Source organism: Gavia stellata, chromosome 8 (genome assembly GCF_030936135.1).
Source record: "Gavia stellata isolate bGavSte3 chromosome 8, bGavSte3.hap2, whole genome shotgun sequence".
Lineage (NCBI taxonomy): Eukaryota > Metazoa > Chordata > Aves > Gaviiformes > Gaviidae > Gavia > Gavia stellata.
The window spans coordinates 21,438,018-21,582,196 of NC_082601.1; the positions used below are offsets into that span (position 1 = coordinate 21,438,018).

Here is a 144,179-nt window from a genome sequence, read left to right on the forward strand (position 1 = left end):
ACTAAAATTTGTTAAGAGTGGCAATCATGTTGTGTGTGTCTATCCCTCACCTTCTCAGAGGAATACATGGGTGGTATGGGATGTTTGGGATGTATCCTGAACGAAATAGTTATAGGAGAAACCTTGATAGAGTAGCTATGCTTAGGGCATGGGTCATTTTTTTCTAAATTAGATACGCTTTCTGTGTTACTGTTTTTCTTTTTGAGCACTCATTCCAAAAAAAGAAACTAATTCAGAATTGTCGAGTTCCCTCTACACACCTGTTAGTTTCGTTTTTTTTTTTTTTAAATTTTTTTTGGTAAACTGGTAAAAAAGAAAATTGGAATGATGTAGTTATAGAAACAAACAGCATAGGTAAACTAGGCAATTACTATTTATGTTGTAAAAGCCTCTGAATAGTACAACTAAGAAAGATGTCTTTGTGACATCTGAAAGGCAATTTAGAGATGCATTAAAAACAAATTTGGAAAGTAAAGTTTGCTGCCAGTGGCCTGCTGGTCTTCATGTGGTTTGGGCTGGGAAACCTCTGTCTCCCCCCGCCACCGTCACCACACATCCATGTAGGATTACTACGGAATCATGAGAACGAAAAAACACCGCATTGATCCCAGCAACTGAACCTACTCATTGAAAGACATGCAGTTCTGCTGGAGAAGTACTGTATAGCAGTAGGGCAACCTAGTATCTGGGTAGTAACTTCATCCAAATACCTGTTTGTAAAAGATTTTTCACTAGTGCTGTCACCTGTCTGTGTCATAGATGTCACAAAATAACTTACATATACATGAGAGAGAAATTGAGCTTCACACCCATACCCAGGCATGAATACGCTGGATGCATTGAACCGTGCGATAGTATCAGTTTTTTCAAGTGCAGCTAGAAGTTCTGAAAGGACTAATTCCTCCCCCGCCATGGCTTTCTAGGAGATGGATTGAACATGGTAGATGCACGTAGTTTAGACCTGCGTCACCCTTCTCATGAAGAACAACTTTCAAGTTTGTTCAGTGCTCATGTTGGAAAAAAAGCTTGTAGCCTGCAGTAGTGTGTCATTCAGAATGCTGTATGTGATTCTGGAGCATCCTTATGTTTGGGAATTCAAGAAAATTGAGGTATGAAAACTGGAATTTTGAACTTGGGTCTGCAAAGATTTACGGTAACTGATAGCATCTGGCAGTGTACTGCGTACCACTTCCTCCCCTGCCTCCCAACACAACCTCAACCCATTTGTAAGAGCTTGAAGGCTTATTTTGTTATTTGTTTTTCTGGCTTTGCTTGTAATACTAGGCAGTGCAGTTTTTCACTGAATAATTTGTCCAGTGCTCCCTTAGAATTCAAGCGAAAAGATAATTGCTAGCTTGGGCTTTATGCTTGAGAAATGTGCAAAGTTTAGGAGAAGGGAGCCCTTAAATGCAGTTAAAGAATAAGAAGAGTTGTGAGTTGCGATGTCAGATATTTTCCATTGTCTATGGAAAGGCTGTGGGGCTGGTGATTCTGCATGAAGGTGGGTGAATAGGTCAAACAACTAGCTTCTGCATCTCTGCTGAGACGCATTCGGAGGAGTGACAATGCGATGACATAATCACTGACCCTAGGTTGTTCTCTGCTATAAATCCTCTGTTTGCAGTCTCCACTGTTCCTCAGCATGTGCTGTTCACGTTCAAGGGCTTTTCAGATCATCTCCATCACCATCTGCTACATAATGGAAATCAAACAATTGTGCTGTGTGTGGAGCCAGCTGACTCCACACACAGTGGAGTGACTGAGTGGAGACGGAGATTTGCAAAATACATCTCGTCTCTTAAGAACGTCTTTGTCTGGTTGGTTTCATTGACATACTGTGCACTAGTCACTAGGCTGTCATTATGGATGAAAAATAAAACGAGCTAGTGACTCATTTATAGGGACATACATGTTTTTCAAGCAGGTCATATACTGCATACTCTGTGTGTGTTCTCATACTTGTGTACAAGAAATACCTCACATCCTAATGTCTCTCTAATAAGAAGAAGGGAAACGTAGTCCATATGTGAAAGATGTTGTCAGCATGAATATATTGGTTAACGTTTGTCCTGCATGGGCAATGAGAAGATAAGCAACACCATTTCTTAACTGCAAGTATTCACTAGGTGTCAGTGCATGATCACACCAAACTGATATTCTCGCTGAGTTCTTTGGTGATTGTAGTACCTCCCTTATGAATAGGGATTTTAAAGAAAATTCCCGTTTTTGTCTCCAGAATGTAGCGTGGATTAAATTTAAGAATAAGTAATGATTAAAAGTAATTAAGTCAGTCCTGTTTTTAGGAGCAGTCTGATCAAAATGCTGATTTTTTTTTTTTAAAAAAAGCACGTTTTGTGCTAAATAAAGATAATTTAAAGACTTAGAATAGCCCCTGTGTTGATCATTATCTGGCGTTCTTGTGAATATTTGGTATATTACTGATCAAACACTATGTGATAGTGCTGCTGATCCTGGGTGTGACTAAAATTCCTATTAAGATGAGGAAAAATTACAGTTTTCATAGTGATACATTATTTGTAACACAAACACATTCACTTAATTATTTGCAAAACTGCCCTTTTCCTTAAGGGATATAAAAGAACAAGTCTGTAAATGTCAGTCGAAGTGGAGGAAAACCCAATGAATATAGCTAAGAAAATCTAATCTTGTTCTCTTGCCATACCATGTCACTAGAATGAAATAGCGTGTTTATTAGAATATCTTGTATTACTTGCATCTCAATATTAGATTTTTTTTAATTATTTTTGGGCAGGTTTAAATTCTTTATATTTAGCCTAGTTTTAGTGATGGTTGATTAGGGAATGTATCTTTTCAGTCTGTATAGAGTGATCAGCATTTATCTAGAATTTTAACTTACTGCAAAATGTTTTTTGTCTTGTATGTGAAAATATTCTGTGAGAACTATGCATTAGCATGTTAAAATAGCAAAAATAGTCATTCCCTTGATAAACGCAAATATTTGAAATGGCTCTCCTATATCTTCCAGTTTGTACTGAACTTTTCCTATTATATTTTAATCCATAGCACTTAGTGAATGGTAAAAACATTTACGTGTTACCCTTTTATATCTAATCTATTTACAAGGCCTTTTTCAGCACTATTTGCTGGTACCCTAAAGGAAGTGTTAATACTCTTACTAATAGATAAGAGAAGTTAGTTTGGTTACAAATACACATTTTTTCACTCATGCTTAACACTATATTGCTACATATTCAATATACAGCAGAAATAACTGATGAGATTGTTCGATGGCTGACCTTCAGTATTTTCCCTATTGTTGTAGCTGTATAAGAGGACCATCTTTGCTGCCATCTTTGTTTATTCATACCACTTAACTGTCTGATAGAAACTATCTGATCATAAGACAAAGGCATATTTCTTCCACCCCAGTGTCCCTCCAGTTACATCACGCAATGACATTTAAGCACTGCATCTCTCATCATGGGACACAGCTACCTGCCTGGCCAGATTTTAAGACAAATTCTCATCGAGCTTGTATAAAAAGGTCCATAAGAGATATGGTAGGAAGACTGTAGAGATTAAAATAGACCATTGTTTAACAGACACCTCTCCCTTACACAGACATACGAAATATAAACACATATAACAAGTTCTAAATCTAGGAGAGCTTGAGTGACTTCTCGTTGCGTATAACTCTGACTTCGTGTCTCTGAACATTGAATGGAAGTCCATTGTCCAGCTTCAATTGCTCATTAACTTCACCAGACTTATTATCTATTCATAATGATGCAAAAGAGAGCAGATTCTGTCACTGTCTTAAAAATTGTTCCTAACTAAAGCTTAACAGTTTATACAATTTATGTATAAGAAATGCTGATTTCTGTTTCTAATGGCAACTTTGGGATTCTTCTAGGACCTCTCTTCAGAAGTTGGTCTGTCTGAAAAGAGATCTCTCTGCTCAGTGACAAAATTTTTATCTTCCCTTGTTTGCCGTGTCTTGAGAAATTTATTTAGAATAATTCCTGATTCTTGCTTTCTACTGTCCTGCTTTTCATTGCCAACCGTGACATTCTGTTGGTATGGTTCCTTTTAAATTCATGATTCTGCTGAGCGTTTTCTTGCAGGCCTGTGCTGCACTGAAGGTGATTAAAAAGGCATCTGCAACTCAGGAAATCAATTTGATGGTTCTCTGCAGCTGCAACTTTTGAAGTAATACATGCTGTGTTTTTAGCATAGAAAATAGAGTTTGTGTCTGTGCAAAATATGCAAAGAGAAATTAAGTCATCCTGCATTTCATGGGCATTTCCACCTTGCTGAAATGGACATACTAGCCCAGTAAGATGTCTGAATTTCTGAGCTGCTTTAGAGTATAGGCAGCTGCATGCACTGAGAATCCAAAGCACTGATCCTTCTTCTGTGGGTGAACTCTTAATGTAATGGAACCTTCTCTTTTGCCAACGATAGATATGTACTTGTTTATTGTAGTTGAGAGCACTTTCTAAGAAAATGAGAGACTTGGTTACTGTTCTTTCCTCACTCTGAAAGTTTTCAAATCCACATCTGCCTCTTCCAGAAATGTACCATAATTGACAAGCTATAAAATAATTTGGGGAAGATAGTGCTAAGCAGGTGTCTATCTTTTCTTTTGGGCGATATTGGACAAAAAGGGGCATAACACTCTAACCTAATATTAGGTCATTCATTTGTATGGAGGGATAGCTGAGCTTTCTTGTTCACAGGATTGTTTTGGAAATAGGGACTAGACTCCTGTTCCCTCCCAAGAGAGTGTTCTCTTCTAGAAATATTTTGCAAATCTATACGTGAAGACACAGGTGGATTGTTTACAGAACACTGTTTTCTTTGGTGCGGCTGAAGTTCATGTCACTTGGGGAATGAGTACATTTTAATTTATCAGCAAAACTATGCATTGACATTTTGAACTCCACCATAGCTATGGCAGAGCAAAAAGGTAAATTTTGACCTTTCTTGTTGCAAGGAGCATGACAAATCAGGCACCCGCTGAATTTCTGAAAAGGCAACTGATCTTTCATATAATTTCTTCAGGGTTTTTTCCCTCCTTTTTTTTTTTTAACAGCTCTGCTGCTTACAAACTTTATATTTGTTTACTTTTCAGTTAATAGCTTAATTTAATGCTGTACTGGTCATCTGTTAAGGTTAAAGATCTTTAAAGTTTGTTGCATGTACAATGGTGGATTTCACCTTAAAGAGCCAATTATGTTTTTTAAAAAAACACATACTAGAAAAAACATAAATGGAACAAGTAAAAGAATGGCTTCCAGAAAGCAGTAGTATTGAAAGGCCGGTAAGTACTGATTAGTTACATGTCCTTATGGCCTGGATGCGATTTCCTCAGCTGCTCTCTTTCCCTGTCTTGGTTAGCTGTGCATCAGCAGCACTGGAGACAAACAGCGAGGACCATCAACAGCAACAGTGCACAGCCTTTCTTAAAAGTATGCATGGGGTAAAGGAGGAGCTCCTTCAGACTTCTGGAATTAAATTTTGCACAAGTGTATTTAAAAATATAGTATTTGTATTGTACATGTAAAGCATGTTTTGTTTTTTTTAACCAGAAATTAGTTTACGAAAAAATATGTTTTACGCATGTATAGTGTACTTGAGGACCAGATTCACCATTTGGTCCCTTCTCTTTGATCACTGGTTGGCATATGGATGTACAGAAAATCCAAAATCTGAGACAGAAGAAGGGTCACTTTCAGATATTAGTGTTGCCTCGTGAGCTCTCTAGTAATGTATGTGGACTGATTGTGGGCAATCTCCCAATATTAACTGTGCCTGAGTATAAGGCTGCTACCAGTATGTGAGGCTGGGGACAGGGTAGTTGTAGAGTTATGCATGAAGCTGGACTGGTTGGAGAGAGCAGAAAGTTGTAGGGAAAAAACAAATTAAGAGGGCTAGGACACTGTGTGTATGGTTGAAATCAGGGTATTAGCACACAGGGCAAAACTTGTCAAATATAAATGAAGCTGATTCTTAACTTTATTCTTTGAAAAATGAGAGATGCCCAAAATGCTAACTTGGGGTCAGCATCACATGTTTGGAGAAAATGTATTTTGGTATTATCCCTGTTCTTAATGTTTTTCCACCTTTCCTGTCTGAATTAGATGTTTGTAACTAACTGCAGTGTAGCTGCTTAGGCTTAGAATATGCAGCTTCACACGGTTATGTTCTTGGACTTTTATTATGTTGTAGTACTCTCTGCAGTGAAGATTTCTGAAAGAGCTACTAAACACTGTCAAAAAAATATTTATGATATATCTGTTTGTTATTTAGTAAACTTCCAAGAACATTTGAGTACACACACATGCACATATGATGTCTCAAATCAAATTTCAAGCATTTTCTCTAAATGCAGGTTCAATAACAACGTCTGTGGGAATCAATTACCATGAGCATTCCATATAAACCGTGCTTGCTTTTGAATAGGAACTTTTATCCCATGACAGAAATATAGGCATTAAAGACTGATGTTGTATTTCCTTCATCAATAAAATTCCTTATTCATGGTCCTACAAGGTGGGGGGGGAAATGTACTTTCCATGTATGGTCTTTGGTATTTATTAAAGTAATTATTAATAAAATAATTAAAATCTCCAGGCAACCTGGGACATGTGGATGCATTTTTTTTTTTTTTTTCCCAGGCATCTTTATGCATAATTGCCAGCTAGGTCAGAACTGGCTTGACTCAAAATCAACTTAAAGGTTTCATCAAGTCAGTGCATTAGTCGAGGAAGAAGGAATACAAATAAAAGAAGAAATTTGTCTAACCTGAAAAATAAGCAGAAAGAAAAAGAACCCTTAATAATCTTACAGTTACTCAGCTGTGGTGACTAAATAAGATCTCATAAGGTGCCTGTCATAGCAATGAAAAGTGGTATTCCTCCCTGACCTAGCTGTCAGTCTGTGTCTGTGTTCCTTCCAAAAGTGGTAGTACCTCAGCATTATGCTCCTCACTGGAGCAGATTTGGCTGAAAACAAAGAGGTGTTTTTTTTTTTTTTTACAGCTAAAAAACCTGGGTTAGTAAACTTGTTCAGGTGTGCTTAATTTTGCCTTTCAGTCTTGAAGTCTGTATTATGGTTCAAAAGAAATGTGTTTTTTAAGTCTGATGTTTTAGGCTTGTGTACTGTTACTTATTTATGAGAAGTTGATTTCCTGATTTTGGGAAGAACTTATCTGACTTAGCTGTTGGTATGTAAATAATTAGAATTGGAAATAATTTTCATGCTAGAAAGCTGCTTTATAAGATAGTCACAGATGAATTAATGGAAATCCAAGTATACTCTTGTGCAGAAGTTCTTTACTTACCTTTTTTCTCTTTTCTGTCATATATTATACCATTTTTGATTTCACTGAAGGCAGATGACTGTACTCTTGAGTTGATTAAAGGAGTATAAATGGCTGTTGGTAAGTGGGTGGGAGTCTGAGGAAGTTGAAATTTATGTAACTTGCATTTCTAAGAGGTGAAAATTAGTCTTACATTTCTCAATTTTGCCCTGAGATTTGTTCCCACATGGTACTATTTTCATGGAGGTTTCTGGTGTTTTTTACACAAGCTATTTTTATTTTTAAGAGGAAAGGAGAATTTGTTTTGATTTTGCTTGGTTTTGTTTATCACGGAGTAAAGAAAAACTTACCTATTAACAGAGGTGCTGCAGTACTGTTTCTCTTAAAACCAAGGAAGAACCTAATGCGCTCTGCTTTTGGCCTTCAGCTGCACAACATGCAGTGTAGTCTTTTGTGGGTCCCCCCCCCCCCCCCCCCCCACCATCTTAGAATAGTTTTTACAGCTCCTTGATAGGTAATTCCTCCTAAAGTAACATGTATTCAAGTGTCAGATCCATTGACAAGTGTGGTCACTTTCCAGCATCCTTGGGTGCCATATAAAAAGGGCTTGGTTTGTTACTGTTTTAAACTGGAACAAACATGCCATAGCTGCTTCAGAGACAGCAGAGTCTTCTAGGTTCTATTAAAGAGTAAAAATGTATGAATGCTGTGGTAAAGTAATCCTATTCTTCTTTCCTGAAGCAGTTTTGATTTTCAAACTATAGGGTGATGTATTTTTCACTGTGCGTTGCCCGTAATTATCCAGCTTCTCCAACTTGAACAGTCATCCCTTCAGGCTTCATTAAATGCAGTCAGTAGGGCATTGAAGCCAATATAGCTTGTTGTATGGCTTCTGCATTTTAATACGTTGCTATTTCTGACTGCAGAGTTCTGGTTTGTTCAGAGACTCATGGAAACTGTACCACACATCCTATTTGATAGCTTCTCACTATTTAAACCTTGGACTACTGGAATCCTACATGCCTTGAGGGATTTCTAAGGCTAGTAGATGATGGCGTCTGTCCACCACTTGTGAGAAAGAAACCTCAATTCTCCATTTGTTTTCCGTCATAAATCGTAAGTAATTTCCTTGCAATGACAGCAGCTTCACATTAAGGAAATCTTGGCCTGGATTTCATAATCAAACATCAGTGGGTTCTAGTTCTTTCGACCATGGAGGATTTTTCCAGGCAGCAGCCCTGAGTGCACACCAGTAAGTCACACATAGTTCATGTGTCACTTTCTTCTTTTTTCTCTATCAGTGTTTAGTCTGCTTCGGGACAATGCTGGCACTCTTCTTAATGACATTGGATGCTGAGTTGCCACATGGCATTGGTAGTGGCTGTGCAATTCAGATAGTATTGTTGCTGCCTTACCAGCTTGGTCCATCCCTCTGCAAGGATCTTTCCACAGACATGTAGGATGCTGAGAAACAAGGTGTTACAATGTCTCTCTCCATTCAAGAGATCTAGTAGATCTAATGTGTGGAATGTGACATATCTTCCTTGGATCTTGCCAGCAGAATGGTGAATAAGATCCTTATTTCTAGTCTATGTGTGAGAAATTTGTTCTGATGTCCTAGTAACAATCTTTCAGGAGAGCGATTACGCTGTAGGACATCTGACCTCTTCCAGCACTAATAGGTGAGTGATGGCTCTTTTGCTCCTGAGCCAGACAGTAGCCACTGTTTTACTTAGGCAAATGCCTGATGCTATAGTCAGTAGCCTGGTGAACAAACTGTTAACAGCCTCAAATGTCTACCTGTAACTTTCTCTAAACATCAGGCTCCAACTATGTCTTTGTTAAGCAGCATGTTAGAGCTGATCTCATGCTTGACAGAAGAGATCTACAGTAATTGGTTTCTAATGAAGGATTATGTGATCAACTGTCACAAAGTTACATAACCTGAGGATAGCTGTTGGGAGTCACACACTGTATGAATGCCTGTGTGGATTATCAAGTGGAGATCAAGAAAGGTGTTGCTTACCAGTAACCAGAGTTCTTTGAGATACATAAATCTACAAATACCTGTTGTCCCTGGCCATCATTTCCCTTTCCTTCACTCCTATTTTCAAAGATTTGCATTTTGGAAGAAACTAAAATGGTGCAGAAGGTGCTACCCAGTATCCTAAACATGAGAGTGGGTGGGAAATCAGCACATCCTATACTAGATTGCAGAAAGAAAAAGTGGTCTAGTCTTGAAGTGAATGTACATGTGAACCATAGGAAAATACTAGTACTGATGAGCTCTCATCCCCATCTCACGATATACCTTTTTTTTTTTTTTCCAAAATGTGAAATAAAGGCCACTAACAGAAAACTGGATGCAGAACTTAACAAATCAAGGATCCTCCTTGATATTGAAAACTGTTGCAAACAGTTTTTAGTATTGATGTAACTTCAAAGAATTTTAACTGCTCTGTCTTTAAGAAAGTAAATACTTCATGGTTCCAGGAAGGAAACTGGTATGTGCACTGAAGAAGCAAGTATGGACCAGATATAGGATAGAATAAAGGAGAGACAGAGGAGAATAATCTGATAAAGTAGAACAGCTGCAAATATATTTTTATTATTTAAAAAAAAAGTAAAAAAGTATAAGGCCAACAGAGAAGGATAACTGGACTACTGACAGAGCCTACCAAGGGAGGGGAGTGGAGCAATTAGCTCTGCTAAAGGAAGAGGCTGAAAGCAGATATCCTGGGAAGGATCATGTTTAGTTTTAGCAGTGTATGTTATGAAATACCAGAGATTTGTTTGAGGTTCTAATTATTTACTAAGCTGTGTCAGTTCATCTTTATAATCAGGATTGTCTAAAGCATTAAGATAAACACAGGTTTTATTTGTTTTTTCCAGCATCCCTGAGTGTGGAAGTGTGTACGGTTTAATCATCTTCATAAATAACTTGTACTATAAGGGTCATTTTGCTTGTCTTCCATGAGTCTGTGAAGCACCTTTCAACTTTGTGTCCACCATAGCTTATCATTAACTCTGGAGTGGGAAGTAATAATCTTGACTGATAAACCTGGATGTTGCAAAGCACTGTGAGTTGCAAGTGAAGTCTGAACCGAGATCCATGAATAGTTTGTAATGAACCAAACCAAGTCAGAAACTGCCTTCAGCCCTGGTGGCATAGCTATGTAGATTCAGTCAAAGGACAGTGGCAGCCTTGCAGTTTCTGATTTCAACTTGGCATTCTTTTAATTTACTCACTCAGTACCACTATATGGTAAGGCAGAGTGGATTACTGAGGTGTAATTTATATATACTTTCTAAATTTTTTTCTCTGAAGCTTTTTTTCAGGAAGGAGGTGATCCCGTAGCATATTATCCTTCCATAAAGGGATTGCCAAAAGAAGCTTCCTTATTTGTAGAGTCAGAGAAAATGGAAGCAGATAGTAGCAACAGACACAATCAGAGAAGGGAGAAGTGGAGAAAGTAATTGCAGGAATCTGCTTGCTGATGAAGCCTTCCTTTTGTCCAATGTAATAGCTCTGGAGAAAAAAATGAAAATGAACGTTTTCAGGAGTATTAAGTATAGAGAAGTTAAAAAAAAAAAAAAAGATGAAATAGCCAAATGAATATAAGCACACCCACTAATCACTTGAGTCGCAGCAGGGACTAGGTACAAACCTGGATCCAAAAAGGACCCAATTTCCCTTTCTCCATCTCTGTGTATGTGTGATTAATTAGTCCAATAATAGCACTTTGGAGCCGGAAAGCATTGTTAAGGCTTTGCAGGTGCTGGCTCTGGGAAGGAACGGTTGGGTTCAGGCACCGTGCCAGGGAGCAGCCAGGGCAGCAGGTGCCTTGGAAAGGGCAGGTGAGCCCGAAGCTGCGGGCGGCCCAACAGTACCGAGCGGGTCCGGCCTGGGCACGGCTGCCAGGCTGGGACAGGGGCCCGCTGCTCCGCTCTGTGGCGGAGAAGCAGGTCTGAGGTCCCCCTGAGGCAGGCGGCCAGCCTCTGGGTCTGAGTCAAGGGGGTGCCTGGCCAGGTCTGGGCACAGCTGCAGCACAGCGGTAGCGTAGCTCGGGCAGGGGTCAAGGGCAAGAGACTGAATTTAAAAGCAGTGTCCTGGCGAAGGGTGCGCAGGCCCGCGGCGGGGCGGCTGCTCCCGGCCTCCTTCAGGGCCACCAGCTGCGCTGTCGGTACGTTGGCCTTGTGCCCAGGCAGCCAACCCCCCCCCCCGCACAGGGCAGTGTCCTCAGCGCCCTGACGTACTAGCAGAAGTGGATTTCATATACTTAAAATGCATTTATCAACTAAATGACTTCATTTTTGATGTGCAGAGCGGGGCAAATTTCACAAGGGCTGTCTGAATGTTACGCAGAATTCTGAAGAAACTGGCAAGCGTAGGTTACAGAGATTGCACAGACACCACTCTGCTGAGGAGGCTTGTGAAGTGTGGGGGTAAAACATCAGCCTACTTAAGCAGGATAATTTTTTGTCGCAAGGCTATTTGTGTTTTATTTTAGAAACACTGACTGTATTAGAGTTGGTTCATTCTGGGACTATTTTAGGTGTTGGGTTTTTTTTCTTGTTAATAACCTCCTTTTTTCACAGTAGATTTTGCAAGGCATTCTGATTTACTTGTTTATACTGCCCATTTCTCTGTGATTAGTTGTTCTAATAGCCCCTTCAGGGCTGGAACAGTGCTGCACCTTGCATCTGTATTTGAACAGATTTTTGTTAAATCCAGTTATGAGACTAAAATTCTGTTTGTCTGTGGCATCTCCCTCAGCAATCAGGCTGGTTGAGAGATGAAGCCTCGGTGCTCAACTCCAAATTTCTTTCTGCAGATAAAAAAGAAAATAAAGCTGAAGATGTCTTCCAGCCAGTTGCTTATAAGGCAAAATGTCCATTTAGATTTTCCTCAGTGTTCCCCACCGTTCCTTCCCACTAAAGAAAACTGTATTGATTGTCTGGATTTGAAACCTAATAGTTCTTCTAGTTTTTTAATGGTTGCAGGAATGGATTTCCATTTTTCTAGGCATCTAGGAAGAGGTTTTATGTTAAAGTGAGGTGATTTGGTTAAAAAGACACCTACTTTACTTGTTAAGACAGAATCTGAATGTTATGCACAGGATCCACTGGCAGTTCGTTATGATAAGACTGACAGCTAATTTTTTTAGAAGCTAAATCAGCTATTACTTTATAGTGAAAGTCTGCTAATTGGTAGTCTTGCTGTGGTTAAAGATCAATAATTCAGTGAAGAGGATAGATGGTCTTATTTGAAGGAATTCACAGTTAATTTTATCTTGAAGTAATAGCTGAAGATTGAAATTTGTAAACACAAAGGTATTTGTCAGCTTCTGCTGTGTAACATTTTCCTTTCAAGGGGAAATCCTGGAGTACAGATGCTTTGATGTGGCAGTAAATGTTATCTTAGCTAAGACTGAAGACTCATTCTTGATTTTGATTTTAGTTGTAATTAAACTGTCATAAAATAAATCTGATGCTGTTGTCTTTAGCTGAGCTGATACGTGATTTATGTGGATACTTAGAAAAGAAAAATTCCCTGATCTTGGAAAATATTTTTTCGACTAGATTTAAAAGGCTACAAATAGACTTAATAGTATATTTGAGGCACACGAATTGAAAATTGTTCTCGCAGTCATTTTTTGCATTTGAATTCTTATTTAGGTGGAAAATTTTGTGTGGACAAAGTTCATGCAGCATGTTGGATTTTGGCTACTGTATTATAAATACAGTAAAATAAATGCACATGCACTGATTATACAGGTAGAGCTTCATATAGGTAGAACTTCAAGAAAAAGTATCTAGTAATTATTCTTTTTCAGGTATTTTATAAAATACTGCCTCAAACAGAAAGAAAACTTAATTAGTAGGAAATTACTGGCATCCATCTCTGAATTGTTCTAATTTGCATTAAGATTTCAGATTCTTGCTTTCTATGAAAGCACCACTGTTATTTTGATAATCACAAAATTTCTTCTTCTCTGAAGATCTGGATAGCTGAGTCAGTCTCAAAGAATGTATACAGGCAATAACTATGTTCCTACAGCTGTTTGCTTGTTTTTGCCTTACAAAAAGGAGCTAAGAGGGAGAATTGCTATTCACTAGTGGAGCTGAAGGTTATTAATAGAGAGACTTATTTTTTTTCTTGTCTTTAAATTTTGTCATTACCTTCCAGTACAGAGCGTCCTCACTGATTACTAAGTAGCTCATTAAAGCTGGCTTTTAGATGTGCTTTTTTTTGTTTTGTTTTCTTCTCGCTGTTTTCCCATTTTGATAGCATGCAGATGGGGGTGGGGAATGGGAAATAAGGGAGAGAGCATGTTCCAGAGGATGCCAGGATGACTTCAGTTATTGGATGACTGCTGCCTGATGGATGGAAAAAGGAGGAGTAAACCTTTCAGTCTGCACTGACGGAGCTGAAACACAGAAAGACGATTTACAGGTAAGGGTGAAAAAAAATTCCTGTTCTGAATAGCTATTCTTGATCCGTGCCACATTTCTTGGGTGTAAAAAATGCATGTGCAAGCATCTTATTGTTTGTTCCTCATTAATGACTTTGAAGCAGCTTTTCAGGTTATTATTTCTTCTGCCTAGGAGGTTTCAATCAATGTGAGATCCATAGACAGTGAAATCATAGGCATGCCTGATGCTATCTGACAACTTTCTGATGTGACAGTATAGGCGTTGCATCTCGTTGATGCTAAAGTTGTTCAGTAAGCTGTAGGAAGAGAGGTCTTTTGTGTGATGGAAATACTTGCTGTTGAAAATACAGTGTATGCTACCAGAAGGAAAATAGTGCTGGAAGATCTAAAAATGTTTTCTTTGAGTTTGGATAGGAAAAGGACTTATAAATGAACTGCTTCTAAAACTGTGTTTTACTTAGTGTTGCACAAACAGTAAGAATGGTTCCTCAGAGCAACTCTTAAAGGGTTTTTGTGGATTTTTGCATTATTTTTAGGTTTGGAATGAATGTGTTTTATAATTCAGTCATAAAATTGTCTTTGTCATAAAGAAAAAACATGATGCCTATAATTAAATTGTGTACAAGACAGATAAATCTTGTATTATCTATAGCAGTTACATACCAGTTTTAATAAACTGTTGAAATAGCTTCTGTGGAACCTGTTCTGCTGAGTTTACATGTTATCAGCAGCTGTTAGTTCACAGATGCTGAGGATGGCAAGTAGCAAATAACTTGCGTGGTACAGAAAATAGATTTGTTTATCAAGCCACATTATTTGAGGACATAGGACTACAGTCCGGCCCCACTGAAGGAATTGGAGATTTTGATACTGGCCTCACTGGGGCAAGGATTTCAACGTGTCAGTTCTTGATTGATTTATTTCTATGTTTTATGGGTAGCAAATTATTGTTATACTACAGGACCCTGTTTTGCTGGTTTGAAGAAGAAAACTTCATTGAAATAAATGAATTGTGATTTTAAATTGTTGCCAATGTATAGGTGAGTGGTTTTTTGTTTTTTAAAGCAATCAGACATTTGCATTACTTCACATTAGTGATGGAAATAGCACTGTGGTGGGAAGTAATTTGTTTTAGATAACTATATATTTGGTGTATTTAATTTCTTGAGTATCTGCAGTTGCTCCTTTAAGATGATTAAGTAGCCACTATATATTTCTAATGTGACCTTCTTCTGGAATTTCTTGAAGCTAATTATAATGTATTATTAAGAAATATCTGATCTATAAGCGATTATCGGTATATACATTTTATGGAAGAGATTCCTTTTTAAAATAATACAAAGGAGTTGTTCATTCTTGTGACACTTGTCCATGTCTTTTGACTGCTGTATTCTAAATTAATCCATTGATAGAAAAACTGGGAATGTTATTTTGTGAACAAATAGTTTTTAATTCATTAATTGTTCCTCTTTATATTGAACTGAAAATATAATAATGGGATTATTTAGTTGCCACAGTCCATTTATATGGCATTGAAAAGAAGAAAAAGATTAGAAGCTTTCTGCTTTGTTTGAGAGTATATGGTCATAAAATATATTTATAAAGCTAAAATACTGGAATTTAGTTTTAATAGATTTCAGAAATTAAAATCAGTAAACGTGTGTACCCATTTTTGTTGTATTCACTGTGAGTGAATGCTCTTAGAGCAGAAATTATTAAATAGTGATGGTATTAAAGAAAAACTGGATAAGATCAATAAAACTCTTACTGAGTACTAAAGAGGACTGGAAGAAGCTTTGCCCTGTGTCCACTTACTTATACACCTTACCAGCTGCAAGCATTTGGAGTGGTGTCCTTTTCTCCTGGCTGTTTCTTCAGAGAGTGGAGCCTGATATGTTTGCTAAACAAACAATCAATCAAAAATTAATAACTTACAGCAAATGTCAGTGATTCACAAAATTATTCTAAAAGACTGATGAACTGTATCTTTTTTTGTACTGGAATGTGAACACTGGTAAATAATACTGGCTGAAAAATAGAAGAGTTGCATCCTAACATTTGTTATTTGTAGGGAATGGATATCTATCTGAAAGCACAACTGTTAAATTACAATCTCAAATCTATGTATTCCTATCACTTTTCTTTTTCCCCCTCAAATGAGAAATCTGACTCAAAGCAGCTCCAGTAACAGAGAGGCGTTGATGAAAACAGAGATCTAGTTCCACATGTATTTAAATTATTCTGTCTCCTTGGAAACGCTGCTGCCGCAGATGGTTTTTTGGATGGATTTGGTTTTTGATGGCTAAAAATATGTACCGCTTAATAATGACAGCATGAAAGATACCGAATAAAACTACTGTGTTGTTACTAGTTTTAAAGTTTACTAATGATTCAGGTATTCTATGTGAACTACAGATTTGCATTTGCTGTCCAATATTCCCTATCAGCTGCTGCCAGCACTCACCAGCTCGGTGGAAATGAGATAAGCTCATTAGCCTTGGTTGCAGACCCTGCTGAGAAGGTAGCGTGTGAGTGGGAGGTAAGATAGCCAAATAGTTTGAAAGCAGGTAGAAAGTTGGAAAAAAAAGTCCATGGTGGTGGTGCGCGTATGTGTTGTGTAATATTTGAGGATATAGGCTTATTCCCAGTGAAATCAATGGTAGGAAGAGTATGCTTAAGCCCTGCCTTTGCAAGTTAACAATTTGTAAATAAAACAAGATCTTTTTCTTTTATTTATTGCAGAATCTTTAGTGAATGCTTACTTAGCAGTTGTATGTGTAGGTGATTTAAGTATCACACAAACCATTCTAAAGCAAATATTAAACTACCTTAAACAAAAGCCAAAACCTAAATTACTGAAGAACTCGTTGTAAGCAAGAAATAGCATTGCATTACATTACTTAACATTACTAAGAAATTTCATCCTTTAAAGAGTTCATTCTTTCCAATTAAGAAAGTGTAGCTGCTGCTTGTTTTGTTGGTGGTTTTTTTTTAATCCAGTTCTTGTTTATTTATACCCTCCACGTATCACAACTTCTTTTGTTGTTAGCTGGTATTCAGCATGTGTGAAAAATACCACTTCTATTTTTTTGATCTCTCCATTTCTATTGGATGGCTTCCTGCTTGTGCCCAGAGAACAGAACAAATGACAAACATTTCCTCAGTGCTGCATGATGGGCTAAATATACCTCTCTTATTCTCTCATTTTGTTGGTATATATGTGATTTGTTGTAGCATAGACAAAAATTGCTGATTAATTTTCCATTATTCAATGAGGCATTTTTCCTGTTCTGCAGTGTCTCAAAGGCAACATTAAAATATTACATGGTCTTGTTACACATGTAAATAATTAATCCGCTGCAAATTAATACTAAAATCCATTTTTAGCTGACAACACAAATACCAAAGGTCACTTAACATAGAAGTTGAATGCTTGATTTCAATTAATTGAAATGTGTAAGAGGAAAGGAACTGGTCTCTTTCATTCTATAAGAGACTATTAACATATTAATAAGGCAGATTATTAAACGGATTATAGGAACTTTTCTGTGAGGACAATAAAATTTAATCATCGCAGGCCTTCTTATTGAGAATAATTTGTTTTGTATTAAGATGAACAAAACTGGGTTGCTTTAATTTTAAAGACCCCTTTCCTATAGTATGTAATTTAAAATTCCATGGAGAAAATAAGTAAATCAAAACATTATTTGAGGAAGTAAAGGTGTGATAAGTTGCTGGAAGTAGCATCTGTGTATTTTACAGTGGTAGTCAAATTTTGCCAATTTGACATGAATCCCTTGATTTCTGGATATAGAAGCAGAAGTTCTCATCTGCTGAAAATAGTAATGAGAATTTGTTGCACATTGCCTGTCATTATGTCTAGGTTGTGGAAGATAGTGATGATAACACGGAGAAAGTACTGCTTTTTTGTTTTGGTTTGGTTTTTTATAATAAGTAGCAGGCAGATGAGCTGAGGTTTCTGCCAGGCTAGGTTTTCCCAGCAATTTTCAGCATTATTTGTTCATGCCAGAAGAAAGAGAGTTCTCTGCTATACAGCTAATATCAGACCACATAGGTGAAGACAGACTATCTTACCACGTTTGTCAGTCTCCAAAAAAACCCCCAAACTATCTCTTCGTCTTGTTTCTAAACTCTAATCTCCTAAAATTAGACATTTTCAATCTTGTCACATATAAGTAGTACCATTATTTATAATAATTCCAGTGTTTATACTAATATTTATATATTTATATAAATATTATATATATTTATAATAATTATGGCAAGAGCAAGGTATGAAGGATTTGGTCCTTTGTTGTCTAAAATTTGCATGTACACTCCCCAGTTCCCCTGCAGACACACTCATACACCCCTCCATACATAAACAGTTAAGCTGGAAGAGTTTGCTCCTGTCTTTTGAGATAAAAGAGGAAAACCTAGTTCAGAGTTATTTTTGCAGGTATGTTCCAGTACATTTTTGTGTCACAGGTTCATACTGCATGTCTTGGAGTTCAGATATTCTGGGTTTGGGGGTGTAGGGTTTTTTTTTTTGTGGTATTTTGGGGTTTTGTGGGTTTTTTGTTTGTTTTTGTGTTTGGTTTTTGAAACTCTGTTAAACAGTACAGATTTCAGAGGAGAGAATGGCTAACCCTGTGTCAAGATGCAGAGATCATGGGGCAGAAGAGGAGAGCTGTTGAATTCATGTGCTCTCTGCTGGCTTTGATGGCAATGGTGAATGAGCAGCCAGGCTGTATGTTAAATAGCATGCAACAGGGAGCCAGGTAGCGTGTATCAGTGCTGTAAAAGTGTGAAGGCCCCTTTGGCATATGCCAATCTTGACCATGCTGTACTTTGGCAGGAGCATACTGAGATACGCAAGATACCCTACCATGTTGTGCAGTTCCTCTGCAGGCAGTGTGCAAGATTGATGTTCATGAAAGAACAGTGTGAAAGATCAGTACTGAAATAGTACCAAGACAGGTCACAGTGCGCCAATTAATAATACTACCTGGGCTAATCTGGGCAAAATTTACATAAAAGACCACTTATTTCCAGTAGTGTGTAGGTTGATGGCATTTCCAATCTCCACTACAGAGCTGGACCCTACTGCCATTCTTGTAGCTGGGAGCAGCATAATGCAAAGCTGCTGTGCCAAAAACATGCTGGAAACACTATTGCCAGTGTCAGAACCTCACTCCAGTTTCTGGGGAGGGGCTAAGCAAGCCAAATATTCTCTGTCCTTTTGCAAAGAGGTGCAGTAAGGATGTGTTGTTAGTATGCTCTCTCTCCCATACAGCAGGTGGACCAGTTCTTCCCATCACCTGCATGCTCACTCTTCTCTAAAAGGCTGTGTATCTGTAAAAGTCAGTAGGACTGGTGGCAGTGTTTTTCTGTTGTCACATTTCAATTTTATGAAGAATCGTGACATCTCCTGGCCAGAGCTCTGCTGCAAGCAATCCTGCAATACAGTCTAAAAAGTAGTAAGTCTTTTCTGGGAGCCCACATACAAACTTAAAAATTTCTTCTGGGATGCAGATACTTCTGTAGTGGCAGCCAAATACATTGTACTGTATTTTTTTCTTTGAACAGAAGCAAGAGAAAATCTTCCACAGGGATTTTGGGTGAAGGGATTTTAATTGATGACATTTCATCATCAGAGCTTAAAACCTAGAAGAGAAGTGGCCAATACCAGGTCTTCAGCAGTGTTACCTGAAGACTTTGGAAAGGACTTCATGACAGGCCCAGCTAAAAGTGTTTTAGAAGACTTAGATGAAGAGTAGGCATTATGAACCTCAATTTGTGACCCAGCTTCAGCATGACTTTCTCCTGAATCTCCTGTTTGCCTCTACAACTCAGTGTCACTTACGCATCTTTCATTCTTGTAGAAGCAGTTCTTGCTGTAGCAAGCTTAGAAGATTGTTATAAATGAAACACAAGCTCAAACTAAACAGCTTGTGTGGGCAAATCTCATCTTGACAGGAAAGCCCTCTTGCTGAATGCCTCTGAATCCCCTTCTACCAGGTTGCCCCTTTGTCATTGGAGATCTGAATGCTAAGCTCCTGCATTCCTGGTTGAATTATCATTGCCTCTTACTCATCTCATTTTGCTCTCTGAGGAGCATGCTGAGAGAAGACTTAGAACTAGCCTAGAATTTTCTTCTGCTGGCCAAATTATACAAGTGTTTCATTTAACTGTTGACATCAGTTGATGTAGCTAGGAACTGAGCTTGGGCATCAGAAGGCCGTTTCACTGCTGCTGTATCCGGGAGTTTTATATTTGGATGATGGAGAGGGGGGATATTTACATGCTTGGTGCATATAGGGCCTTATGAGATGCTTCTGGTGGACTAAGGGAGCCAGATCTACCACCATTGCATCTCTATTGCATGTAGAGACGAGGTGAGCATATGCCAACATCCTTTCTGCATTCTAAATTCATTGCCAGTGGAGCTAGTTGGCACGTGTTAAGAGTGCCCAACAATGTGTAGGCAGTCTAGAAGATTAGTGGATTAGTACTCAAGTGTGAAATCAGGAGTGCTGTAAGGTGATGGTATAGAAACCCTGCAAAGAGCAGACTTGGCAGGATTTGGCTTGCAATGCCAGAACAGATTCCCCGGGTTGAATTGCGCAGCCTTATCTTGCAGGATTTACTTAGTGCTATGGATTTAGCTAGACTGAAGCAAACAAGCAGAGAAAGACTTCTCCTAGTTTATGTCTGTGTAAGACCGCTGCTGTAAGCACAAATTTATGAGTAAGATTATACTAATGGTATTCCCTGTGCCTATACAGAGCAGTCTAACTGGAATTAGCTTGCTATGTGTTTTTAATTTTTAGATTTTAGTTGTGAAACTATCAGAGCCTACCTCTGGCAACTGGCGCTTGTGATTAGAGCTGCCAAATACAGCAAAACATGTATTGCAAACATTAATTTGAATTCTGAACAGCTGTTTGATTCATGTTCATGTACCTCTGTTGTTCAGTGTTTGCAAGCATTCATGCAAATGGATTTTTGTCTGCATTAATGCAGTCCTCTACATGAATAGTCATTTTCACAAGCAAATGATATTCTTTGTGTGAGTGATGTTGTCACTGTAGATGCTTTTGGTTTTGACTCTTCCCACCCCTTCTCCCCCACCTAAAACTGTCAGTTACACAAAGAGCAAAATAATTAAGTACAATGTGTGGAACCAAGCAAACACCTTGATTAGTTCATGACCATCTCTGCTGCTGACATTCATTCAGCAGGTAAGAAAAATGTCTTTAAAAAATATCAAGCTTTGTTTGCAAGCTAAGAAAAAGACCTAAATTCAGAAAGAATATTAATCACAACAAATAATCCAAACATCTCTGCTTGTGAGCATCAATATTCATGATTTAACTGTGAAATTATTTGCCAAGTCTCCCTAGCGTGTTACAGTACACGCTGACTGGCCAGTAGGTGGGAGTTGTTTGTGATGAGTACTTTGCAGTAATGTTTTATATGTAACATCTGTTTTCTGCATCCTCTTGTTCAGTTTGCAGTCATTTGCATAGAAGTGTTTTTTATTCAGAAGCAAATCTGTATTGTTACTACAGACTTTGTCTAAATTTTTCCATACTTTCAGCTGATACATTTGAGACAAGGCAAAATGCAGTGTGACTCGTAGGTCAAGTCTTTGTTTGATGCCTGCCTTTTTATTTTTGTTTTTGTTTTTATTTTCAGGTAAGAATTTTTATCCAGGTAGATTTTTATCATGGTATGTGATCAGCTCGCAAGAAGGAATTAGTACAAAATTAGGTTTCATAAATGAATGCAGGAAGCAATTAATTGAGTTTTTTCCCCTAAATGTTAGTGTGTTTTTGGACTTTTTCTCTGGTTTTTCCTGAGCTTTAGTCAATAACTGATTCCTGTAGTGAGGCTTTGCTCTAGATAATGAGGATATATAAAATAGGAGCCTGCCTCAGATTATTATTTCATATCTGTTTTGTTATGCTTTTTGCATATGGTACATACTTGATGTTTATGTCTTCACAGGTATGTTCCATACCTGTGCAATTTCCCATGTGATGTATGAGCTGTGTACTATAGTGCTGAATTTTGCAAAACAGTCATTTATTTGAAGATTTTGATCAGGATGAAAATGTCTTTGGATTTGTCTTTGTAACTGCACAAAGATTTTTGTCAATTCCCTATTTCCGTATTGCTGCTTGTTGTCTGTTTTATTAGTATCTTCTAGCACATTTCACAGCAATAGCTGAAGTGCAAGTTAGGAGAAATGCTTTTACCTCTCTCTCTCTGTGGGGCCTATCCAGCGTGGTCCTGACGCTTTTGTTTTGTGGATTATTTTTTTGTTTTACTATTTGGTCTCCATGGGTGTCAGGATATGTCAGGAAACACTGAGGATATGGCAACTTAAAGTTAGTTTTTGTAGAGCAGGTCTGGCAGCGTATGTTACGGAGAAGAGGCTTCTCCTGGGAGCATAGGTATGCACTGTCACCCTTCCCCTCCACTTGCTCAGTAATTCTAACACCGCTCTTTTGGGACTTTTCACTGGGATTTAGAGATGCCTGCTTTCTAAAGAACTGCTGCAATGAGATTGTTATCATGGTTTTCTAAAATTTCCAGCCTTTTAGGTACAAGAGAAAATCAATCCAGCCAGACTTTCACATTATTTTACTTTCTAGGTTCCAGGTAGTATTGTGGCTGTTTTAAATACATCTCCCACACTTACATGGGATTTTTGTCTTCTAGTAATACCATGTTGCCTCTGAAGTTTTTAAATGTATGGTGCCTGCCAGTTATCTGGCATCACAGCAAGGCAAAGCCGGTTGCCATGGAGCTTTGAGGACTTGCTTCGCCAGTCAGCGTACCTGCAGCTAGAGAATGGGTTAAATGATCTCTCTGTGGCAGTAGTTTCTTCAGGGTGGAGGAAAACTAGAAAAGAAAGGAGGAAAAATGGATGGGGGAGGTGTTTGGGAAAGATATATCTTTCTCCCAGCCCACATCCATCATACGCTACTGCTGTGGCAAGTTGCCATTTCCTTGAAGAATCCTTAACTGTGTCAGGCAATTGGCGTTTGACCTAGAGCTCACGACCATGTGTGTAGCTGATTTTCCTTGCTTTAATACTGTTCCTTCTGTTTCAACTTTGTTTTGCCTTGCTGTGAATTAATGCCACGTTAGCATGGTGAGTAGCATGGCAGAGGATGATGTATCACATCACTGTGCGGGGATTTTTTGTTGTGAAGGATACATCAACAAACAGGAAAGCTTCCAGCGCCTGCTTGTTACTCAGTTGTGTGAATCAGCGGGATGCTGCTCCAAATCAATCTTAGCTACTAGACAGCTATTTAATAATTATCCAGAAAGGTCTGTTTCTAATTGAACTTTTCAAGCCAACTTTCTCCCTTTTTCACCTAAACCGACAGTTTGATGTAGCAGTTCTCTAATTGTAGCTGGTAGTTGTTTTTCAGTTTGCCTCTGAAGGCTGGACCTCACTGTGTACTACTCCAAGTCCAAGAATATTGACTTACCACTCTATGCATTTGTTTTTCTTAGTCATGTGATGTTGTTTGGTTCCTATAGTCAGTCATGGACTTTTGTGTAGTGGATTCTATGCAGAAGTATGCACATTTGCTAATTTTTCTTCAGAATATACATATTGCTACAATACTTCTGTGTGTTTGAGATTATTCCCATCCTAAATGATGTGCTGTGTTGCATGCCAGAAGTGACTTTTGTGTTAGCGAAACTGTACCACTGTGTATATTACCCTTATGATTCCTGTTCTCAGATACGAGGTTTATTTACAGCTTTATTTTCCATTCATGTATTGAAAATTTGACTTGTGTAAGTCTTTGGTGCCTTGTCCCCTAAACCTGTAGGGTCTTCAGTTCAGATGAGGTTGGATTCAGATTTCTTTGTGACTGCAGTTGCTTCAGTTTGATTCCCCCAAATCTGAAATTATTGATTCAGTCGTAGCTGTGGTGCAGGCAAAAGAATGACAATTCAGTTTGAGTTCCCTGTCCTGGTGCCCTGATTCTGGCCTTAGGGAACCTTTAGAGATACTACAAACTTCATGGCCTCATTGCTGTTAGAAGTTTGACTGTTGCTTGATCTTGTTGGTTTCTCTCTTCCACTGGGATATATCACATCATCAACAGAGAGTGCAAGTCATAAACAGTATTGAGTTATGTGTCACCATACTTATCTCCTGGTTCCTGGAGATGTGGATCTCACTCAGGTACTACAGAATGCCTATGTAAACAAGGCGTGGGTTAAATGTATCAGATAGAACATGCCTCATGCGCCGCTGTGCAGATGTGCCTCTTTCTGAAGAATATTGGCTTATGGAGCAGCAGCTGTTTATACAGATGTTATTCTAAAGGGATCTCCTGCTGGTACATAGTGTGTACAAACAGTTTTAGATACTCTTTAATCTATCTCTGTGATAGCCAAGCTCTTGAGTAATGGAAGTGTCTCCTTCCCCCAGTATAGCATTTTCCTGGGGAGACTTGATAGCAGAGAGACTAGAATCAACAAATCGCAAGTGGCAATGCCTAAATTTTATCACGGCTACTTTGTCAAACAATCTCCTTGATAATCTTCCTGGAAGAGATTCAGAACACAAATTGGCCGACAGCAATACTAAATATATATATATAATGGATAGCTATACCTTCTTCATGTGTTGTGGTTCTGCAGTATTCCCATACCTCCTGGCTTATCTTGATCGGCTAGCTGGGTGTAGACCTAACCTGTATGTCACTTCAAGGATCCTGGGAATCATTTGTTATGGTTCATAACATAAATCTTCTTAATGAAATGGGTTTGCTGCTACCAGGTTGTGACACTTGGTGCAAATGTAGGCTATGCTAAATGCAAGCAAATTTAAAACCCTTTGGTGTGAAAAATAATTTGTTTCTGCTATTAGCTGTAAACAGTTCTGGCTATTGAGACTCTCACTATCTGCAATGACTTTACTGATGTGAAAGATGCGTGTTAGTCATCTAGTCGCTGCGTGGTATACTTGCAGAAGACAATGCCTGACAAAAGGGCTTTTGTTTGGAAATCATCTCAGGCCATGAAAGCAGTTCTTGCTCTTTGACGGTCTGCACACTAGCGATGGTTGCAGGTATTAGGTTTGCCTTGCAGTGCAGTTATGACTGAGGTTCTTTGGACCTGGAACTTCATGACTCCTGTAGCCATAATTTCAATGGGCTCAGACGTGGATTTGACCTAGGTCTCACTTGTACAATAAACTCTTTGTCAGCCCATTTCTCACTCTCTTCACCGAGATGTTTGAGTGTAAGCATTTTCTTTCTCACACTCCAGCTGCTTCTTTACCCTCTTCTGCAGTCAAGCTATAATCCTGTGGTTTTGATATTGCAGTCTGTTGCCATGGAAATAATGGTGATTTCACAATTTCAATGCTGTAAGCACTGCAGGAGGCAATGGAAAAGGTGGTTGGCAAGAGATACAGCGAGGACGTGGGGGACAGTTCAGAGAAATTGTTTCTAAACCTGGGGTTTTTTTGGGGTGGGGTGGGTGGTGTCTGCCCCCTCTCTATTATTGTGGGTTTTGTGTGTGTGTGTGTTTTGTTCTTCTCTCTCTTTTTCTGTCTGTCTCTCTCTCTTTTTGTAAATGTGATTTTTATTAAAGGTTGGTGCTTAACAATTTCATGTGTTCTTACATATTTTGCAAAGGCTATTACAAAGTGATGCTAAATGCTCCTTTCCTTGTCCTTAGAATAAAAACATAATGCTATCTTTGCAGTTTATAGTAATCAATTTTTGGACAAAAGGGCAAAAGTTGAGATCTAAGCACGTTCTGTTTAAGTCATGTGTTTAGCCCAAAGAAATCCCTTTCAGGAAAACAGTTTTTTCATAAATAGTAAAACAAGCTGAGAACATCATGACAGGCATATGCATTTAAAGCTGTCTGTGTGACTGACAGTATTAAAACCTAATATATTCGTTATCTAATTTTTAGTGTGCTCTGCATACAAACAAGTTCGGTGCTGAAGATCATCTTATGCAGCATCTGTTTTTAGCATTATGTTATGATTCCACATCTATACTGAAATCTTTTCTCTAAATTAGATATATCCATAAAGGTAGAATGAAACTTACTGGAGGAAATCAGCGTTGTTATAAGATGAATTGAATTGGCAGCTTAACAAGCTGAAAGCAAGTGGCATTCAGAAGAATGAGAATTTTGATACTATACGCTTGAAAGCATCAAACAGCAGCCTTTTTTCCCCAGATATTTACAGCAACATTCCACTGATTAGTGTAGTCAGAGAGTAGATATTATCTGTAACTTTTAAATTAAGATCTTAGAATTAATTTTTAGTCTTCAGTAGGATGTAATCAGTAACGATGGTGACAGTAAACTTTTAAGATTTTTTTTTTTTAATTAAAGATAGGCTGAAACAATTTTTTCTCTATCAGATGCATTAAAATGATTTAGGAATTGCTTTAAAAATATTTTGATCTTTTTCTGCTTGGTATTCCATAAATGGAGATAAGAAGATCAGCTGGTATGTATGAAAGGGAAACAATAAGGAATGTTTAACATGACTCTGGCTTTCTTGGGCAGTGTTATTAGGAAGCAAAGTTCATAAGGATAGATTCAGTCCCTTGATACTTTACTTGCATGAATGGAAATAGTCTACATGTGTGCCAGTACTCACATCTGAATTTCACAAAAGCTCTGCAAGAAAATTCTGCATAAATTAAAATGACAAAATGAGCCAGAACTGTGTTTGAGGGCCTGGCCTGAAAAGATGCTAAGTATCTCATGCTTTCAAACCTAATTGAGAATGTGGGTGTTTGATAGTACTGAGTATTGCATAAATCAGACCTTTAAAATAAATCGAAAGAGAGAACATTTTCTTTCTGAACAGTATTTATTAGCGAACGCTGATTTTTGTCATGTAATGTTTCTTGTTGTCAAGTAAGTTTAAGTGTTGTATAAAGGCGCATTTCTACTGAATTATATTGGATTATATATACTTTATGCTTGGCCCAAATTTGCAGAATAAATGAAATATTTATAGTTTTTTATGCATGTGATTGGTTATAGAATTTTGTCTGTGCTGATGGCATACAGGTAGCATTTACCTTCCATCTTAAGAAGAAAAGACTGCCCGCAAGAAAGTCAGTGAGATTATGAGTATACTGATGATAAGTAGTTCTGAATCCTTCCTGGAAAAGTTGTTTAAAACTCTCGGTAAGGAGCCGTTTAGCTACAGGTAGTAGTACCTGAGTGATATATGACTGCCTCCATGATAAATGAATTTGAAGACCTGGACAGCAGGCAGGTGTTTCAGTGCCTCATTGCCTCTGTTCGTGTTACAGGTGCATGTGACAGCATTGCAGTGATGAGTGGAATTTTAAAGAGGAAGTTTGAAGAAGTTGATGGCTCCTCACCTTGCTCCTGTGTGTGGGAATCAGATGATGACCTTTCTAGCAGTGAAAGCGCTGACAGTGGAAGTAATGTCCATCCATCCACTTCTAACCACTTTACTCGTAAGTACTAAAGTACTATGTAAGGCATGATATTCCTTTTTATACAAGCGAAGGAAGGTTCATTTTACTTGGAAGAAATACGGTGTAGGCTATCTGCTTTTATTTTGAAGCATTTTTATGTTTTATTACATTTAAATGTTGACACTGTGGGGAAGTACTTTTTTTGTAAAAATATTTACGTCAGTGAGTTTCAGAGGAAACTCCACTTCTATACTATATTGTTTACATCTAGATAGTGTGAAATATTTTAAGTATATAGGAGAACATCTTCCGTTTTGGGTGATGATTTTGGGGAAGAGGGAAAATAGGGAGTAACAAAGCTTGAAGGCGGGTGCTTCTGCTTGACCCTGTCTGTTCAGGGTTGAGAGTAGCCCGCATAATCTGCAGCAGAATAGCTGCTCCCTCTGACCATTCATCCTGCCACCTAAGCCAGTGCAACCACACAGCCCTCAATGCTTTTCTTCCATGCATTACAGTAGTAAACAGAAGAAGAAATGTGCAGTTCTCCCTGAGAAGATGTTAGATTCATATTTGATGTTTCCATGAGGCACTTGAACAGAAATGCTTTTCTTATTCCAACCAGCTGAACATGAATAGTTAATTTACAGCATATTTTTCTTTTGACTTCTCAGGTTGAGGTTACCAGTTACTAAACTCACATAATTTGTGGAATCTACATAAAGCCTCGTATCTGCAGTAAACCGTGCATGTAAATGAGTAGCAGTGATTTGGACTTTATCTGACAATTCATGTGTAGCAGCTAGAAGGGTGTCTCCGTTTTTTTTTTTAATTGTCTGTCTAATAAGCTAGTCTAGAGCTATTCGTGAATTACAGCTGGCAGTAGGGTTAGTATTGTTCCTTATCTGAAAAGGAAAAAAGCTCCTCTGGGTAAAGGACGCTTCTGTACTGACTTCTCTTTGAGTGGACTTTTCAAAAGCACACTGAGGACTTGGATGTTCAGCTGAGGGTGGTGGTGAAGGGGTTGTACTGTACCTGGAGGGGGCATCACAGGAGACTGTCCTGAAACCTGTCCTGCTTAACATCTTTATTGAGCACCTGAAGGAGGTGACAGTGTGACTTGTATCAAGTTTGCAGAGAACCACATTGAGGGGAATAGTTGACGCCGTTAAGGGAAAAGCTGCCATTCAGAGGGACCTAGGCAGGCTGGAGGAATGGGCTGACAGGAGACCCAGAAAATTCGGCAAAGACAAATGCAGAGTTGTGTACCTGGGAAGGAAGAGCCCCTTGCAATCCTACAGGCTGGATGCTGGCTAGCTGGGGAGCAGCTCTGCAGAAAAGGCACTGGGCGTCTTGGCAGACAGGCAGCAAGGTGAAGGTGAGCCAGCAGTGCGCCCTGGCAGCCAAAAAGGCCAACAGCCTCCTGGGCTGCATGAACAGAAGCACAGCAAGCAGAGCGAGGGAAGTGACTATCCCCCTCACCTCAGCACTCATTAGACTGTACCTGGAATACTGTGTCCAGGTTTGGCCCCGTGAATGCAAGAACGACATTGCTAAAGCGGAGCAAGTTCATCAGAGGGTCACCAAGATGATGAGGGAGCTGGAGCATTTGCCCTGTGAGGAGGGGCTGAGGGACCTGACCTTGTTCAGCTTGGAGAAGGGAAGGCGGTGGGGGGACCCAGTAGAAACCGTGCAGTACCTGTGAGGAGCTTATGCAAAATGTAGGCAGGCTTTTGTCAGTGGTCTGTGATGGGAGGGTGAGAGACAATGGATGTAGATTGAAACGACTGAACGTAAGGAGAAACTTTTCACCATGAGGACAGCCAGGCACTGGAACAGGTTGCCCAGAGAGGCTGTGTAGTCTCTGTCCTTGCAGTTTCTCAAGACCTGGCTGGCTAAAGCTGTGAGCAGCCTGGTCTGATATCTTAGCTGACCTTGCTTTGAGCAGCAGGTTGGACTAGAGACCTGCTGAAGGAAGTCCTGTCCAACCTGAATTATTTTGTGGTTTTATGGCTTGTGTGCATCAGAGATGCAGAGAGAGCTGAAGTAGCACTGCTTGTTCTTGTTCCAGAACCAAGTTCACTAGTAAGCAGAGAGGAGTAGTAGCAAGCATGTGTCCAGAAGCAGTTTGTACACTGCTGTGAAACCTCGACTAGACTGAATCACAGGATCACTAAGGTTGGAAAAGACCTGTAAGATCATCAAGTCCAACCATCAACCAACACCACCATGCCCATTAAACCATGTCCCACAATGCCACGTCCACGCGTTCCTTGAACACCTCCAGGGATGGTGACTCCACCATTTCCCTGGGCAGCCTGTTCCAGTGTTTCACCACTCTCTCAGTAAAGACATTTTTCCTAATGTCCAGCCTAAACCCCCCCTTGGCGCAACTTGAGGCCATTTCCTCTTGTCCTGTCGCTAGTCACTTGGGAGAAGAGACCAACACCCACCTCTCTGCAACCCCCTTTCAGGTAGTTGTAGAGAGCCATAAGGTCTCCCCTCAGCCTCCTTTTCTGCAGACTGAACAACCCCAGTTCCCTCAGCCGCTCCTCATAAGACTTGTGCTCCAGACCCCTCACCAGCTTCATCACCCTTCTCTGGACACACTCCAGCACCTCAATGTCCTTCTTGTAGTGAGGGGCCCAAAACTGAACACAGGATTTGAGGTGCAGCCTCACTGGCACCGAGTACAGGGGCACGATCACCTCCCTACTCCTGCTGGCCACACTATTTCTGATACAGGCCAGGATGCTGTTGGCCTTCTTGGCCACCTGGGCACACTGCTGGCTCATATTCAGCCGGCTGTCAATCAACACCCCCAGGTCCTTTTCCATTGGGCAGCTTTCCAGCCACTCTTCCCCCAGCCTGTAACGTTACATGGGGTTGTTGTGACCCAAGTGCAGGACCCGGCACCTGCCCTTGATGAACCTCATACAATTGGCCTCGGCCCATCCATCCAGCCTGTCCAGATCCCTCTGCAGAACCTTCCTACCCTTGAGCAGATCAACACTCCCGCCCAACTTGGTGTCGTCTGCAAACTTGCTGAGGGAGCACTCAATCCCCTCATCCAGATCATCGATAAATATATTAAACCGGCCCGAAAACTGAGCCCTGGGGGACTCCGCTTGTGACCGGCCGCCAACTGGATTTAACTCCATTCACCACAATCCTTTGGGCTCAGCCATCCAGCCAGTTTTTTACCCAGCGAAGAGTACACCTGTCTGAGCCACAAGCCTCCGGCTTCTCCAGGAGATTACTGTGGCATACAGTGTCGAAACTGCTTTTGGGCCTGTTCCGATAAGTCTGTAGGGAACTGTGTTTTGCTTCATCAATTTACTAGCTCAAGTCTTTGCTAGCTCTGGGATCTGTTTGCCACTTACCACTGCCAAATTGGCGTGTACATCCCATGTTCTGATTTGATACTTTTGGTTTTGCTGCCTCACCTCTGTGAGTGCAGATGGCAGTCAGTACTGAGTGGTTTTGAAAAGCCCAGGTTTTCTGTAGGCTTCTTGCTGAATTTAGAGTGCTAGTAGGAAGAACAAAGACTGGGATGATTTGAGACACAGGTAGATGTGAGATGACCCCTCCCCAACTCGTTACCCTGCTTTGATTGTATTTGAGGCTCTTGCTGTTGGCTTTCGAACTTGAACTCTCCGAATTTAGCGATGGGATTTTCAGCCTGGAATTTCTTCCACTTGGCAGTCTGCCAGTACTTTTGTCTACTGAATAGGCTTCAGGGCATGATGCAGAGACATTTATTTTGCTTAGCTTTCATTTGTCTTCCATTTTGATGTGGTTTTTGGTTTTGGGGTTTTTTGGGGTTTCTTTTAACTTTCATTGTTTCATTCTTGACAAAGCCACAACCTATTTGCTTGTGTTTCTGTAGGCAGTGACAGTACTTTTTTTAATGCAGCTCCGTCTAGGTAAGTACTTTGTAAGATTTTTGTGGGAAAAAAACTCCAAAACATCCCTGACTGCTGTGACAGCAGACTTTATAAATCACAAAGTAAGTAAACCAGTTCAAGTGTTTTTGTAAAGCAGAAATAAACAACAAAGACTGAATTTAAGGAGCTTGGCTCTCCATAGTTAAATCTTGTACAATTTAGCGGCGTCAATATAGAAGCCATATCTACTTCTTTTTACGGTGGTGTTTATATAGGGTGGTGAAGACTCAGACCTATAGCCCAAGAAAAGGTAATATTTCATGTAAATTAGCTGAGGAACTTCTGGCTATTTTCCTGTTTGTTACCTCAAAGAAAATTTGGCAATTCCCATATAACAGTTTTATTTTCCCAATTTTACTAGCATCCGTTGTTTTTTGGAAGTATACTTCTATATTTTTCTGGGTAGAATGGGTTTATTGGAGTCATTACTGCAACAGATTACTACTTACTAAAGGTTTTTCAGAGGATCTGGAATTGTGTATTTTGTATCAGAACTCATTTCTTTTCAATCAGATACTGGTAGTAGCGGTTTTCAGATTGCTGTCCTCTGTTGTTGTTTTCTTCTAGTCATCAGCTTCTGCAAAACCCAAATGACAAATTATTAACAGTCCAAAATCTCTAGATGTAAAATGGAAATCAATAAGAATATTTGCATATAAAGATTATTTGTGTGAGAAAGTTGCGGGATGGGGTTGCATCATGTTTGAATACAGGGCAAAACAAGAAAACATGCCTTGCTGTTGCAGACAACTCTATCCTCACTAGCATATGTTATATGCATAACAGCAGGCTTTTAGAATATGTAAGACATGTTTGCTCTAGCCTCATCTGAGATCAATGTCAAATTCTTTCCTCCTCAACCCACTTTATGCAGTAATATGTTTATTCTTTACACATGTTCCTTGAAGCCTGAGCTCCTACTGGGTGCCCAAAGCCACTCTGCTGTTCAGAAAAATCTAAAAAGATTCATATAAATTCTTCTCACTCTTCTTTATCAATACATGTGCAGATTCATTGCTTTTCCAAGGGCCTGCTGAGATACACAACAGCAACCTAAAAAATCCTCTACTATGCCATGAGTTCCGGTAATTTCTGCCAGTACACAGTAATTCTTTGTCATAGTGGAATGTAATATTATAACAGTATTTTATAATCTGCATGTAGATTAAGACTGTTGTTAATAATTAATACTCAATGTTTTACATTAATCTTTATATTTCTTTTCCCGTGGTAGCATGTTTTATGCAAAAATAAATGTTGGGCATATCCAAATCAGTTAAATGATTACAGTAGCATTATATTGCTTTTCATTTCCTGAATGGCATCCATGGAAATGAATGTGCCTTCTTCAGTAAATAAAGATACAGGTCTGTGTGCGTGTGTACATGTGTGCATACATTTATAACTTGAAAAAAGCATAACTATATTTGTGTATATTTATGTAATTTGAAAAAGCATGTGTATATGTGTTTGTGTACATATATGTACAAGTGCAGTAAATGTGGTAATGGCATACAGAAATGTTGAGTGATATTTTAAATGTAAAGCTTGTGACAGAATACCACAGAACCGAAGGCTGAGAAGCTACAGAGTTTCATACATATTATTGACTAGGGTCCCAATCATGGTAACTGAAGAAATACATCTGTCTCTTTCCCCCTAAGGTTTAGGGATTTGTGTGAATCGGGCACTTTTCTAGTAAGAAGCCTGCACGATATATGCAGGAAACAAATTAATTCATGCCATTCTTGTTAAGGAGAGATGATTTGTGGTTGTTTCTTTGTTCCTTGAAGAAAGTTTACTATTTCAGTCATGCATTGTTCGCTAGTCATTTTACTGGAATCAGGATTTCACTTTGTTTTAAATCAGAACTTTTTTCTAAACTCATGGTTAGGGAAGTTGACAGGTGAATTTCTGCTGGCCCAAACTTTATCTCAGGTGCAACTGGTAAGTTTCTCTAACTTATGTCAGTTGACCTTCTGTGGATTGCTGAAGCATGTTACAGACTAACTATGCTCACCCCTGCCATTAAATACAATTCTTAAGCAAGGTGGGGGGCCAGGGGTGTCGGTGAAGTTGTTTAACAGGTCTGGAAACTGCTAGATGCAGTCCTGATAAAATGGAGTTTTATATTTAAGATAATTCTAGGAAAGCATAGGGAACACCAGTACCTGTTTGCTCTCTATTCAAATTATATGTACCTAGTTATTTGAAAGAATAAATTAAAGCTACCGAGTGAATATATGTCTTAAGGAAACTAGCTGAAAACAAAGAAAAAGTCCCTTAAATTTCTCCATAAAACTCAATTCAAGGTTTCTGAGATTATTTTTTTAAAAGGTCTGAATACTTCCACATTGCTTTTCATATTATTCATGGTTAAGCTACTCAGTTTGCTCACCTGCAATGAGGCCAGCCCAACAATGTTCCTGTGTATTATGATTACTTTCTTTTCAGCAGGATGGTCTCTGCTTAAAGGGCAAATGGTTGCAGTAAGCCAGTCCTGTCAATAATTATGAAGTGTCAGGTGGTTCTAGTAAAAGGCAGGAAGAGCTCTGGTGTGTGGAGTTGGTCTGTGGTTTGGCTCTGGGAGATGGAGAGTGAAAGGCTCTTGCAGCCTTGGTTAGCCAAGAGTAGAATTTTATTTTACTGAGTTTCATGTCAGGGGAAGAACCTGAAATAATGTTTGGCACGAAGCTGGACCACCTTGGGTTGGGGAAGAGGCCTGCAGATTATAATTCTTTTTCTGAACAGCATATGTAAGAGACAGAAACTGACAGCAATATAGATTTTTATAGTGATTTGCCTCAGTTTAAAATGCCAAAAATAGGATCTTGGGAATGCTAACACTGACCAAAAGTCCCTCCAGATATCTCAGACATGTAATCAAAGAAATTCAGTCCCCTTAAGTGGAGTACTGAATGTTCTGGGAAGAGTCCGTCTGTTGTTAATGTAGCTAACATGTAGAGCAGGAGTAAGAAATACTATTACTTTCCAGACTCTGACCAGATTATTAAAAACAATAATCATACCTGTTAACAAGATTCTGTGTTAGATTTGGGGAACCGTTTGACTCCTTAGTTAAATTCACTGAAGCATTTCCAGCATGAAAACCTGAGCCAGCAGACATTTTCCATTATCCTGTTATGTCATGACTGACTTCAGTTTTTACAGTTTCTATGACAACTGTGATTTTTGATTGGTGAACAATAAAGTGCTAAAAGACTTTTTTGGACTGTACAGCATTTTTCCATCAAAGGAGTAGAGTGAAAACATGAAGATGCTTTTCACTAATCAGTATTGTAATTGAATTGCTGACTAAATGTGGATACCTGTTTGTAGCAGACTCCACATACACTAAGTTTTCAGATAGAACAGGTGAGAAAATAGCTCTATTACAGTTGCCAAATAACTCTGTGGAAAATTAATGATAATTTATACTTACAAGCCAAGACATTCTTATTTTTCAAATCATGTGGATATTTACATTCCCATGTTAACCCTTGAAGAAATGTATTTACCAAGACATGGCTCAAAGCAACACATCAGGTTGTTTTCTAAGATTCTTTGGCAATTTTTGCAAGTCATCAGCAAAATGGTACTTGGGAACTAAGGATGGAATTTGATCAGGTGGCAGTCAAGAAAAAGAAAAAGGAGAGAGAGGAACAATATGACTTGCTGGATTATAAGAGAACAGAATGCACAGGTGAACAATTAGTGGTTACTGGGGAGTTACAGAGAGGAGCTAATAAAGAGCTGGTCAGGGTGGGGGGATAGCTTGTTGACTATGTCATGTATGAAGGAAAAGAGAGAAGGAGGTTCCCTGAGACAAGAGAAGCTTGACAAGCAACAGGGTGTTTTTCAGTGAGAGCGAGGAAGCAGTGGTAACAGATTTTACTTGGTAAATATGTCAGTTTGCAGAAGGGGCTACAGATTGGCTAGCTCATAACTGGGAAAAGAGGGAGGGCTAATAAACAGAATGAGAATGAGCCAGCTTATCAAGATCAAAGAAATTTAATGCTCCAGCAGTTTGCAAATTCTTAGTGAAAGTGACTCATCCTCTTTCACTACATTGATGTCTGTGGAACGTATTTCAAAAACACATTAGAAAATTACTGGGAAATGTTGATTGGGATTCTGTAGCACTTCCGGATCTGTTCTGCGTTTATTAGTTAGAGAAAAGCACCTTGCACTAAGAACGTATGTATAAATCCTGGTCCATATTCAGGAGTATGTACTGTCAGCGGGTCTGGAATCATCTTTTGCAGGCAAATCTGGGAGCCCTAGTTCAGAATGACACTAACACGACGTATGAAATTATATTTGCTGATAGCTTTTGTCTGAAATTTGCTAAAAATTAAACATGATGGTTGGATTTTGTCCTAGATTTGTGATGCAGAATAAAAATTAGATTCACAGTTGGAATAGTATACCAGATCGACTCTTGGCTGCTACCTTTAGACTTTTTATAGCAGTTGATGTCTTTAGATGCTATTACAATATGGAAAATAGTTTTAATAACTTTACAGTCCAATTTATAGACATAGAATGTAAAGTTTCTTTTTTTTCTCACCTGTGACATGTGCATGCAATTTTAGAAACAGAAAATTATGATGACCTTTCTTGATAAAGAGCAATGTACCTAAGCCCACAGTCTTAAAATCCTTTCAGAAGTTCTTCTTTTCAACCAACTTCTAGCATGGATTTGAACTAGTCTTACCCAACATCTTTTTCTGGAGAAACCACGAGGTTGGGATGTAGATGGGCTTTATTTTAGTGAAGACTTCCTCCACGGTCTTTGGCAAATAATATCAGAATTCTAAAATGTGTTTCTAAGGGTAAAAACCTTAGATGTCCTGGGTACTAAAAGTAGCTGTCCTGCTCCTGAGACATGAAGAAGCATTATGACAACATTTGGATACCAGTGAAAGCTGTGGGTGGTCTGGTACCATTACATTAGCTTCTGTAGGGAAATCATTGATGAAACAAATCATAAAGGAGGGAAAAAATGAATTTTTCTGTTACCAGTTTGTAACCACTAATAGCTTCCTTTTTGTCTGAAAAATTTTCTTCATGCTTGCTTTCTCAAGACTGCTCTATCCTAACACTAGTGTTTACTCCTAGTGAGAGTCCCAGGGGCCCTTCAGCAGCTTTCTTTGCATTCGCTTTCTGTGCTCTTACAAAGCAAATGAAGCTTCAGAAAGACTCTTGCCATATCCTCTCTTCTTATCTAGTGCCATGTTTTGTTTCATACATTTAGTACGTATTCTGCATTTTATACTGGTTTACAGCTTTTACTACCAGTCGTTAAAGATGTTTGGAAATTTAAGGCCAAGTTAGAACTAGTGCTTTTAACAAATTATATTGTCTTATTGTCTGTTACTGTAAACTTTATAACTAATTTCAGTATGTACCACCCTCAATAAATGAGCCATTGGGCAGTGTTTTCTCCTTGCTGAACACTGCTCTGCTGTTCCTTGCCCACACAAGCAATTGATTTAGCAGCAGGCACGACTGAGGGGAGTTAACACCAGAAGGACAGCGACATAAAGGCACAGTTTCTACTGCTAGTGGGTCCATCCAGGGGCTTGTTCCTGCTCAAAGGTTTTTTTCCTCTATCAGTTGATAGAGCTTCCAAATCTGTTATTTGTGTGACCGTGCTGTAAGAGATCTTAAGTTTCTAGCAGCGAGCTGGGAAGAGCTTTCTGCATGGTATGGCTTTGGTTTGGTTTGGTTTGTTGCTTGGTTTTTGTTTTTTTTTTAGTAGACTAGCAGTTGTGCTTGCAAAGCAGAATTAACAAGCAGATTAATTTAGGTTTATTTTTTTCTTGGTGCTTCATGATGAAACTCTGTTCCAATGCTTAGAGGAAAGATGCAACTGTATCTTCTTACATGTGTTTTCAGTATTATCAGCCTTCAGTGATCAAGAGTTTTATATTCTGATATTTATTATGGCATTTGTATTGTACTAGGGCTTTTTGGCCCTATTGAGGCTAGACTTGGACCTGCTTAAGATGAAAGTCTGTATCTGCCTACAGAAAATAGACGGACTTCCTCAGATAATTTACAGTCGTAGAAGACAGCAAGCATATAGAGTAAATGTAGAACTGTAGGGAGGGATGGATCCATGGAAATTACTGACCTGTGAGCAAAAAAATTAAAGAACTTTGATTGAAACATTAGGGAAAAAGAAAACTATTTAGCCTTCTGGAGGCTGTATTGGCTTCTTGCTTTCTTCTTCCTCTGTAGACCAGCTTCACCTCCCATGTGTATTACAGTCTTGCTGTCCTCTGAGATGTCCTGGTGCTCATGGCACTCCACTGGTGTGCGCTACACATGAAGTGTATTGAAGATCCTGAACCTTACAGGAATATAAAGAAACCAAGTATCAGTTCCCCCCAAAATACCGTAGTGACATTTTCAGCAGCTCCAGTTAGGAGAATATATGCAAACTATTATTTCTTTGGAATTTGCCATTCAGTGAAGTAAAAACAGTTACACAGATTGTCTGATTTTTGGTAAAGCTCTGATGGAAACCAGACAGCTTTCTCAAACTTTCTCTGTTCCACAACAGCTTGTCTGTTTGGCTTCCCAGCAATTTTGCTTTGGTGTCTTGTGTTCATCTACCAGTGATTTTGAGCTTGCGAGAGTTTAAGGCAAGTGAGGGGACATGAATCTTCACTGATGCTGTTTAACACTATTGATTATCATTCTTCAGTTCACTAAATATGTAGCATTTTTGATGTTTTGATTGTGTGTGTGAATACTGATGCTACCCTACCGCAATGTATTTATAGCACTAATAGCATTAAGGTGTGTGGGTAGCATCCAGACCTCGAAGCTTGTATTTCGGAGTTTTCATAATACCTGTAGAAAAAATAGATAAGTAACTGGTTTATTCTGAACTCCCATAATAGTGAAGTGACTCTTCTAAAGGAGAAAACCAGTCAGCAGTTGTCAAGGACATTGACTTCACAGAATCACAGAATCGTTAAGGTTGGAAAAGACCTGTAAGATCAAGTCCAACCGTTAACCCAACACCACCATGCCCACTAAACCATGTCCCGCAGTGCCACGTCTACATGTTTTCTGACAATCTCCAGTGATGGTGACTCCACCACCTCCCTGGGCAGCCTGTTCCAATGCTTGACCACTCTCTTAGTAAAGAAATTTTTCCTAATATCCAGTCTAAACTGCCCCTGGTGCAACTTGAGGCCATTGCCTCTTGTCTTATCACTAGTCACTTCGGAGAAGAGACCAACACCCACCTCACCACAACCCCCTTTCAGGTTATTGTAAAGAGCTACTTGTTCTGTTGTTTCCCAGTTCACTATCAAAGCCAATTAAAGTATTTTTGTAACATGGAGTCTTTTGTATTTTAATGAATTCATCATCAGCTATGTATGCCCCAGAGTAATAGTGGTGAGAAAGGGGTTTTCACCATCAGACTGCCTGAAGGCTATACCACTTCCTCCCAAGTGAGGCTTTAACTATTATTATCTGTGGCTCTAGCCTTGTTACGTTACTGGGTTTCACTGTGTGCTTGTGTGCAAAATAATAATACGCCAACGCATTAACTCCCACTTGCAATGAATGTACTGAATATACCATCGCAGAACTTGCTGTGTGCTTATCAAAGACAGCTTAACCTAATGTGAGTGCTTTCTGAACTTCTGTATTACTGACGTTTAGTGGGTTGCTCTGTATAAATATTTTTCTTATTTGCAACTTCATGTAAAGTTGATTGTCTCCATTTTGGAGACTCCAGGCTTGAGATGCAGACAAAGAGTAGATTTTTAGTACTGAAAATTAGATTTTGTGTGTTTCCAACTGGTTAGCCAAGTAGTTTATCTACGCAAGGATATTAGGGGGTACTTTTGAAAATGTTAAAGCAGGCGTTATGTTTGGAAGTAAACTAATGGCAATTCTAAGCACTTCTTTAGCTCTTTCTTATTTTAACTGAGGCATGGCTGTATTTGTACATCACCTGCTAGCAAAGAAAGCAGCCATAGGCAGTGGTCATCTGTAGAGCTATAGTTCAGCAGTGGTTACTATGGAAACCGTAGGTGACCTACATTTTACCAAAAAGTGATGAAGTTTCTGTGATCTTTTTTTTTTTTTAAATGAAGCACACCTATTGATTTCTACTACTGTTTTTCATCTTTTACACATTGTTTTACTCAGTAGTATTCTTAGTTTTGAGTGATTAGTGTGGAATGGACGCAAAATCTTTGAGCAGAGATACCATTTCAGTTACACTACTATTTAAAATCAGTAGAAATTGTTAGCTTTGCTGTCATGTCCAATTGTATGTTCTTAGGAAGAAGGTAACAATTTAATTACAGTGTGCGTTATAATAATGTTATATATATATAACGTTATAATAATGTGCGTTATAATAATGTTATAGCTACGAGTGTATGGTCTATAATGGCTTGCAGTGGAAAGGCTCATTCTTGTGAATTTATCTATTTGACTAACAATACAAGTCAGTAGGCTACTGTATGAATAAACTATTAGACTTGAAGTAAGCATCTGGCTTTAGTAAATTCAGCTTGTCATTGCCTTTAAGGAAGTGAGAATGTTCTCAAAAAATTAGAATATACTGCAGACGTTGGAGAAGAGAGCAGCCAGAAGAGAGGACAATGTGTGACATTTGAAATAAAGCTTGAGTATACATTTCATACAATGAGATTAACACAGAAGAGTAAGTGCTGGGCTAGAGCACATGTCTAATGAAGTCATTAACTGTTGTGATTTGTCCAGAGCTTTAGCTTGCAGATGAGCCAGGCCTGGATTTTCCAAAAATTTTGTTAAAACAGGTTCTCAGAGAAAGGATTTACATTTTATGTTTTTTATTTGGGTGGCTTTGTTGGTATTTAGGTAAAAACCCTGTTCTACTTTGAATTTTTTATTGTACTTTGTAGTGTGAAGGAATCTTCAGTTTCACAGAAATTAAGGACAGAGAAAAGCTAAAATATAGACTTCTTTGGGACCAAACATATTTTCCCTCATTACTTTATGGGCCACCTGCTAATTACTGAAACCCTTGCTTTTAGCCATCAGAGTCTATCATGACATTTGGTGGGACTACTAGAGGCTGAGGTGGGACTGTACAGATCCATAACTGCTCATATCTGCAGTCCTTCCTCACTGTTCACATGTACAAGATCATCCTGCAGCTGATAATGGAACCACATCCTGATTTCTCCTGTATTTCCCACTTTCTCTTCTCTGCCCTTGCATCTTTTATAGCCCTGTTTATTGCTGTGAAGTTCATACAGCCTGCTCGGTTTGATCTATAGTGCGTGGCATGCTACACTCCATCACTTCGGTCGTGTGTTGTCAGATTAGCTACCAACTCATTTGTTTGCATACCTCAAAAAATAAAACATTTTTTGTTTGTTACCTTCTTTCCTGCTCCAAAAAGCTCGAGCTGTATGCGCTCTGTCCATCTGCCTACACTGTGATACGTTCAAACAGCAGCAGTAGTATTGGCAAGAAATATTAATTACTTGTGTGAAACAGCCAGTACTAAATGCTTCTGGGAGTTGATCTAGTTTGCCTTTATGATGCAGACTTTAATTATCACCTAAACTTCCTGTATCATGATCAAAAACTTTGTTTTCCCAAATTATTTTGATCCTAAAAAATCTTAAGCGTGCCTTAAACAGAGAATGGCACAATAGCAAGTGTTGCACCACTGATGTTCGAGATCATAGCAAAGACAGTCTGTAGGAGTTGTACGCCCAGAGAGTCATGGCCTGTGCTAAAGGAGAGTATGAAAATCGCCAGAGGTCTAACTGGAGTCTGTACCAAAGCTTCCTCATAATCATGTTGTTAGGAACTATCTGTGAGCACAAAATACCTTCCAGGCACATTTGAAGTGTCTCTCTGCTGCTTCTGGCCATAACACTGTCTCCAGCTGTGCTCAATTTTGAGTGCCACAGAAGAAGGTGAAAAATGATCAGTCAAACCGTAGAAACCAGATTCTACATTCAGAAATGTTGAAATGAATATTCCTTTCTGATCCTCTGCAAGTTGAGTTGAAATACTGAACCAAGATAAGATTTTGATGGTATTTTAAAGCAGGATCACAAGTGTTAGGGGCTGGAAAGTGACATGAACAGGAACTTGCGATGGCAAAGCCAGAACTGTCGCTGGCTTGTGCCACCAGTCCCTTCTCCCTTTACGATAGCCACATCCACAAGTGTGCAGTATGGATCAAAACCTAGATCCAAAAATGTCTTTTAGAAAGATACCAAACCTTGCTTTAAGGACTTCAACAGATGGCAAGTCTGTCACCCGCCTTGGTAAGCAGGATTAATGTTTAATTGTCCTTGCTGTTACTGAATTTTGTTCTGTTCAGTGAAATACAGGGAGGTTTTCAGACTCCCTGTTGTGTCAGAGCAGAAGTTGCTCGTGTGTACCAGAAACCAAATGTGCGTACTGGCTGTTTGCTCAAAGGTTGTATGATCATTTATACTAAAAAGTCAGGTCTGCTCTTCCAAAATATAAAATATTTTATAAGTTAGTCAATAATTGTTTGCAGTAATTAAATATTTTTGTAAAATAACTTCTGTGGCTTACTCATACATATGACTCACATGCTGTTCTGACTTTTTTCCCCTAATATGGTAATTGGTTTAATTGCAAACAAACTGAATTTTCTGTTTATTCTGTGAGTGTGCATAAGGCATCGCTAATACTTTGATAGAAATTCTAAAAACTTGTTGGTATCATTTTAACAGTAATGAGACATGAATTTCATTTTTTTAAGGACAGATTAAGGAAATGTCTACAGACTGAAAACGTGATTTCAGAGGTCTAAAAATCTCCTGAGAGAAACTGGCGTTCTTTGAGATCACAAGGTCAGTAGTACAGTAGCAGTTATTCACATACATATAGCTATACAATTATGCAGGCCCAATTTCAATTTTGTACCATTTGATGGTGCAAAACATTAAGTTATATTTTACATCTCTGCAGAGATTATTAGCAATTTTAGAGCAACATTAGTAAAAAATTCCAATTTCCAGCTGCAACTTTATGTTTAAAAATGCTTAAAATTCATGCTAAAAGCTATTGGATTAGTATACATCAGCAGCTTCCAATGTAATTAGATTTATACAGGAAAAATGCTCCTAGCTTGTTGACTGTGTTTGTAAATGAATTAATTATTGCATATTTGCATCTTTCTTCACTTGCTTGCAAAAGTACAAGCTGTTTAATATTTTGGAAAAGGAAACACGAAGTTAGCTGAAGAGGTACTTTCAAAGCTTGTATTTTAATTTGTCACATCATGATGCGATTTATTTTTTCCAAAGACTAGAAGTAATGGATATGATTTATTCAGCCACAAAGAGCTAGCCAACACGTCTCAAGTAGTAAATGTGTTCAGAGAACTGTGTGTAATCAGTATAATACTTTAATAACATCACAAAGTAATTTAAAATGCTTGATAAATAGCAAGAAGATGATGATAGTATCTTCTCTTGGATAATGTGTTCATAATTTGTTGTTAAGTTTTGCTTGGATACTAGAAAACATGTATAATTGTTATCTTTTAGGTGTTTGTTATTAGAATGATATTTTTAAATGCTACATGTACTGATGAAGAAAAAATCAGAAAGCACAAGTATAGTTAGCTCTTACCCTGAAGGGTCTGTTTGGATTATGGGTTAACCACGATATGAATGCAAACATTAAACGTGGCTTTTCATGAATGACTGTGAGTCTAAACGTAGTAGTATGCTGCTTATGTACAGCATTATGTGGACATGCACATGTAGGGCAATATTCCATGACCACAGAGTTACTGATCTCCTTTTTCTGTTTACCCTGTTGAATGTTAATTATAGCCTGACTCAAATGAATTTTTTATATGATTTCTTTTTACCTTATCTGGATGGTCCTTATCACACATTACTGAAGGCAGTTGGCAGTTGATTCTCTTTCAGTAGCTTAAGCCTTATATTATGTTGTGTCAGATTTTGGTTATCTGATGAGTTTCTACAGTGAAAAGGAGGATGCACGCTGCTTAATGAAGGCTCACTTGGCCTAACTTTCCTCATCTTTAGTGTCTAAGTGAAGATGAATTCATTAGAATTTTTGCATAGTACTAATTTAAGAAAGAATAACACTTTTGATATTGTAATATTTTTCTTTTGCTATACTCAAGTGATGTGAAGTGTGTTTCTCTTACTTGTGTGCTTAGCATGCAGTAAGGTGGAACTATAATAAAAAAAAAAAATGGAAAACAGTATTGCTGACTTAAGAGGTGCTCCATTAAGTTAGACTGGTAAACGCTGCAAGAAAACTTTCCAAATGATCCTTGGTGTTACTGTTGTTCCACTGCTGGGTGCAATTAAAAATGTGATTTAGAAGGTAATACACCAATATTCCTTTAGTGGCTGCATCAGAGAGGGGGGTTGTGGGGAATTTTCTAGTACGAAGTAATTTACATTAAGGCAAGCTGAATAGCTCGCTGTTAAGTTGTGCCCTTCTCTAGACAGGTGGGGTGTCTATGCAAAACTTTGAGAAAACGTTCAGAAGCGTGTTATGTTTGTGTTGCAGTATAATAACTTCAATTGTTTTTGAACTATGGAATATAAATAAATGTTGCAAAATAAGGCTTAATCATGCAGTCAATATTGAAGAAAAACTTTTGAAAATGAGGCTTAGTATCTACACGATAATGCTGTATGTGTAATTTTCTTTTCAGGGTTCTGGTGATTTTTTTTTTTTTCTTTTGTTCCTCCCTCTTTGACTTCATTAACTCTTAATGGGTTTTAGAGAGCAGAGGAGGCTTGGCCAGGACTCACTAGCAGTAACAAATCTGTAAAGAGGTTTGGCAATTAATAGATGTACATGCATATAGAATCCTTTGGATTGTTCCTCCAGAGCATAATGCTGAACATCACCAAAACCAATGCACTAAGTGCTATGACGTTCTGTTCTGTCAACAAACTGTAACATAATTCTATATTAAAATTAATTTTCATTCAAATCTTTAATATTTATAGCAAAGGAAAAATGTATTAGGATTTCTTAGAAGTACGTGATTTAGGAATCTAAGCCTCATTACTTTTTAACAGAATGAAGGCTTGTCATTCAGTTGTGTAATTCTATCAAATTTCTGTAAAATAATGTTGTGTCACATTATTCAATCTCTTCTTGGTAAGAGTAGTATTTTAGAGCTCATAGGTACTGTAAAGGAACCAGTGTCTAACATAACCTCAGTTTACTAGATAATACTTGCCCTGATCTTGCTTGTCATATTTTAGCATTTATTGTTTTGTTGAAAATGGAAATAAGAAAAAAAAAAATCCTGCAAAGCAACCTACACCAAATGCAAACAGTGGAATCGTTTGTGAAATGCAGTTGCACATGACAGGTAGGCCCCATGCTACCATTTTACGTGGAAAATCTATGTCGCAGACTCAGTGGGTTGAATTTTTGGAGGCACTTGCAAAACAAAGAAGAAAGATTGTTAGCTGCTTTTGTACAGGTAATATCCAGGAGAGCCTTTCACTCACTGCCAAATCTGTGGACAAAGAAAAGGACCTTAAGCAGCCCCCATAGAGGAGCCCCCCATTCCTGTACCAGTCTGGACTCCTAGTCCTCCTGCCTGCTAGTAGCGCACAGCCACTGGGTGTAGGAGTTTGTGTTCTCATTCATTGCTATGAATAAATGTTTAGATAAGACGACAGCTTTCTCCCTCCTGTTTTTCTAATTCTCACAATAACGCATAAAAGAGGAGGGCATGTGATTCTTGACTTACCATGTGATTTGATAAGAATCTTAGACTTGTTTAAAAATTACCTTTTTAATAAACAAAATGCTTCATTTATTTCAGTAAGCATGAAAACATGCATCAGACTTCTGGAATTAATTTCTTAGCTCCCTAAATGTTACCTAATTTGGAAAACTTGTTGATACATCTGTACCTAAAATTCTGGGTCATCATCAGATGCTGGAAGACACTCACTGTCTACTACCAATTCCTGGTTGTATCTGCTGTCGTAATCCTGCAGTATGAAGCCAAGCTTTTGTCATATTGTTCTGATTTGAGATGTGGAGGAAGGATAAGAGTTCCCACCCCCTCCCTGCTTCTCCCTCTGGTATTCCCTCTAGGAATTAGGTTTCTGGACTATGTAAGAGATCAGTGGAAACGGGTTTCCTTTTCCAGGCTTTATTTAGTAAATAGTATAAGTAACCTATCTAACACATGAGATAATAGCATAAATAAATAACATGATAACAGAAGTTATCTATTTTTTTGGATTTTTTTTCTCCTTGCCCTTCCTTTTGTGAAGGGGAATTTTGTTTTATGTGCTTTTTAAACAGCAGGTTAACTACTGTAGCTAATTCACAGGAATAAGCAAATTCCAAAACAAGGACAAGCTGCAAAAATTAATAATTTAACCTCAGATAGGTGGGGTCTGCACAGAATTGCAATGAGAAGTTTTTGCAAAGGCTTTTGTGTTAACTGGTTAAATTTAAAGTAGTGTTAGAAGTGCTTAGTCTGCAGTTGTTTCATGACAGACTACAGTCTGCCAGTTCAAGCATCTTGTCACTTCTGTACCTTCTTCCTCAGGCAGTAACCTACCTTCTCCATGCTTTGCAGACACCCTTCTATACCTCCCTTCCCATACAGTGTTACAACAGCCCCTACTTAATTTCTCCCTGTGGACCAGCCCTCCTCAGAATTGTCAACAGTCATCGCAGCCTCAAAAGAACAGTATATTAAGGTATACTCTTTGGTGCATCAGGCAAAGTCATTTTTCTATTTGTGGAGTGGTTTCCCCTCTCTGTATGTTACAAGATTTGAATTTATCTTTCAGTTACAGGACAGACAAATGATAGAAATTTTTGCGTACCTGTAACATGACAAATACAATTTTGATGAAACAAGTTTTGTCTCTACCATATATGAGGGAGGAATTGCTAGCTGATAACAATACCGCTTTTGAATTTATTTTTTTTTTCTCATGCCCAAACACAAAGTTCCTGTCCATCATTTATCTCCACACCCCAATCTCTAGCTAACAACAAAGGGAAAACAAAAAAAACGAAACAACTGAACAAACCCCAAAACAAAAGCCAAACCAAAATCCATCTACAACTCTTGAAATGACTCTGCATTTAAAAGATCTGAATGGTGATGGGGATGAAAAATGTACATACTCAAATTTCAATCCACTGTCTCAAATGGGGGGAGCAGAGAGACATCATGAATCACTAATCTAATTGTCCTGCAACAGCTGCCCAGATATAGCAACTGTGAAATCTGTAGTAGAAACCTGATTAAGTTGTTTTGTTTCCACCACTGTGTCATCTAACTTAGCTCTATGTGCTTTATCACAGTATCTGGATCCACTGTCTGCTTTAAGACATCTTAGCTGGTGGGGATAAACCCCAGTGAGAGTTACTGCACAAATGCAGTATATACATCCTCTTCAGTGATGCTGTCTTGGTGCTAGCATATGTACTCACTTGGCACAGGAGACACGTGAGACATGCAGAGATTTACCAAAGGCTATAAATTTCTGAAGGGGATGATCCCCGCTATCACAAATGCAACAGTTTTCCCATGCCAGGATCTATAAAACGGCAGAACAACTGAACAGAGGATATTTGAGGAACAAATGGCATAGTCTTATTTTTAAAAAGGACATAATTTTATTTTACGTGACAGTGCCTGCATTTGAATGCGTAGCATAATAAAGTCTGAACCCTTTGGGTGAGGTCAGCGTATCTACTGGTGTCTCCTTTTAGGAGTAGTTAAGCATATAAAGAAAAATTCTTCTTTTCCCTTAAACATTTTCCAGTCGTTCAGTAGAAGAGTTTTTAATCAGCAATCACAATATATGGGAATTTGGAAGATTTATGTGACTATAAATTCCGTCATAGCACTTTTCTCCCTAGAAGTTAGAAATACAGAATTAAAAAGATAAAGGCATGTGTCCCGTGTTCCAACTTGTAGAACAACTGCTGCAAAATTTCTCTTGTAGTACTAGGGGCTTGTATTGTTAAGTTGTGGGTCTGTGGTTTCCATCCTGAGAGTTCTGCTCACATACCAGTATTAGCTAAAAAATAAAAAATTATTTTCTGGGGATGGCAAAACTCATTATCTAGGGAGCCAAATTAATTTATAAGTTTTGTACTTCTTATTGCGTAAACTATAAAAATGCATGAGTTGCCCATTTCAGGATTGGGAACCAGTTTAAAAATCCTAAGTAATTCTACTGGAGAAGGTGTGTATTACGTAAAGAATAAGCACTTTTATAGTATCTCTACCCTTTTGTCTGGGAAGATACAGATTTTGTTGATAATACGATGCCGTGTTTGAAATGAGATACAGGGACTTCTAGGCTCTAGAGTTTCCTTCCTTTGGGAATTTGAAGAATTCATTAAATAAGTCTGGCCAGGAGAGATTAAAGCCCTCTTCTTAGCAAGGTGCTTCAGTAATATTCATGCTTAATGAGAATAACTGTGCTGGGACCATTGTTTTTTAATATCTATTCTCACTCAAATGGGGCCTTAAAAATCCAACCATCTAAAATTACAGTAGAATTAAATGGTTAAGAATAGTGATGAACAATTTCAAAAAAGCATATTATTCACACTTAAATATTTTAATAATCTTTTTCTCCCTACCTCTGTTTCTTCATCATCATCCCTATTATTTTGATTGTTTGAAAAGCATTATAATTCAGTGGTCTGGTTTAGTACTTAAATAAGTCCTAGACACATTCTTGTTAGTTCTAATCCATCAAGAGTACCCAACAGCTCCTTTATTTCCTTTATAGCTGTCTAATGAGGTCAGAAAGGTTAGAAGAAACTAGGAAAAAAGGTCAGAATGGATTATGCATGGGTCCTTTTCTGTAGGCTGATATTCAGCATGCTGGGAATGGGTCAGGCTCTACTGTTTGGATTGTGCAGTGAAATAATGACATAACCGATTTGACAAGTAGTCTTCATTATCCTTTCCCACAGAATGTGTTTCCACGACTAGAGCAATTAGTAGGGATTATCTTTGAGAAGAGAAATAAATGGCTTTTAACTGCTTTGTGTGTACTAAAGTAATGCTAGATGGTTTAAATTTTTCCTATCTGAAGAAATTTTTTTTCTAAATTCAAGTGACAGGATATCACCCTGTATCAGAAGAAATAGTACTTTCCCATCCACTTACTGCTATTACTTAGAAATAGAATTGTAAAGTTCGTATCAGGCTTAAATTTTCAGACTTGCCGCTATAATTTCCTTTTCTTTTTTTTTTTACTTTGTTATTGACAACAGTGCAACCTCCTGATTGATTTTCTTCCTCTAATTATTCTCACTTGTTCAATGAGACAGATTCTGTCTAACTGGTGGTCTTGAAGCATACCTTTTACTAAGAGTGCCATTGTGGGATAAGTAACAATAAGAAGTTGTTTGAATTTTTTTTTTAATATGGAGAGGCTAGGTATGGAATAGTTAAACTGCTTGAGGTCTCACAAAATTACTCATTAAAAATGGCTTTCAGGGTTTTAACTGTTTATGGAAACTGATATCAGGTCTCTGCTGCCGGTCCAATGCTAGCAGTTAGATAGGTTCTCCATTTTACAATCCAGAGAAAAGTTTTGAAATATAACCATTAGTTAAAGCATTAATAACACCTGTATAGTGAAAATAACAGTTGTGTAGCAATTAGTAAGTGCTTGGCAGTTTCTTTGTAGTATTTCTCTAATAAGAATGGGTAGTATTTGTTGCTAGTTCTTATTCCTACTGGTGAATTGTACACAATCAGGCTATGGCTTGAGAGTCCTCATTGGTTACCCACTGTCTAGTAAAAATTTCCCTACATTGTCTTTGACATTTAATGTATACATGGGCCTCTGATTTTTTTACTTTGTTTTCTGAAGATTTGGCTTTGGCTGATGATTGGGTGTTGGCTAGAGGGTTCCAGTGCTCTTACCACTGGCAGAGTCACCTTGTTTGTATGCTTAGATTGAACAAAACACTGGATGTGTGGACAGGCAGGAATTTTCACTGCAGTTCTGGTTCAGGCTAGATTTGACTCAGCTGTCAGCCTGTCTAGTATTTGGGATTTTGGCTTTCCCCACCTCCATCCATACTAGTCTGAAGTCATTGGTATATTTTCACCAAATGCTCTGATTTTTGTGTAGCAAACTGATACCTTTCATATGTTCTACTTTTTGCTCAGCGCACATTACACTTTGTGAATTTTGCCTCTGAGTTTTCTGGAGGGTTTGGATGCAAGGGAATTGCTTTTTATTACTTTTTCTTTTTTAATGGATAGAATTATGTTCCTCGCAAATGTTGGCAGTCAGTGTCACAGTATGGTATTTCTGGTATTGTTATTTATTTACTTTACTCTGTCATTCAGTTACTTTAGGACCCATGTGCCTTATTTTCTGCATCTATACATTAGATACAAATGTATTTCCTAGATCTCAAAATAAACATTTCAGCCTCATCTTCCACAACCCATCTTCAAGAGTTTACCATATTTAATCTTCTGAAATGTTGGCTTGCCTGTGCTTTTTTCCACTCTTCGTTCTTCTATTCCTCTAATTGCTACTCAGTTTATTTTTGAAAAGGCACTTTGTTTTTTCCTTCCCCATCCTACAACTTTCTATACAGTTATATTTTTAGTGGCGTTTTCATTTCCATCTGTACTTTTTCTGGCTAATGAAAAAAAAAGTTCATTTACTATGTCTGTGCTAAGAATAGATGTATCCCTCTCAGAGTTTTACTCTAAGATCGTTTTCCAGTGAGCACTTTGTCTTTGCTCCAAGATAGTTAACTGAATTCAGCTGTGAAGCAAAAAAATCTTATGCAAACTTTTTAGCATTTTCCATCTCAAGTATCACTAAATCCTGGCCTTTAAAAATGCTTTCTTACTGTGTTCTCATGTATATCTAACGCTGCTTCAAAGGTGATGTTACTTTGACCTGCTGATGCATCTGTTTGTATCCCCTCTAGCATCACACTTTTTACTGTCAGAAATGTATATTCTTTGCCTCTTCCTCTTGAAATAGAGGCGAGTTCTTCCTGGTCTTTTCCTCTCCACTTACCTGTCCGTGTTCATTAATATTGGTAACTGCTAAAATTTTCAACTCCCATGCTGTTTGTAATGTTTTGGAGCAGTTCCTGCAAACGTATTTCCGTGTTTTTTAAATGTTCTTTAAAGGTAAAAATCACCTTTGTCATTATGTGTACAAAATTTTCAGTTGGCATGTAAAAATAACTGTTATGAGATGACAAGTGATATCTTTGTTTTCTCTGCAATACTAGCTCTTTGAATCCACCTTTGTTTCCTGCTTGACATTTAAGATATTTAGCTTCTAAGGCTATATATCAGAGAGCCTTTTAAGGCTATATATCAGGCTATATATATAATGCTGTCATTATTGTGGTATGATAATCTAAGGATAACCACCAGGCAAGGTTTGTGGGGAAATTAGTATTTTTTAATTAGATTAACTTCTACAGTGTCATGGTTTAACCCCAGCTGGCAACTAAGTACTACACAGCTGGTTGCTCACTGCCCCCCTGCCCCAGCGAGAGCGGGGAGAGAATCAGAAAAGTCAAAGTGAAAAAGCTCACTTTAGGTTGAGATAAGAACAGTTTAATAGATGAAATGAAATGAAATAAAATAATAATAATAAAAATTGAAATGAAAAGGAAAATAACAACAACAACAAAAATAAAACCCAAGAAAGACAAGTGATGCAAATGAAAACAATTGCTCACCACCCTCTGACCGATGCCCAGCCTGGCCCCAAGCAGTGATGTCCCAGCCAGCTTTCCCCCTAGCTTATATACTGAGCAGGACATCATATGGTATGGAATATCCCTTTGGTCAGCTGGGGTCAGCTGTCCCGGCTGTGTCCCCTCCCAAATTCTTGTGCACCCCCAGCCTACTCGCTGGTTGGATGGGGTGAAACGCAGAAAAGGCCTTGACTCTGTGTAGGCACTGCTCAGCAATAACTAAAACATCCCTGCTTTATCAACACTGTTTTCAGCACAAATCCAAAACACAGCCCCATACTAGCTACTGTGAAGAAAATTAACTCTATCCCAGCCAAAACCAGCACATACAGTTAGAGAAATAGACAGGCTTTTGTGTGTATGACCTCTTTCTCATGTCCTCAGAGCATTCAGTTTTCCTAGTCATCTCCGCTTGTCTACTTAAAGATACTGCTTTTCTCTACAAACTCTGCCTATGTCACTGCTTGACACACTGAATGTCACAACAAGGCTAGCAATTGTTGATCTGGGTCTGTTCCAGTATGGTTATGAATGTAACTTTTTTTTAAGAGTTGTTTGCAACTGCAGGAAAAGAGTAAGAAGATCAGCACAGACTATGTACCAGTTTGCTGGTTTAAGTATGTTACAAGCTAAATATGACAACTTTTCAGGAATTCTCACAGTACTGGAGATAATAAGAAAACTGCAAGATATACAATGCGCAGTTATGAACTCATTGCCATTCATTGTAAATGATACCAAATGTGTTTTCTGCACGTAAATGGAGCCACTCCTGTCTCTTAATCCAAGACATCCAGGGCAGTGAGAATGTCTTTTGCTCTAGAAAAGTAGAACAGTTGGCCCTGGCAAATGTTTATACTTCTTGAAATCTTAAATGGCTGAAGTCTGCATTTACAATTCTGTATGCTAGAGACTTACATAACTGCTCCCGACAGCGCACTTAGGGCAGAAGGAGAGCAGTTCCAGGCAGGCAGCTAGAGCACTGGTAGGGTCACTGAAATCTGCCCACCCCAGGAGATGGAACGAGACAGCCGAGGACCTTGACTTCTTGCTCGTCAGTCACAAAACTGGTGAGTTCCTCTGTGAGCTTGGAGCTGTTGATCTGGTAAGTCTGTTAACAGCAAATGACAGCTGGTGTTGTCAGCTTGCACCTTTGCTGTAACCTGGAAGGTCAAAACAGGCATGCTGACTACACTCCTTCTAAATATCTGACAAGACTAGTATTATCTCCACTTACTATAACAGAAATAAACAGGGTCCTTACGTTCCTAAAAGTAAAAATACTGTGATGGAGACAATATTATCCTCCGTGCTTAAAGATGCCGGGCCAAAGGGATAAATCTGGTTGAGAAACCACATTCATTGCAGGGATGCCAAAAATCACACTGAGGTAGTGATTGCTTCTTTTCTGCAACATAGGAAACTGTCAGATGATGCAGCATCCTATCAGGTGATACCAGTGGTCCCTACAGTCCAAATTTTGCCAGTGCCATAAATTGGTAAGCCTTATTCAAAGTATTTGAAGATAATCCTGGCTGGAAGTCTTATTTATTTTTTTAATCTATTCACTGGAAAAGATGTCAAGTAATGATTTAAAAAAAAAAAACCCCAAACTTTCCCCCACTGAAAGTGCACCAACACAACGTAAAAGGCTGAAAAAACCACAGTCTTTAGGGACTATAGCCTGACATACTCAACCCATAGCTATTGTACTTCAGTCAGGGTGGTAAGTGTATCTACTTAATACTGTGATCAGAAATCTAATTGCAACGTTAGGTCCTGCAGCTGGTAGGTATCAGACAGTTTAACTAAAAAAAAAATTCATTAAGGTTTCTGAAATGCTGAAATCTTGAAAGATATTTGGGCTATAAAAGTGCTCTAATAAAAGTTTTTACTTAGTCCTGATGTGTTTTAGGTAGAACTCTTACACAAAACAGTCACTTGACTACCGCTTCTACAAAAGAACTTTGAAACTTGAGCGTGTTGCAGAAATGTTGATCCTTGCACAGTTTCAGGGCATTTGCCTGCTGCAGTTATCCTTTGTACTCTCGGAAAGTTAGACCGAAAACAGTGTGTGTCTTTGAACACCAGTTGAAAACTGTGTAATCAAACTGTAAATCAGCAGTCCATTTTGATCATTGAAGTCATGGATTTATACCAGTGCATCCTAGAACTGTCCACTGATTTGCTAATACGAATGTGGTTATTTAAATCCTACTAATTGATCTTCTTCCTATATAAAAGGAATGGCAGTCAGTGTTTCTTAGAAAGCATATTTCTGAATTGGAGGGGCTTAGTTTCTGAAGCTTTAGAACATTAGAATGACATAGCAAAAAGTTTGCTGTAAAAGTATAGTGGTTTCAGGTTTTAACTTGATGAAAATCTTCCATATATGCTATGAAATTATTTTGGATGATAAAATATATGATAGGATTTTTCATTTAATTTCTTTAACACTGATTTCAGGGGAAGTGAAATCATTACTGTTTTTTTAGGGTATGAGGAAGGAAATCTCCTGCAAAATACTTTTATTTTCTTAATGTAGTCTGTCCTCATGCAGCATATGGGGGAAAAAATGTGTTGTGTTCTGCTGGTAGACAAGACTCAACATAAGCAATAAAATTCCCAGTGCTGTGCTGATGTTATCAGTGATGCTGGTACACAAACAAAGAAGTAAATAAAAATTATTTTCAAGCTCTGCTGGATACACATAAGGGAAAGAAATCAATGCTGGCCAAATGGAAATGGACAGAATTATTAACAGAGAATCAGTTTCTAGGCTTTTAAGGTTATCTGAAACAGTGAAAAGTTAGCATACAACTTAGAATTCAGTGTCCTTTTAAGCTTTAAATGACAGATCTAAGGTGGTATGTGGGATGTGCAAAGGTAGGAAGAAGTGTTGCAGCAGATGCACTTCCTGTGGAATGAGATCCTAAACTGATATTTAGCAATTCAAGGCAGACACCTTATTGTAGAATTTAGATACCTTCTTGTCTGTAAGATTAACAGTCCACTATGTATTTTATTCTAAGTAGTGTATTGAAAATGTCTTGTGCTGTAAGTTGGGACGCTTCATAAACTACTAACTGCTATAAAATGTAAACAATTGTTTACATTGCTGCTTAGATCTGTCTGTGCATCTATTATATTTGTATGTCTGTCCCTCCTCAAATTAAAATACTTGTGTTTATGGTAGACAGGAACAAATTCAAAGATTGTAACAATGAAAGATTCATCTTCCAGCAAAAGATAAAAACTAAAGAGCTTGTCTGCTCCACTATGGAAATCGTGAAAGCGAGGAATACGGCAATGTTGCTGGTTACAGTGGTGCTTTAGAAAGTTCTGTTGAGAACAAGTCCAGTAAAGAAAGATGGTCTGCTTCCTCCTGACTGGATTTTACTCCTGTTTCAACTGCATTGACTCTTTTTGGTTTACTGTCATACAAGGGGGACAGTAGTTGGAGAAAAAGAGAAAATACTAGCTATCATGCTTTCTTCAAATATCTCTCTTTTTATTTTTAAACTTTTGCTGGTCAACAGCCAAGTGAAATTTCTAAATTGGAAAATGATACTATGAGAAAAGGTGTGCTTAGTAACCAGCAAGAGAAAAGGGATGGAGTAGGGAGTATGTCAGTTAATTCAAAACGAAAGAGCACCTTTGTTTCTTCTATTTGTGTTTTGCGATTTCTAACTGCACTAAGCATAGGTCTATGTAGTTCTGAATTACTCCCTGGCATGGATCATGTTGCTATGTCTGAGCTGTCATGGAAACTGGCTGGAGCAAAGCTGGCTTATGAAGCACACACAAGACAGCACATTCAATCTCTCTTCTTAAGGTATCTGCCTTCTTCTAAGTCCTTTTTTTTGTTGTTGTTCTTTTTTTAACAAGATGACAAGCAGTTTGCTCTGTAAAATAAAACTTACTTTGTTTTATTTGAGAAACTCCATGCTCTGCTGGCATTTTGGACCTTGCATAAGGCCAATGATGCCTGTATCAAGCATTACAGCAACACAAAATTAATTACTTTGATTATTCACATCATCTAAAGCAACAGCAGTCAAGAGAGTCTTTTGCCGCTTGGCTATATACCTCTTAGTACATTAATTTGTGTGCCAAAGTTAACATGTTCTTTGATTTTTGGTAGTTAACCAGCAGTTTTGAGTGAGGTTGAGAAAGGAACCCTGTGTGTTTGCTACAGGAGAGTATTTCTGTTTGCATACAGTAGCTTTTCTAATGCATAGTACCATTTAGTGGTATTTTCTGAAAGGAAGTGCACTTTCCTCTGAGATATCACCCTGAGAGAAGGTTTGTTTTGTGTTAGAAAAATGCAGGTATTGTAAGATGTAGCAAGAATGTACCATTAAAAACCAGGTTGTTTTCAAGAACTGTTGTGCTAAAAATCATTAGGAAGTGATATGCTGTTGTATAGCTCATAATATGTGTAAAGACAATTCACTGTTACTCTGTGGCTACTTTTCACCACATGGTGTAGTAAGTTGCTCCTGGTCAAGGAGATACTTTTTAAGAGTCAGAAGGAAAGGAAACTATACGTGGTCTCCTTCAAATTGACATGACGGCAAATGTGCCAGAAGTAGGAGTGAAGGGTGGCACTGGCAGCCTTACATTGATGTGCTAGGTCACTGTATGAAGTTTGGAGATAAGATTGCTAAGGTGCCAGAAATCAGAACAGCTTCTCACAGGCCTGTCCTTCGGTTATAGGCTGCTTTCTCTGTCTACCAGTTGAGCTGAGGATGTCATCTTACCTTTCAAGTAGATTTTTGTCTGTTTTCCTGTGTTTCACTGACTAGACTCTTATTCCAAAATATGGGTGTACTTCTTTGTCATTTAGGAATAAGTAAGTTTTTCACATTTGTGTGGTTCAGGAAGCCAAAGTATGTTATTCTTTCTGGCAGGCTATTGAAATCCATCAAGCCCCAGTATTTGGCATGAGTAGTTAATGTGGCACTACCTGAAGATAGTTTAGCTGTGGCTGTGATGTATCCAGAGAAAGCAAGACATTTGGGGTCAGGGTGAGGAAATTTATTTGACTAGATTATATTTGGTCTGGAAAAAAATACGTGGAATTTACACTTAAGGTTATTGTACCCTAGTGTTACTGACAGTAACTTCAGATGGAGAGCTTTAATTAATATTACACTGTTTTCTCTCATAGATGTCCATTTTTACTTCTGTAGAACTTCTCTGTAATGGTAGACATCTTTGGGAAGTTTGCAGCTATGCCTTATCCTGAGCTCAAATTAGAGGAGTTTGCATGGGCAAGGTTTATAGATCTTACAAAAGGAGTCATCACAAACCATCTACTTCCAAACCTGAAAGCCAATGCAGAGGCATTTGGAGTTGCTGCTGCTGTAGCTCATAAAACGCAGACCATGGCATGTGAACCGTGCTGTTTCCAAGAGCTGGAGTAGAGCGTGTATGGTCCACTGAATACGTTTCATAAATCCTGGACTTCAGATCTTTTTGGCACTGGACTGCAAAAGAGAGTTTCAGCAGTTTCTTTTTCTCAGCTGGTGTGGAAGTTTTTGCATTTCTGGTGTACTTGGAGAAACAGGAGCTCTTGCATTTTATGGCAAGGTACAGGATTCAGCCCTTTAGAATAACAAGGCATTGAGTGCAAGTTGCTCCTTTTTGGTGCTGTCCCAATAATTGTTTTGATACATATCTGATTCATCCAACTGTGATACAGGATATTGAACAGCAGATTAAGCTCAATACCTAACAAAATAATTTAGTAGTATAAGGTGGGAATGATTTGAAGTTCAAATCATAGGCTTAGTCTGTTTTGTGATATATGGCTGGTTTTGGGTTGTGGTGGTTGTTGTGGGTTTTCTGGGGTTTGTTTTTGGTTGTGGTTTTTTTTTTTTTTTAATTCTGTGCAAGATCTGTATTTCGGTGCATATAACCTGTGTAAAAGTACTCAAGTTTAAATGCACATAGGGTAGAATAAACTAGGCTTTACGTAATTATTCCTTATTAATGATGGAAATGATTCAGAGTGCGAATTTCCTTAGCAGTGCCCTTCTGCTTTAGCTTCTGTGGAATGGGAAAGGATAAGAATGTTCCTGTGACTTGCTTTTCCTACAAAGCAGATGTGGGATCTGACAGTTTACCCTTATTTACAATTTGTGAGCAGGTTCTTGATTCTGTTTTCATTTGGATTCCCAGGGAACTTTCTGTTAGAGAAGAGAGAGCCCTTGCTTACCTCAACTCCCATGGGAGACCTTGTGTGGAAGAGGCTGCTAAGCATTTGCATATCATTCTCCCACTATTGTTTCAATGGGAGGTGAATTTGGATTCTCCTGAAGAAGTCCTGTCTGTTACAGGAGGGGTGGGTACTAGGAAGTATTGTCTCATTTGGAGCTCTTCCTACTATGCAGTGACAAGGGAGGTCTGCGTTCTGGCTACTGTGAAACACTTGCGTGATCTTTAACTCCTTTCATGGTGGCAAAAAGGCACTTCCTCAATAGTATATTTGGGCAAAAATTCAACAAAATGGCTCTGACAAAGAGTTGTTCTATTTAGTAAACCTATAAGAAGAGAGTATGGGATGGAATATAATTTAGCTACCTAAAAATGTCAAGTTAGAATTAGAAAATCCCAAATTCCACTATGGAGGATTGAAGCTTCCCCTCCCCCCCCCCCTCCCCTCCCAACCTTGAAGAACTGATTAACTGAGGCTGCCTTTCGTACAGCATGAAGACTGCTTGCTGCTATTGTCTCCTGCGGAAACAGCACTTTCCTGCTAACTGGTTTAACTGTATCATTTCCTTGAACATGTTTTCCTCTAATGTCCTTTTAGGATTTGAGAAGTGCTCTGTAGTGTATGTAACACCACCCAGAAAATGTGACAATGCTACTCTTGTCCTGATCAGTTTTTGGTTTTTTCCATCTGTCAAACATTTGGTTTTTCTTTTTTTCCCCTAGTGCTACTGCAGCAAAAATGCCTGCCTTTTGTTTATGTCTTCTACACTAGCATCGTGACATCATCAATGATATCGCCAGGGGAAAAAAATATGCATAGCTGTAGCTAAACCAGCTGTTCGTTAGCAACCCATCTAGTCTGCTTTCGTGTCTTCCCATTAATGTATACACAGTAGTGTTTCCTGCTTAAGAGATGTAGAAGGTTCTCAGCCACAAACCATCTGCTCAGTCCGTGTCTTTGGATAGATAAAAATGGTGGCACTTTAAAATACAGTCATTCTTGATAATGGAATTTTTTATTAAACAAAATGAATGTGAGAGTCTAGAAGATATTCATCACTGGATTTAGTTGTGGGTAACTCTGAATCCTTTACTACCCATCTTTTATAATTCAGTGTAATCATAGAGACTGCATATCAACTGTTAGAAAACCTTAATAATAAACGATGAGCAAGATGCCGAGAACGATAAACAAACAGGGAGTTTTGTCATTGATTTGCATGACGACAGAGTAAAGCACATGAATCTGTGTTCGTCACGCTTGTCCCTTCTTCCATGTAAATCAGTGGCAAAACTTCCACTGACTTCCATAACACCAGAATAATGCCAACAATGAGCAACAAGCTGTCATTTACTCTAACGAGGGAGATCTTAAATAGAATAAGTAGGTATTTAATTTGTGGAATGTTAATGAAAAAACAGTTTCTTTTTGCCATCTTATATTTTCAAAATGCTATGAATTATTCTGGAGATAACTGACTTTCATAGAATAGCTGCATCTTTGCAATGTTAATGTTATGTTCAGTACCAGTTTGCAGGGTGGAGATGTTAATTTATCATCACTAGCTGTATGTTAAATTTTAAATTAGAATATTCTGAGAGTTCACTCTACAGTAGGAGTTAAGCTATCTCCAAATATTCCAAAATGGATCCCTGATACTGATAATGTGTCAGTGAAAAAAATCATTAAATATTTATCTTTTTATGTAAGTGCTTTTGTAATTTTAAATGTAGATATTCACTTATTCCAGTATAAAATGCTTAGGTAAATATTAAGTTTTTGACCAATATAAATGGGTTTTGAATTTAGAATTTTGTGTTTAAAAAAAAAACCCCAACAAAACCCAAACCAAGCAAACAACCCTCCCCCCCTAAAAAAAAAAACAACAGCAAAACCAAACCCTGAGTATCACAAGCTATTATCAAGAAGAGATTACACTTCATTGTACTATATAATTTGTCATTTGGATTTCAGACTAATCCTTGCTCAAATGGCCAGTTCTTATTCACCTGAGTCGTCTCACTGAAACCAGCAAAACTAATTTTATGACCAAAGATTACAGGATAATGCCCTTGACTGATGAGACAAATTTAAATCAAGGGGCTGCTGTTTAGGAGCAATTTTTCATTCAGAAGCTCGTCCTCTACATAAAGGATAAACAGTGGCAGATTAAGTGTTGGCAAATATTCCCTCTTCAGAATGTTAATTTCAGTGTGTGTTGTGTGTGGAGAGATGCAGACAATGCACAGTTTTTGCCACTCCCCGCAAGAAAAAATTACTTGTAACAACTCTCTTGAATTTCTACTTGAACCTGTGTTACGATGGGAGTAATAATTAAAAAAAAGTTGAGGGGATTTCTGTAAAGACTGCTGTCTTAATGAGGTAAAGAAGCTTTAGAATTTGTTATTCCTTCCTCATAGTAGACCTCAGCTGATAAAAATATCCATAGCCGGTGAAATCAGTGGCATGCCTGGCTTTCTCAGACAAAACTCCCATGTGATCACACAGGCAGCCTCAGTGAGCCTGAAGCTGCTCAGCAAGCAGTAGGTAATGAGTCTTTGTGCAGAGCGAAGCTCTTGTGGCTGAACAATAAAGCATATGGTACCAGCAATAAAACACAGTGCTGGGAAATTTAAGAAGATTCCGCTGGAACTAGGAAGACAGTGAATATGTCAAACGTTATAAAATGATGATCAATCTGGTTTGGTTCCTAATTAATAAAAACAGTGCATGGATTGGAAAAACAACAATTTGAACAGGTCAGTTGTTTTATAGATTCTTCACACACTTCAGTATTTTAAATATAAGCGGGGTTTTTGCTATTTCCTTATTAGTAGTAAAGCCAGGGGTTTTTGCATTTTGTAAGGTGGGATTGGAAGGATGCACATCAATGTGATACTAAGCTAAATAAATTGTGTAAGTTCTGTGATCAGGTTCATTGTAAAGATGTTTTTACTATTATTCCTATGCAATTCAAACTTCAATTGTGCATGAAAAACTGGATAGCAAGTAAAATTAAATTTCTGCTAGATGGCTCATTTACCAATATCATAAAATATTTAGTAACAACAATCTATTATTCTGCTATGTATTCGAGACTAATTCTTTCTCAGTAGGAAATTTGTAGTGTCTGATTTTGCTTAAAAATAATATAACATTGGAGCATATCTAACAGTGCATTTACATTTGGTTTTTTTCTCCACATTTTTCTTGGATAATTTTGAAAGTGGGGTGTTGTGCTATTTTTAATGCGATTCTATATACACAGGAATGATACATTATAACCCTCTGCATTTATTTCACTCTAATATTAATGCAAAATATGTTACTATTTTTCAAGCAAGTATTTATTTCTCATACTCGCTCTTAGTTAATTATACATAATATTTTATTTTTTGGAAACTGCCCCCAAAGATTTTAGTGGCCTCTGTTTGTCTTGCAGAGGATAGACATTTAATTTCTCCGTCATATGACATCCCGTAGAAATTAACCGTGTGAAAGTTTTTATCCATGAATCTCTTTATCGTAGTGGGTTTTTTTTTTTCTTCTCCAGCACTCAGAAATCATGAACTAGACATGCTGGTTATGCCTCAAAGAAATAGATCTATGGATTTTTGGAGAATATTTCAGCAGTAGGAAGGTTGAGCCTTTGAAAAGCAATGGGGGAAAGAAACAAAAAATAAAACGTAGAGAACAGGGTCTTATTTTCACATGAACGTACAATTTCAGCTGAGAAATGTTCTTTGTACCCCTTTGAACAGTTTAAGAACATTGATTTTGTTCCTGGGTAAATACGGGTAATAAATCCCAGCCCAGCCACTGGGCAGAGGGGCGGGTGAATTGCCTGCAACTATTGTGAATGCGAACGAGCGGGCGCTGCACACCAGTTGTGTAGATGCGCTCGCATTCTGTTGGTACAGTTTTACTATTGTGTCTGTGCGTGATGCTCATTCACGTGGGAGAGTGGAAACAAGCTGTGCATAAATTAGACCCAGCGCCTTTCCCCCCGCACTCCCTGCCCTCGTCAGTTAAAGTAAGGGGAGAAAGGGAAAAGGAAGCCCGAGCTCTGACTGCAGAGCCGAGGGGGGGGGGGGGGGGATGTGGGTCTCCTTGGAAACCGCCGCGACGGCCTTTTGGGCGGGGGGCGGCCGTAGAAGGGGGCGCTGCCGCCGGGCACGGGTGGGGACCCACAGCCCCGGCCGCACTCGCCACTCGCCGGGGGGGGGGGGGGGGGGGGGGGGGGGCGGGGGGCGCACGACTACCCCTGCGGGCCGGCGGGCCATGCCCGGCATGCCCTGCGGCGGGGGTGGGACCATGTAAATGAAGGGGCGGAGCGGGCGCGGCGGCGGGGCCTTACGCGGTGGGCGCTGTTCCGCCGCCCGCGCTGCCCCCAGGTAGGGCGCCGAGGCGGCGGGGGGCTGCGGCGCGGGGCGGCCGGGGCGCGCGCGGCACATGGCGGTGGCCCGGGAGAAGTCCAGCTGCCTTGTGGGTCCTCGGCCGAAACGGTGTACGATTGCGGAGCGCCGGGGCTCGGACCTTGCTGGCTCTTCTCGGGCTCTCCGGGGGAGCGGTGCGGACCCGCGCCTTGCTGGATGCTGTGCAAAGCAAGAGCTACCCTTGCAAATATCTGTGTGCGGCTCTTGTTTGGTAGGGGGCTGTTCAGCCCCTGCTCTTCTAGAATGAGAAATTTGGTGTGTCTCTAAGTGCAGAATTTTCCAGTTATAAATACTACTAAAACCCAAGTGAAGGTGCTTTGCAATCACTGTATTAAAACGTCTCTCCTGTAAAAAGTATTTCTGTATAAAAAATCCAGATATAGCTTGGCATCTCTCTGCAAACAAGAAATTGTGTTTTAGACAGTAGATTTGAAAGGATGTGTTTAAGTGTTTCTTTCATCATACTTCTCATACGCAACTAGCAATTTGTTTACCAGAGAACCCTGGTAAAATTGTAGAAACACCTGCAGTATTTACCATCAGATTGGGTGAGATACACTGAACGTGTCACTCTATGCTAGTTTAAGTGGAGAAAATAAAGCAGCATATAGTCATGCAGTTATCATATGACTACCATATTTGTCTGCAATGAGTACAGCGGATTTTAAGTTTAGATTTATGAGGCAGTTAGGTACTTACAGTAAGTATGTACATAGATAAAATTAACAGCGTGCACTAAAACAACAATAGGAACATCCCTGTGGAACAGCATTCCCGCTGTTGTAATGGAATCACAACTTTGAAATATACCTGCGTTTTCCATATATGCACACAGGAACCAAAAAAACCAAACATTTTTCCTTTGGATCAGGCACTTCATGTTCTAAAGTGCTCCCAGTATAAAGTTAATTAAAGAACTTCAAAGAAAAAAATCCAAAGAATTCCTGAAGCAAACAGGTGTTCTGTGTTGCTGCCAAGTTATGGTAATTCTGAAATACACTCTTTTCCCCATCTAAACTCCATTGAAACTATGGTTTATATAAACATTTTGTGCTGCGATTTGAATGCTGGATGTTGAGCTCCTTTAGGCATCATAAATAGAACCAAATCTTTCTGCATGCATCAGACGTTTTGGAGACAGAGACATGATTCTGATCTCCTGTATTTCTGAAGTTCAGTGTTAATTCTACTAGGCTTAATTTATTTCTAGATCTGAGAAGCCCGAATCTGGCGTGTTGTGTTTTGGTTTGAGCATGTACAATGTTTATTGTGTAGCTTAGGTATTTGGTCTCCTTTGTTTATTGTAAAGAGGAATTTACTTTTGTTGAAAAACACATTGATTGGAACAGATGCAATAATTGAATAATAAAGTTTAGTATTAATTGAAGACACGTAAGTCATGGTTTAGGGTACATAATGGCAAATGTTTGGAAATTCATTCCGAAGCTTAAGTATTTTCCCCAAAATAACAACAGATGATTCTGCCATCTAAAACTCTTACTTGCTCTTAAAAGGTACTTCTGGTAACTGAACCTTGAAGTTTAGGGGTTTTTTTCCCGCTGAACAAGCAGATGGAAGGTCATGCTGAAGTGAGGCAGGTATAATCTATTGCAAGATTGGAAAAGCTGTCTGAAAGAGAAGTTTACATGTAGTTTGTCAGTATATGTCTTTGTCCTTGCTCTGAACCTGTTACGATGCTGAGAAAAACTGGGTTATAAGCATGCCATTCCCTCAGTAAAACATCACCAAACACCATCGCATCTTTAAAACGTTGATGCCATTTGAAGTCCTACTGGTGAGGTTTGATCACTGTTGCTTCGTTGCTCTTTTGTAGGGTTTTTTGACCCTGAAAAAGGGATTGAATGTAGATAAGACAGATATGACTCATCTACAAATGTAGAGAAGCCAAAAATATTTACTAGGTTAAAACAGCTCTGGGATAAATAGCATGGCTTTAATTTCTCCATCTCTCCACAAATACAGATACAGTATTCTAATGAAACCTGTGATAAATAGGAGTTGTGAATAATTGCTAACCAAAAAAAAATCTAGAAAATTGTGGGCTTTTTCCTCTTTCAGATTTACATATAATTCTCTCCAATAACTCCCCTTCCTCTAGTCTTATCCCCCACCCTCCAAAAAAGTTTGCTTTTTTAGGACCTCTACTTCAGTTCTCCATCACTTCGTATCTTTTTTTTCCCCACAATGAAATAGGGAAAATGAACATAAATGTGTATCACCGTAAAATTTGGTGGAAAATCCGCTTAGTATGTAAGTTGTCTAAAGGTTAAATTAGGGATAAAAGGAAGAGGAGCTGCTTGAGTTTTTCAGGGTTTTGTGTGTTTAAATGCAAAAATAAAAGGAAGGATACTTCTTAAAACTTAACATGGAAATGCATTGGACCACTTGCATTTAGGCTTTCTGATGAAAAGATAGATGGCTTCTGGTTACTACTTCATGAATTGTTTAATGAAATATTTAACTTGATGTCCTGATTCAGTTTGGGGCTGGTTAGTGTCCTGCTCTTTCATAAGCAATAGGGATTTGCATATTTATTCTACTGTCTAGTGTGAAGTAGGAAATATGGGCGACATGGTATGGAGCCTGACCCTCATCAGTCTTTCTGAGGGATGTGGGCAAGGAACTAGAACATCATTTACTGATTGTAGCTTCACCATCCTGTGTAGTCCTTGGATTTTGATGTGGAAATGCGGTCAAGGGGGACTGTTACGTAGGGTAAGGCTGCAGACCTAATAAGCCTCTGTGGTAATTGTAGCTTTCGTTAGCATGCTGCCCCTTCGAGGGTAGCGAGAGGAATTTGGGGTGGTATTACATTTATTTATTTCATACTGGTAAATCATTTCTCTGCATTCCTATAAATAAGTCATGTTTTTCATCTGTGCTGCCGATCAGGATAAATTGGTCTGTGTTGAGCTCTCTGCTGCTGCAGCTCTTCTGGTGTCAGTGGCTCCGCTAGCGGGTCCAAAGCGGGCCTGCGGGTGGGTAGCACCCTGCGATAAAAGCGCTGTCTGCTGAAAGCAGCAGGACCCGCTGCGGTGCCTCTGCCACCGCTGCTGCGCACCACGGAGCTGTGGAAGGACAGGCTGGCAGGCCAGCACCGGGGCTTATGTTTCCCTCCTGGGGGTGGCAGCTGGAGGAAGAGAGCTGCTTTTTCAAACCCATCTCCCTGGTTTTCAAACCCATCTCCCTGGGCTGCCTGTGAGTGGGGCTGGGGCTCCTCCGGTGACCTGGGCATCTCCCACCCGAGGAGCCGCTGGCTGGTACTTCTGGGAGGGTGAAATTGGCTGACGTTGCGCTGACTTCAGGAGGACGTTGGGTTTTTTTGAATAGGGATCTGAATTTGACAATGAACTTCTCAGTGATTTAAAATCCATTCTGTATTATAATTGAACAAAGGCTCCTTTTAATGTAGCATGAATATGTTAAAAAAGTAAGCAAATGTTTTCAGTTGTACTTCCTAAGCGATAGCAATCTGTCGTAAATGCCATTTGTGTGGGGGTGAAAGGGTAAACAAAAAAAAAAATGTTGAAAGCCACAAAATTTATTTATTCATTGTGTTTAGTGTGCATAACAAATGATAGCACTGCTTACTTCCAACATGAACTGTGACAGCTGAGCAAGCTATTCATTCTCAAGCAAACATTTTTGTCTTCAAGTATTTTATTATGGGGGGGAGGGAAACCCCATGATTCCGGGGGGACTTGGGGTGCTTGCAGCACTGCCATTGTTTTGCTCTCTTGTAGTACCAGGGTCTTTATTGAACCATTCACTTTCAGAGTAGCTCAAGGTTTAACTTCTTTCAATTAAGTTGCTCAGTTGTTTACCATTATGCCTTCCTCTCCCACTCTTATTTCGAAACAAACATCTTTTAACAATGAAATGGAAAAGTGAAAATTGCAGAATATTAACCTTCTCATCTCAGCTCCCCTGGAAAAGACAGAATAATCAGAGGTTTGATAAAGCAAAATACCCTAAAGTGTATCAAAAAAACCCCAACCTTGGGTTGAAAGTGGAAGCCACATACCTTTACAGCAGTGCTTTTCAGGAGAGCATAGGGCAGGTAATTAATTTTGTCCCAGCAGAGTCCTCTGGCTGAGATGTCGTTGAATGGTCATAAGGTGCTTACAAGTCAGGCAGTGCTATGGGAATGGGCTAGCTGCTTAGTTTCTATTCATCACTGTCTCGGTGACAAGAGTGCCTTGGGAATTGGATGGGTACATACTTGTTATTAGACCTGCAGCTCTTCTGTCAGCCTTCTGGAAGAGTTTTCAACTTTGAATTATAAAGTGAACTGAAAGGGATTTTTAGACATGTTTATTATGATGCTAAGTCACTACAGCCATAAACTCCAGATTTTCTTTAGTATTACAAAAAAGAGAAGAGAGTCAGCGTTTGATTTCTACACAGTCGGGATCTAATTTTAGGTCAGTCTTACTGTGGTCTGTCGCTTTACACATTCATGTTGTGATAACACCGTGTACCCTTCCTTTACATGCCTTTGTGTCGAGTATACAAAGGTACACATGCACAGGTGAGCAAGGACCTATGTGTAAATTTTGCTGGCCAAAAGTATGAAGTTATTATTGGAAAGATTGGCTGTAATTGAGTATGCGCTTTAAAAATCCTACCTTTTTGAGGTTGTTTGTCTTCTCAGTAATTTCAATAACTGCTGACTTACAGAGAAATGTTTCAGTTTATTGATTACACATGTTTTGTCTCTCCATAAAAATCAACTATCTCATTCTGTGATGCTGTGGTCACTAAATTTGCGAATTTGAAATCTTAGCATAGCTAATCTTTTTGACTGATTTCTTAAGGAAATTAGGCTTATGCAGTTATGCTTTCTCTAGGCCTATTCTATTGTCCAATATGTCTATCATATTTTCCGTAGTTAGTTTTTTTAACCTGTTACCTCATTTCAGCTGAGCTTGAAAGAGAAGTAGTAGATCTTCTTCAAGTATTGTGCAAATGGGTGGTGAGATGGAAAAGAGAGAGGCTGTTAGTTCACACCAGTAGAAAAAAAATTGCACTATGACTAAATCCCTGATAATCAAAGTAACCACACAGAGGAATGCATTAAACACCGCTACCCTGGGGAAGACCATCAGTGAACCAAACCCCCTACTGTGCCTCAGGTAATCCCATCCAGAAGACGCAAATCTATGAAGAATCAAGTTCCGTTCATTTATCAGAATTTTTTTTTTTTTTTGTAAACTTGAAATTAAATTCTGCTTGTATTTTCTAGCTGATAAAAGAGTAGCTTATTTTTACCTTGTGCTGTTCTTAGAAGAGAAGGTGAATTGTCAACATAGGTGTCAGTGGCAGGAGGAATCTTAGCAGTTGTTGTATTGTATAAATTCATTATTTCCTGCATTCAGTAATTTGTTGTACATGTTATGGGGTTTTTTGTGAATTTCCCCCATCAGTGTTTATTCTTGAAATAATATTATTGCTAAAAATCTTCAGGGTTTTTTAAATAAAAATACTGGTTTTCCTGGTTGAATAGATACACCATGTATGGTGAAAAGTCAAAAAGCAAATAATAGAAACAAATATTAATTTTACGTCTTTTATTTTTAAGTGTCATTTTTTGTGGGCCTGAATGCCTACTTAGGACTGTCTTGGGTGTGCATTAAACCTGCAGATTGTAACATTATATGTTGGTTGTGCGTTGTCCTTGATTTAGGTAGAAAGCTTGAATTATTATAGCCATAAAGCTATTTTTGAAGATAGTAGTTTCAAAACATCACAGCCTTCCAGTAGATATTAATAATTTATATTTTCCAGTACGAATAGTTTTATTGACTCTGTTCTCCAAGGAGAAAGAGGCACTTAAACATCTTTTTACTAATTTTGGCTTCACTTGAGGCCAAGCCTTGAATGAAGTAATGATTTTGCTCTCATGCCATGGAGCTATATTCATTTCATTGGTTGCAATTGAATGTTGGCTCCTGCTGACCAAAATTGTTTTTGTTTATAGGGGTCTGTTTCATACATTCTTCCTCAAATATTTTTACTAAAGAAGCTAATGGTTTTTCTGGTATTTTTGAGCTGCTGTTTAGTTTCTACCATTTTCTTTCAGCTTTCCAGCAGAAAAAAGCCACAGAGTAACCTCTTTAAGATGGGTTTTGGGCTACCAGAGATGCCAGTCTTTCACCAAGTTGCTATTAGCAGCTGTGCCAAATACTTATTTGGTGTCTTAAAAATACGCACAGCCCTGTGAGGGTATTAGAGAACTGGGTTAATGATGTTCTAATTTTACCATTTATTGCAAAGATAAAAACAAGATGTTATGGGAGATTTTTATGGTTTTGGTGTTTAAAAAAAAGAGAAAAGAAAAAGGAAAAAATAAAAAGCCCATCAACCCAAAATCTTTTGATTAGTTGCTTGTGAGTTGTCAGGTGCAAAGAACCAAGCTCATACCGTAAGTTTTAAATGACTTGTTATTGAAGTTGGAGGAACATGATCTGACCACTGTCGTATCAGGGACTCCACACCAGGTTCTGTGTACTCCCTCCCTGAAAACCTGGAGGCTCCTGGAGCTCTCAGATCTGTGTCAGTGCTTGCATAGGCATAGGAGAAGGTATTCCTGCAGCTGTACCTTTTCTTGGGTGGATGTGACAAGACAAAGGCATCGAGCTGGGCAAAATCATCTGGCAAGCTGGAATTTGAATGCTGAATTAAGGAGAGGAAAGTTGAAACAGTCTCCATTAGGGAACGTGCTGAGCATGCCTATTGTATAACGCTGCAGCAATACTGAAACGCAAATGGCTGCTGGCTGCGCACAGGCAGTTCTTTACTATCTCGGGATTTGGTGCGTAATAAGCTAAGACCATTTTTTCGTGCTACCTGTGCGATGAATTCTTATTAACAATGTTTGTTAAGGCATATTAGGCATCTACGTTAAACATGTATACATAATTAAATTTTACCAGTGTGTGACAAAAGAAAACCTATGTTAGTAGAGCAACAGAATTTGCAGAGCTAAGCAATGAATAATTGGTAAATAGCATAATTTTTGCAATCGTATGACCCTTTACTGTGGATTGATTTTGATATTTGATATCCAAAGCAATGTATATTTACACTTCAGAGATGCCTACATTTCGCAAGGGTGCTGCTGCAGATGGCCTAACTGTATTAGGGCAGCATTCTGCTTCACAAATTAGGTCTGCTGAGAAGCTGGGTGTATTAGTACAACTGATCTGCTTCTGCTGATTATGCTGGCTTGTTCAAAGTGAGCGGAGCTAATGCAAATCGTTAGCTATATGTTCAGATATATAGCATAGATGGATACCTGCTGCATGGTAACAAGTCAGCTTAGAGGACACCCATATTTTTTATATCTGCTTTGTTTACCTTCTCCTTTATAACTGGCCTCCAGTGATCATGATAGCGCAGGGCTTTGCTATTACATTTATGTTTCTCTTAAACAGTGAAGGAAACTTGAAACTCACTGGTGTTGGGTCAGAGTCCGGCTTCTGTAGGTTTTTTATAACCTTTTTTATAACCTTTTCCTTAAGCCTTCAATCCTTTCTCATCTTTTTTTCTCTCTCCAGTTTTACCTCTTCCATTGTGCTGTTATTCAGTCCTTATTGTCATTCTCAAAAACTGACAAATTTAGGCAAATTTTCATGTGTTTAGGCACACCTTTGATATTTGAGACATGTCTCCACTAAAAATTTCAAGTCTTTTCCTTAAAGATCTTGGGAGTGAGAGTGCTTTTCAACCACTGTAGTCACAAGATTTTTTTTTTTAATTGTTATAATTTTTTAACACAGATAAAACAGTTTGTCTCTTCACTTTTAAAATATTTTTGCCAAGTTTAAACATACATTAAAGTAGGTTTGAAACTTGCAAAGGAGATGAGAGAAAATGGGCAAAAAGTGAGAGAATAAGAGCAACCTCTTCATGTTCCCCTTTCCAGAAGAACATATTTAGAGGTCAGAATAGCCAGTGTAATAGATTCTTGCCAGAGGCAGTATGAATTTATATCTTTACCCTTGACTTGACTTTAGCCTGTATTTATTTAGCCATTTAAATTGTTGTAGCTATTTCTTTTGACCATCCCCCTGGCAGTCTCATTGTTGACGCTTACACGTCACTTCTTCCGCATTTGAAGTCATAATGGCTGGAAATATTTTTGAAGGAAAGCAGGTAGGCTACAACTAAATACTGTGTCACTCTAATTCCAAGTGTTAATGCTTTCTCAGTTAAAGCAAGCATTGTGTAGTATAAGGTATATTTCCTCATAGGGAAGTTCTGACTAAATATTTAAATTGTAATCTTGACATTACGTTAGCTGTGATATGCAAACTTAATGTTTTAAAGATGTAATTATGGGTGTTAAGAGAGCCGAGTTGATTTTAAGGTGGCCAGAAGATAAATTAAAGGAATCCAATTGCTTTTTACTAAAGGGAGAGAGATCAATGTTCAGAAGAATAATGTTGAACATGAACAGGCCAAGCTATCATTCCCCCAGAGATCTTATTATTTAATACATCTGCTTTCTTTTTCAAACATTTCTTTTTAACATGTTTTAGAATTGATCAGAATCTCATTGTGTTTGAAGACAAGGCAAAATTACAGTGCCAGCAGAGCTCGTTTACTGATGCAGAGGTCCAGTACCATACTGTAGGGAGCAGCGTGTGTTCCCTAGCAGTGTCAAGATGGCTGTAAAATACCCTGTCCTTCCAATGATGGTCTTTGAGCAGAAAGAGATTTTTTTAATCTAGTAAGGATAGGCTCTGGTCATTGAGGACCACACATCTTTTACTTCGAGTAAGGTTTCAGGATTAGGCCCTAAGTCACGTCACCTTAATGAAATAGGAAGCAAGGCAATTAGAGGTTCGATGCTTGAGAGTTAAATGTTTTAATCCCCAGTGTCAGGGTGGTTACTCTTCAGCACTGAACCACAGCTCAGCTGTTTGCTGTTGAAGCTCCCTGTGCTCCACAGTCACAGTCCAGTGCCAGCTCCTGAAGGCAGGCACATAAACCTTCCCTTTCAAGAACAAAGCATAGGTCACTCTTTGTCTTAAAACATCTTTCTTGTCAGGTTCTGCTGCTGAATGGGTTTCTTGTAATTTACACAGTAGTTTAACAGCTAAGGAACTCACCAGGACGCTGGAGAGCTGAATCTGTTGTTCACTAATCGCTGCCTCTAAGCTATAGCTTAGTGGAGAGCACCCTAGTCCTTTGCTTAGGTGGAGAGCGTTTCACTGTGTAGAAAATAATGCCAAGATTCATAGTCCAAAGAGGGTGTGCACCAGTAGCATGCCAAGTGCTGTACTGTATTAACCAGCCTTTGGGTACATAAACAGTCACTCATGGGTTTGGGCCTGGCCCAACCTTTCCGTCCCTTTTCTCAACATGCTCTGCCCTCATACTCCATTTTCCTTTTGTGCTTAGACACCTTGCTTGGAAGAACACCAAGTTTCAGGCTCCCAGGGAAACCTGGACATGAAGTTCATCTCAAATCTCTGTAACTTCTGGGTATGTGCAGAAGTAGTCTTTATGCTAGGGGAGCTTCGAAGTGAGAAGGTGAGACCCTGAAAAAGCTCAGGTGCCTCTGAAGAAGACAGTTTGGTGACAGATGGGCAGAGCCTTCTAGGAAAGGTGTTTTGATTTGAGGGCTGGTCAAAGACAAGGGCACTAGAGTAATTTAAAAGTTACTGGTTTCTCAGTTGAAAGCAGCTGTGTCTCAGTCAACGAACAGTAATCAACCATTTGTATGTCCCTGTGCCCTTGCAGGGGGTAGACTGAGCAGGTGTAACTGACTGGTGGTGGCCATACTGTGTTGCATGGCGGCACGTACCTGTTGAGACTGCACATCATGCACCCTGCTTTTGTTTTCTGGCCCAGGGGCATCTGGCACCAGTTCCCAGAGCCAATTCAAGATGGCTGTATCAGGGACCAGTGCTCCCTGTATGTTACTCTCAAGAGCTGCATTCCTTCTGATGGGAATCCATGTCTTGTTCTGGGAATCATTAACTCAGAATTGGGACGAATCTGTTTGAATAGTTACTGAGTGCACAAGTGTTTTCAGACCTGCACAGTTTTTTGCTCACTTTCTCTTCCTTGTTCTGACTAATGAACACTTCAGTTACCACATTAGAAGTGGAATGGTGTTAGCAAGAGGCTGTGCTGTTTTGGGGACTTGCCCAGAGGCAGACTTTAAGGGCTGCACAGCTGTGAGATTGAGAGCGTAGGCAGTAACATGCCGGATGCTTTCTGGCAACTGCAGCAGTCAGACAGACTCCTCAGCTTTGGGATGAGTAACTCAGTGCTGCAGTTCCATTTGCGTCTCCATCGCTATTCCCTCCCTGCACACCTCCCCCCAAGTATAAAGGCATTTCCTAATTCCATACAGGATCAGCAGATGCACTGCACCTTCCTTGTAATATAATCGCTACTGGCGATTGAAATGGAAATATCACTATAAAACAGCAAGAAGACCTCAGTGACTTCTCTTCGGCTATTTCCACTTTGTGGGGAGTACCTCTGCGTGTGGAGTTCTATCTAGCACAGCATGCTGTGAGACACTGGCGTGCTTCTGCTGCTGTTTACTGTCCAAAATATCTTAAAGACTGAAACTGCTGTGATTTTGAAGGGTCTGTGGCTATAGTTTCGGAAGGTGTGTTTTGTTCTGGGTTTTTTCCCCCAGTAAACAAACATGAAACTTGTTGCCTCAGGAGAGCAAGTCAAATGAACTCGTAAGAGGCTGTGCACGGTCGTATAGCAACATTTCAGCCTTATGCTTAGGGGAAATTGACTGCAAGGATGAGGAAGCAGAGCCATGTATCTGCGGTGGTTGTGGCTGGATTTCTTATCCCATTGCTTTCCACTGAAGCGTTAAATACTGACTACTGCTGGAGACAGGATATTAAACTTGGTGCAATCATGTATGTGCTTCTCAGAGGTTTTGCTTCCTAAGAGGTGAATTAACTCCTCCCTTCTTATAAAACTTATGTTCTAGTCTTTGTAATTAAATAATATCATAAAAATGTTGTATAATGTATCCATAATTTCTAGTTTTGACTTACAAAGGCAAGCTTAAACCTGCCCGTAGCTCCCTCCTGCTGTGCTTAGGAGCTGGCAGACAATGTAAAATGCTTTGTCAGCAAAGCAAAAGAAGTAATTAGAACTAACTTTCTGTGGCACTGGGATGAAACCATGATATTCTTGCCACCTCAGTCCCAGGATTTCCTGTAGACATACTTCACGGTTTGCTGAATTATGATTTTGAATTAGTCTTACAGACTCTGTAACCTGATGAGCCCATCAAATTTTTTTTTTTTTTTTTTTTTTATTGTAGCTCTCAGCTTCATATAGCCACCCTTATCCTGTTCTAGCTTCCTATCAGGCCTAAAGTTGGTTGCAAACTGCTTCACACTGTCGCTTTGTTTTTTCCAGGAAGGAAACTGATGTTGGGGCTTGAAAGGAGCTATAGGATGCATAGGAGACATTGAAACTACTTGGTACTAGACCAAGTGTAAGCAAAGATACCAGAGGATCTACTGAAGTGCTCTGCGTACAGGGTCAGAACATAGCAGCTACATCACTGAGACTACCTCTATATTAATTAAAAAGATAAAAAAGATGCAGGCTAAGGAAAGCGTTCCCTGGCTTCTGCTGCCAAGTGGCAGGGTACGTTTCTTGTTCACAGTGGCTAAACTGTCAGCCCTCTGCCAAAAGGCGGGTGCCTTCATCCAGCCTGCCTGCTAGGAATGGTTCTGGCACCTGCTTCATCCTGCATTATCCAGGAGAGTGCAAGGTGGCCTGGGCCAAAACTCTGAAATGTGCTAATTGTTAAATGCTATGGCCAGTACTGGAGTCTCTGCCTTAACCTTGTCTTACTTACTAGTAGTCATTTAGCCCAGGATATGTTAGCTTCCTGACAGATTTACTTTTTTAAAACATATAACCATAGAAATGTTGGTTGAAAGGGGGCTCTGGGGGTTATCTAGTCCAACTTCCTGGATGGTGCAGAATGCAGCTGGCTCAGAATTAATGAGTCCTAAAAGTGGCTGCAGGGATTTAAAAAGTTCTGGTTCAGTGTGGAATGCAATTTTTTTTTCTTGGTTTCAGTGGGATTTGGCAGAACCCTGTGGTAAGTCCATAGCGCTAGGTTGTGTATCCTACTCGGCGAGTCTAGCACGTCATCAATCCTAGACAAACTTTTTGCCTGGATAAGTATCAGCACTGCTTGCTTCTGCAGTGCTGCTGGCGGCACGATGGCAGCTGGGCAGCTGTGTGTCCTCTGAGCAAGCTCTAGCTGTCCTTGATCTCTCCGCACTTAGTTAAGGGTAGGCTTTCTCCTTAATTACATGCAATTCATGTTACATTTCTACCTCTGCTGCTAAATTTCTGCTTGACTACTTTGCTTTGTAATCTTCTACTCAACTGCAGGAGTATATTAGGCATCTCATTTCTTAATGCAGGGAGGAGAGAGTTTGGGAGGCAGTTGGTGTCTCTGACTGGAGTGGGGAATTTCTGAATTCCAGGGGTTTATTGAGCACTAAATTGCTATATGGTCTTTGTGACTTCATGGTTTTTTATCTGTCCATAATATTGGAATTACCAGATGGATTTCTTATAGGAGTGATGTGAACACTGATTAGATCACATGTATTTGGCAGTGGGAACTGTAGTGTTCAGAATGATTTCTTCTTAATTTCATCCCTAACTGTGAACATTTTTTCCTCCCGTGGCAGCCGAGGAAGGGACCAAGTGAGGGTGTTTGAAAAGAAACTCCCATTTTTTCCTGGTTTGAAATTTCATAGCATAACCTAGAGATGAGGGATGCTATTGGCATCAAAATGGGAAAAATACTCCCTGAAAGCAATCTGCTACGCATTATTCTAGCAAAATAACCATCTCCATACATGTCAACTTAGTGTATGACTTTTGATGTTTTTTTCTTTCCTATGGCTTCACTGTCTCCTAATTAATCGTATTTAATTTCATAATAAATGGTTGTTCAAGACCAGAAGTGGCAACTTATTGGGACTTGTAAGTAAAAGTGACTTTGGAGATTATGACTGCATATTCTGCAGTTGGATGTTTCAGTGCCTCTTTGCTTCTGTTCCTGTTACAGGTGCATGTGACAGCATTGCAGCAATGAGTGGAATTTTAAAGAGGAAGTTTGAAGAAGTTGATGGCTCCTCACCTTGTTCCTCTGTGCGGGAATCAGATGACGACATTTCTAGCAGTGAAAGTGCTGACAGTGGTGATAGTGTCAATCCATCCACTTCTAATCATTTTACCCGTAAGTACTAAAATTGTGTATCTAAAGAATTCTTCCTGTTCCTCAGAATAAAATAAATTTTATGGTTCGATAAACATGATGATTTTAAATTGAACAGATGATAAAATGGGTTCTCTGTGGTGTTCAGTTTGCATCTTGCTCAAAATGACTTAGCAAACTTGCACCCTTTTGCCTTCTGGTTAACTATAGAAAACTATTTGTCATTGTAAAAATTTGGAGTCGCTTGGAAGCCCCTACTTATTTGCTATTTGAATTATGTAGCTGTTTGTAGTTAATGTTGGGAGTTGTGCTTAAGGTATTTCAAACAGGTACTGTAGGGAAGGTGCTTTAAGTAAGTTTGTTTATTTTCCTTGGATAAGGGTAGTGCAGCTATCTGTAGCATTGTATTGGTGAGAGTTCTTCTCCAAAGAAAATAATAAGCTTTCTTTTATTTGGAATTGAGGAACATTGTGTATGGGACACATTATTGCAATAGTTCCTATTCTTCGTGTAGGGGAGGGTGTCTCTGTACTAGGCAATGGTTCTGTGTACAGATAATTTGGTTTTAAGTTAGCAAAGCTATGTGTACAGCATATATATCTAGGAAGAATGAATTTACGGTTTACATTTGTAGTTTATGATATTTGTTTTAGGTGGTTATACTGTTTTAATAGTGAACTGCATGTTTTAAAAAGCAGGGGTTTGCCTCCTTCAACTCTGTTGCATATAGATCTCCCCACTGGAGTTAGTGGCTGTAAAGGTGTTTTCTTAAGACTGTGGGCCAAGGAGTAGGTGAGGCTCCTCATCACTGCCCATATACAATGTGATCCTTACAACTATGTGATTTAGATTGTGCCTAGAAATCATGTTTGTAGCATGTGATATGGATGTTCTCATAACTAATCTACCAAATGCTGCTGTGCAGTTTGAGCTAGGGTTTGGATGTGAGAGTCTGAATCCTCTTTGCTCTGGTATGCAACACTCCTGTGCAAAGGATTATATAGGCACAACTTTTCAAATGTGTTTACATGGAACAATCTTGATGTGGTGTGTTATATTTAAGATGCACTACTACCAGGGGACCTATTTTATTGAAATGCCACAAAGGAGTAAGTGACCCAGTGAATCTCTTTGGAAGTTTTAAGAAATAGCTTGGTGACAATATTATCTGCATGTTGATCTTTTAAGTTTTGCATCTGTTTAAGGACTTAGATGATTATTCATCGTAGACTGAAAGCAGTCCTTTTACATCAGTCATTGCCACCCACATAGAATGCAGCAGTTTCGTTGTGAATGCACAGATAATACAAAGAAGGGTCGTAATTCAGGAGAGAAACTTGGAAGTTGTAATACATGCATGTAACAATAAGCTTTGATTGTAGTTGATACAATAAATAATTTAGTTTTTGAATAAAATCTGTAAGGGAAGCTACAGCATTTCAGTGTTATGATTAATGATCTGTAAAACTGAAATATTTGTGGCCAGAGTAATAAATGTTTATCTGTGCGCACACTCACACACAGACATGTAAAAATTGTACATACTACATTTTTTAAAATACATATGTATATATCAGTTGGCGATATGGAAATAGAAAGAGTAAATTGTTTGCATGCGCATTGATACTTCTTTTTAAAAATTATTTCCTTTAATATAGATGCAGCAGCCTCAATTCCAATAAATCAATTACAGAATAATCCCAGAATTACATAAGGCTGGTTTGGGAAGAAAAGAATTGAACAGGTGGCCTTGGTGTTGCATTTGAATAGGTAAATCACAAGGTCCTCAAGGAAAAGACTTTTGGAGACTAGCTCCTGTGCCACTGGAATGTGGCATCTTTCAGTGTCTTAACATTCTGCTTTGCTCTTCCTGTAATACAGTGTACTTGCAGGAGCTTGATAAAGGTGATAATTTTTTATTGGTAAGAAAATAGAGGATGTTGATGCTCAGATGAAGTATAGAATGGAAAGGTGGTTTTATCCCTACCTAATTACTTGCATCTTGCATCCAGACTGTCTTCCAGTGTGCATCATTTTTTTGTACCTTTACCAAGGACACTCCATTTTGCTTGTGATGGGGCAGTCAGGTTTTGTTAATTTATTGTTAAAATGCTGCAAGTGAGATTTGCACCTTCCTCTTCTTTCTTAATATTAAAGCATATCAGTTACTTAATATGTTTACACAGTCAACATCCACTAGTTGAGCAGTGTTAGAAAAATCACTTAGCTAGCCTTAGGCACATCTGCTATATATAAGAGCAACTCTGCACTAAAAAGGTGAGTCTTAGTGATGATGTATGATAGTAGAAGTTAATATGTGTTTGCAATAAAAATTAATCATGTTTATATTTAAAATAAATGCAAAGGAGCAAAGATACTTGATGAATGTTGAAAGATGTTTTTAACTTGATAACTGACTACCCCTGGAAAAAACAGGGGTTTTTGTTGAATTTGGATTTTTATTTTGTTTTATTCTTCTCACATTTTCTTGAGTCTTCCTGTGCTTTGATTGTGGAAAGAATGTTTTAATTGTACAATTGGTGAAATTTTTATACACACAGGATTTGTTTTCATTTTGGTTTGTATCAGTTGATTGACATCAGTTGTGTGTGTGATGTTGGATGCTCTTCAGGGGAGGAGCACTTCTCTTTGTGTGTACTTAGATATTTTTTTTCACATCTAGATTTTCTAAATTATATTATTTGAAAAAAGCATATTTTGAGTTCTATGAAGTGATAAAAATGAACTGATCCTACTGAGGTATTTGGCCCTGTCTTTCAAAGCAGAGTATGTGGAAATTGTTAGTGTACATACCTCATGAGTGTAGGTATCTTACAGAGCTACTAAGTGACGCTCACTTGAAAACTACATGCAGATGTGTTGTACAATAACAAAACTGTTAACAGTGTACATTGAAAGGTGTGTTGTTCATTCTTTAAACACATTCATCTCCCAAAATAAAAGAGAAGAGCTTTCCTGTGTTGAATATTTGAATCAGTACATTTAAGGGCATATGGAAAGGAAGAGTTCTGTGAGACTTTTTCAGTAAACAGACTGAAAAGAGCCAGTGCAGAAGAAAGGCTGCTCAGATTCCTTGCCTCTGTTACATGTCTGAGTATCTCCTTGATGGAGGTTATCTTTCTAAGCCATTTCCTGACACTTGGTACCATTTTCTTTTGTCTTTTTATGGGATGCTGTCAGATCCTGTGTACTGTCTTCTTTCTGGTCTGTTTTCATATAAGTAAATCCGAAGGTCAGTATAAACTCTTTTACTGACTGGAAGTCTGCGGGTTGTGGGTGACCTGTAGTCAACACTGAGATCTGTAGGTTAATTCTTCAACTGAGGTTTTTTAAAAAAGCTAAATGTAGCCCTCTAAGTCTTATTTTTCCTTTCTAATTGACCTGACAAAGAGATAATTTTTTAATCACTTGTAGCTACAACTCTTCCAGTGCTTCAGCAAGCAGGCAGTTTGTGTGTAAATCTATCTAGAATAGCTGATGCATCTCAGTATTTACACAACCCTTAAAACAGTATGTGTTGGGTCAGATAAACAAGAACCTTTCAGCTATCCTGCTCCATTAGCCTTAAGGTCAGTTTAACCTGCCAGCTAAATGAGGCACACAGCTGCTGTGGATCATTCAGGTGTGGCAGAACCACCAGAAGATGGCTTTGATCTCAACAATTAACCCGGTAGTGTGATGGCAGAAAATACATGACTGAGATGTCCCTAAGTGCTATCCGTTGTGACTACTACACAGGAATAAGTACAGAGTTTCTTTAACAATAGATCCATTTAAATAAATCAAGACAGCAACAAAAAAAATCCCTCCGCTAAGTTACAGGCGTCTTTTTCTGAATCAGGAAATGAAATTACAGTCCATAAAGCATAGACAACTGTTACCAGGTTCATAACCAAAAAACAAATAATGCAGTATTTTCTTGGTTAGGTATGTTTGTATATACATCTGCACATTTTTAAATCTCTTACCAAATGGTGATGGAGTGCCTTCATTACCACTGGCAGATACAATCCCTACCATCTTTTTTGCTTACTTTTCTCAGTCTATTGAGGTAATTTCAGTTTGATTCAGCAGGCCATTAGTCACACCACAGATTTACCTTAATGGATGCCAAAGCATATTACTAACCAGTCCACGTACCTGTCCCATTTCATGGCCCCTCCTCCATATCAGAAAGAGGGGTGTTCATCTTCAAGTAGCAGTCCAAGCATGCATATACAGTATTAGTCAGGACTAAGAATATTTTTTCCCTTTTTCCTTAGAGGTACATGGAATACAGGGCGGGAGCACACCCAGTGCCATTTCAGCTCCTTTAAATTGCCCTGTTGAGCTAGGGCATCCTGCTGCTGTGTTTCATTAGCTCCACAGCAAGTTGTCTTTGGAATTGCCATTCAGGATGTCAGTACAACACCCTGACAGTTCCTATGATTGTGTGTGCTGGGTTCCATGCTCCAGCTCAGGTGTGGGGGATTCTCCCTGCCTTGTGGAGGTACCTGACTAAATGCTTGATCTATTTTTCTCATAAAGACAAATATCCAAATTTAAGTTGCAGAATTGCATGCAATTGAAAGACCTAGGAAGACCTCATCAAGTCCTGTCTTTTGCACTTTGGTGCTAGTAAAAAATCCCCATACCACGTTAATCACAGATGCATCTCTTAAGAAACGTACTTTGAGGAGCTGCTGCTTTCCTCTGCCATTTCAACTTCAGTGTAGTGTAGCTGAAACTTTCAGAGTAATGCCTTTATTGCAGAGGCTTCTCTTCCTCACCTGCAGAGGCAGGTGAAATCTCCACCACCAGCTCATCTGACAAGGTGATCAACAGGAGGTAGAACCATCGCACAGTCTAGTTTATATCCTCTATTGATTATCTGTATCTTGCCATTAACATTATCACTGTCATTAGCAAGGTTATGCTGCAGCCAGCTGTAATCATAGATCCTGTCATTCTGCTAACTAGGGTACTGTCTTTAAGAGTATTGGATGCCTTAGGTTCATTGTGAATGTGGCTGGTCAGTAAGGGTTCTAGGAAAACCCTTCAGTCCCTAAATGCTCTCACCATCTTTTGATTTTTCCGTTAAAGACAATGAAGAATTTGAAAATACGAATACATCCCCATTGCACTTCTTTCCATATGCCCTTAAAAGTACTGTTTTGAATATTCTAGGATCGCTAACGTATTGAGACTGCCTCATCTGTGTGGCCATGCAGAACTTGGAGAGAGCTATCAAATCTTTTGAAATCCTTAGGAAGGTCTAGCTTCTCTTAAATTATGTGAAGGATAAAGTTTTATTCGGTGTGAAGTCAATAGCACAAGGCATTACCTGAGCTTTGAGCTTAAGCTCTGTGTTTAAGTGCTGGTTAACAATAGAAATCTAAATGAGTTAAAGTGGTGATGCTGGCTTATTATGGGAAAACACTTAGAGGGTGTAGCTAAATGCAGGCATTCTTTTTTCATGGCATCTTGCAATTATTTGTATTGCCTGCAGCCAGGCTTGGAATTTCCTTGTTAATGAGGAATACATTTCTGTCTTTATTTGTTGACTCATGTTATGAAATGCAAACAGGTTGAGAGATTCTCGTTTCTGATGTTAAAATAAGTCAGCTCACCTGGGCAGCAAAAAACAAGAAATGCAAAGAAATTCAGTGAAATGTATTGCAACGTGTTTGCTCAAATACTTACACAGAATGACAGGGCAGGGTATGCCATGACAGGATCTTGCCTGCTGTCTTTCATCTGGAATAACTACTATTGTAGAGGGAGTTTCTAAAAATGTAAAGAGGGGTTAGGAGGCAGGCCACCACTGGTTTTTAGAAGGATTTGTACAACTAATTCTGTTCCTGTATTTTTGAAAATTTTTCTCCTGTAAATTAGTGCATTTCATATACTATGCAAACAGAGGGACAGTTTTTGCCTTACATGATGTTTTTGTTGGCTTAGGTAACATATAAACAAAACTGTTTTGTTGAGGATGTTCATGACAGATACACAAAATATGTTTGCAAATGCAAAGTCACGGACAGCTAAAAGGGTAGTTGTATTTGTATCAAGTGGCTATTCACAGAAGTCACCCATTAGATGGGACAAAGGTTTGCCTGTAGTGTCTTAGGAGAGTTCAGCAAACACAATTGTGATGCGTGGGTGTTCCTGCAAGGATCCCTGGTACTGGCTTTCTTCCTCACACTGTTCAAAGCTGGGGCCAAGGTCAGAAATAATCATCTACAAAGCAGCAGCTGGCATTTAGAGTAAATGGTGAAGCAGAGAGCAGTTAACCGTCTCCACTTCTCCCCGCAGGCTGATTATATTTGCAGAATGGAGAAACTGGACGAGTACGATGAATGTCACAGAAAAACGTTCTGGAGATAGAGGGTGCTGAGGAAGTAAACTTAAAGCTTTCATTGAAATTTTAGCAATAGAATTCCAGCTTTTAGCATGCATCCCAAGAATTTAACATTGCTGTGAGATTTTAGACAAAACTCTTGATAGTGAGGTAAATGTTTAACTAAAGTACAAATGGAAAAACCTCTCCTATTCATGTCAAACTTGTCTGTGAGCTAGTATTTTTCAAAAAACTTTTCAAATGCAACATAAATAAATCTGGCATTGGTCAAGCATTCCCGTCGAGCCTCTCCTGTGAGGTGAATTTAGCGGTGGCTTTACCTGAGAGGAAGGTACCAGAAGGATGGAGCAGTGAAATGCTACTAGGGCAGGTGTTGCTGTTCCACAGCATTGTCCCTGTCCTGTCTAATTTCCAGTACTCAATTTACGCCTTTCTGAGTATGCAGTTCTCAAGACTTCCTGGTTCGAATTTATATCAGAAAATACCTCCCTTCCCTCAAGCCCGGATGTTTCCTTGGGAGGGTATATTGAATGTCACAGCATTTCCTCTTAATGTGGATTTTCAGGATGTAGGAAAAGTGTTTCATCGTTAACGGTTTAAAATTTGTAAATTTACTGTATGGAGACTCTTAGAAAAATATCTTTTGGGAGGCAGTGGGGTAGAGGAGAGGTAGGAGACAGAGGTAGAAGCAATTTCTGGAATATGACCTCTGCCGAGTTTTTGTTTCCTGTGAAGACTGCGAAGCAAACTGGCTTTTATAAGTGATGCTCTGATCTGGATTACCATGATGGATTAGGCTTTGCTGTTCTGTGGTGTTAGACTTGAAACACTGCGTGGGAAAGTCATGGAGCAGGTGGAGACTGGTGTTAATGGCAGTTATTGCCATAGTCGTTTGTATGGCACTAAAAGTATGTAAAAAGCAGACAAATGGATAGTAGAGTATAAGAAAAGCAGCATTTCCTCCAGTCTAAGATAGAGCTTTAATCCAAAAGGCTGCTTATATATATTTTTCCCAGCCTTTTGAAACTTTCATGTGCCTAAGATATTTCTGTGCTGGTGACAATGGATTGCCTTGCCCTCATAGCAAGAGTGCTAGTAATCTGCTGGGTAGCCATATGGCTCGCATTTATTTTAATGCGTCTTTGACGTTAGGAGAGTAGCTGAGACAGCAGAAGAAAGTGCTTATGTCTTGGAGTTCAGCCAGAACTGAGATTATTTATGTTTCATAATCAATGAACTACCAGTTTTCTCAGTAAAAAACGATTGAAAAATGTGGTGGTCTTAAAATGTCATTCCTATCAGGATTTTGTAAAATTAGGAAGCAGACTTTGCATTTCATAGATGAATACAGCCGCAGTAGGATCTCCTCCCAGGTGTGTGTGGGGTCTGGATTCTGTTTTGGCTGCTAAACGCACAGAAGGAAATGCTCTGTCTTTCACAGGTTTCACATGGCTGTAGCTCCACTGCCCAGAGAGCAAAAAGAGGATGTTCAAAGGCAGACGGAAAGTGCAGATGTATAGTACATGAGAGCAATTCAGGAAAACTTTATTTCAGTCTGCCACCACATTATTACTGTTGCTTACCTATTTAATCAGTTATAATTTATTCATACACAAATGAGACTTGGATGATTTTTATAAGGATACACTGGACTGCTAGTGTAAATACTGATTTTCCCCTTTGGAAAATTACTTTTCTTGGGATTTGGGAGTTGGATGGGCCCATGATGACGTCTGTTACCAAGACATAAGAAACATATTGTGAATAAATATGATAAAACCTGAATTTTTCAAATGTGGAAAAAGTTGGGGCATTTGTGTCTTTCATTTTTCACAAATTCACAAATAGATAAATAATGATTATTTTCAGGGGAGAGAGCAGAAAATACGGCTTGAGGTGGAGAAGGAAGGCACACCAGAAGCAGAACTTCATACCAGCTGTGGGAGCAGGCAGTGGCTGGGGATGTTGGGTGCAGGTGGCACCCACCAGTGTCTTCCCCCTACACCTCTCTGGGCTGGGGACTTCCTAGCTCAGCTGGTTCCCGTGGGTGGGAAGGTCTAGCAGATGAACAGCTCACCCCCACGTGCAGAAGTCAGTAGGAATCTCCTCTGCTTCTAGCGTTCCACTCCATGCTTTGAAAATACCTTGGTATGGGGTAGGGAGAGGAAAGAAGGGTGCACAATTTCAGAAGTTAGAGAGCTGCTCATACATAGCTTTGAATAACCTGTGGAAAATGAGGTATAATAAAATTTTTCAGTCTCCCAATAATACGTAAAATGAAAAAGAAATTTTATTTGCAATACAGAAGTGCAAAAAATCTTATAATTATGAGCCTGTTGGTAGGAATAAGGTGATGGCAACCGTTATTTGAAACTAACTTAGCAGCAGGACTTGGTGGTTTCTTCCATATAACTACAACACTACAGAGACACTCTCTAACCATAGTGTTTTAGTTACAGTAAAATATATTATGAAAATATTGACACTGATTTGTTACAAATCTGTGTATTGCTACATCTTTCTTCACCCTTGTCTATTCACACATTCCTCTAGACATATGTTTAAACTTTTCTGCCATATAAATTGCTTCATTCTCTTTTATTAAGTGTTGGTGAACAAAGGTCCTTATTTATTCTTTAACCTCACATGACTTGAATGGCTCGCGGTTTTCTTACCTTTGTTGTTGAGGAGTCTTTTTCCAAACCCAGAAAGTATTTCCTCACTTGCTGTGTTTGTTTGGTGACAGAATTCCAGCGCAGATCAATGCTTTGTACAACATACTTTAGCCAGGATGAATCTGACAGTGAAGTTTTATTGTCAAACCACTCTTCATAATATTTGCCCTTATCCCATTAATCGTCATTGTGACGGAGATCTGTATGACGCAGCAGCCTAAGCAAGAAAGAACAGCAGCCATGGAAGCTATTTTACAGAACAGTTTTATTTTTTAAGGCTATTGTTTTAAGGCTTTTTTTTTTTTTTTAACATGGATACTGCCTTCAGTTTTGACTTTAAAGTCTTATTTTTAGAGTATCTTTGAAAAATTAATTAATGCGGCCTCCTGTTCCATGCAGACATACGGGGACACTGTGTCTGGAAAAATCCATTTAATGCACTTGATCAAGTACATACAAGCTTAAAAAAAATAATCTAAGGAACACGTAATATTACTGGAAAAGGATCCACAAACCCTCTTGCATGCCATTACTGTTAGCCACTGGGTGATAAAAATTGTACTTTTTGTTTTGGTAGATAAAATGTTACCATTTTAAATTGCAACCATTTTACTAAAATGTTGGTAATAAGAGTTATGACTTAGTGTACCAACGCAGGAGATGGTCCTCAATTATGCGTATAATTTACCACCTATGGGAACAACCATAATGATGTTTGTGTGTTTATTCTATTTTTAATCTTTTGACAGGTCATTTGCCTGTGTCTAGTGAACCACATGTTGGGTGAGACAGGTTTACCAAGTCAAGCCTTAATTTGTGTAATTTGGAGGGGTGGGGGTGTTAATGTGTAGGAAAAGGTTGCCTGGCATTAGACAAACCTTGTTTCATGTCGCTGTGCAGCCTTATGAATAAATCACTGAAATCTCAATTTCTTGAATGACTGCTGGACAATTATCTCTATTCTGTACTACAGTCAATGACTGAAAAAGGGCCTTACTGAAATACTGAAAACTGAAGGGCTATAATAAAAAAACTTGTTATCTAGCATTTAGGCGTTGTGCCATTCTGCAGGTCTCGGGCTCGCGATACAGGTAGTCTTAAATTTTGGAAAACTTAGAGATTCCTTGTATGTTCAATAGCCAGAGAAGTGCATAAGCCAGGAATTGTGCATAAAGAGAAATGGCAGAAATACCATATGTAGTCATGAAAATAATTGCAATTGCTGTGGATAAAGAGGATTATTATGAGAGGGAGAGGTTAATAACTGAGAAAAAGATGAATAAACACATCCTACTGTGTATATGTGCAGGCACATCATGAACAGAGATAGCAAAGAGCAGGTTGTGTTTCCAGGATGTGTTAACCATGCTTGGGTTAAACAATTGTTTGCTATTAGAAGTTTTCCTTTCATTCTTTTGGCCTCACCTTTAGGAATTTTGTTTACAGACAATTGCCGGTTTTGCCATAGATGTTCTGTGGTGCAGATGACCTGTGCTGTGGCTGTTAGCTTGGGTCAAGTGCTGCACGGATGGGGCTGTGCTGTGTCCAGATACAGCCCTGAATCTGCAGCAGCTTCTTTTGCATGGCACGCAGCTGACTTGACTCCGTGAGGGGGCAAGAAGGTTATTATTAACTTGGGCTCTGCTCTGCTAAACCCAGGAACAGAGCCACTCAAATGTCAAATGCCAAAAATCAAGATTTCAGCAGTTGATATTATTTCAGATGAGGAATTCTGACAGTCCTGTTTGAAGATATCTATGTCTGAAGACCTCACTGAGATATAGTGACCTTTTCTGAGAGATAGTTCTGTAGCAGTAATTATGTTCTTAACAGTATCATCCTTCCCTCTGATAATTGATGTATTTTATGCATTACAGTACGTATGTATCTGTCAAAAATACTTAATTCCATATAATCTTGAAACATGGAACTAAAAATTATATGAATTGTTTAAATACATGAGAACGGAGTATTTTTTTCCTGCCATATCAGTCCTGTAGTATATAAATATGTTAAAGATCATAGGACAGTTTTAGGTGACGATGGATATTCCTATTCTCAGGGCATCCTTGCTCACCATGAACTGCTAGACGCAAGACGGTGGCATTCATTTTCAAAAAACACCTTCTAATTCCTGTTGACAGTGTGTATCCAGCAGCTGCTAAAAAACCACATCTCTGCATAGAGACTCTGCCTGGAGTCAATATCACCCTTTTTGCACAGAACAGATGATAGTGGTATCCACTGGTATCACTTGTTACACAGGCAGATGGCATGTAAATACTTTTTTGAGACTGGCCAAGCAAGGAAGCCGTTACTAGATCTCTTCTGGAAAGGTATGGTGTTTACACTCTCTTCAGATGAATTTTTAGGTTCCAAGCTTTTGTTTCCCTGCAAAACCTTTGAAACTGACTCCAAACAGGCATGCATGCCTTGCACAATCTGTGTCGCTCTGCTGAAAGGAGCTTGCTAATTGATTAATGTCAGTAAATTTTGTCAGGGCATATGTTCATGCTTTCTGATATATCAGAAAATATGTATTTTGTATGTCCTGCTCCATCTTGAGTTAAAGCAGTGTCCTCAGCAGTAATTACAACTGATCCAAATGTACTATTTAAGGTACGGTGCCTGCAAAATAACATATGCCCCGGACTCTTGATAAGATGATCTGAGAATCTGAGTTCTGGTTGGCTTGAAGCAAAAGGACTGAATGAGTTATAGAGCATTTTGTCTCTGATGTGGGAAAATGTTCAACGTTTCCATTCAATATCTAATAATAATTTTTCTTGAGGTCACATTAAGGCAGCCCTCTGCTCAGAGATTTAGGAAGTATGGTAGAGCGAGAACATAGTGCCTTTGCAGTGCCGGCTGTGCTTCCTTTTGTGTCCTTGGTTACTGAGGTGGTCCCTCTGCAGTCCCCTCACTGACATCTTTATGCTTTTGGGTAATCAAATAAAATTCTGTAATCTTTTGTAGTTCCTGCCTTGTTCTTGTAAACAACATTCTCATAAATATGAATATATTCAAACTACTTCCTAGAAGTAACATAGAAGAGATGACTATAGAGTTATTCACAGAGCCTTAGGTCTTCCCTTTAATGAGCTCTTGGGTGAGACAGAATCAAACCCAAAAGATAGTATGTGTTTCAGAAAAAAATGATCATGTTTAATCTGAGGGCTCTGAATGTTTACATGCTTCTTTACTTATACAGTTTATCATATAATTTGTCTGACTCAGAATTGCAACATTAATAAATAAAACCATGAACTTTAATGACATTTACAACAAACGCATGTCAGCTCTCATGCTGTCTTCAATATGGTTGTACAGGGCTAGATTTATAGTGCTGGTGGTGTTGCAGTTACAGTATGCTACCATTTTCTTGAAGTGCAGCTTAATTCTATTTTAACACAGTTTTTGTCAGTGATATATTAAAAAAACCCAAACAAACAACTTTGATGGTGTGGCATTGATAATTTAATTACTAAAAGTGATAAGAAGTACAAAAAGTTGAAGAAATGCATGAATGGGTTCTTTAAGACAGCTCATGACAACTACAGTCTTACTGAGAGAGACTGCTGACCAAACTTTTAGGCATAAACATACAGCAATGTATGAAATTCATGTTCTAAATTTTGACAGCACACATATGGGCACCCCTACCCCTCCCCAAAATCCACATAGTGGAAAAGGTAGTTCATGTAATTTAGTTTTTATCATAGATGACATTCTTTTTTCAGCTGGAAGTAATTAGATCACGGAGTCTTCTGCCTAGCTTCATTTAACTATTAATATTAGTGTGTCGCATGTGAATAAAACTTGAGGTTGATTTCTTTATGTATAGAAAGTAGTATGAAAGCAGTATCTCTTCCATAAAGAGACTGACAGATTTAAAAGAGTGGAAGCACTTCTACTGCAGCATTTGGTATTCCTGCCAGTAAGCAGCCATGTCAGGAGTTCCATAGCTAAGGTCTAAAACAGATTACTATAAATGTAGCCCTTATGTGGTAGATACTGAAGTTTACAGATGAAGATTCAAAGGCATTCGCTAGCTTGTGTGATTTACAGGCACAATTACCTTCTATTTCCTCATGAAGCATATATGTATATTTTTAAGATCAACATTCTATCTTTTCTCTCCTTTAGTATTTTACTATAGTTTTATCTCTCAGTCCATTTGTGGCTGGTTCTTTTACTTGGTAAAAAAGCTGCTTGCCCTTCAGTAGCTGTCAATATTTCTTCCAAAATAGAGGCAAGATCCAGTTGAGGTCCAAATAACATCAATACTGTTTTATCAGAAATTGGATACATCCCAGAATGGTTTAGATACCTCCTTCAGCAGAAGCAGGATTTTTTAATTTGCGCTTTCTCGCGTGTAAGATCAGATCATATAGGCAGTGCAGGTTCTGACTCAGAGTATTTGCTTTCATGCTAAATTGAAAGAGAATGTCACAATATCAAAATTACCCTGACTTCCAAACCCTAAAAATTTGGGTTATTGAAGATAGTTCTGTTTTGAAACTGTGGCATATATGAAAAAGAACAGTACATTAAAACAATATTTAATATCATGCAAAATTGACACACCCCTATCAGCTAGTCTCTTCTAACAAAATAACCCTCTTCCCCCACTAAAAGCTTCCTATAAATATTTTTGACAGGCTCTGTTGATACTGAGATTTGCTTAAACTTGGATGTAAGTTTGAACATGCCTAAAGCAACAGAATTTGTCTTTCGATTCCTCTATTTACATCCTACATCTTTCTTTGGGACACTCATCACTTGAGAGCATGTAAGGGGAATATAGGACCTGAGCTTACTTATCTGTTTTATATTTATAATCTAACATACCTGCAGCATATCTGAAGAAGTGCATGCTATTTATATAATAAACCATACTTTTAGCTGCTTATCAGTATTTAGGAAAAATAATACTGTTACAATGTTTTACTGAGCCCCAAATAGTTTTATGGTTATGTCAGTAGAGCATACTGTCTATAATTTGGTTACAGGACTGTGTTTTCTAATATACTTGTTTTTCATATAGTTAGGTAGATTATGCTATTTTTGGACTGAATTACTTCATGTACAAGTTTGGGGTTTTTACATTTGTGGTGATTAACATTTGACTACATAATAACATTAGAGAATGAACTGTGTTTTAACTGTGACAATAAACCAGACCTGTAACAAAACCAAGGCTGAAGGCCAAGTGCTTCCAATCTCTAGAGACAGTGCAATTTTAGATTAGCAGTGTACATCATCTTGCTCTTAGTGCTTTTATAGAATGGTTCCAAGTCTTCAAAGAGTGGTCAGGCACCTTTTAAATCATTCTACTGCCTGAATTCTAGCAGTTAGATATCTCATTCACACCTGCCCAATTGTTGCCTGTAAACTGCAAAGCAATGACTTATCTGCATTCTCAACATCCTATTGCCATTTTACAATAAATCAAATAAATCAGGCTGCTCATCTTAAAAAATCAAGGAGTGTCTCTTATCTTTCTCTAACATTTGTGTCTCTTTTTTTTTTTTCTTTTTTTCTCTAAAGGCTTACCACTGTTACCAGTGAGAAACAATGAGTCAGTACCTTTGGAAGAAGTTACTAAATGTCTGTAGAAAAAAAACAATATTTAACAGTTAAAATTTGGCATTTGTTTTTAAATAAATCCATTTTATATGATACCGCATGTATGTATAAGAAAAACTGAGCACGAGAGTGAGAGGAATCAGAAAAGAATTGTAAAAGACTAGATTTAATTTTTTCTCAAAATTCTACACATTTTAATATATACACACACACATACGTGTATTCAGTGGATGGCAGCAGAAAGAAGGATGGAGGTAAAGAAAAAGGAAGTGGTTCTGATTGTTAATCAGCATTATTCCTGTATTATTCTGTGATGACAATATGAATTTCTGACACAGTCTGAAACACTAAACATATTGCCTTTATAGTTTTTCTAACACTAATTTATCACATTTTAGATTATAAGAGATAGGAATCTTTACTGCCAATGTGATCCAATGCTTTAAAGATGTTGTTATAGATCTCTACAGCTAAGCCTTGCTGACAGAATAGTAACGGTGTGTATAGACCTGTGAGAGACATGGGTCTGCTGTTCTCCTCACTGCTGTCATATGCAACGTTGTTTTGTTTGCAGAGTTTTGAAGAGGAGTAAGTCAGCGCATCACTGTCTTTGAGGTGACACTGTGAAAGAAGTTCTTTTTGCTGGGATTTATTTGCTTCCTTGGTAAAACACAATAGTGTTCATGATTGTAGCAGTTTGTAATGGCTTCTAGGTTTGCATATATGGTAAATATTTCTAATGTTATCTCCTCATTTAGACTGCACGCCTCTGAACTTTAGTGTGTACATAGGTATTGTTAAGGTTAAATGGAACTACACAAGTGATGAATTTGCTATATGACTGCAAGTTATCGTTCATATTGTAATCTGCATCTGTTCTAGCTTCTTCAATCCTGAAGAGAGAGAAGCGGAAGAGAACAAAAAATGTCCATTTTAACTGTGTTACTGTGTATTACTTCACGAGAAGGCAAGGTTTCACTAGTGTTCCCAGCCAAGGGGGAAGCACACTGGGAATGTCTACTCGCCACAACAGCGTGCGCCAGTACACACTCGGAGAGTTTGCGATGGAACAGGAGAGGCTTCACCGAGAGATGCTAAGAGAGCATCTAAGGGAGGAAAAACTCAATTCTCTAAAATTAAAGGTAAAAATTATTCCAGACTTTGATCCCTGCCTTATTTATTTAAATGAGCAGTATCAGAGCTATATGGGCCCAATGAGTGTGTTTTAAACAAAACCATTTCCTTTCTGTCATTCCATTTTCAATCGGAACAATGGCTGTTTTCTTTTTTTTTTTTTATTTTTTTATTTTACTGAAGACCTATTTTTGTTCGATATTACCAAGTGCTGCTGTAGCTCTTGTTGATGTGTACCTCAGAGTGCTTTATAGGGAGGTTGTTGTTTACTCTCTGTTTTCTACAGAGGGGAAAACAAAGGCAGAGGGTGGTGGAAGTTAACCTTGAACAGGGTGTCCAGCAGAAGTCTGGAAGTGCCAGGAAGAGAATGAGTCTTCTGAGCCCTTGCATAGTGCCCTATTAGACAAGGGCATGGTAACATCTGAAGTACAGAAAGTGAAACAGCTTATTTTCTTGGCCAACTTGAGCGAATTTTGCAAAAAGTAAGAAACAGTAATACTAAAAAATATTTTCTTTTTTCAGTGTACCAATTTCTACGATAGTGTGTCTTTAATATTTCACGAAAGGATGTCTGTATTAAAGAAGAAATGTGTCAGACAAATTAACTGGCTATATCAGTTTGGCTAGTCAGAACAAATCTTGGCTATGGTTTTGAAGGTGTCTTTTTAAATATAGCATAGGACAGGAAAGAAACTGTGTACTTGAGTAGAGGGAAATAGGAAGGGGACTGTGTTCTTGGAAGTGTCCCTTCTGCCTCTTTAAAACTGGTGGCAAAACTTCTGGTTTTGTTATGTTTTTGTAGTAGATGAAACACTTCCTGTATTACATGTGTTATATGTGTTCTGGGCTCTTTTTCAGATGAAACCTGTATTTAAAAGTGAACATTATTTAGAATTGTAACTGAACTGCTGTGCTCCATAGCCCCTTCTTTCATGACATTGTATCTCTGTTTCAGATACTAGTACAGTTGTCCAGAGCAAACTGGCACCCTCCAAGTTTAAGAAATGCCTTTCAGCATTTTTCCCATAGACTAAGAATATGTTCATGAGTTCTATGTCTGAACTCCTAAAGAAGTGTATATGACCCTTATTATTGCAATTACTTTTTTCAGTCTCCTAATTGTTTTTTATTTGAATAGCTAAATAGATTCTTAAATACTTCATAATATTTGAACTGTCATAATGAAAACAAACAAAAATAAAACCACTCAGGACAAAGGCAAATTAAAGATGGATATTTGGACAGATTTGAAACCAAAGGCTAGAGCATTAGTGACTTATCACTAGATAGAGATTATACCTCTAAACATCTTGCATCACAGGATCTTCAGAGCATCAAGTGTGAATTGAGCTGTGTCACTGTAACCAATGACTCTGTGTAGATCCCTTGGCTGACTTCCAGGAATCAGCTCAAAGAGAGGAATCCCCAGTGGAGTGAGTAAAGAATAGTAAGGCATGCAAATATTTCACTTTTCCTTTTCTTTTGATAGCTAGAAAGTAAATCAAGAAAAATCACGGATCCTATTTACCTCTAAAGATTGGATGAGGCTTTTTAGCCTTCATCTGTATGGAGTAGAGCTTGGCTCTTTGTACTTTCATAATTCTCCTCTTGGCTGGGATGGATGTCCTGTCTTCATTAACTTACTTCACTCCAGCCCACTCTTTTTTTGGGATGCAGACTCTACTTTCTGCTCCTCTTCCAAATACAACGTGTTCTTCCATCTCCCCACTCACTTCTTTGAGTGGATGATAATCTTTACTGTGACTGTTAAGTTCCTGCAAAATCTCTTCTTAAGTATTCAGTGAATAATGAAAGCCTGATTCGCATTCCTCCCTCTGTCCTAATTTTAATTGTTTCCTTTTACCAAACAGAAAAGTTCTTTCCCCTTAATTCAGCAGTGGTTGCATTCTTTCTTCATTGATCCTCAGCAGTTGATGTGGGAATAGTTTACTAGCATGTTCTGAGACTGCTAAACTGGCTCCAAAGTTTCAATTCATATATCAAGAAATTGTGGTTAGGTCTTCAGAATCCTGAAAGTGGCTTAAAAATGGTAACATCTTACTAGTGTTAAATCTTTTACTAGAGTAAAATATTTCTCTTTACTCTGGAGCTTATATAAAAACATAGGGAACAGAAAACTTCCTTTTTGAACTAATCCATTTAACTCAGTTTAGTTGCATCCCTAATAATACACTTGGGGTAAAAATATTTAAAAAACCCCAACGCTTTGCCTCCCAAAAGTGAATCCACGACTCACTGAATTACAGTGAAGAGTCACTGTAAAGCACTGAGCATGTTTTATTTGCTAAAGACAACTGGGCCTTGCTGATTTCCCATTATAGGGATGAAAGAGCTGCTTGGTCATTCACATGGTTTCTAAATGAACAGAAAAAGGAGACGCTGTAGCATTCTAAGGTGACAATGTCAGCGATTATGATCTTCAATGAAAATGTACTAATCAGGATTGTCATCTAAATTACTGTACATCTGCACAGAAAAATGGAGAAAATGAGAAAATTAAATAGGGCAAAGTTTGCTCAAAAAGGTTTTTCTGTTTGAAAATCATTATGGAAACAGAAAGTAGTATTTTCAGTGTGGTTTCTAATTTCTGTTTCCCTGTTCTTTTAATTTTTTGCATTGGATTAAAATATGCAAGTCTGTAGGTAGAAAGCATTCTGTCTTGTAGAATTTGTTAAAAAAAATAGAAATACGGGAATATATTGGAATTGAGTCTCCATAATATTAGGTACTGTTTATTATTTTACTTGCTAAAAGCGAAGAGCCAAATAAGAAACTTCTCTTAATTAAAAGCAGATAAAGACTTTAAAATCATCTTCAAGTCACTTTAGGCATTTAGCACCAGCACTTTGGTGTAAACACTGCTGACAGTGGCATAAACACTTGTTAGCAGCAGAGTGTGAAAATTCTAATGGCAATCTGAACATAAAAGGCAGCTTGTCAAGATGAAAGGTATGAGGTAGGCTTTACTTTAATACATTGTCATTTGAGAAAACATTATGAGTAAGCACAATAAATTAGCTGGAAGACTGCTTATTGCTTACTCATAATGTCTCCTTAAATTAAAGTCTAGTGAAGTGATTAGCATGACCTAGTGATGTTAAGGCTCCTGGGTCTGTGGACACAGTTGGTTTCCTTTCTGGGAAATTATAAGGAATCATTTCCAGCTAGGGCAGGCAAAGGCATCTAACCTGAATTTTTCACGTTTTACAGAGTTTAAGTGGATTTCACCCAAAGGCTTCACATATTCATTGGCCCTTGCCTTGTTCTGTTGTTATGACATTAACCTTTAGCTTTATGAGAGAAATTTTACCCATCTACATATCAAGTTTAATTCAGATGAGCAATATTACGACAATCAAGAGAACTTAATGTCCCCCTGAACTTCTGTATTGGAAAATGTATTTGATGGTTCTTGATAATCTTCCTCCATCTTTAGTTACCCAATTACTTCTTTGAGAAATGTTCAAATCTTTCATTTTATTAATTCATTTGTTCTTTGTGTGACAAAATTGAGAAAAAAAATCAGAGGAGACAACAAGGAAGTCATCCAGCAAAGGAGCTGGGAGCTAAGATGCTTTGAAATGGCAAACTGCTGTCTAATCCCACTTGATGCCCAGGCATTTGAATTTACAGCAGCCAGCAGGATGCATACAGTATTCAGCATGTAACTGGAGTCCATTCCTTAATGCTCTACTGCTGTGTAGCAAAGCAGTTAAGATTTGCAGGAGGAGGAGGGGAAATATGTGGCAGGTTTGGTATGGTTCTATAGGTGGCTTTGTAAGCTGAGCAGTTACAGCATTCATCTCATGTGTAAGAGCCCTGAAACTTAATTTTTATTAAATAGCAATTGAATAAATTACTAAAATGATTACAGAAGCAGGGATTAGAATTCTTCCCCTTCCCCAGTTTCAAACTTAAATTCTGATAGGCAATTAAATAACAATGATCTGCTTAAGGGGTGGTTTGAGCCTTTGAGCCTTGTGTATTTAAAACTAGAGAAATCAGAATTTCTTAGGTAGGTCATTCTCCTATTATATAAAAAAAAAAAAAGGAAAGAAACATAAATACACTGTACTTAGTTGTACTTGGGTAACAGAAAATGAAAAATATTAAAAAAATTGAGAATGCCATTCTGGATTTGAACATTCAGGCTGAGTTGCATGTATGGTGGAGTATTCCCTCCCACTAGCTTCAGACAGCTGAATCAAGATGCATTTAATTATTCTGTGGATTTACCTGTCTCTCGCCATAGATTATACAGATAAAGGATGACTTCTAATGTTGTCTCTCCTACCTTACTGAACTCATACGTTGAAATACCTGGTGTAAATAACCTCTCCATTGCCCCATGGCCAGGCAGAATTGATTAAGGAGCTATTATTATCCCCTTTTCCTAGCCACTGTAAAGCGAATGAATAACAGAAAATAGAGTAAGAAAATACTCTGGAGGAAGTTTGAGAGGACATTTTGAAAATGTCCTTAAATGCCTGCATTTAAGATGAAGAAAGAGCTGGAAGTGTAAGCACATAAAGGGATTTGAATGTTACAGGAGTAACAGACATGGTAAATAAACTGACACATGAAATAAAATGAAGGCACTAAACTCTGACGGCTGCAGTTACAGAGAAAGATGGAGAATACATTGAAAAGAGAAGGAACCAATAATGCTTCTAAAGCGGAGTTGTGGAAGTGGCAGAACACCTCTGCATGAACTAAATATGGTACTGAATTGCTAAGAACGGATGATTACTGATCTCAGGAGAATTTTTCTTTGTGCAGTGTAATGTGTACGCATACACTGTATGTAAGGACTGCCAGTCATGACACTGAGACTCTTCTCCTTCAAAGGGAAGAGTACTGCTTTTAACCTGACTTTACAGGTCAGGAATAATCAGGGTTTTTTTTCTGTGATTGTCTTACATAGTTGTTACAAACACAAAACTGCAATTACAAAAAAGAGTAAACAGTCAGTAGGGGATCACTGTCAAGTAATTCAATAATGCTTTAAATGACAGTTACAGTCCAAAAGATTGTGGAAAGGACAAACGGTTAATATAAATGGGAAACCGAAACAGTTGGGAATGTAATAAAAGCAGAAATAGTGGAATAGGTAAGATACAGGACTTACACATAAGAAGCATAACTAGGTGGAGGTGACAGGATTTAATATCAGAAAAAAGGGGAGTTATTTTTACAGTCATAATTGTTAAATGTCTAAACATTGAAATGCATTGAATGGCTATTTTGCTATAGGTAAGAAACGTTCAAATTACATTCACTGCGGCCCGTTTCTCTGAGGTCATGGTGATGCCCATGATGAAACTGTTAATGCAAATGAGACTTGAGACTTCACTGGTGTATAATTATCACATAGCTGCACCATGTTTTATGTATAAAAGTATGAGACCAGGTGCTCAGATAGTGTAAATCAGCAACGTCATCAATTGAGAACATTACGTAGAGCAGGGTGAACATTGGGAATCATTTGTTCGTTTGTTTTTCCATTTTAAGGAAAATTATTTCATAGAACAGTAATACAAGACAAAGGATTTATTATTCGACAAAATAAATCATATAACTGCACTTGCTTCACGTTTGCTATGTCGTACGATGCTCAATCTGAGTAATCTGAGACTGAGAAAATATACTTTTTGTAGTGAGTGTCATCATCTCTCTGAACTTTTTTTAACATTTTATATGCTTTTGATTCTCCAGTAATTTTCTCTGTAGAACTTTTATAAACCCTGTGGTTGTGTTATATGGCAGATAAAACCAGTGAGCTCTACCATGGATGGGAAAAATTAACCTTTCTTCAGTGCAGTAATTTGTTTTTTCTTTTCTCCTTGAATATATACACCCCTTTCTATATGAGACAAGTTAAAGGAGTATGGCACAGAAGTGTGCTATCTTATGAAAGTGGTACTGGATGTTTGTGCTTGATGCTGACGGCCATTTGAAAACAATTTTGAAAGGTTTGAGAGCAAGGCTATACGTAGGTAATAATATAGTGCCAGGATACTTGTATCTATAGAGGCTCAAAAATTCATATCCCTAGGAAAGGAGCACAAATCATCTAAAAACCTTTCTCAAGATCTTCCACACGAGGTTAACCACTTCCTTTTTTTTCTAAGTTCATTCATTCATTAACTACCTAAGAATAATCTGGGGTGGTTAGTGAAGTACTAAAATGTATGACAACACAAAGGTAAATGGGTTATTTTCAGGGCCAAAGAGGACTAGAAGGAACTTAGAAGTATGCATCAGCACTGTGAAATACACTGCAACAAACATGAAGTAATGTAGGTAGAAAGGGGCAAAAATTAAGTGACTTCCAGGCTTAGAATTGTCAACTCAAGAAGCAAATACAGGCATCTGCCCAAATGATTAATTGGAAATACTGCTTTGTGACCTCAGCTGTACAAACATCAAACAACTTGTCAGGCTAAAGAGGAACAGGATAGCAAATAGTAGATAAAAAAAATACACCATTTTACGAATCTGTGATGCATCATAATGTGAAACAGTGTTGGTAGTAAAATTACTACCTAAAAGGGATATTGAAGAATTTCAAAGAGCCCAGAGACAGGAACTAGAATCAATTAAGGGCTCAAAAATTATCTTACGAAATAATATAGAAAAGATGAGAATTTTAGAAAGGCATGAGATAGATGTGGCAAACAATGGCAAATGATAAAGGACATAAAGAACAGATAAGAAATTAGAAAGTTAGAAAAAAAATTAGCTTCCTGACAAACATGAAACTAAAAATGTGTATTTAATTCACATGTTAAATGTGAAAAAACTGCCTTTTCACCCCATCTGTAATCGTATTTTGGAACTTACCAGCAGTCATGCAGCATTTTTACATACAGCTTTCCACATTCATAATGCATTACACATATTTACATCTATGACACATATATATATGTATGAGTATAGTTTAAGGACTTTGTTAATTGTTCTGTGCAACAGATGACAAAGAATGGTACAGTGGAATCTGAGGAAGCTAATACGCTGACACTGGATGACATCTCTGATGATGATATTGATCTAGACAACACTGAAGTAGATGAGTACTTCTTTCTACAACCCCTGCCAACAAAAAAGCGAAGGGCATTGCTGCGAGCTTCTGGAGTGAAGAAGATTGATGTGGAAGAAAAACACGAGCTGCGGGCCATCCGCCTGTCCAGAGAGGATTGTGGCTGTGACTGCCGTGTGTTCTGTGATCCAGAAACTTGCACTTGCAGTCTGGCAGGCATAAAATGTCAGGTAAATGTCTATATTACTGTCATTATTTAACTGGAAAGGGGAGGAGTGTGTGCGTGCGCACATGCGTGTATATTTTTTTGTTGTAGTTATAACTACTGGAATTTAATTAATTTAATTATTAAATGATAACACTTGTGGCAGAGATTTAAGAGTATATAGTGTGCAATACAAACAATCTCTTTAAATGTCTTTTATTTATTTTATGATTGGTTTAGACACATACTTTGTGGTTTTTTTTTTTTGTTCTTACACAGATACTCTGCCTCTCATATTTCTCTTTGGCCTTTATCTAAATATGCAGATGCAGACCACAGAAGAATCAGTAGCCTGCAGATTTCAGAAAGGATATTACTTTTTATTTTAGAGATAATTCACATGCTGTTCAAATGTGAATTACAGTCCAAACTCCGTGAGAAACAATAAATGAAACTCTGTGGTACTGTCCTTTATTTAACATGCATGGTACTTACTTAAAATGCATGCATGATAAATTTGCATGTAAGCAATAAAAAAATACATCTGCTAATATAGCAGGTAGTTTTTCCTCTTCAGGCTGAAAAGGTAGTTCGTATTGTACATTTACATAGTGTCCTATGTACAGCTGTAAATGTCCCCAAATGTTCCCTAAAAGATGTTTCCGCTAATTCTCCTGAGTCACTGTTATGCAGCTGAGTTGATTTCTTCCTGAATGAATTTTTCATCATTTCTTAAATCCAAGCTGAACTCTCTCTGCTATTCTAAATAATATATTCCCTTTGCTGTTTTCATCTTAACATGTGGGGAAGATGGACTAGATTGTGTTTTATGGTTCTCTTCTGCATCATATTTGATGTTTAGGTATTACAGTGTAGATGAAAATCATAGACCTTAAGCTATCTAATTGAACTATCTGGCTTGTGGACTCAGTCACATTTTTGGAAGTTTAAGATGGCTATTATGAGATATATAAGAAGTTCTGCCCACAGACTGTTGAGCTTACAATATTGCATCTACAATTGACTGGAATATCTTTTAAAATGTACTTGAGTTTTTATTCCTATTTTCTGTGGTCAAGTGTGTCCACATTGGTCACTTTATAAAGGTTGTTATATATAATCCATTTTGTTCCAGTAGGTTTCTAGTTTCTGTAATTTTTTTAACAAATTTTAAGACTCTTTCTGGTAATGCTTTTGCCTGGGTTTGAGCACAACATGACATAAAGCTGTAGCAGATCCATAAAAAGAAAAACTACCTATTTTTTTGTTCCACTGTGTAATGCTTTCACCTATGGAACAGAAACATATTTTTCCTACTCTGCAACATCATTGCATGTATGGGTCCCTTACTGTTCCTATCAGTAGTGCTAAATTCCAGGGCTAACCCTCTGAATTATTGTTAGCTTTCAAGTATTCTTACAAGTACTTCTCAAGGTGAATCCCACTTCACTAGTGTATTTCTCTAGGCTGTCTAGGTTCTGTCATATCACCAGCCTTATGCTATGTATTTTTAATCTGTATTCTTTCTTTTAAAAGGTGGATCGTATGTCTTTTCCGTGTGGTTGCACTAAAGAAGGGTGTAGCAATACAGCAGGTAGAATTGAATTTAATCCTATCCGTGTACGGACTCACTTTTTGCACACAATAATGAAACTGGAATTGGAGAAAAATAGAGAGCAGCAAGTTCCAGCACTAAATGGCTGCCACAGTGAGAACAGTGCACACACTAGTTCTATGAGTCCAGGACCACATCCGGTTGAATATTCAATTGCAGAAAATTTTGAGATTGAAACTGAACCTCCGGCTGCGGTTACGCGTTCTCAGTCAGCCGAGGACTTGGACTGCCCGGGGGAAGAGGAGGAAGAGGAAGATGGGAGTAGCTTTTGTAGTGGAGTTACAGATTCTAGCACACAGAGTTTAGCCCCTAGTGAATCAGATGATGATGAAGAGGAAGACGAAGATGAGGAGGAAGAGGAGGAGGAAGAAAAAGCAGATGATTTTGTAGAAAGCATGGGCTCCCATGCTGATGTGGTGCCTCTTCCTACTGTCCTTTGCTACTCTGATGGAACTGCTGTGCATGACAACCACTCTAAAAATGCCTCATACTATACTAACTCTTCAAATCTGTATTACCAAATAGAGAACCATGTTGCTGGCACTGCTAACCAGATCGGTGAGACTTATTCAGAAAGGGGTGCTGTCAAGAATGGTAGTCTTTCTCTGGTGCCTTACAACATGACTTCAGAACAGTTTGTTGACTACACACGGCAATCAGAGGAAACTTTTAGCAGCCCTCATTACCCTTCTGCAAACCCCTCAGTGATTGTTTGCTGCTCATCTTCTGAAGGTGATAGCAGTGCTCCATGTAACAGTTTATACACTGAGCATAGGCCAAGTCACCCTCAAGTGGAATTTCACTCATACTTGAAAGGTCCTTCTCAAGATGGCTTTGTTTCAGCTTTGAATGGCGACAGTCATGTACAAGAACACCCTGCTGAGAATTCACTAAACCTCCCAGAAAAGAGCAGACTGCACGAAGAGTGCATCAAATCACCAGTGGTAGAAACAGTACCTGTTTAATATTAAAATTATTCTAGGACTGACTTCCTGTATTAAAATGCACTCACACTGGATTTCCTAGAATCTTACTTTTTTAAGAGGTAGACAACACTTGGACTATAGTCAATGTTCCAGACACATTTTGTTTTCTCAAGCTACACTGGCAGTGGTATTGCACAAAAACAGCTCATGTAAAGATTTAAATAAAAATAATCAAACTGTCTTTTGATAAGAATAAAATGCGTAAGAAAAAAACCACACCCAACATATTTCAAAGTAGCCTACCTATCAAAGTATGTGAAACCTGCCAAGCTATCTGAATCAAAGCTTCGTGTTTTTGATTGTCGGGCCTGTGCAAGATTGTTAAAAATGATACTTTGAAATAATCATGTTTAGAGTCCTAATTTTCAACATATCTGAAAAGATGGTAAGTTTAATGTATAAGTAACTATTGTACAAAAAAGTTTTAACTGTTCTGTACTGTATGTATTTTATTTATAGTAGTTTAGTACTCATGTTTTGATAAACATGAACAGCATGTTCATTTGAGCAGAAGATCCATAGCTAGTTACAAAGAGCATGTCCACTTTTCATCTGGGGTACCATGTGTTCTTCCTTTTTTTTTTTTTTTTTTTTTTACAATACCATTTCTGGTAAATTATCTTGAAATGCATTTTTAGAGTGTACTATTTTCTTTTTTAATTTTCTTGACAAACAGAAGAATCAGAAAGGGGGCATTTACATCTTTTAGAAAGGTGAAAGGTAGACAATCCTTCATTAAAATTAAAATCAGTGGCATTCCAGAACTAGTAACCCCCTCCCCAAAGAAAAATGATCTTGTATATAATGGCAAAGCAGTAGCTTAAGCTTGCACAGCACCTTTTAGCCCAACAAACATTCAGATACTTACGCACTTTAGTGCCATTTTGCAGTACTGTATTAACTGCGGGAACTGTGAACTATTTTGGAGAAATGCCATAGCTCCTGACTCTGAGGTGTATGTAAGATCTTAAATTTCATTGTAACAAAACCTTTATGTTTTTCCCAAGCCAGTTTATGAATATGTCAATACGGAATTTATAAAAGCAGAGTCTTGCTGATCAAAGTTTAAATGAAGCATGGAAAAAAATGTGGAAGTGTCTAGATTTCCTAAATATTTAACAGTTTTTATGAAATACGGGACTGGCTTTTGTGGACTTCTGATCGTATCTCAAATTTACGGAGTCATTTGGTCTAATTAGGAACCAGTAGATTCAGTGAGGAAACATAGCTTCAGAAATTTTATATCTGCTAAAATTTGCAAGCAAAATAGCACGTGCATCATATGGGTATCTGTTACCTTGTACTCCATTTGTTTTTAAATGAAATGGGAATTAAATACCTGCTGTATGTCAACCTTTAATTTATTAACCAACCTTGATTTTGTCTGGGAAAGGAGGTATAGGAACCTGCTTTTCTCTACACTGATAATCCTGCACTGCCTTATTTTGATTTCGAACTCTATTTTAACATTTTTGTTCTTCTAATACTGAAATTTTATTTATTATACAGCAAGTGGGTTGAAGTATAGACCTGTCCTGTTTGTCAAAATAAGGATCAGCATCTTAGTTTTTATCTGTGTCAAATCTAGATGGTTAACAGTATGCATGTAAACACAGTGTAAATTTTAGCTCTGTAACAGTGACTCTTCTGGTTAGAAGCTCTTTAAAACATCATGTACAGTACTCCAGTAGAAAAACTGCCAGATTTAAAATATGCTTTTAAAAAAAATAAGCTGACTTAATTGTTTTTATATGAAATATGGGCAAAGTGATTTCTCATTTTTATGCTAAATTATCAAAATATTTTTACTCCATGTAGTAGCTGGAAAGGTTTTTTATTTACTTGTGTCCACAAGAAGTCCTGCATGTTTTATATGAACTGCATTGAAAAGCCCTAGTTCTCCAGGGACTGGATTCCACACTTGCAACGTATTCTGTCTCCTGGGAAGGTGCAGTCATGGTGGTTATCTGGCTCAGCAGTTCCTTAGCCTCTGTTCCTCTCAGTCACAGAACATTCTAGTCTCTTTCTCTAAAGGCTGAGTAGCCAGGTAAGCGCATATTATCTTCAATTCCGTATAGCAAATACCCATCTTTATTTTTAAAGAGAAACATGCTAGTCCATAAAAAAAGTTCTGCATCTAAGAGTAAGAATAATATTACTCTGTTCAGGATATTCTATGGGTAAATGTAACAAGTCTCTGTGTATAGGCATCTTGCATTAACAGCAGGCTTAAATCTGGCACTCTCACTCAACACCAGCACCAAAAGCACAAATCCCTTCTACTTGAGCTGGGACAGCAGCTGTGGATCAGTAGCAGCTTTTTAACCTCAGAGTGTGTTGGCTGCTGGAGGATCCTGCACACTTTACCAGGGTATTTCTCTCAGGGGAAAATTAAATGAAATATTTTGATGCATTATTCACCCCCTTACTGAGCAATAAGAAATTATTTTCTTGGCCCCTGTGCTTTCACATGAAAAATATCTTTATTAATATTAGCAAGCACAGTAAGTGATTAACTTTATAAAATACATCTCAGCTAGCTTTAAAATGCTGAGATAATGGTTATTTAATATTTCCATTGTCACAGGCTTCAGACCCCAGGCCTCCTTAATATTAGCATCTGTATAAACTTCTGAATACTTAGATGCCATTGGTGCATCTGGGGTGAATACAGCTAAATTCTCTAAAGCTTGCAGCATAAGATAACAAGCAGTAGCTTGTAATAGATAGGGTAGAGAAGGCAGTGACTATATAAAGAACTTGCACTACACTATTTTCTCTTGTTTAAAGTAGCTAATTCCAGGGAGTCACAAAGTAAAATGTGCAAAATAAAGATTTACATTGAAAAAATATTCTTAACTACCTGGTGATAATGTAGATAGTAATACTTTTCTTTTGATCAGAGCTGATGTTTTGTGATCAAGATAGATTTGATGTCAGGATACAAAGTAAACAAATCTTGTTTAGTTCTTGCAACAAGTTAAAAGTCAAGTCTGGTTATAATTCATTGAGATTTCCTGGTAGCTATATTAATAATATCAACAAGCGTTCTAACAGAGATAAACTCATACTGAGGAAAAAAAGCCAGAAAGCTCTTTTTTCAATATAGGCTAAACCTATTCCCCAAACAATTCCATACCAGCAAATGACAAAGTTAAGGTCTTTTCTAGCATGTATAAGTTGACTAGAGTGAAAAAACAACAGTCACAGCCTGGACCAACACAGGTAGGCTAATTTAACTGTGAAATCTAGAGTAGGCTGTAGAAATTGGGTGACAGTCAAGATCCCCACCCCTTGATTAGACTTTCATGTTTTGTTTAGAAGAAAAAAGTACTTTTCCTATAAGGAAAGATAAAGTTAAATCATGGGATGGAAAATGTTTTAATGTTATTTTCTGGGCTAGTATATAATCATATATGATGTGTCCCATTTCCCAGTTGGTTAATAATATTCATGTTGATAACCAGTCCTTTCCTTTTGGGTAAGCTTATTTCTGCGTGATAAAAGTATTATGTTACTAAATTATAAACAGCAGTATTTGCTTCTGTATCGACACAGTATGTCATTTGTGGAAATGTTTACTTTACTGTTAGTTGCATCAGCTTTATTTCCCAAGATATCTGGCTATTGATCATCACTCCTAAGAAGCCAGCTAATAAATTGGTAGATAGTTTACGATTACACTACGTAGTTCAGAAAAATTAGTCATAACAAAAGCATTTTCCTCTATTAAAATAAAACAGAATTTTCACACAGAAAATCACTGGAACAGCACCTAAAACTGGGTGCCTTTTAGCCTATAATGTGAACTTTGCTTCTCTTGGAAAAAATGCATGGTTAAAGTTTATATATAGAGAGCTTTAACTGAAGTTTGACATAAAATTAGAACTTTTCTGGCAAAATTGCAGCAATTGCAATTGTTTCCTAAGAGCTGTAACTCCTGCCCACTGCAACACCCTTTAAAAAATTAAAAGCTGGTCAGAAAAGTTTCTAATATTTCTTTCCTTTTTTTAAAAAAAATAAAATTCTTTGATGAGCTGCATGCCATTTAGATAAGAAAGTTCTAAATTTGTAAAGTTTTACTATTTTCCATTTACATTCCTGCTAGTGAATCATAATTTGAGTTGACATTTATTTATTTTAAGGCCACTGATTACATTATCATAGTAACTATCACTTACTATAGATATGGTTCAGCCTGCTTGCTGATCTGTTAACTGAGTCAGTTTACAATGTGATCCTACCTTTTGTCTAAGTTCTGCAGAAACTGCATGTAGTGTTCATGATGTTGTTACTCACTGGATTGCTAACTGATCCAGATCCAGTTTCTAATCTTATCTGGGTGTTGTGTTTCAGTAAACATGCTAACAAACTAAGTAGCATTCCCTGTCTCACAATCAGGAGGATATCTTCATGAAACACAGCTAGTTTGTTAAAGATTGTATACGTACATTTGTATGCAAAATAGAACATACATGATGTTTTTTAATATTTCAGATGTTCCTGACTCTTTGATAGAAATGCGATATACTGGATAGACATCATTGGGCTTAGAGGACACCTAGGTTCTTTTGGCTTTGCCTTTGTCCTGCTTCCATTCTCTATGCTCTGGTTTGTAAGGTACTTGGAGACATTGTGATAAAAACCATAATTCCCTGGAACAGGCAAAATAACAGTTTTCTCCTCTTTTTTTGGCATCATAACTAAATTTATGTATTGCAAACTAAGTGACTTCCCCAATAAAGCCCAATCCAGTTCAGAAGTTAACAGAAATTTTATCACTAACGTGAAACACAGCAAAAGCAAGCTCTCCTTTCCCTGGACCGGATCAATGAGCAAAAATTTAACGATAAATTTCACAGTGAAAGTTAGAAAAAAAGCTGTGTTGAGTATACAGCATTTATGTGTCAAGTGCTTAACATCTGAGCAGCAAGATTGTAGGTTGCCTGCAACACCGTACTTGGCAGCAACAGGCAGTCTTATTCCCCTGCGTATTGTCTTCTTTTGCCAGCTGAATACTCTCCATGTAAACTCCTTGTCTAGGCTGCTCCTGTAGCGAAGCAGGTGCCCTTACTCAGAGCTAAAGCAAGAGCGACCTATGATACTGTTTTAAAAGGCATTTGCTAAATAAGAAACTCCCGTGTTATAGCTCATGAGTTGTATAAACTCATGTTAATTGTGACAGTTTTTTAATTTCCTGAAGCAGTCCTTAAGTGTTGAGGGGTGTTACACTTTCCCACTGGGGCTAAAGAGTAATTCTATCATCTGCTTTATTATGGTTGCAGAACATTTGATGTAAAATACTTAGAAAAAGTAGTATTAAGTCAGAGAATATATTCTATAGAATTTATTTCTAAAATACTAAATCCGATTACTATTTTTTTAAAATGGTAGAAAGCTACTGTTATTTTCAAAACAGAGTCTAGTTCATTAACATGTTCCTTGGTATGAGAAATCTCAACATTTGCCTTTTCAGTGTTTCCAATTTTTTTTTAAATATTCCTTTATTTTGCCGTTCTCTGTAATTGCTGTCCATGTACAAATTACTAACTGTTCGTTTTCTCCGAGAAGCGTGAAATCCAAAGCACGAACATTGTGAAGTGATGAACAAGTGCAATTTACTTGTAAAGATGTGTGAGTGAACACACGCTTGATTTTTCATAAGTGCTTCCTGTTCACTGTCTATTCCAACTCCTAAATCAGAGGCAGCTTTCAATTTTGTTGCTAATAAATGTGTCAGAGTATTGTTTTCACTTAAGGAGGAAAGTTATAATATCCTTGAGAACTTCCGGTTACCCTAATGGCTGGTACCAAGAATTTTACTTTTTATAAGAACATCCAATTCATGAAACATCTGTTTTGCAGTCTTAGTCTTTTCTTTTAATTAATTCCTTCCTCCCTTCATCTTAGTGTCTGGGAAAGGTCTTTTGTACAGTAAGGCTTTTCATTAAAATCGAGCACAAGGGCAACTCTAATGTACTCTGTGCTGTCTATCCTTTATTTTGCCAGAAGAGTTCATTTTATTTTTCACTTAACATTAGCAGGTAGATAGATTGGAACTGTGGGAAAAATAGTCCCCCACTGGCTCTGAATACGAGAGTCATGAGGGAGCAATCCCAGTGGGGGTCTATAGACTCTCCCTTTCCATACATACAAACAAACAGGAAGGAAACCTACCCCACAGCCTGCAGAGATGTGGTGGGGGAGCCTTGTTGTCTCCTGAGGCATGCAGATCCAGGGGAAGAGTGTCATTCTTGATACAGCACAGCCCAGGATGAAAATCCAAGATTAGGGAAAGCAGAAAACCATCACCTAGGGGAACAAAAAGTTTCCTTCAAACTACTGTTATGATTTTTTTTTTCCTAATATAAGTAATAATAAATTAAAACCACCCTTTTATAAAATAGAAGTTAATTGGATCTTAAAAAGGAAAAATTAAAATGTGTATTGCTCTACTGCTGTATAGTCTTTATGGTTAGGAGGATACCCGCTACACAGAAGATCCCACTGACTGGAGAACCGTATTCATGATGCTCTGTATTGCTGCTTCTCAGTTGAGAAGATGATAGTCCTTCAGCCAAGGTGGGAGGGGGGGCAACGACAAGAAAAAAAAAAAAAAAGCAGCAAACTTCACTTATTTACTCAGTTATCTTAATTTGGATCTTGGCAATGACACTTTTGTTTTACTTAGGTATTTTATGAATTAATGTCAAATAGACCCAAGTCAAAAGTAGTTTGTCTCACGTTTATGTTCTTCTCTAATTGTGCACTTTTCCAACAAGCCATGAAGACTGGATTAGCTTTTCTCAGGGGACAGGAAAAATGGTGGAAGATACAAATGAACACCAGTGCTCTAACACAAGGATCAAGATAATCCTCTGTCTTGAAGCATGGGTGGATACACTCTGGAGTGAGTGCGGGGAGGATAGAAAGGGCAATTCAGAGGAAAAGGATGAAGGCAAGAGGTAGATTGATGAGGACATTTTTTTTCTTCTAAAGGGTAAAAGAAAACATTATATATGGAAAAAAAAAAAGGAAAAAAGGAAGTTAAGATATCCCCAGAGCAAGGATGGAAAAGTATATGCATGTTCACTACAAGCTTGGCCATGTTAGATATTTAATACATTTTAAAACAAACATGAACTTAGTGCAAACAGGAAATGTCATTTTTGCATACCATTTATATACAGGCAGACATTAATAAAAAACTTAATCAAAAGCATGGGATAAAAACTACACAGCAAAGCAACACCCTAGAAGCACTGCTACCATGCTTTTTCTTTGCCCATGTCAACTGCAAAGTCATGTTCAATATCATTTTAGTTAACTCTGCTCGCAGGCACATGTTCTAATACAACCTGTTTCTCAGATAACTAGAGGCAGTAAAAGCAAAGAAGAAATAGGTGTCCTTTTTATTAGCTTTTTAGCTTGGGATTTTTCAAATGAGACTTAGTACATTATGGCAGCTAATTCTTTTAGGTTTCTCCATCTTAAACTTTTTGAAGATGTTCTTATGAGTTAAATTTTGGGTTGGATTATGGGTGAAGGTCAACCTTGCTGGGGTACTGGGGGATCACTATAAAGAACGAGCCATCCCTTTGTGAGTCTCTGATATACAGACTGAGCACAAGTTTTCAGCTTCTTGAAAAGATTGCATCATTGTGTGCACTGGCAGCTGGTTCTCTTAAAACCAGAAGCAAGCATGCTGTTTTTTCAGACCATTTCACACAAATACCACTACTTCAGTTCCCACATAACAATGCCCATGTAAACAAGGCTTAACAACTGGGCCCTTCTTTTAATTGACTGATTGTAGGCACTTCTATGGAAATACGTCTGAAGTGTAGTTTGTGAAACATATTAAAAAAGTGTTTGATGTAAAATAAGCGCTAGGCATTTAACAGTGCAAAAATAGTCAAAATCTGTAGGTTACAAATCCGTTCTTAAGAGCCTCAGCCTGTTATATTGTCTTAGTAAAGTCAATCTTTTAAGTTAAATTGCATTCTGGTATAATAACCTTTTACAAATAAAATTATTAATACAAATGTACCAGTTAATACCTGTTAATACAAAATATGGCAATTGGTTATTTTGATTTGTTTCCATCTACAGCTAATAGATAGCAATTTTGTAAAGAACAAACAAAACTAACACTTACTACATTTTTTATGTTTAAAGTGTTTTCATTGTTTTAACAAACATAAACTACGTAACATTTACACTGTCTAGTCCAGCCCTGTCTTTTATGAGGTTCATCTCTCCCTGTATATATATATATGTATTTCCCCATAAGAATATAAAATTGCTTTTGAAATTTTTGTTGGCAAGTGGTAAATAATACACCACAGCATGGATTCAGAAGCACTTAAGCTGATGGTCTATCAGACATGTAATCCATTCAAATGGGACTAGTAGAATTGTGGTGTAATTGCAGCCGTTTGTTTAAAATCTGTACATTACTTCTAACTTTACTAATTTTTGAGAATAATAACTATGTTAAGTACTTAACATTTTCCATTACAGATGATCTTACATACTAAAACTATGGAGATCTCAACTGTAAAGCAACATGTTTAATTGGACTGCTGCTTTTAAACTGTTTGAAGAAGCGAAGGGGAAGAAAGTTCACCTTAAAATCTGTACATGGAAATAATTTTAAGCTTCATGAACTACACATTTCTTTAATTTCCTTTCTTTTTTTTAAACAAGTTGTAACATCAAAGATGCCAAAGGGTAATATAAGCTACAATAATATTCAACAGAACTTAACCTAGACCTTATGTTGTAATAATTTATTCAAATTAACTGTATTCTTCTGTATTTATATTTTCGGTATTTATTATGAATGATATGGAATTTGATGTATTTATTGTGGCTTATTACTGCAGTGTATATATTACAAAGATGAGCATTTTTAAGTCTTAACATTAGGTTTTTTGTTAATTAGTGGCACTTGTATTGGCTGTATTTTTATTATATATTGTACAATATATATTGTCCATTTGTTTGCAATGAAGTAAAACAGGTTTCTACGTTACATCATGCCTGCCAGTGCATTGTGCATCTTATTTCTACTATGCAGTCACTAGACATTCCTCTCTCATCTAACAGAGCCAGAATTAGTACTGCACATCCTCCCCAGGTCTTGCAGAGCCTCTAAAGATGCTCTGTGAAGTTTCAAGCATTTCTCCTATTACTCATAGTCTGATAACGTGAGGAGAAACAGTTTCATTTTGGTTTTGTTGTTTGGTTTTTTTTTAATTAGTGTATAAATATTTGTGTGGGAAAAAAATTTTGCAACAGCTCTCTCTGGTGGACAATTTGCAGTAATTTTATACAACAAATCATTTCAGTGGCTACAGTGGCATATAAAGTGTAGTGTTAAATTTCAGGACTACTGCTTAATTATTTTGAAAAATGCTGATCAACATTGTTTCATAATGAAAATAATTAATGATCACAGGTCTCTGCCCTCTTTTTATTCTGATATTTATTAAAATTGAGCTGTACATTTGTAAAAGCTAAGTTGTCCTTAAGCGTGCATTAATGACAAATTACGTATGGCTAACTTATTTGTGTTTACAAAAACTGATAAAGATCAGGTGTTGTTCTCTAGATTAAAAAAAAAAGTTCTCACAGGATTTAAGGTAGTGTTTGCTTTTAATTTGTTAGCAGTTACACAGAATGGAATAGATTAACATCTGCTATCAGACTGATTTTGCATTACCGTGAACTATGGTTAACAGTGCTGCTCCAGGGCTTGCTAAGCTGTACTGACACAAAAAAATTTTGTAAAACAACTTTCAACACTAGTGTTCTAATTCAAGACATCAGGATGCCAGTTCAGAAGTAGGAAGAGTTAACACTAAGGTTCAGTTGTAAGTTGATCTATTAATAGTACTCACGTAGTTTCTATACTCACGCTAGTGTAGATCAGCAGTTACTCCTGAGGGTGATGAAACAAAATCCTCGGGTATGGTGAGCTGGCGAAGTACCACTGCAGTTAACAGTGTCATAACCAGGTAGAGCAATGAAGGACCAGTGGGGCCTCTTGTTCATGGGCAGAAGCTGCCCAGAGCCGCAGGCCTTGAAGTCCCAGAATAGTTAGAACCTGCTTTGTCCTGCTGGGAGTAAGGCTGAGCTGTCCTTGTCTGAAATCAAGCCTTCTTCAGCACTTGTGATTACTTTCCTGGATGTATACGAGAGCATGGTGAGATAGAGGTGAACACTTATGCTAGCTTTTCTGGTAACCCTCAGTAGTTTACATAGCCATCTTATTGATTGATGAACAAATTTTTGCATGCTGTATATGTAATAGTATGTCTTTTTTTTTCCCCTCCATGAGGCATGAGGGGAGACAAGAGCATAATACCATTGCTGAAAGTGCTTTAAATTAAAAAAAAAGGCAGTAAAAAAGCCAGATAACACCCTGTAACAAACTCTGATTTTCAGCATGCCACTTAGGTGAATCTTAATGACATCCAGAAGAGCTGTAGATAATGTGAGGCACTTGTTGATGTTTTTGTTGGTTTTTAGACATGTAATCCAGCATGTAAAAAAAAAAAATTCTTCAATTTGATTTATTAGCTTAGAGGAGAGTAAAGGCTTATGATTTACACGTTTCAGTGTGTACTATGACCATGATGCCTGCAGGACAAATGAAGATATTTGCTGAAGAAGCAAAGCTAAATATTTTCAATAGACATTTCAGCAGAAATTTCCTGCTAACGAGAGAGAAAAGAGTTTGATACAAAGTGGAGTGTAGCTCAAGGAAAAATTCAACTGGTTTTAAGCTGGTTAAGGTATGGTGATATAGCACCCTGGACTACTTTCACTATAAATGAATTATTTCTCTATTACGTTATTACTAAAGAGTGTTTTGGATTATGCAACAAATATTTCTTGGTTTCTGATACTAAAATGGGATTTAGCTTGCACAAACTTTTATTTGTATGGCTTAGTTTTATATGCACACCACAAAATGCACTATGCAAGCAGACTGCAGAAACCATTTTTATTTCCACATTTGTGTTTGAGTGCTACAAGCTGTGGATAATGGCAAACCAGCCTTTGTGGAAGAGATCTTCCACTTATACTGGAAATCACCATGAAAAAGCATTTTCAGTTCTATTTCTTCTAGCATTTCCCTTGGGCTTTTGACTCCAGTCCCAAGCAAGTATTTGAAATGCACACTGGAGCCTCTCATTACCTTTTTCGGCCACACCTCTGCCTCTTATTTTCCTTTCACATCAGAGGCACAGGCTGCCCCTCATCTTGCTTGGCCTTTGTGTGGCTCCATTTTTCCCCAAACCCCATCTTTCTTGCTCCAAGTTGTGCCAACAATTAGGGCTGCTTCTTCTTTAGCTCATGGCAGAGCTAAAGCAGAAGCCCAGCTTTTAGGCAGGCCTAGCCAACCCACAGAAACCAATTTTTGTTCCACAGCCAGCAAAAACATTGCAAGTCTACACTTTAACCACAGGCCTTGAATAAGTCAATAGGTGGCCTTCAGCTCTTAATTTCCAGTTACCTAGACAGGGAGGGTAGTAGCCAGGACTTGCCTTGAGCTCATTAACTTTCTCTTTTCCCTTATTCCTTTTTCCTCTCTTGTTACACATTCCAGTCCCTTTTGAAAATATACACAAGTGCTCTTTGCTTAACAGTCAGGCAAGTATATTCAGTGAATGTTTCCTAGAGTAGCACAGTTCAGATTTTAGGTGACTGTGCTGTGTCATTGTGAACTGCTGTCCTCTGTTAAATTACGAATCTTATTATTTCACAGAAATAATTTAATTTCAAAGCAAAGGTTAATACTAAAGCAAAGATTTTTATTTAGATGCAAGGTAATCTATGTGGACTAAGGTTATTTTACTGAACGGCCTTTACAAGCAATTATACCAACAATAAGTGACAAAACCATGTATAATTGACTTCCTTGACAACAGACCCAGTAACTGCTCAGTTGACAGGCTGCTAGCTATAAGTCACAAGGCATGTGATGATTTCTCTGATAGCATACCCATTGTCAACCACTTATCTTTTTCCTGACAGCACTACATGTTTGAAGTATAGAAGGTTTAGCCAAATGAAGAGGAAAGCATCTAGACTTCTCAGACCTATATAATCTAGGAGGCACTGAGGCACTGCAAAAGAATTCAGTGGACTTTGGTGAAAGTCATCATTAAGAAACCTCAGCAGCACTTCATGATTCTAACCTTGACCTCTTCCTTAAAGTGCCCATATATATTTCCTGTGTGAATGCCATTTCTGACAGTATTCTTCCCACCACAGATACCAGATTCCTTGATACTCCATTTTCCCATCTTTTCCTCAAACTCTCATTGCCCTTTACTTGTACTGCTGTCCCACACTCACTCCTAGAGGAACCTGTCCCCTACTTTCCTTGCTTTTCCTCCCACATCTCTTCTTTCTCCCTAGCATTTCTTACAGTCACTTTTCCGAGTCTACTCAGTCCTTGACTTAACCACCCAGCTTTCTGCCTTTGTCATTGCTTTCCAATGTTTTGTTCCTGTCCTTCAGGCTCCATCAGTTTTTCCTTTCATCAGGTGGGCAGAATGCCCCTTTTTCTTGAGATTTGAGTGTCCTAGAAAATTATTTTGTCTTCCTTATACACAAGTTAACACCTGCTAGGTGTAACCTACCTTTCTTCTGCAGCTGCCCTCGCCAGCCATTTGCACACAGCACAGACTATTTATATTCCATCATGCAAGTCACAATGTTATTTTCACTTTAGCCATTTACTAGTTTGAAATGTTTCTCCATCTTCTACACATTCCCCAGGACTTACTGCTAGTTGCAGTGGTTTCAGGCCTGAGGCATACTGACTGAACCTGGATGGAAATTTGACTACATATAGCAGTAGGACTGCTAAGTTTCACAAACCACAAATTCACCTAAGTGGATCAATCTTTCTGCAACTGCATTGCCAATACATTACCAGCTATACTATTGGTTGACACTGGACTATTACACATTGGGCAGTATGTCTCTCATACAGCATTTCAGAGTGCTAGAGACTTTCACCTTTCTGCTTATTTTGAGCCAAAAAAAGAGCTAAGAAAAGAAGGGAAACAAAATTGGTGATAACAGAAGACTGGGGAGGACAGCCCCCGAAGTTCCCACTTTAGGACCTCAGTTTTCTTCCACTTCTGTCCTCCCCCTAAGCCTCTTTCCTGGACAAATTCTGTTCTATCTGCTCTTATCCTTTCAGTCACCCAATCCTTCATACTACTGCAGGCATTCCCTCCTTATACCAGAAACAACCATAAGTATTTCTCCTTCATGAACCCAAGCATCAGATACTCCTTCCTGGAAGTTCAACACCTACTAACTTTATCCACAATATTTAAGACATTACTGGCAAAACAGGATTTACCTTTGGCTGTCTTTAGAGTCTAGTAATATTAGGTACAAAATTATAACTTAGTACATAAAGTATTTCATTCTGTAGGCTTGAAAAAAATACAATAATAATGATTAATTTTAGAAGCTGTGAAAATGTTTAGGCTTATCTTGACACGATAGCTAGTTGGTCAGGAAAGAGGAGAGAGAAAGAATAATAATTTGTTAAAACCAAAGCATTTTTATAGAAATTGTACTGGCTTCAGAGAACACAGTGACACATCAGTAGAAAGAAACAGTGTTTCTTGCTACTTCACCATACATGTTTATTAGAGAGCTGAGATTTTTAAGATCTACAGAGCAATCCCATTAAATACACTAACTAGGGATAGAGGTCTTTGTACCTTTCACCACTTCAGTGTGTGGTCTTAAAGGATCCAGACCCCCTACAAATGCAAAAATCAGGTCAAGGAATCCTGGGAAACCAGGAACAGAGCAGATGCCTTATTGACTCCAGTTAAGAAAAAAAAAAATTTTCAAAAATAAAAATGTGCATATCCAGCAGAAATTTTATGAAAGACATTCAGAAAAGCAATGTCATGAGAAAGTAAATTCTAACAAGCCAAAAAAACCTCAGAGTGTCACATATGTATTAACCTATGGCTGTTGAGACCCCAAACCCTGTCTGGCTGTCTTACCTTCCGCAGGCTCCTGTTTTTGCCAAAAAAATGCACTTAAGCCTTTGAAATTATGCTACTGCATATGTCCAGTGGCATCAACATTCGCTGACTTCCTAAATGGTGTTAAGAAGAAAACAGATACCGAGAATCTAAAAATCAGGTTATCTTTGCATTTAAACTGATATAAACCAGCATGAAAACCATCCTGGTTATAGCAATGGCTTCCTTATGCCCCAAAATAGGTGGATGATTAAGATTGCTCATGGTAAAGCATGAAGGCAGAGACAGTGATGTCAACTTAAAAGTTGGGAGGTTAAAGGGACTGTCAGGAGGGAGGAAAAAAAAAAAAAGCTAGTGGGATAGTCACATTCAAAAGAGGAACTACTTGATTCTCATCCCTCTCTACACACTTTGGAGCGGTCTAACAGTAATGACATACTTCTAGCAGCAGTTTGTACATTGCCTTTGAGTTGTGCTGAGTCAACTTACTACAGTCCAAAATTTGTCTGTTTAATGAAGGGATACAGTTCTCCAGTCACCCTGTTACTTTGATCTGATAACTAGAGTTCTACCTGAAAGACTGAGAGGATCCTTTTGAAACCCACCAAATCAGAATGGATTTCATATTCCCAAGATGATGCCTAACCTGCCTCAATCAGGTAGGCCACACCATAAGTTGGTATCTTCCACAATTAGTCAGTGTTACCTTAGTACAAGCCAATCCAACTGAACTGAGAATAAAATTTCACATACAATATCTGGGAACATAATATTTTAGGGCAGCATATTTGTTTTGAGGTCATTATCCCTAGGAAATTCTCTACTCTTAGCAAAAAACTTTCCTCGTGCTTTGTGCACTCTAGCACAATGCAGCATGAGAAATACACCAGGGAGAAAGCACAGGAATTTTTAAAAAATAAACCATAACCACTGGCCATTTTAATGTGCATAATTTAAGTATAATATAATGAAGTATTATATAATTATTATTATTAAATGAAGTGTGTGAAAAGTAGATCAAATACGTATCTAAAAAGGGAAGCCAGGATATATAGTTTTAGTAATAAAGTGACAAAAGTTATTGTGTCACATCAGCCATCTTCTAGTTCAGTTGCAGACAGAAACAATGCCAAATGACAATAAAGGTATTTCATATTTGAAAAAAAAGAAAACAGTTTGAAGTTTTAATTCCAGTTGATGCCCTGTCAAAATTTGGTTTTGGTCTTGCCCTGAGCTGTAACCCAGAGAGAAAAATAATGATTTGACATGCAAGCCATAGATTAAAATGAGAAAAGAGGAAACTGAATTAGGAACAGGGGGAAAAAAAACCCCCAAACCTACAAAATTAAAATATTAAGTGAACAAGGGTACTATTTGAAATGTCTATCTTTGAGATGATTTTTTTTGTAGGGTTGCTGGCTTTAGTAGTAAATGCCACTTTAGCAACATAAACATTATTCATTGAACAATTCTTATTCCTTACCCACAAGGTTTTTTTATTCCTGAAACTCCTCTATCCTATGTAACAGAAGCAGTACCTGTCAGAAAATACAGCATTTCTATTTTTTTTTTTGCACAAAGAGCTGACTTGTAATTTCCTAGCTTTTCAGTGAGTAAATATAATGTTGATCTGATTCTAGACAACTTTTAAATGCAATTTACCATCATAAAACCAATCAACCAGAACGTCCATAATGGAAAACTATTTAATGAGGAAGAGGGTGGGGCAGAAATACGACATTCACTTTTTAGGGGATTTTACTTTTGTTTGCTGAGCCTGGGAACACCAGTGTGTAATTTTAGTACCTATATGGAATGTTGTACAATTTTAAATCACTCTATCCATTCCCCCCAAAAAAACAAAGGGCACCCAGTCTAGCCAGTGATATTTCCAATACAGATCTTTACCCATCCATCTAGCTCCTTCCTGTTCTGATTTTCTTTTCCTCTTCTGTTTTCCAACCCTTTGATAATGCTTTACTTTTGAAAGTTTTTTACTTCCTTTAAAAAATAGTAATTTTGTATTAATTTCTCCACTTTCCCTGGGGAGAAACTGAACAAGACATGCTAAAGTTATTATGGCTACCCCTTATAAAGTCAAGCTAACATTTACATTATAAAGGACAGAATCAGATATTGTAGATTTAACTTTAAAAATATACTTTTCAAAAACTTACTTTTAAGAGGGCAACCTAAAGTGAAGGGTTAATGTTCATAATGCAGCAAAGCTTTTTAATAAAAAACCTTTTTTTTTAACATCATAATATTAAACTACTACTTGAAATATTATTGTGCTATTGATACAAGTGCAGTTTTGGACAGTACATTTTAGCAACCAAATCCCTACTTGAAGAATTCAGGAGGTGCATTAAAATACAGAAAAGAAAAGATTACATGTCCCTTCCTTGGAACATGTAATAGTAAGCACAATCCTAAAGGAGATCCATGCACAAAAAGTTCAAAGGACTGGCTATAGTTCTGACAATTCAGCCACTGAAATCAAGCTCCCTACATCTCAATCTAATATTATAATCTTGATCAGATGCATAAGATTATATAAAACTCATTCCCAGAATGTGGGAGATTATTCTTTAAAAGGAAATAGTGTCCAGAAGTTCTTTCAGTTTCATGTATTTCTCAGAGTAATTCAACATATTTAAAGAAATGTATACAGCAAAACATAAAGTACAGAAAAGTTAGTATTGCATTGTAGAACATACCATAATTACTCAAAAGAATCATGCTGGAGGAACGAGTTATGCCAAGGAGAACATCTGCTTCTGCCCTCTAAAAAAACCCTGCAAAATAGTTTACTTTTCATGAAAAATTGAAGATTGATACTAGGAAAGCAGAAAAGATGCACAATAAGTAATACTTGAAATGCTTGCACTTTTTCTTACTGCTGCTTTGTTACTACTTTTGAAAAATGAGTTTTTAAAAAATGTAATTTTTAAAAAAAAATATTTTCTAAACCTCCAATCATATTTACAGGTGTCCTATTGCTCTTCTAAAATTTTATGACATCTGTATATATACACACACATATATATGCATATTTGGAAGTGCGATGCTCAGCGATGCTCAATGTAGACACAGAAGTTAATTTCAGATCTTCACACAGAATAGAACAGAAAAAGTTACTGAGTATCTTCCTCTGTTTATAGATCTGCTTCCCTCTTTTCTGGCAGGTAGTAGGGAGCTCAAGTAAGACAAAATTGCTGTTGTACTAAGTACTGTAAAAATACAGACTAAAATGTCACTCACAGTTTAAAGAACAGATAGTAAATATATAAAAAAAAGATTAGAGTGTTTGCAATAGTAGCAATGATTAAAAAGCCTATGTTAAAGTGTCTTATGAATTTTGGACTATTGACCTATGTTAGGCCAGAGAAGAAGTCTCAAAAAATGAAAGGAAAATATTAAAGACAATTTTAAATCACGGAATAAATTTTCCCCTTCCACAACTAGAACTGAACACAAAATACAGTAACCTGCTATACATGATCTTCATAGAAAACAGAATGATAAGTACATATATTGCTATATCTGCTATAATATGGTCTTAGACTACCAACTAGAAAAACAAAAAAGACGGAGTGGAGCTCCTCTAGCACTGAACTCCTGCTCATTAAGAGATTCCTACTGCCAAGTGCAACAGAACTCTTGTTTCCTTGCAATTTAAATTCTATGCAAGTTTTGAATGTTACCTATAAAAAGAAAAACTGGTAATGAGTAGATAAATGATGTTTCACATATGCAAATACCATTCTGACAAGTTTGTAAGAAAAACAGGTTGCATGAAGAAATTACTCTTTAGTGGTATTAAAAATAATATAATGCATTTGCTGTATGACAATGAACTAGAAACTAAAAGAACTCAAGTCCTTTTAAACAGTTATGCTAAATACCTTGTCTTCTAGAAGAGGTTCCTTGAACACTCGGTTTCCATTTCATACCTGGGGGTTAACACAGCACAGCTGCTATCTATGTAATCTCCCATCCTCTATTCATGTTTGCTGAACAATTTTCTCATTGACCTGCATCCTATTTTTCCTCAACTCCTCCAGTTTGCCAAGAGCATTTGGTGCCCTTCCGATATTGGTTTGATCTGCAAAAGTAATAAGAATACTTTGTATTCCATTACTGAATTATGGAAATTTTTATCAGAGGGCATAGGCAGATCTTCATGCAATGCCATTCGATACAGCCTTCCAGTTCCACAGTGGCATTAATAACCCTTCCCAGTACAGTCTTTTCAACAATTTATGTCCACACTGTAGCAAGTTATTTTAAGTCATACAGGTTTAACTTCATAGGATATTCTCACAGGTGCCACCAAAAGCCTTACAGAAGCTAGGACACAACTCAAAGGCATGATTATCAAGCCAGAAAAATAAATTAGCTTAAGTTAACCCTTCTGACAAATTCTTGCTGGTCTTGCTTATTCACTTGTTGTCTTTTAGATAACTTAGAACTACTGAAAGGATTTCTTCTTGCTTTTCTTCAGAAGGTGAACTCATTAGTCAGATACTGTTAAATTAACCGAAGATAGGCTCCCTCCCCCCATTAGAAATAAAAAACCCACATCATCCATCCATCTATCGAACTCTATAGATAAATCAGCATTTATCTGTAATGATATTATTTATTTACCAGAACAAAAAGACAAATTTAATATAAGTCTATTTTGTCCTATTCAACCTTTAATACCCACCCCTTCAAATTTACTCTTAGCTTTATATTTGGTCATGCAGCCAAATATTTTTCTTTGTCTTCACTTTAAAAATTTGAGTTTTCTTTCCTTTTGGCACCCATGACTTTTTCCTTAATCTCCTTTTGACACCCATGACTTTTTCCTTAATCTCCCTCCTCTTATGAGTACAGTACTTAAAGGAAATACTAAGCATTTCCTAAAATACTAAGTGTTACTAGCTGCATCTAACTAGGCCTGATCTCATTGCTCAGCTTCCCACTGTTATATGCACATTTCTTGAGATTCAGATCATTAAAGACTTCATTATTAAGCTGGTTGCTATTACACCTCCAATTTTCTTCCTTTTTTTTTGACAAGCTGCAAAGTCTAAGTACCTTTTTACCTTTGATGTTTCCCATCCCTACCTAACAACAACACTGGCACTTCTAGACGACAATAAGTCTTTTCCTTGTCTTTATTTTGCTGCTTCCTTCCCTTCCTAGAAGTTTGTTGTTTTAATTTCATAGCCATTTTCCTCCCATAACACATGCAAATTTAAGGTTATTTTTAAACCTCCATAACTTGCATAAACCAATTAAGTCTTCTCCAAATCAGAATATAAAATTTTATTATGAAATAATAAGGTGAACTCTAAAGTGCAATTTTATGTGACCTTAGATGCTTTAAGGGTGGGATGGTCATTAATCTCACATTCATACCCTGAAGCAGACATTTTCAAGTAAGCGTACATCTCTGTCCCTAAAGAAGACATTTCTTGTGCAGAGAGTTACTTTCATTAAAAAGGCCTGAAATAATCATAGTCAGAAAATGGGCATGATTGGTGATTGCAATAGAAGACTAACTGGATCAGTCAAATAACTGAAGAAAAAGCCAACCGTATCTTGGGATGCATCAAAAGAAGCATGATCAGCAGGTCAAGGGAAGTGATTCTGCCCCTCTGCTCCAGTCTTCTGAGATTCCACCTGGAATACTGCGTCCAGCTCTGGAGTCCTCAGTACAAGAAAGACCTGTTGGAGCAGGTCCAGAGGAGGGCCACAAAAATGATCAGAGGGATGGAACATCTCCTGTATGAGGACAGGCTGAGAGAGTTGGGGTTGTTCAGCCTGGAAAAGACAAGGGTCTGGGGAGACCTTATTGCGGCCTTTCAATACTTAAAGGGGGCTCATAAGAAAGGTGGAGACAGACTTTTTTGTAGGGCCTGTTGTGATAGGACGAAGGGTAATGGTTTTAAACTATAAGAGGGTAGATTTAGACAAGACATAAGGAAGAAATTTTTTACAATGAAGGTGGTGAAACAGTGAAACATGTTGCCCAGAAAGGTGGTAGATATCTGCAAACATTCAAGGTCAGGTTGGAAGGGGCTCTGAGCAACCTGATCTAGTTGAAGATGTCCCTGCTCATTACAGGGCGGGGGGGTTGGACTAGATGACCTTTAAAGGTCCCTTCCAGCCCAAACTATTCTATGATAGATATATTTAAATATTTAATCAAAGGAAGGCTATTTATGAAGTCATAGCTCTACACAATCTATTGAAGTATACTTGTAGATGCTTACAAGAATACAATATTTCATTAAAAGAGCTAGCAGAATAGTTAGGAAGGCCAAAGTCTCACCTGGACTGATAAAACTGATGTCAGTCCCTTTTAAAATGGGAAAAAGCAACAAAAAAAAAAAAAAAAATCAACATGCAAGCATTTGCCCAAGAAATTATGTACAGATAGCATTAGAAACCTGTTAGGTAAACATTGCATAAATCACTAAAAGGTAGAAAAAGAAGTGGGTTTAGTAGATAACATGTAATTTAAAAGCAATAATGAACAAAATGCTGAAAAAAATGTGCTAATGTTAAGCAGCTCAGAAATCCATTACAATATCACTTTGTCATAAATTTTAAAATTCATGAAATATAAAAAACCTATACAAAAAGTTTTGTCTAAATAAAAGGAGATTAGTATCAGAATAAGCAGATTTTCCATTAAAATAATCACACATACATATTTCAGTGAGAATTATTTTTTCTTCTACAAAAGAAGAATTTACTTGCTAAAAGCTGAGCACAGTGTGGTAGCCTATTTGGCTTTACTGTGAAGATCAAACACTTAATTTTTCAAGTGAAGGAACTTAAAAAATACTGAGAAAGGTTCACTGAGTAAAGTAAATGATTAAAAAAATAAATGGAGTCAACCAATTGAGCGTAAAAATATACATATAAAGCATCTTGGATTTTAAACAGCATACAATAATTTCTTGAAACTCTACACAGAAAACTAGTCTTCGTCAGAAGTACTTACAATATGTGGAAAAACAATACACATACAGTCCCCATGGTGAAAGAGCACAATAGGATCCATGAATCAGTGGTCAACATATAAAGTCTTGTCATAGAAATATTGTAAACATTTTTCTTAATTGGGACCTCAATCATCTTTGGTATAACAGACTGCTAGGGAATCTCTGATGACACATTTTACATCCAACTTAAATAAGAGGGAAGAGAAACTGTTTAAACATTTTGCATTTAAAGTATGCGTCACTTATAAATGCAGTATACATATATGATCACAGTTTAGAATGGATCTTTTCTTTTAATAAAATGCTCACGGCCTATAAATATCAAATCTTAATTGTTCTGGCCAAAGATCCACTTCTGGAAGGGGTCTGATGGATTACAGGGTGCCAGACTTGGATGTTTTCCGTTTCCTGTAAGGCACATATGTAGTGCTGCACTGTACAGAGTTTGATCCTAAAGTGGGTAAAAAAGGAGGAAAAAAAAATTAAGTGAACAAAAAATGAGCATGTTATTTCCCCCCACTCTCTGTTTTTTCCCCAAGTTCATTGTTGTTAAAAAAAGTAAGGCCATATAGGTAGTGCGGGGGGGGTGGGGTGGGGTGGGGCGGGGCAGGGCAGGGGAGGCTAGTAAATGAATATGAGTAGTATGCAAGTGCCAACTTGTTTTGCTAGGAAATTTTTAAAAAATATTTTAAAAGATACAAAATATTTGGATTGACTTCCAGGTGGATGCCCAGACACACACACTAAAGCATATCAACTGTTTTTGTAAGTGACATTTCTACTTTACATTTAAAATAGCAAAATCATCAAGTTTTGATGTGATAACTGAAAAGCTGAAATTATCAACATTTTTCCCCAAAAAATACACTTACTCTTTTTTGGCTTCAGAACCAGAATTTTGTTTCTTTGGGGTTTTCTCTTCTATTGGAAATCAAAAATCAACTCATAAAAGATCACTGATAAAATGCTGATTCACTGCGCAGTCTATATACCTTTTGATGCAGCCATTGCTCTTCTCCAACGGCAAAGGTTTTCTGGCCTTTGTAGTTACATTCACGAAGCTGCACAGGTCCTTTAGAAGCATGCAGACAAAGCTCCTTCTGAATGTTATGTCGAATTTCATGGTGTGCAGAATATTCAAAGTACTATTTAAATAATTTTTTTAAAATTCAGTAAATAAATACAAACAAGAGTATTAAATTAAATTAACCCTTTGAAATTCCAATACAGAAAGTAAAAGATTTCTTTTGTTATTCAACAATTTGAGACTACAAAATAATTTCTGATTTTTAGCATACACACTTTGAAAGTGTTTACAAAACTAAAAGCATTTTTTAATACTAATGCAATGGAATATATTTAGAAGTACTTAAAAGTATAAATTGCAACTGACACTTGGTGCATATGCATTAATATCTCATTGCTTGCTCCCCCAGGATTCATAAATAATTCAAGGAGACAAACTGTAGAGTAGAGATAGTTGCATGAATAACTTAAATTTTGGAATTTCGTAACTTTAAAAATTTTTATTCAATTTTTGTTGCTGGATTTTGGGGGTTTTTTAGAGCAACAAAACCAAAAAATGTGTCACACGGAACAATACTCATTGCTCTACGTCACCTTTCACTGCTTGATCTAAACAATTAATGCTAACAATAGGATGCTGTTACTTTTTTTTGTGAGCTAGCCATCAGAAAAGTAGTATAAGCATGTATTTTGTGAGTGAATTTTACCATTATTTCCCGACAGCAGAGTACTCCTAAGGCTCAGGAATCCTAGGCTATAATTCAGGTCTTAACAGGGATTTAATTCTAACAGTTACAGACACAGCTGTCCTTTTATACCTCTCATCCTACCCTACCATCCTGGTCTCTTCCTTTTCTCCCCCATTAAATAGCAGAGTTCCTATCATGACATCCCATTACCACTGTTTCTTGGCTCCATAGGTCAGCCTTCGTCACCGTATCTTTCCTTTAATTATTAAGAGTTGGCACAGTTAGCTCCCTATGGCTTTCAACTATCTGTCTAATTGGTCAGCTTCCACCGCTTCTCTGCCTTGGCATCACCGGGAATAGCACTGAGGGACAAACAGGCATCTTGTTCTTAAGGCTCTGTGCTCAGCATTACTCCCTGAAACAGGTACTGCCAGGATTCACCTACTTAAGTCACTTAGCTCTCAGACATAATAATTTACTCTAAATCTGTTAACCTGACTTAATCTGTTATGATTTATCTTTTGATCTCCAAAATTTCTGCGAGCCCTGAAAATACAACTTGAAAGCTATGTTTAAAAGTTCATTGATTTTGGATATTGAGATGCTATTGAGATGGACATGTTCTCAGCCCCAGAATATTCTAAAAAGGAAGAATGATAAACAATTGATGTACAACTCTGAAAACTAGGTTCTTCCAGTCCCTTCTCCTGTCTCAAATATATGGATGAAGAAGACAGGTAGCATGGAAAATTTCAGCCTACACTGCTAAAGTCTGGTAAAGAACATAACATAACTGAAAATAGAGTATTGTAATGAGAAGGGTTAAGTAAGCAAATATGCACATCTCCTGAGCATTACCAGCACAAGCTGTATTAATATTCTCTGAAGGCTAGCATTTAAAGGGATTCAGACTGTTATTTTATGGCAGGAGGAAAAACGAAAACCACAACACTTGAAAGCATAGAGTTTTAGTACAATCCAAGATAATAATTTAGAGAGAGGTGACGATAGAAGCATACAGCAGACCTCTTAATACAGCGTCTTGGTACACTGCTCCTGCATTTATGACTATGACAACACTAAAAGGCTAATATAGTATTAATCCACAACAGAATTAAAAAAAGAAGTTCAATACTGTAAGAAGCTAATGTAACAGGGTAGTTGTTCATCTAGGCAGTACTCCATCTCCCACGAAAACTAATTAGGAAAACATCAACTAACTAGGATCATGGGTTTGAGTTTTCACAGTGCCATCAATGGATGGCTTTTAAGATTGAAGATTTTATTTAAAAAAAAGAAAAATCACAACTGTATTCTAACAAAAACTTTTAAAGCTGTGTTGACCTTTAGTTATTAAGGATTTACAGTTAATGAACTTTATTCCCCAAATAACTCTTTAAGGCAACAGAAAAGTATTCATTTCTGGGCAGGAAAGGAGACGTTACTTTTATTAGTATTACAGTAGTGCCTGAAGGATTCAGTATCTGACATCTATTGCAAGTCTTAACTGTAGAAGAAACAGAGCACCACTGCTGCCTCCAAGAGCTATGCATCAGAGAGTTCTTCTTGGACAAATTCAATCACATTATTCACTTGCATTAGCCAGTATAGGATAGACCACTTTGACCTCACACTATGAGGTTGCAAGCATGTTAGGGAAGGTGGCTCAGGCCTAGCCACTTGGTCTCCCACTGGCCGGATTCCCACCAACATCTTCCTTGTCAGTGCGAGTCCTGGTGGCAGAGAAAGAAGCAATAGGAGGAAGCATAAGGAAAGGAAGAATTAAGACGACAACACTTACAAGAAAGTAGTAAGGGTAGGATGAAAAGGTTTTGCATAGAAAGGAGTGATCAAGTGAAGCAGCGCAATTGTGTTAAAAATCTGAATCTGTATGCTGAACATAAAATGTTAGAAGTGGGGCACAACATGACGAGCAGTATGAAATTTTCCTTGAACAATCTATATAGGAATTAACTCTTAAAAAAAGAGAGAAAGAAAAACTGCATATTAGAAATGAGTCCATTTCTCTAAAATAAATGAAAAGCTTTAATATGGTAGAGTTACAGCTGAACAGATCATAAAAATCAGGTATCAAATATTTTACCTGATTTCCTCCAAGTCCGTGACAAGCATACATAATCAATGGTTTGCCACCATGGTTATTTTCACCAACATCCAGACACATGCGGTTACCTATGTTTTTTAACTAAAAAAAAAGGGTGTTATCAGAAAAAAAAAAAAAAGCAGCTCAGTGAGGATGACAAAAAATTAAACTGTCTCACTTGCATGCAAAACTAACCTTTGGCTTAACAACAATTATAGCTGTTAGTTCAGTTTTACTTTCTGCTATGCTCAAATCTAAAAATCCTGGTCTCTCAGAGTTAACTTTTCTAAACAAAAGCCTAGTAACTACATTACGGTTGTCTACAGCCACACACTGTTAATTATTAGGCTACTGGTATGCAAGGTTACTGTTATTCAAATTGCAATTTGAACAGATACACATAAAATATTCAAAACTGGAGGAAGGGGAAGGGCTAAGCATTGCTAAACGTTCACATTCACCTCAAGCTAAGAATTATTAGTTGTTTAATAATTTGTTGGTTTTAGCAATGCAATGTCTAACAAGTTATTTGGCAGAGGAAATGCAATGGTCTTTAAAAGAATTTATGTATAAATATAAAAACACACTTTCCTCATCATAAACCTGAGAAGCAAACAGCTGCCCAGTTTTCCTCATGAACTAGAAATTCTCTCAGACTTCTTACTTATAAAGATAAATTTACCTTGATAATTCAGGAAATCTCTCACCACCGCCTTAGTACTTTTGTGTCATTTTAACTGATAGTAATGGGCAGAATGTTGTTAGCAGCTTGAATCTTAGCAGGTTGCAAGATCCCGTTAAGCAAGCCTACTGTTAGTTATTAAGAAGCTTTGCTTACATTTCATATCACCATTCACAAAGCTACAAAATATTCAAATAGCAAGGTATGCAGAAGAGATTCTTTGCCCAGAGTAGTGACAGAAAACCCTAGACCAATTAGTAATAGCTGAAATCTCAATGCTATGGCTAAGGTAGCACAAAAGATCAGCAAACTGGATTATGGAAGACTACAGAAAATAATTAAACTTACATATCCAGAAAACAAAGGATTCAGGTCTGGCACATATGCTTCTGGATAAACGCTACTGAGATACCAGGTAAAATTTTTACACTGCAAACGCTGCCTTAAATCAAGTCTTTTTGAGATGTCTCCAAATGTTTTCTGTTAGAGGAAGGGAAGTAAGGAAGGATGGAAGAGAAATATACTAATGTTACTAATACCAATTTTGTACATATAAATCTACGATATTCTGTATTGTAGCATTAAACAATTTTTAAGCTTCATTTGTTGATTTGGTTTTTTTTTTTTTTTTTAATACCGTACTACTACAGTTACTGCTGTTTATTTTTCAGGTTCATAACACCATTGACATCCTGCCTGCAGCATTTCAAAGCACGTGCAAGAAAAATACATTGCAACATGGAAAGAATAGAAGTATTCTTAGTCCCAAGAGGGTTTTAACACAGTGCCATGAAGTGGGAAAGTACAAACAAGACCATACTGATGACAGCTATAAAGCTAACTGAACTCACTAAAAAGAGTGTGCTGAAATAATGAATTGGACTAATTAAATAATTGGCATAATAGTCAGTACAATGCAGAATCTCTGAGACAAAATTCAGTAGTTTAGCCGATAAACATGCTTAGGAAGTCTAATGCTATCAGTGATATAATGTTCACAAAAATTTATCGTACAAAGGGAGAAAAAATAGCTTCTTGAAGAAAACTCTAGATTCCAACTGGTGAAAGACCAAAGTTCCAGAAAACTTACAAAAAGTAAATAAACCAACACCCAAAGCCCCTGAATTTAACTTAAGTTTTTAAGCAGATAGAGACAGGATGGATATCTATCATTTAATAAGCTTTATCCTGCAGCTAAAGAACAACAAAACCTGCTTTTTAAGCAAAAATACTAAGCAACTCGAGATTAATGAGACATTATGTTTCTCACTCCAAATCAGTTTGCATTTTCTGTGCTCAGTAGCTTTTCTCAAGCTCTTCTGGTAGTTCCAGTAGCTGTTCAATGCAAACAACCTAGGATTTTAGAGAATGTATGGAAAAAACCCTACCAATCAAAAAACCCACCACACAAAACAACACTATCACCACCCAAACACTTAAGTTTTTCATGTTTGTTGGGGCTAAAGCATTAAGCAAACTGAACTCTGTCTTTTCATTAAAATATCTAGAATCCTTACATACTTTGTCAACAAATAACTTTTGCTCACCAAAACTTTCAACGCAGCAAGTGTGATTTCTAATACCACCACCTACTTGTTTCACAATTTTTGCTGCCTCTGTGTTTCTTCGGTAAAATATTTCTTTATATTCATCCATCCAGACTTCTGCAAGGCGGACTTGATTACGTGTAATCACTTGAGTACCTTTTGGGAAAGTATGGGGACTCTTGCTGCGAAAGACATGGCCAACAACAGAGCAAGGCATGATCTCCAACTGTCCACCACATTGCCATACCTAATAATAACATTTTTTGTGTAAGTGCACTGCAATTAGAATTAAGGGGGTGGAAAAAGATTCAGCAATGTTACTGTTCACCAGAAAAAAACCCAAACCACTAGCAAGAGTGCATGTATCAGGCATACCATAAGTAGATTTCCTAATCAGGTAAACCCTAGAAATGTACATTTCAGCTAAGCTATCAACCATAAACACATTTAAAAAAAAAAAAAAAAGAAAATCAGTTCAGTGAGCATGATTGTATTTTATTTCATAGGTCATTAGTAATTTATTTTGCATGTCCTAGTTGGCTGATTCAGCAGAGAAGTCAAGATCTAATACTAATTTGTCCTCAAAAGTCCTGTACACTGTCAGTATAGAGACCACTGCTAATTAAGTAACTAAACTTACTCTGAAAGACATTTCTATATTTTCACCTCCCCATATTTCCATTTCTTCATCATAGCTTCCAATGTGTTCGAAGTAGTCTTTTGATATTGAAAAGAGACCTCCAGCAAAAGTAGGTGTTCTGCAAAAGGAGATATTTACTGAGGAAGACAGAATTCAAAAAGGTAGATTTTTTCAAATATAGACGGTATGTCTGTTCTAGGAAGTTTCCATGCATTTGTCAGCATTTCACTATATTGATACATTTTCCTGGCATAGATAATACTTTAAGCAATTAAATCTGCCCACACTGAGTCTCATTTGACAGTTTTATTTTCATTTATTAACAACTGGTTTAGACTAATGACTGCTGGTATAAATGACAGCATCAGGAAAAATAACGTATTTTCCCTATGTGGAAGATATATCAAACGAAGTTATTACTCCTCCAGACCGGTAACCTGTCTGCAGCCAAAGCACATACAATTATCATCAAACGCACCACTGTAACAGTCTAGTATTGCGGTGCTCTGAACCTCTGTTGTCAAGGTTGATGAATGAAGAGCCAGAATCTATGGTACTGTCTCTGAAAAGAACTGTTTCTAATCCTCCTCTCCCCACTCCCTCCTGACGAAAAAAATATATAGAAATTGCTTATTATGTTCCTAGAAAAAAAGATAATGCACAGCAATTAATGTCTTAAGGAGGCTATATTTTTTTGAAAGCTTTAAAATTTACAATGTGCTTCTTAAAGAAAGTATTACAAAAACCATCTATGATGATAAGACTTCTGATTGTACTCATCTGAAGAACTAGTTCATTTACAAACTGCTGTTCATAAAGAAAAAACCCAAGAAAACTGAAGGATTTAAAATACTGTTCAAATTATGCTTACCTAATTGGATAGGTTTCATCTTTTCTTCTTTTATTTTCATGTTTAGGAAGAGACTCCCATCCAAATGACAAACTCCAATCAAAATTTCCTCTGTTGTGGCTATGTCCATAGGGAGATGGTTTACTGAATTCAAAAGTATTGAGATCTATAGAAGCAATATCAGGGCTTACAACAGCGACAGGGTTCTCAGCTATTCTTGCCAATAATGGCTCTAACCAGCCATAAAAGCATTCACCTATGGAGAAAATGGGAACAAGCACTGAATTTTTACTTGGCTATAAAGTAGCACATGGAATATTTTAACATGCCCACAGCAAGCCAATACGTGCTGCTTTTAAATAGCATTGCTAATCATATTTTCAATAATATGAAATAGCAATAGGAAAGATGATACATTGTTAATGTTCATAATTCATAAAAAATCTGCAATGTTAAATCAAAGACAAGAGCATTAAAAACCAGACCTGGCATAGTTACAGGTTACACTTACAATGAGCATCCAGAAAGGTAAGGGTCTCTCCTGTTGCTTCTGAAGCTCCCAACAACCGTGCAGTGATTAGACCTTTTCTTTCCTTTTGACGGACTACTTTAACTATTTGAAATTGTTTCACATATTCATCTAGTTTATCATGCAAGTACTCTAGAAAGAGAAATCAGTTCCAGGATATTCAGTGTATATACATGCCACTGCCTAAAATTTTACATTATTAAACTAACAGGATAGACAATTCACACTAATCCCAGGAATGACCTCAACATCAAAGCAGTAAACAATTCCTGACGGTTGAAGGTTATTTTCAGGTGCTGAGTTTTGTTGGGGGTGGGGGCGTAGGAAGAGGTGACTGGCAGAGAACAGGGATGGAACACTAAAAATATTCTACAAGAGAAAGGACATGTGCTAGTACACGTCTTCTACAGTATTAACAGTTTGAATATAGATTCAAAATCCATTTTAAGAGCAAACAGATCATGTACATACAACTGTACTCAAGTTACCTGCAGAACATGCAAATTTTTTCCTTAAAGATGGCACATTTTACACACAGTTTTCAAAGGCTACAATATTTACAACAGCAACAGAAGCTATACAAAAAACCTCTTTAAATGTGAAAAATTTGAGAAACAACCCCACATCCCTCATTAAACATCCCACACTATCTTCCTTCCTCTGCCCATCCTTATTAAACTGTACCAGTTTTAAACTGGTATTAAACTGTACTACTGAACATACTTTGCATCCAAGTATGTCTATATACTAAATACAGACTTGCAAAAAGTGCAAATACATTAATATAAGCATGTATGTATAGACATGTTCATCTAAAGTTAAGCATATAAAGTTTTTTGAACTTGTATTTGTGATCACGCTCTGTATACGTTCGATTATTTTTGGCAGTCAGCTTGAGTATTAAAGATTATTTTTCCATTAAATAATTTTACTTTCTAGGAAAGACATTGGCCTTCATATTAATGAAATTAATTAGCATAAAGAGAATCATTATGATAAAATGCAAATTGCTGCAAGCATTGCCCAATTTCTCCTTGGATGCTTTGTTTTATAAACTGTAATTGCTTTGAAGCACAAATTGCAGAGCTATTTGTCATGCAACCAGTTATGCAGTTTAAGCAGCACTAGAATTGGAATAATCAGAAATGGGGTTTAAAAGCCTTTTAGAGGACAAGAATTTCATATTTGACTACCTTATTAAAAAAAAGATGGAGGAGAACTATTTTATATTTTCTAGAAAAACAAACAAACAAAACCACTTAGAATACCATTATACATGTTAATGGTAAAGAGATATCCCCTTTTAACCAATTTATCTGCAGTCCTAAAATGTCTTAAATAAAACAAAACCAAACCAAGAGAAAATAGAAAGACCTCTTACCATCTACACTGGCATCATCCACCAAAATAATCTCCTTTAGAAGTACGGCAGGAGATGTATACAACACGCTGTGAACAGTTCTGAGTAGAGTGGACCATGCTTCATTATGAAAAACTATTATAATACTCGTGGTTGGCAACGGCGGGCAACGCTTAAACTTTTGTTCAATACATCTACAGATGAGAAAGTGTCAAATGTTTCAAAAGGGACAAAAAGTTTTGACTCAACTCTTAAAAAGAAACCCTTCTCTTTCTAGTACAAAGCTTTATAAGTATGGACATTAAATATTTCAGCTTCTCCACTCTCTATCCCAGTTTTGGAGCACAAAGGCAGGTGCTCCAACTGGAGAAGCTGTACAAAATATTTTTTAAAAAACATGATGAATAAGAATTCCACTTGAACAACTGACTCAGTTCTGCTTCTGTCTCACAAACGTTTGGGTACATTTCATATGGCACCCAGGTCTTCTTCAGAAAAAAATGTTATTCTATTGAGAGCAGCAGATACTGAGCTGCAAAATCATACTGTTCATCATTACTGTTGAAACACAAAAATACAAAAAAGAATATGTATTAGAAGAATGCAGAGTTTGCAAGGAAAAATAGAACAGATCTAATTTAGAACTTCAAAATTTTGTAGGAAAACCGTATAATCCTTAGGGCAGCATATCCCATTCAAACAAAACTATTTTAAACTCACAATTTTTTGAGACTGATGTACTCTGAAACATAACTTTAAATCTAATTGCAAGTCAAGATGACAAGACAACACTTCTGGATTCATAAGCTGCACACTTACCGTTTATTGCCTGTCAACTTTAGAGGCTGGAAGACTCCCCAAGGTAATTATCACAGCCATTGCCTCACAAAATAAACAGGTGAAAATTCACCAGTTATGCTCTAGCAAAGTTTATTCTGAGCTGCCCCACGTGTAACGTGATATTCATACTACCAGCACCAGCTCAGCAAGGTTAGTCACTTCTGACACAGATAGCTGAGAACATACCATCTGACACTGACAGAGACTGCTCATAACCAAAACCCACTCTATCCAAGTCCTACAGTCTTCATTAATAAAATTTTTCAATACTACAAGATTGCTGAGACGGTCCATTGCCTTGTTCAACAGTTTATAATGCCTAAATTATGCTTAAACTATGCTGGTGGTTTTATTAACACTAAATACTAAAAAAAAAAAAAAAAAAAGAGGAGGGGAAAGGGTGTTTAAATTGGTAAAAACTTTAAACCACGTTTATGGTTTTCTTCTAAGTAAAACTTAGCAGGCTTCCAGAAAGTCACTCAGAAACTGTAGCTTAAAGGCAAAAGCAGAAAACCATATTTAAATATAGTTACTTTGAATTCAAAACCATGGCAGAAGTGAGCCTTTCTAAACATTCTTGGCTTTGGCACTGTGGATCATTATGTACAGCTAATCATTATGTATAGCTAGGAGACTTTCCTAAACTATCACCTAATGCTGAACACTTTGCAGTCTGCATTTCTGACAAGTTTTTCAACTATCAGGACATACACATTTCAACATACTCAGGAGGACGAGTGTCTGGTCCAAGATCTCGGTGTAAAGAAATCCTATCACTTGCAAATGCATTGAAACAGTGTTTTTCTTCTCCACGCTGTTTTTCTTTCTGTTCTTCTGAATTTAAGTTGATGGTTTTAAATGCTTTACCAGAAGCTCCAGGAGCATTAGGATCTTGAAGGGGTCGATCTAGAAAGGGTTTTAGTTCCACTGCAGTATAATATCCCGGCAAACACTGTCTCTCTCCAGGAATCTTAGTTTGCCTAACGGGTGCTTTTATCTGCATTTTTGGCTTTGCACCTTTGATATTGTTCATAGCATTTAACACAAGACCTAATACATGACTTTTCTTTCCAACAACTGGCTCAATCCCTGCTTCATCTTTAAAATCTTGAACACCCACTTCTCTTTGTAATAAAAATAAAAATACCAGAAAGACAAACACAATAATGCTAAACTTCCAAAGTTTCCAGTGAAAAAATAATTTCTTGAATAGTTTAGGTGGTTTTTTCAAAGCCATTCTAGTTTAAAAATTTATCACAAGACAAAAGTTTCTGTGAATTACGTTCTTCAAATAGGTCACAGCATTTCTTGAAATTATAATACCTGGAAATTAAAACAAAAAGTATACATTTAGACATCTAGCATATTTGACAATGTAAAACCACAAGAAATAAATAGGCAGGAATTAATTCACAACTCACAACTGTCAAATATTATGTGTCCATCACTTAAAGATAGGTCAAACCTATCTATAAGATACCTAAGATGCACTTTCCCTGTTTTTTTGATTTGTTTTTGTGGGATTTTTAATTTTTTTTAATACTCTTCAAATAGAAGAACCAGAAAGCAGGCATACCACTAAGAATGAAATGCTATTTCTACACAATGACACTACTTCACATTAATTTTCTTCCAAATCTTGGAAATTAAGTTTTTTAAAGTGAGAGGAAAGTGTTGTTTTAAGTCTTGTAGAAGCAGAGAATTTTAGTTCAATGATGAGATAGAAGGAAAACAGGTGGAATCAACAGTAAGTTCAAGTTGCATATAAGAAAGAGCCACATAAAAAGTGAACTATAAAGACAGGAAGGACTTCTCAATCAACTTATTTCAACAATTTGGAAATTTCCAATATTTAAAAAAAAATATCCACTTCAAGATTAGATGGAAGTAATCAGACTTCCAAGTGGGAATTTTTAGATTAATTTAGTTATCTAGTATATATGTTCAATGCAGATTTAATACAGGTAATGCGGAGTAGGTTAATTTAGCCTGAGGATCAAGTACTCATTCTGTATATTTTTTTCATTCACTTGTACTGCATTTTCTGGCATTTGCTGCTGCAACTCATCAAAAGAACATGTCAAAGAGCTCTCCTCTTTCAGGAACTCTGCCTGTATTTTTTTTCACAGACAAGCAATTACTCAGCAGCTTTCAAAGATAGGGAACTATGAAAAACATTTGAGGACTACCAGAATCCAAGTGATTTGAATTAAATTCTCTCTGCAAAACTGGCAGTTTGCAAGAAGGGGAAAAATAGCAACCAGCCTGAACTCAAAACACAGCTTTATTTTTGTGCAAGTTGCACGTATGTGAACTGAGAAATGAAATAAGCAGCATCTAGATAAAAGCCACAGTTAATTCCCACTTGCTAACTACTGACCACAGAATTGCAAAAAAATACTTTTCTATTTCATCCTTTGAAATACAAATAGATTCTGCATTTCTTAATTGGAATAACATACACTCAGGAAGAGATATAACTTATAGAAAACAGAAAAAACCTCACCTGGTTTCCTTCAAGAATTTGCAGGGTAAGTTAAGCATCTGGACGTGTTCACATTATAGTTTATTTCAAAGCTTACGTCAGCTTTTTTTAACAAACTCATACATTAAAACTACAGTAGTTTTACCATAAAGCTATTGTTAGAAGAATGCAAAGGGGAAGCTCATTACAGCATTGCCATATAGATACTAAAAGGTACCAAAAATGTGCTTCACAAGGCTCACAAAATTTCCAAGAAAACTCATAAAAAAAAAATCCAGTTCACTTCTGTCTCACACATTATTTTCCCATTTTTCTTTAGTGCTGAAAAATTTGTACTACAATACCGATACTTATACACTGCAAGACTAAGAATTAAAACTTCCGTTCCTGGTGAAAGGTCTGCAACCAATTTACCAAACTGCCAGATTAAAAAAATGCCTTGTTTTCTCACAACATCTGGTGGGTTGATCTTGGCTGGCCGCCAGACACCCACCCAGCCACTCTCTCACTCCTTCTCCTCAACATGACAGCAGGGACAAAAGAAGATGGAAAAGCACATGGGTCAAGATAAGGACAGTGTGACCACTTACCAATTACTGTTGCAGGGAAAACAGACTCAAGGATGATTAATTTCATTTATTGCCAATTAAGAATAGAGTAGGATGCTGAGAAACAAAAGACAAAACTAAAACCAACCCCCCAGGCTCAACTTCACTCTTTCATTCCCAACTCTTCTATCTCCTTTCTCCCAAGTGGTGTAAAGGGGATGGAGAATGAGGGCTGCGGTCAGCTCGTAACGCTTCATCTCTGCCGCTCCTTCCTCTTCACACTTTTCCCCTGCTCCAACATGGGTCCTCTCAGCAGGGTACAGTACTTCAGCAAAAACTGCTCCAGCATGGGTGATCCACGGGTCACAGTTCCTGCCAGGATCTTGTTCCTGCATGGGCTCTCCATGGGCTGCATCTTCCTTCAGGGTATATCCACCTGCTCCAGCATGGTTTCCTGCATGGCCTGCAGTGTGGATTATCTGCTCCTGCGTGATCGTCCATGGACTACAGAGAAATATCTTCTTCACCGTGGTCTTCTCCATGTGCTGCAGTGGGACAACCTGCTTCACTGTAGTCTTCTCCACAGGCTGCAGGGGAATATCGGCTCCGGTGCCTGGAACACCGCCTCACCTCCTTCTTCACTGACCTTGGTGTCTGCGGGGTTGTTTCTCTCACATTTTTCTCACTCCTCTCTCTCACAGCTGCTGTGCAGCATTTTTTACCCTTTCTTAAATATGTTATCACAGAGGCACCACCTGCTACACTGAGTGGTTCAGCTTTGGCCAGCAGTGGGTCCATTTTAGAGCTGGCTGGAACCAGCTGTGTCCAGCACAGGGGCAGCCCCTGGTTTCTTCTCACAGAGGCCACCCCTGCAGTCATCCTCACCTCGCCATGTAAATGCAATACACAATGTAAAACACTAAGCATATATACAGATCAGCACCCAGCAAGACGACTGTAATTTGTAAAACTACCATTGCTAGATCTGCAAGGGCTCTGCCTGAGACCACAGCCTCTGCAACCTGTTAACCAGGAATGTTTTCGTAACACCATAAAGAAAATCACATTACTGTTTCTCAGTGCACCATGCACAAGCACATATGATACTAGTAAATCTTAAAGCTTAGGAATCAATAAGCAATATAAATACATCTTCCTCAAACAGAAAAATGAAAACACTTTTTTTTTTTATATTTGGGGTACTTAATATTATAAGAGAGGTCTGCCAACTCCTTTATCTCACAAGCAGTCATTAGGCATAGTCAATCAGGCAAACACCTGGGAGGGGGGCATTAGCGCTGGTTGATTTGTTTCCAAACATTGTTGCCCTCAAATTTCTTTTATAGCACTAAACAAGCAACTATGTTCTCCAACTTCCTCTAGGCCTCTTCCTCTTGGTAAAGAGACTTAAAACTGTCCATGACAAGAGAAAGGTTAAGCATTAATGAACATAATGGTATAAGAGATGTCATGAAAAGAGATGTTAAAGTTAATTCTATATAGCAACACTGACTGTTTTACACTGAAATTATGCTTAAATTTGAGAACTTAATCAGTATTTGAGTCAAATATTTATGACTGTCTCTTTTTGTTTTAATGAGCTGGCATGAGACAACTCAGAAAGGGTAGAAAAATTACATGGTATGGCTACATAACTGTTATTGCCTTAGTACCAGAGAAATCTTTTAACTAATTTAACACTTACTTTAGAGAGTTAAAGTTGCAGTTCTCAGATTTCCATTGTTCATCTTCAGCATTTCAATTAATGCAGCAATATTTACTTATGCTAAGCTCACTACGTCACAATTTTTTTTTCTAATTTTATGTTTACTACATGAACTTTGGCTTCATTGTCTCCCGCAACAAAAAGGAGAAATGGACTAGAAAATACCAAAGATTTCTGCCATAGATTTTTAACACATACTTCAAACTTCTGCTGCTGCTGGCTTTGATACACTAACCTATTCTTCACAAACCATCAAAAGTACATATGTACATTTTACCAAAAACTTTAAACTACATTATTGTTATTTTTATTTGGGATTATTTCCTGCACAAATTGAGCATATACAAACCCTTAGAATACTCATGATTGACACAACACAATAGTCAAGATATCTGTAAATCAAAATAACCAAAATCTAAAATCTATCCAGAATACTTCTTGCACTACCTGTGTTTTGCATACATCTGTTTTCAGACAAGTGAGGCATTAAAGACTATAATAAGCAGACCTCATGAGCAACCAAGAACATATAACAACTTATTCAACATTTGGTTTCCTATGTAACTATATTCACTTTTATCTCTGACTTCTCTTTGACAAGGTATTTCCTTGTATTGGATACATCTGTCTTGGCTGCCCAACTACAGCAGGCTGCCGTAACACACAGGTGAAATATGTCTGCCCTAGAAATGAAAAGACAACTCACCTGAGTTAAGTGGCTTGTGCAAGCAGAGCAACACAACTTAACCCTTTCAATGGGGATGTGTACATGGCAGCATGCTGTGCACAAAAATAAGTGCAAGCGATGGTTCTTTTTTTAAAGAAAGGATCGAGTGATAGCCTTGGGATAGTATTTGCAGCAGAAGTGAAGTGGACGGGCTCGTTTGCCACAAATGTACAGCAGACTACATTATCCAAAGAACTTTTGCCATGAAAGCTGGATCTTCCTTAGGGTTTTTACCAGGATAATTTTGTAGTCAGAAATACAAGTTTTATTCCCCACAAATGCCTCACACGTTTTTATGGCATGGCAACATCAGTAAGCACAGATCAAGCTACTGTTCCATCCTCCAGGACATGCTGACAAAATATATGGTACGATTAAACTGCCTGAGGTGACTGTTTAGGAAAGTGTTTAATCTTCTATTCATTAGTGTTATTTTCACTAATAGTAGTCTGGATTCTTACGGCATTTTGAAATAATTAGCCCTAAACATCAGAAGTTGGGTTTTAGGGATTTTATTTTTTTTTAAGAAGAAAATAACCAGAAAACCAGTATGTACTACAAAAGTCTTCTAAAAAGTGCCAAAAAGCAGCTACCACACTACTTCAAACCACATCACATGGGTAGTGTGTGAATTCAACACACAGTCTATGTTACATTATGCCACCCACTAACTGTGATGTCACACTGTCTGCAAGAACTCCAGCTTACAAGAAAGCCTCACTACAGTAGTCAACGAGTAGACAGCTCTGACTTTTGTTAGCTTGGTCTGAACAACACTGTAGGCAATAATTAAAAAAAAAACCCCACGTTAAAAAGTCAAGATAACTCAGCAGAAATTCTTTCAGACCATACTGTAGGAGAAATTTCTTGGGATTAGTAACAACAATATACTTGATCGCAGTTTTTTAAATAAAGCTGTTTTAAAATCAACTTCTGTTTTATCTGAATGATAAATAGGGTTCTAATGTTTCCTGAGAATGTTGCTTATAGATCATAAAAAAGAGATCATTAAAAAAAAATAATTTGAAAAGAGAAAAATAATCTTAAGAATTATTTTAATCACAACTATTTAACTACAAAACTCTGCTTCACCCTTAATTTAATTTCTTCTGCAAGTCCAGAGTCACAGTCTCATTAAAAACCTTGTCTATTTTTTCTTATTGGCTAAGTATACAATCCCTTTATCAAGACTTTAATGGTCCTTTAATCAGAAAGTGTGTGTGTGAATAGAAACACTGAACAAATTCTTTAGAAAAAAAAGACCTGACACTCATGATCAACTGTTCTTACCAAATTAGCAAAAGTCTGCCAAAGATACATCATTACATGCATTGGAATACTTTACCTCTAAGAAGTCCTACTTTCACCACTGCTATTTCTGAATCTAAAATTCTAGATAGGGCTTTTTGTTTTCTTTGTATGAATACCAATGTAGATCCTACTAAAACATTAGCTACTGAAACAATCATTTTGGTGATATTCTAGTATTCTACCACCACGGAAACTGAGTTTTTTCTACCAGGAAAAAAAAAATTAAAAATCACTGTACAAAACCATTTCCACTTCCTAGAAGTATATCCGAGAAGAACATCTACTTGCATTGCCACCTCTTGTGACAGACTAAGAAACGTCCAATTTGGAGTGAACTTTTCATACAGGTTTAGCTGAATATGGAATACGAAGGCTTTCCACACAATCAAGAATATTCAAAAGCACTTCAGAACTTGGGGAAAATGAAAACAGTTGCTTAAGTTTACCAAACTATGCAACTGTTTACAAGAATACTAGCACTTGGCTTAAATAAAGGAACAAATTATAAAATGAAATGTACAGAAATTAAAGATTAAGGCTTCATGTGAAAAAGAGAAACAGAATCAGCTGGCCAGTTTCTATCTCTACACTTGCAACAAAAGATAATTGCCTATCTGTTCCACTAAGAATTCCTACTGAATACACTCCTAGATAGGGCACACATACCTAAAAGAAAGAGATTCGCAAACCCCAGGTACTGTTCCTCTGGGTACATTCTTTGAAGCTCAGCCAGTGGAAATGTGGTTCTACTCCTGAAAAAAGTAAGTTGTAAGAGGAATACTGAATGTACTCAGTTCCTGAGTCTTAGTTTTAGAAACATTAAGGGCATAGATTATTCTAGCAAAGACTGGACGTAACCTGCCCCAGTGATTATTACAGAAAAATCAGAAGCTGTAACTGGATGATAACACAATCGGCTGAAGAAATTCAGAGCAGCAGCAGCCCAGAACACCTAGCTGGAAAACAACTTTGTAAACTACCTTCTACATCAGTTTCTTTGAGATTAAAAAAATAAATAAAATAAAAAACCAAACCCTCCTATGTATTCTAATGGAAGCTTCCAAAAACTCTTTCAAAATGAGCACTACTACTATTTTTCTACGGCAAAGCAGCATACATGATAGGCAGATAGATAGTTCCCTGTCACAACAGATACTATCTTAAAATTATACAGTAACCATATATTATAAAAAATATTTATGGCTCATTTTTACAGTCCTGGAATGATAAACATGCATTGAACTCAACTTAAATTTAAACTTCACTCAACTCTGCAGATTTCTTTTTTTCTTGGCCAGATTGGTTTGCGCCTCTGTTAAAATCATTTTAGACTGTCCCTAAAAATGCCATGATGACAAGTGAGCACCATAGCAGCTGTAAAGTGCTGGTTTAACTTAGAAGGATTAGTGTTGATTTTCACTTAAGCACCAGAAAATAATCTCTGGATCATAACCCAGGGAAATTTTTTTTTTTTTGTTTTGTTTTCCTGATTGTAGTAATGTTTCCAAGATAACAAAAGCATCTGACTATTAAGTGCAGGGCTTGAAATCACAGTTTTACACCCTAGTTGGCCTTAAACTTTTGAGTTGTTTAAATGACGAGTGTAAAGCAAAGCAAGCCTCCTCATGGATTTTTTGAGATTTACTGAGGTTTATTGGGTCAGTGACTGCTAAACTAATCTTTGTCAGAATCTCCCAAAGGTGTCTTCACTTTTCCTCCTCTCCCCACTTGACTGGTGCTTTTCCAGCTGCATTTCACTGCTGAATAATCTTACCTAACAACAAATAGTCATTTGACTACGGAATTTAATTACTACGTCACTGTCAGTAGTTTTGCGACATGATTTCCCTGTTTGTAAGCAGAACTATTTCCTATGGCACATGATATTAGTGAATCTTAGGAAAAATCAGACAATGGTAAGACAGATGTCAAGTGAATAAAATGATGCTTTACATGAGTGGACAAGATCTAGCACTTCATGGTCTAGAAACTTGAGGCACTTTCAAATCTTCTAGAATATAAGCATAGAAATGAGCAGATTAGAAGGTAAAACTCATAAGTGCTGGCAGGCACCTGATCAGCAATTCATATTATGAGCATTCTCTACATTGATTCCAAAGAAAGAGGAAGCCCTGCACTAGGTATCAGCTCTCGGAACAGACAGAACAGGCAACAAATTTATGCAAAGCAAAAAGGCACGTCTCAAAGCAACGCAGCTTGTCACCTAGAACCACAGACTTTGGGGAAATGTCACAGAGAGGGCAATTAGATCTTGTTCCGATTTTGACAGAAGTCAAGATATGCAGGCTGCTGCTGGTATGGCCCCACCAAAAAAAAGGGCAAAGTTAAATAGCAATAGCAGTTACGAGAAGGAGGAAACCTGGTCTTCTGCTCTTTCCCACAGTACAACAAAAATAGTAATCTGGGCTCTCTGTAACTAACTTAATTTTTACTTGCTATGTTATTGAGAAGCCTTAAGATGATAGTAGCAGATGCCAAACTGACCAGACCACTGAGCAAACCTAGTTAAAAAAAGAAACCAAAAGCCTTAAGGTAGCTGTTCTATCTCAGTCTTTAACTGTTGCTTAGGTCAGCAGCATAGCACTGGCTTTAGTCAAGACTTGACTAGATTGATCAATACAATTTATAAATTTTTTAAACAAAAGACATTGCTTTGTAACAGAAAATTAACATGTAAAACACTAGTGAGATGCATACACAAAATTTGTATTTCCAGTAAGATATTTTTTACTTAACCAATAAAAACATTTATTAATAAATGCTTCTTTATACAAGCACATTTACACGAAGTTAAAAAAAAAAATCCATGAAACTAAGGTTATCTATGTTACAATTAATTTTTTCCGTCAGTCCTCCAGAGCCCAGAAAATATTTGTAAGTACCGTTGCCTGCTGTGTAGAAGACTAACAAACTGCCTGAGAAAAGCGAATCCAGTAACTTAAAAGCACTTCATATAGGATGAAATGTACCAGAGGAAGCTGGCAACGTACACAAAGAAACTATCACCCTACTGTTGCCAAATCAATGCGGTACTGTAGACAAATACTTGGGTGGGATCAGTACGTGGCAACAGACACCTCCCTCAGTCAATACTTTTGGTTTGGACAGTGCATCCGGCTGGTGGCCAGCACTTCCCGGAGACCTGTTTGCCCAGCTGCCAGGCAGCAGCGCCCTTCTCCGCAGCCGGAGCTCCTCGCCCCGTTTCACGTTCGCCCAGAGCGGGACAGGCAGGGCTGGGCTGTCCCCAGCCCCCTGGCAGGCCCCGGGGCTGGCTGCGTTGGGTGGGGTTTGAGGGGACTGCGTGGGGCGTGTGCGAGTGTGTGTGGCTGGGGGGGAGTGCGTGTGAAGGGCTGTCTGAGGGGGATCCTCCGGGCAGGCCCCAGACCCACGTCTGCGCCAGGACCGCTCCTTCATGTCACGACTCCCTCCCGCCTGTTGCGCCCCCCGCCACGCCGGGCGCACCCGGACGGTTGGCAGCGAAGCGGCACCGGGCGCTGCCCTGCCGCCGGCCACGGCCCCTCGCCGAGGAGGACCGGAGCCGCCCGGGGGCTCCTGAAGCCAGCGGACTCCCCCAGCCCCACAGCTCCCCCACTCACCTCGTCCGGCGGGAGGAAGACGAAGGCGCTGCCCGAGCGAGCGGCTGCAGGCACAGGGAGAAGCCGGCGCCCTCCGCCGCTCCCGCCCCGGCCGGGAGGCCGCCCACGGCGCGAGGAGGCTGAAGCCGGGCGGACTGCTACAGCTTCCGCCCAGCGGCCGCCAGGTGCGCGCGGGCGGCCGGCCCTGCGCCTGCGCACTGCCCCGCCCTCACCTGGCGCCCAGGTGTGCGAGGCAGCTGCCGCCGGCGGGCTGCGGGGGCCGCGCGCGGCGGCGGGGGGAGGATGCGCGCGCGCCGACGGGGGCCCCGCGCCGGGGAACGAGCCCTGCCCGGGGGTGGGGGAGACAGGAGACCCTCAGCGGCGGGGGGGGGGCAGGAGGACACGGGCTGCCGCAGGAGGCGTTCCAGGACACGCACGCTTTTGGAGGGGAACGCTTTACTCATCCCTCTTCGCCTCCTCTACCCCAAGGAAAATGCGATTTTTAGGCAATTACATAATGCGCAGCGCAGCGGGGCACGACCATCGCTGCATGCGTTAACATCCAAATTACAGATTGCATTTTAAGGATCACGGCAGGGTGCTGGGGCTTTTTTCTTCAATCACCTAAGTGTTATGTCGCATAAGATGTGGCTGACCAAGCAGTGCCAGCTCACGTTCCTGGGAAACGGAACACAAAATCCCTGAGAGGTGAGATCAGAGTTTGAGAGAAAGGACATCACACTGAGTTCCCTTCCTTTACAATGCAAAGTTGGCCAGAGGGATAGCTATAACTTTTTTTTTATATATAAAAGTATGGTTTAATTTTGGGGAGAAAAAAAAAGTAATGATCGCACAAAGTTTGCTCCTAACTTCCCTTCTTTCAGTCGCAGCCCAGCACTCCAAAGGTGATTTCTTTCAGCTTGCTGAACTGCAGGTAGCTAAATTTGCTCAGCAAAAATACGGTTAGTGGGGAGTAGTTATATTGATTCTACAGCAGTGACAAAAATGTTAATAGCAGTATTTTATGATGGAATTGATCTTCCCCAGGAACACTTAATTAATGAGGATTTAGACCAGAATTAATCACAATTAATGTGTTCTGTTATTTCTATCATGTTAAAATCCCTCCTTATGCCTTTGAAAGGTGAGGCCTGAACTGTATCAAGTACTACATCACCTTAGACATGCATAGCAAACAGCCAGCTTTTCATAGCACAAATTTCAAGTCAGGCAAATTTCTCGTGTGAACATTAAAAAACCTGCTGTTTTCCAGAATAAAGCCTGTACTAACAGGCATACTGACTCCTTAAAAAAAAAAAAAGTAGCACTTCAGAACAAGATTTAGACCATTCACTTGGATCCTTTTTTAGGAAGCACCATGTCACATAATTATCAAACCAAGTTTTGGCAGAGATAAAAACACGGGATTTTTGCAGTAACAGTTCAAATCTAAACATTTTAGGGCAGGGCAATGTTTTTTAAAAAAAAAAAGAAAACAAAAAACAAACCCAAAAATAGTGGTTCCAATTTAATTACAAGAAGCAGCAAGAGGTAAAACCAGAGTGAATGAAGCCAGAAATCACAATCACAGTTGTAAGGAGCCTAAACTGACAAAATAGTGATCTTACTTTAAAAAGTAACATAGTCACAAGCTGATGGAGGAGTATTTGCTATTGAAATTTTTCCTTAATTTCTTCTCCTATATTTTCCTGTTCAGCATTGTATAGGGAACACACTAATGAGTTCTTTATGATCAACTTCCTAAGAGCTGGAATCTACCCCCACTACTGAGACTTCCCTGGAATGTCACCTGGACCACTTTCAAAGACAATTCATTCAGAAAATTTTCAACAAATTCTCTAACACTATAAACTCTGTTTAAACTATTACGTTTATAAGCTAATCACTCACCTAACAGCTAACAAGATTAAGGTTTAGGTTACTAAACCAGAGTTGCCTGATTTATGAGCCTTTCTAAAAATTG

General features: G+C 38.0%; 2 protein-coding genes across 3 annotated transcripts; one reads left to right on the top strand and one right to left on the bottom strand.

The window, feature by feature from the left end:
- The first annotated feature begins 13,694 nt into the window (after positions 1-13,694).
- On the top strand, positions 13,695-100,468 carry CSRNP3 (cysteine and serine rich nuclear protein 3). Of its 2 annotated transcripts, none has more exons than XM_059820659.1 (6): positions 13,695-13,785; positions 27,084-27,254; positions 74,715-74,885; positions 90,372-90,631; positions 97,617-97,913; positions 99,425-100,468. In XM_059820659.1, exons 1-6 carry the CDS (start codon positions 13,695-13,697, stop codon positions 100,466-100,468), a joined length of 2,034 nt encoding a protein of 677 aa, XP_059676642.1. The 2 variants fall into 2 exon arrangements, with proteins under 2 accessions (XP_059676642.1, XP_059676643.1); XM_059820660.1 differs by having other exon boundaries at positions 13,695-13,770; positions 27,090-27,254.
- A 21,395-nt stretch (positions 100,469-121,863) lies between these two features.
- On the bottom strand, positions 121,864-133,039 carry GALNT3 (polypeptide N-acetylgalactosaminyltransferase 3). Its single transcript, XM_059820334.1, has 10 exons — positions 132,528-133,039; positions 130,984-131,156; positions 129,585-129,734; positions 129,095-129,329; positions 128,224-128,341; positions 127,630-127,830; positions 126,385-126,516; positions 125,355-125,456; positions 122,528-122,680; positions 121,864-121,986 (listed from the first exon to the last, which is right to left on the bottom strand). The coding sequence occupies exons 1-10, from the start codon at positions 133,037-133,039 to the stop codon at positions 121,864-121,866; spliced, it is 1,899 nt and encodes a 632-aa protein (XP_059676317.1).
- Between the last annotated feature and the right edge of the window lie 11,140 nt (positions 133,040-144,179).

Bases quoted from the DNA above. Each gene is read 5' to 3' on its own strand.
- CSRNP3 (XM_059820659.1), top strand. From the start codon at position 13,695: ATGGAAAAAGGAGGAGTAAACCTTTCAGTCTGCACTGACGGAGCTGAA. The intron at 74,886-90,371 runs GTAAGTACTAAA...CATCTGTTCTAG, and splicing joins CACTTCTAATCATTTTACCC to CTTCTTCAATCCTGAAGAGA. The intron at 90,632-97,616 runs GTAAAAATTATT...TCTGTGCAACAG, and splicing joins TCAATTCTCTAAAATTAAAG to ATGACAAAGAATGGTACAGT.
- GALNT3 (XM_059820334.1), bottom strand. From the start codon at position 133,039: ATGGCTTTGAAAAAACCACCTAAACTATTCAAGAAATTATTTTTTCAC. The intron at 131,157-132,527 runs GTATGTTGAAAT...TCTCATCTGTAG, and splicing joins CCAGACACTCGTCCTCCTGA to ATGTATTGAACAAAAGTTTA. The intron at 125,457-126,384 runs GTAAGTTTAATT...CTTTTTTTTTAG, and splicing joins ATCCTTTGTTTTCTGGATAT to TTAAAAAACATAGGTAACCG.